Genomic DNA, 108991 nt, shown 5'->3' with positions numbered 1-108991 from the left:
AGGGAACAAATGAAAAACAAAGCTGTGTCTTTGGTCCTCACAGTTGGACAATTAATAAGGTTATTGCCATGTCTTTAATAAAACCTTACTCTTTTACGATAATCTAGGCAGTTTATAATAACGATGATAATTGTTTCATATTGCCGCTTGGTAATAGCATGGAACCAGAATTAATGAATTACCTATTTTATGCTTCTTAAGACTCAAGACTAGATTCTTACCCTTTTACACTTGGTGGTTCACATTTATTGGAGAAAATTTAATATTTTGTAACACAAACTTAAATTAAAAAAAATCCACTTCCCTGAAACATACTATTATTTAAGATTGAAAGATTTTTTTAAATTTCAGAACGTGCTAAAAGTTTAGTTCGCGAAATTCTATGACGAGTTAAAAGGGGTTAGCCTATCCAGATTCATTTACACTGTAAATAAAATTTAAAAAAAAGGTATGTTGGATATAGAATACATATAAATGAGATGTGGTATGAGTGCCAATGAGACAACTCTCCTTCAAAGTCACAATGTATAAAAAGTAATGCATGTGTCTATACAATATTTCAAACTGTAAATCGTGCCGAGTAAAAAAATGTTCGAAATAAATCAATTATAAACTATGAAAGATGTATCTTTTCTATTGAAATGATTTTTTTTTTACTATCCAGTTTTGAGTTATATGTTACATTGACCACAGAGAGACTCTACATTGACCATAAGGTACAAATATTATTGGTAAAATTACTGTAACATTTAAATTTTAAAAATTGACCTGTCATAATATTATAAATTAAAAGCAATCAACCAGTTTCTATATTATGATGATGTTAATTTTATCCAGCGACTCTCTCTTTCTCTCTTTTGCCTTTTTTTTTTAAAATTTAACCCCTTTCACAGTAAGCAGTAGAAAATAAGAGATACGAGTGCAAAAACAAATCAAAATTTTAAAACGTCAATTGCTTGCCTTTATTTGAATTAAAACAAAATTTTATCTAACTTATTTAAATAATGCTTATTCTTTTGGTTATTATCTTCAACTATCTTGTTTAACTTTAGATCTGTGTAAAAGCAATCTAATAGATACATTATTTAAAAAAAAATGTATACAAATAAATTATTTTTAAATAATTAATAAAAAAATAAGATCTATGAATCAGATAATGTGAATTTAAAAAACTGATGCTTCATCCTTATAGCGAACACAAGCCAAAATCTTAGAAGAAGAGATAACAGAAATTGATAAATACGGAAAAACTCACCTTAAAGAATATATACTATGATGTTGATTGTCAAATACCTGAACCACGTATGTAAATAAAACAAAGGTGTAATCGCTTTTAAATAAGGGACAGGAAATTACAACATCCGACCAATAAAAACTGTTTACATGACAATCAACAAAACCTAGAAAAACCTAGGACCTCCGTCTCAATACCCCAAGCTAACATACACCTGGCAGACCCAAGCTAATACCCCAAGCGCGGCATCTTATCATCTTCTCATAAAATGCAATTCAGAAATAAAAACCATATGTTAAATTTAATATTTTCAAAAGACCAATAATAATAAAACTTAATAATGATGAGAATAATTATCATTGTACCCAAATTATTGAAGTAAAAATAAATATTGACTCTGCATAAATAATGTAAAATGTGAATTTGTGAATTTATCGTATGAATGATGTAAGTCTGTAGCAAGGAATCAAATATTTAGATAAACAATTCCATGGTCTGAAGTAAATGGACGTTGAATAAAGTTCATAAACAGTTTTATAATAAGTTACACTACAATTGCTAGAAATAATAACAGAAAAATCAAAAGAAAGCAAATTTATTAAATCTGGGACTAACTTATTATTACGTATTAGTCCCAGTTTAAAGTTTAAATATCTTTATTTTTAGCAGTCCACATTTACAGTTAATATAAATTTTAATACTTTAAGAAGTATATATAGTAACTTTCAACTTTTATTTACAGATATACATGTATTTTCTTTCACCTTAGTTTATGCATATACTGTAAATGTGAACGAGATTATTACTTCATTATCAAAACACTACATGAACCCATACATGAATCCATAACACATTTATGAATATGCTTAATTGTAATGAGTAACTAGCTATCAAGACGTGTCGCCATTTTATTATAAAGAAAACAGAAAGTGTGTCTAAGTGTTGACACAGGAATTAGTTCTAATTTATAGTAGAAGTGTGCCTTTTAAAAGTATTTAATGGTTAAAACAACAATCTCTTAATGGTTCCGGAAACGCTGTAATATTCGCTAACAAGTTTTGGCACCATTGCCTATATCAGAGACATATAATACAATATAATTATATGTCTCTGCTTATATTGTAGAGGCAATTAAAACTATTAAGAAATCTAATTTTAATTTTTTAACTCTTACATAAGATCCTTGTTTCAAAATTCCAATAGGGGACATATATTATATTATTGTAGTAAATATTATGGTATTATCTTACATAAGATTTTGTTTTAATTTTTTAATTTCACCAGAGACATATAATAAATGTCTCTGATTTCGCCCCATTGTTTTTCCTATTTTACATGTCATATAGTTAACAACTAAAGTTTGCACACCTTCTGTATAATCAGAAGTCATATTGGTTTGATATTTAATTGATTTATGGTCCTACCTTAAGACTTTTGTTTAATGGAAATATATGACATGAATACCTGACGCTCATGTGAATTGAAAATTATAGGTTCTTACTAGTGAGCTTAATTCTAAATTATTTTGATTTTTATTTCGGATAAAAAATATAAGATCGTTAAAGTTATCAATATATTAGACACTAATGATGAATTTCATTTCCCTTTTCAGAATAAAATATTTTGGTAGAAATGGAAAGATATTCTAAGCATTTTTGCAGCATCAGAGTTTCGAAATCTGTCATAACGACATTTACTTGACGCTTATAAATTTTAAGTATTTTTATTTTTTTTACATATATTTATTATTTCCCCCTCTTATGCAATCCATTGATATTATTTATTGGGAGTTTTAAGAAACCATTTTTAATGCTAGAATCTATTATTGTTTTTTTTTTGGTGTGCAGTATATTGAAATAAGATAAGTCTTAATTGAAGATTATACATTTTTATAAGTTTTGTGAAATGCCAGATGTGTAAAAATATGTTTGAAAAGTGTTCCATAAGTCAACTTTATGGCTTGGTATTGAATGGTTCTAATGTATTTACATTATATGGTATCATTTATGTAAAGTTTAGGTGAAATTGTTTTTTTTAAAAAGTAAGTACCAATTCCGACTATCTGGACCATGTACTGTGGTCAAAGCTAAATAGGCTGGATGTTGCAGAAAATTTATGATTTGCCATAGTTTATTTATAGAAACGTACTATGTTCAGAACGATTAAACGGTAATTTTTTTGAATGTTTTAATGTCAATATTGGTCTTTAACAAGGATGTTCATCACCGCCTTTGCTATATAATTTCTATATAACTGACCTCATTTCGTTCTTGAATTTTGATATAAATGATGAAAACGTTTGCATTCTACTTATGCTGATGATGTGTTTATTTTAGCCAATGGTAAATTTTTTTTACAAACTCTGTTAAAACCATAAGATAAATGTTGTGAAGATAAATGGTATGAACATTAATGCTAACAATAGTAATATTGTGCATTTTAGAACACTTTTTTAGTGAATATTACTCTTTTAAATATGTTGTTAAGTTATATCAAGTGATAAGGCATGAGGCTATAGCGGCTTGTTATCGAGTCTAACCTAACTCTAAGACAGTCATCACAAAATTCACAAACCATCCGTCATGTAAATTTTCTAAGCCTTAAACTTGACCGAATGAGAAATTTTGAAATTGAAACAAGTTTTCCAGGACAAAGGATCGACAAGACTGTTATCGGTAGAAACAACACAGACATCGAAAAAATAAAAAAAGCACAAAGTACAACACTAAAACCTAAAGCAAGAGCAACACGAACCCCTTTTAAGCAATTATGGTCGATATCAGGTGTGCTGGAAGTGTAAGCAAATGCTACTCAACATGTGACACACATATAACCGACTTGTTTTACGGGAACCATTACTTGCTTACACCTGTCCTTATGCTTGTGTTTCTAGTAGGGATTTTAGTTTTGTATGTCCTTATAGTTTGTATTGATATTTTCTGCTTTTAATTGCTTGTGTATGTTTGATATGTATTTGCTGCTATGCTATAATTGATAATGTTATATTTATATACACGTCATAGGACCAAAAGGACATAGGTGTAAGTAAGTAAAGGTTCCCGTAAAACAAGTCGGTTATAAGATCTCTAACGAGCTCATGTTCTGTATTATTATTATATGTATTAAATACCCGACTTTAAATAAAGGTTACTCACTTACTAACTTACTTACATGACATCCCGTGAAATAGGTGTGATCAAGTGTATTTCGTTCATTCACAGCAAGAGCCAAAATCGGAAAGTCGATACATTTATTTGCAAGTCATTAAAATATTTCAAACCATTAAACTTGTCCGAATACAATATTCCTTGTAATATCGGACAAAGTGCGATAAACGGATAACTCATGATAATTGAAGCGCACGTTTTCAGAGAATATGAACATTTTATTTTATGAAAGTTATGCATTCATCGAATAAGGCAAACACTACTTGGAGAAAAGATCCAACTTTGAGTCAATGCCGTATATATATAAAAGTCGAATACTGAATTGATTTCCGATTGAATTGTCCATTCGTATCTATCCCCCAAAAAAGGAAATTAAAAAGATATCAGTGTTAATTGCGAGAGTTGGAAATCATCTTTTTTTTCTAACAAAACACATACAACTAAATCAATCGTTGATTAATTTTGAATCACTTATTACAAGAGAGGCAGACGATGCCAAAGTACAAACTCATAAGTTGAAGATTAAGTGACAACGCCATGAAAAAACCCCCGGAAAACGACCAAAAGACAAACACCAGTCCACAATATACAACATAGAAAACTAGACTGAGCAAAACGTGCCCCACCAAAAATCGGAGTGATCTCAGGTGATCTGGAAGGGTAGGCAGAAACTGCTCTGCATGAGGATATTACAGTGAGGACATGCTTTAACAACGCAAATTTCAGTCGAGTAAATATCTAAATGTTTCGTGAGCTAATCACACAAGGCAGGGGAAATTAAATCAAATCTTTTGAGGTGATAGAAAATATGTTAAATGATTAAATGAAATAGAAAAAACTGAATGCGAATTACCCAATATCATTTGCGCAGTAGACAAAAAAATATGCAGAATACATAAAATCATTCGAGTTACCTCTCATCACAGCCAAATTCTTTATTTTGTTAATAATATGTTAAGCAAATAAATGCTCAAATGTATCAAAGTTTGATAATTTCATTGAAAATATACCGATCATTTGAAATCAGAAGATGGACGCAACAGTGTTATCACCAATCGCCAATTAACTTTCAATTGTGAGAGTCACTTTTAAAAAATTGAAGAATTTTAACATCTGTTACAGAAGAACTTCAACAAAATTTAGGCTGAGTAACAACACTTTGAGTATAGAAACTGGGAGACATGAACAAAATTCAAATACAATCTCAAGAAAACTAGTGCTTCTGTTAAGATGTGAAACTCCAAGGCTCTGTCAACACTGTTCACATATCTTAATAGAAAGTGAACTGCGTGTTCAATTTTGTTCAAGTGCCCTCTTTATAATTTACCAAGATTAGAATTCTTAGAAAAAAACCAGACACAAAACATATTCCTCCGAAGAAAATAACAATCTACAAGTTAGCTGGCTATTCAGAACAAATAAATTAACCACACAACAAGCAAAAATGAGATATGTATTGAGTGACCACTGTCCTTGTTAATGACCTAATAGTGTAAGCAACAAAATGATTAATGGCACGAGATAATCCGTGTTTAATCAATGCCTAAATGTTGACTTAATAATTTGTGTTTTTAATTGCTAATTTCTTCAAAACGGCTTTTATTTCACACATGAAATTTGGCACACACATGCACTGTGTCTATTTGCCGTTTAATCAGAGTAAAAAATATCGTGATGATACACGTAATAATTTTGCTTTCGATGAAAATGTGGTAAATTTTGGGTAAAATTTTAGTCTTACTAAAATGCTGAAATACGTATACTAAAATCACTTAAATACTTTCCGCTCTCGTTATATGATATATTTAAATTAATATATCAACTATACTGATTATAAGTCAGTACTATTTAACCACCAACAAAGAGCGCAATAATTTTATTTTTCATGTTAAAGATTCCCCGTACAATACGGTATCTGTAAAAAACACGAAATTTGGAAAATCGTGACCACGGGAACTAACGATGACAATCATGATTGTAAAATATAATGATTTTCCTATAATTTTCAAAAACAATTAGCCGTGTGTTATTCCGTTAACTTAAACTCGTAAACTAGAGGACTTTTTGGACACTAGGCACCCTACTAAAAACCAATGCATAACTGTCAAACATATCAAATTATATAATGTACTTTACTAATATTAATAGTTAGTGTAACTGTGTTATAGTCCAAATGTATATACGCTCTGAATAAGCCTCCCTTTTAGGAGCACCACCATGAGTTGTGGTGTACAAGATAACATTTCAACAGCACACTGTATCGGTACATATTAATGTGAACATTTGCCTACCTAGATCCCAAATTCTGGCCGGTTCCAGAATAACCATCCCTAAAACATGAATAAATACAAATATAACAAAACTGATGAAAAATCGGAATTTTGTTTTTGCTTATCCTGCTTACATTTTTCATTTTACTTTCTAGTAATAGTCTCCACTGTGTTTTTAGAAACATTGACTAAAAGGCAAATTAAAAGATGCTTTATTACACTGACGATTTTATTTGTCGAAGAAAAACGTGAGTTTTATAACAAAATTTAGTATGCATTGTTTAAAAGATCGAGGACGGTTCTTCACAAAAGAAAAGAACACAACACGACCTATCAATTGGATAGAATCTAGATAAAATGATATGCTGTTTACAGATAATCCTAAAAGCGCTTGAAAAAATCGCTGTTTACTTTAGTGATGGAAAATAGCCTTCCTTACAGTTGTTCAAAAACATTTTCACCCTGTTTTTCATTTACGTAATATATGCGATACATTATTTAAGTACGCATTTCCTTGTTTGTATACTATGCCGACTCCAATTAAAGCTAATTTATTTATACTTTTCTGAACCTTCATGACCTTAGGTCAAAGTTGACACAATTAGTCTCTTGATGCATGCTTGCTTTGTCCTATTCTCAGAATAATTTTTGAAGCTGATTCGATAAGTTATTTCTCACTTGCTTGCTTTGTCCTATTCTCAGAATAATTCTAGTAAGCTGTTTCGATATAGACGATAAGTAATTTCTCAAGGTACGTTTGGATACTTATGTAGATTGTGCATGATCTAGATTCAGGGCTCACTAGATCTTGAAATTACTCTGTACTTGCTAACTATTGAATGTGTGCTGTTCCTTTGTAGGTTTCTTTCTTTGGTGGTGACAACAGTGTTTCTTATGTTTATTGGAATGTTCGTTGTCTCAATAAATTATTTTTGCTTATTAAATACCTACAAGTATATCAGTGTATATTATAATTAAAGAAATACATACGGTAACAAAAGAAAACAGTTCGACAAGGCGTAGTTTAAAAAAATCAAACCAAGTTTTTCTTATTTTCAGTTTTTCCTAATTTGTTCCTCAAAACCATGTATTTCACCCTAAAAATTAGATTAATACTATTGATACTGGTTTCTAAACAATGCTAAAGGAAAACATATATATATAAAAATAAGATAATATGGTATATCTTGTAAAAGGATCAATCATATTCCAAAAGTTTTAACCTTGTACTGAGTTTTTCTATCTGAGATTTTTCACAATTTTCTTTAAAATCCACAAATTTCATTCCTAAATTACTTATGTTGTGTGTGTACATGTATAAAGATCTCACTTCAAAGTTAACCATGAATAACCAAGCTTTTCTTCATTTCCAGTTTTCAGAAATTTTTACTCTGACAAACATACATTTCACTTAAAATTAAAATTAATTAAATGATGTTTTCTTTTATTTAACATTGTTTAAAGATCACATTAAAAAGTTTTTACCATAAATAACTGAGCTTTTCTTCTTTTCCAATATTTAGTGTTGTTTCTCTAGTAAAACACACATTTCACCCCAAAATTCCTTAATGAAAATAATTTTCACCTGACGAACACATAATGTAATTATAAGATACAGTGTCTTGCCTTCATCAAGCTTTCAGTCTTTAAAATGTAATCATAAATAACAGTTTTTCTTCATTTCAAGTCTACATTCTAACTTGCACTTATAACCTTGTGTTGCAATTTGTTGCAAATTAAGTGATGTTAAATCTAAATTAACCATGTTAACTAGCCTGTTACATTTCTTGTATTTTGGACAAATGTGTAAAAAGTGTTATTCAGTTATCTTCTTCATCACATTCACAATGTGGCTTGAGTGATTGACCTATTTGATTGCGTTGCTTGTTCAGTCTGTTCTTAATTTCAACAGAAATATGCATATATCAGGGATTGAGATAGTTGACAGTTAGCAAAGTATGTTTGTTTTTTCAGGGTTTACAAAGGAAATAAAGGGACCCACAGCAAATACAATGGTCTTCCATTCATTTTCACATAATTTGTTTGTTGGAAAGTGTTTATATTTAGGAAATAAAGTGATCCACAGCAATTACAATTGATTTTTATACGCCCGTTTACGGGACGTATTATGGTTTACCATTGTCCATCTGTCCGTCTGTCCGTCCGTCTGTCTGTCCGTCTGTCCGTCCGTCATCAACATGTCGGACATTAAATCAAAAACGCTTTAACCAATTTGCATAAAACTTTGGTGAATTGTTTATATCTATTGACGTGAGCTCCCTTTTGTTTTTTTTAAATTTTTGATTTTACGTTACTGAGTTATGGGGTTTTATTCATTAAAAAAAGGGGGATTTTCCAGTTTTCGGACAATAACTAAAGAATGCTTTCACCAACTTGCAAGAAATTGTGGTGAATTGGTTATATCTATTGACATGAGCTCCCTGTCGATTTTTATAAATTTTAGATTTTACGTTTCCGAGTCATGGGGTTTAGTTATGGGGTTTTATTCATTAAAAAAAGGGGGATTTTCCAGTTTTCGGACAATAACTCAAGAATGCTTTCACCAACTTGCAAGAAATTGTGGTGAATTGTTTATATCTATTGACATGAGCTCCCTTTCGATTTTTATATATTTTAGATTTTACATTTCCGAGTTACAGGGTTTTATTCATAAAAAAAGGGGAATTTTCCAGTTTTTGGACAAAAAAATCAAAAACGCTTTCAGCAGTTCTTATGAAACTTTGGTGAATTGTTTATATCTATTGATGTAAGCTCCGTTTAGAATTTTATAAATTTTTCATTTATCATTTCTGAGTTATGGGGTTTTATTCATTAAAAAAGGGGGGATTTTCCAGTTTTCAGACAATAACTTCAGCAGTTCTTATGAAACTTTGGTGAATTGTTTATATCTATTGATGTAAGCTCCGTTTAGAATTTCATAAATTTTTCATGTATCATTTCTGAGTTATGCCAATATGGGGTTTTATTCATTAAAAAAGGGGAGATTTTCCAGTTTTCGGACAATAACTCAAAAATGCTGTCAGCAATTCTCATGAAACTTTGGTGAATTGTTTATATTTATTGATGTAAGCTCCCTTTACATTTTCATAAATTTCTAATATGACATTGAGAATTAATTGAACTTTATTTGTTTATAGTCTGACAACAGATTAACTAAGTATTGCGCAACAGCACAGTGTATTGCACAACAGCAAGAAATCTTAAATTGAATATAAATTCAATTCATATAACCAATTTCAAGTTCATTGACTACATTTATTCAGAAACCTATAATATGTCAAACATTTAATTACAATCCAAATTCAGACCTGTATCAAGCTTGAATATTGTGTCCATTTTTGCCCCAACTGTTCAGGGTTGGACCTCTGCGGGCGTATCCAGCTGCACTCAGCGAAGCAGTTTATTTCTCATTTTATCCTATTTATTTCAGTGTTTACACAGCAGTTGTGTTCAGTTCCTGATCATTTGTCATCATTAATGCAGAACATATGTTGAAAAAGGTCTTACAAAGGATAACACAAGTGATTAAATCTGTTAGAATGACTGATATTTCACCTAGTAGTGTAGCTGTTCAGCAGGTAATTAATCTGTTAAAATGACTGATATTTCACCTAGTAGTGTAGCTGTTCAGCAGGTAATTAATCTGTTAAAATGACTGATATTTCACCTAGTAGTGTAGCTGTTCAGCAGGTAATTAATCTGTTAAAATGACTGATATTTCACCTAGTAGTGTAGCTGTTCAGCAGGTAATTAATCTGTTAAAATGACTGATATTTCACCTAGTAGTGTAGCTGTTCAGCAGGTAATTAATCTGTTAAAATGACTGACATTTCACCTAGTAGTGTAGCTGTTCAGCAGGTAATTAATCTGTTAGAATGACTGATATTTCACCTAGTAGTGTAGCTGTTCAGCTGGTAATTAATCTGTTAGAATGACTGATATTTCATCTAGTAGTGTAGCTGTTCAGCAGGTAATTAATATCATTTGCTTTTTATGGCAATTAAAAACATGTAAAAGTGTCTTTTGCATGGCATGGTGCATTTATACATGAATGCCACTTTAAATTATCTTTACACTTGTACAAGAAATACAAGAGATTTCAGCGATACAATGTACCGGTATGATAGACTATGAATATTTGAAATGCTGATGTACTGGCATTTGAAAATCCAATGTAAGAAAAGGCAGTGAGGAAGAAATATACAGTATCACCATGTTCCAATGAATTTGAAGTAATAACATTGTTAAGTTTTAAGTTTTTATACGACCCCAAAAAATTTGCGTTCGTATAATGCTATCACGCGCCGTCGTCCGAAGACATTTGGTTTCTGGACAATAAATTTAGTTTAAGTATATGGATCTCTATGAAATTTAATTAAAAGGTTCAAAACCACAAAAGGAAGGTTGAGATTGTTTTTGGGGGTGATGGTCCCAACCGTTTAGGAATTAGGGGCCAAAAAGGGACCCAAAACAAGCATTTTTCTAGTTTCAGGACAATAACTTGTGTATAAGTATTTTGATTGCTCTGAAATTGTACCACAAGGTTCAATACCACAAGTAGAAGGTTGGGATTCATTTTGGGGGTAATGGCTCAAACTGTTCAGGAATTAGGGGCCAAAACGGGGCCAAAACAAGCATTTTTTCTAGTTTTCAGACAATAACTTGTGTTTAAGTGTATGGATGTCTCTTAAATTGTACCACATTTTACAAAAAGAAAATTTCTTCAAATATTAATTTTTTTTGAGGGGGGAGGGGGTCAATTTTTTTCCTCAAGATTTAAGAAGTTATCAATTTTCGAAAAAAAAAATTGGGGGTCACAATTTATTTTGCTAATTTTTTATACGACCGCAAAAAAATTTTGAGGTCGTATATTGGTATGACGTTGGCGTCGTCGTCGTCCGAATACACAATGGTTTTCGCACTCTAACTTTAGTTTAAGTGAATGGATCTCTATGAAATTTTACCATAAGGTTCAATACCACAATAGGAAGGTGGGGATTGATTTTAGGGGTTATGGTACCAACAGTTAAGGAATTAGAGGCCAAAAAGGGGCTGAAAATAAGCATTTTTGTAACTTCCAGACATAACTTGTGTGTTAGCATATGGATCTCTTTGACATTGTACCACAAGATTCCATATCACAAAGGGTCAATGCTGGGATTGATTTTGGGGTTAATTGCCTCAAAATTTTAGGAATAAGGGGCCAAAAGGGGGCAAAAAACAAGCATTTTTCTAGTTTCATGACAATAACTTGTGTGTAAGTGTATGGATCTTTCTGAAATTTTACTACAAGGTTCCATTTCACAAAGGGAAAGCTGGAATTGAGTGTTGTGGTAATTGCCCAAAACGTTTAGTAATAAGGGGCCTAAAAAGGGGTTTAAAATAAGCATTTTTTAGTTTCTAGACAATAACTTGTGTTCAAGTGAATGGATCTCTCTAAAATTGTATTACAAGGTACCATACCACAAAGGCAAGGCTGTTATTGAGCTTGGTTTGGGGGGAAAGGGGGTGGGGGTGATGAATCATAAGGGGGGCGGGGGTCAAAAAAGGGGTAATTTTTTTTTTCCTTTTTTTGTTGTTTAAAATTTACATTTTAAGTTAGTTATTTTTTATCACGAAGAGAAAGTAGGAATTGAGTTTTGGGGTTAATTGCTCAAACATTTATGAATAAGGGGCCAAATATTGGTCGAAAATAAGGATTTTTTTAGTTTGCAACAAAAACTTGTGTTCAAGTGTATGGATCTCTGTGAAATTGTATTGCAATGTACCATACCACAAATTGAAGGTTGTGATTGAGGTGGGGGATGATGAATCAAAAGGGGGTTGAAAAAATGTGTGGGGGGTAGGATTTTTTTTTCTTCCTTTTTTTTTCTTTAAAATTTTCCATTTAAAGATGGTTGTTTCAGATTTATATATGAAAGAAAATAATAATGATACGGTTATATATCATGAGGAACTGAAATTTAAAATTATGTATATTGGAAATTTAGGTTACATTGGAAAGTAATAATTGGCTTTGGGGGGGGGGGGGGGGGGGGGGTGGGGGTGGGGGGTGGTTATGGCTCTAATGTTTAAGGAATAAGGGGAAAAAAGGTTAAAAAACAAGGGTTTCCATTTTGATAGACAAATAATTGAGTAAAGAACATTATTTAAAAGCAGTGTAAGGTTGGTAATTCAAACTCATTTAAATATCTCATCTACACTGCTTTTAAATTATGTAAATTGGAAATTTGCCAATAACTTTATTGTTAATAAATGCATTGGAAATTTGCCAACAATTTTAGTGTAATAAACTTCATTGGAAATTTGCCAATATAAAATTTTGCTGATGAAGGTTTTTTGTTTACCTTTAGCCTTGACTATGAAGTCATTTTCTATTTTTATAGCCTTATGATGTAGTTGAATTATTTAATACTTTTATGATGTGTTTAAATGGGGTTTTATCATGTTTATGGTTGCAAATTTATTGTTTTAGTATAATAAACTCCATTTAAAATTTGCCAATAAAAAAAAATTTTGTTTATTTTTAGCTATGATTATGATGTCATTTTCTATTTTACTTTTATGGTTGCAAAGAAATTTTTATTTTTAGATATTACTGTTAAATGATGCTGATTAAGGTTTTTGCTATGTTTAGCCATGACTATGATGTCATTTTCTATTTTAATATCTGTTATGATGTATTTAAATGGGCTTTTATGGTTACAAAGGAATTTTATTTTTAGATATTACTATAAAATGTTGCTGATGCTGATTAAGGATTTTGTTTATTTTTAGCCATGACTATGATGTCATTTTCTATTTTAATACCTTTATGATGTAATTTCCATTTTTAGATATTACTGTTAAATGATGCTGATTAAGGGTTTTTTGCTATGTTTAGCCATGACTATGATGTCATTTTCTATTTTAATATCTTTATGATGTATTTAAATGGGCTTTTATGGTTACAAAGGAATTTTATTTTTAGATATTACTTTAAATGTTGCTGATTAAGGATTTTTGTTTATTTTTAGCCATGACTATGATGTCACTTTCTATTTTAATACCTTTATGATGTATTTAAATGGGCTCCCAAGTATTTAGATTTTTGATTATTTATACATGTTACCAAATTGGTCCACATTGAACAAAAACGGTCCAAATTTCAACTTTATTACATTACATCAAACATTGAATTCTACATATTCTTTGATATATTGAAATTAACAAACAATTTAGTTTATGGATATTCCACCATAATAGGTAAATAAAATTTTTTCCAGTTCTTACACCACATTCATCCTGTGTCAGAAACCTATGCTGTGTCAAATATTTAATGACAATCCAAAGTCATAGCTGTATCAAGCTTGAATTTTGTGTCCATACTTGCCCCAACTGCGGTCGTATCAAGCTGCGCCCCAGCGAAGCATTTTATTGTATATAGTCTGAAAACAGATTTACTAAGTATTGCGCAACAGCACAGTGTATTGCACAACAGCAAGAAATCTTCAATTGAATATAAATTCAAATCATATAACCAATTTCAAGTTCTATATACATTTATTCTGTGCCAGAAACCTATAATGTGTCAAATATTTAATTACAATCCAAATTCAGACCTGTATCAAGCTTGAATATTGTGTCCATTTTTGCCCCAACTGTTCAGGGTTGGACCTCTGCGGTCGTATCCAGCTGCGCTCGGCGAAACACTTTTTTTTATGAGGTAAAAGTTCTTGGTAAGTGAAGTCCAATCAAATTGGCATTTTCTTCAGTTATATGGACAGTCTATCTGCATGATCACATTGGTTTTTTATTAGTTTTTTTTTATACAAAGCAGGTGTGACATCTCTCTTTGGGAACAGTTTTATTGCATTGAATTGATAATAACAATTGTAAATTTTTGTTCCAACTGTATTCATGGGGCTCCAGTAGAGTACCCCCTTAGGTTGTAAGGCTGCTATGCCTGAGGTCACCAGGTCACTTATAAACAAATTTATGTAATATTTCTTGGTAAGAGGGTACATTTTTAAAGGTCACAGGTCACAGGTTGTTTAAAATGAGACGTCAGGTCGCGAAGTCCCCCTCCAAAACACCCAAGGTGGCAGGTTAGATTTGACCATGTTGGAGCCACATTCATACTAGTTGTTTGTATGTACAAATTATATAGCATATTTTTCTCATAAGCTAATAAATGTACAAAGTTGTCTTATACTGATTGTTTTTATTTATTATAGGATGACAAAGGAAACAAAAGACCCTTAGATGAGGAACTGTCAGACCATCAGAAAAAACAGAAGGTAAAGTATTCTCTATACTGGTGAGCAAATGATGAACAATCATTATCAGCTTATGTATATAATCAGAAATGGTTAAACAATCAGAAACTTTGGATTACACAAGATTACTAAGATTAAAAATATAAACTTTGATGTATACTTGGTAGAAAATGGAATGTTCAAATAAGTTTTATGAGAATAAAGTATTCATTCATTCAAATATCAGAAACTGTTGTGTCTACCTATAATACAGAAGGTTTGATATGTTTTCTTTCCAATAGATAATGACATTTTACTATTGACTATAACATGATTAGTAACAGTGTATCTGACCCATCATCTGTCCATAATGATTGCTGTTAATGTTCAATAGCATTAAAAAAATTGTGGTAGTGTGCACAACTTTAAAGTGCTTGGAATAAAGGAACTGCTTGGAATAAAGGAACTTTATTACAACTAGATTCCTCTTCTTATATTTTTATTGTTTTTATCGCAGTATGATAACAGTATTACCAAAATTACCAAAAATAATGTTATCAATAGAAAGTATGCAATTCAAGTTAAATTAAAATTATGATCTTTTATTTAGACTGAATCTGGTGAACAGTCCAAAAGACTCCCGAAAAGAAAGATTGCTATGTTAATAGGATATAATGGCAAAGGGTATCATGGGATTCAGATGTAAGTGCAGATAATTTGTAACAGTCGCAATGAGTCTATTTCTTGGAATCAAAAGATAGCAGGTATTACATTGAGGGTTTTCAAAGTTACATGTAATTATAGAATAACTAATTAAAGAATTCAAATATAGTAAAATATTCAACGAGTGACAGACATGACAGAACAACACATTTATTCACGTTAATTATCAGTGTTGTTCAGTCACAAGATGAATATTTTTTTTATATTTGAATTCCTTGATTAGTTATTGTTTTTATTACATTGGCCTTTGGGTTTTTATGGAAATAAAATATAAAATAAAAGGAACTATATCTTTTTCTACGCATTCACAATTCTTTTTGATGCAATGTCATTGACAATGCCTTGACAACACCCATTGTTGAATGACTTCAGAGGAGTGAAATTATCGGGTTTTATTTAACTGGGAAATCACAGTATTGCATTGCAACCAATGTACTAACAATGGATATTAATTTCGAATGTAGAAAGTGATAGAGACAGATGAGAAGGCAAGCAGATCATTGGGTTTAAAGGTCAATTCTGATTTACATTGTAGATAAAAAAGAATGCAAGAAATGTACTATAAAATCAGAGTTTAATTAGTGCATACATTTATACATATATTATAGTAGAATGTTAATAGAAAACTTAAAAAAAACATGTTATCATTATTGTGATGTCAACCCTATCACATTTTTGTACATCAATACATTTTTTCTGAATTTACAAATGTCTGCTCTTGGCTAAATTTATGTCCATTGTAAAGGTATTTTTTTTTACAAAACTTAACAGTCAGGATCATTTTATGCTGTCCCTGTCTAGTTGGATTGTCCATTTTAATGCCTGGGTAACATAGATGTCCTACGACAATGCAAACTCAGTGGCATACTTGGATTGATGAATTAAGAATACATGTAATAAAAAAAAAGAATAAATTAATTCAGTTTTCACGATAAACTTTTAAATCTACAGGCCCAGAGCTCAATTATTAGAAAATATTCTTTAGATTCTGTTGGCCTGTAGATGATTTTTACAGGCCTGAAAGCAATTTTATAATCCTGGGCTGCTGGGCCTTGTGGCTAAGTGTGAAGACTTGAATGATGACCCTTATATAGACAATTAAACTGTATCATTAGATTAGCATATCATTGCAGCCATAATAAACATAACAGTTTAATAGGTATGCATACAGAGGGATATGTAAATGCTTATAGCATGTATAGGGTGTTTGTAAGTGTGGCCTTTCAGGTGTTTGTGAAATATAGATTATAACATGGTATTCTTCATATCAGACTCCTTATCAGTCCTAGGTCATGATATCAGCCTGAGAGCCGACAGGCTCGAGGGTTGATTTTGACCATGGGCTGATAAGGGGTCTGATATGAAAAATGACATGTTATGTTCTTTTTATCATATATTTCACCAGAAAGCAATCATCAACCAGTTGATGTTTTTCTCTGTATATAAAGAAGAGAAGAAGAAGACATACAGACAAGAACTTTTTTAAAACTTTGAAAAAATTTATTTATTATATCATTTGTTTTGCATTTTTTAATAATATATCTTCCTGTTTCCTAATATTTGATTTTTTTATTCTTCTTAGTTAAGGTTTCACTAGAAATGTACCATTGAGGCGTATTTTCTGGAATTTGTAGAATGACGTCGAAATGCCACTTGATAATGTTACAGGAAGGCATGCGATAATAACCGTATGCAGTTGATATAAACCGGAAGCAGTTGATAACGAAAGTCATATCACATGACTAAGACAATTCTTCAAATCTATTGAATAGATATACGTACAAATCAGTTTTATCAAGGGGTACAATTATACCATTACTTTCTATAAGTATATGATAAAGTGGATTATAGAGTGTGAATATTTTTATAAAACCATATAACTTGATATTATTATTTATTCAGTAACAAAGAAGTTAACACAATAGAAAATGAGATATTAAAGGCTTTGGTAAAAACTCAGTGTATACCACAAGAACATGCCGATGTTCCACAGAAGGTAATCTTTAGGCATAATTAAACATGCACAATATAATATTTGTTTAACGCTATATACATTTTTGAATATATGAAGATTGCTGGTATCAGATATTATATCCTATAGTTGTATGGTAAATGAGATTTTGATGTTTCATGTATAACTTTGATTAATTGATGACATCAGAAATCTTGAGTTAAGTAGAGAAAGAGCTATAAACACTAACATCAGTGAAATTATTCACTACCACTTCAATTGTATGGGATGTGCATATTTATTTAAAGGATAAACATGGTAAATATTACTAATAAGTTTAGTTAATTTTATGGATAACAAATAAAGTCCCTTTTGGTTGTCTCCCTTTGAACAGAGAAACAAGGCACAGTTAAACAACCAATTACTCAAAATATAGGGGACAATAAACAACCAATTACTCGAAATATAGAGGACAATAAACAACCAATTACTCAAAATATAAGGGACAATAAACAACCAATTACTCAAAATATAGGGGACAATAAACAACCAATTACTCAAAAATATAGGGGACAATAAACAACCAATTACTCAAAATATAGGGGACAATAAACAACCAATTACTCAAAACATAGGGAACAATAAACAACCAATTACTCAAAACATGGGGAACAATAAACAACCAATTACTCAAAATATAGGGGACAATAAACAACCAATTACTCAAAATATAGGGGACAATAAACAACCAATTACTCAAAACATAGCTGACAAAACAAATTTAAATAGTAAATTTTGAAACTTCAATACCGAACTAGATCTTTTTATGTTCAAGCTGATCAGGATTAACATTATTATGTTCATCATGTTTATGTACCAAAACAACTAGTGTCATTTAAAAAAAAACCTCAACATTTTCTTTTATTTAAAAAAAGAAACTACATGTTAGAACTTAGACAAGACAATTTTAATATTAGAATCAAATTAAACTGAATTTATATAACATAAAAAGCAATGTGCTGATAGTCTAGTGTTAAAAAAGAACATATAAAAATAATGAGATGTTGTTTAATTGCTAATGAGACAACAATCCATTAAAGACCTAACAAAAGACAACATGAAAGATGTGAACAATTACAGGACACTGTATAGCCAATGAACAATAGTAAACTATAAAAGGCAAGGTGATGACCTAATTTGAAACAATTCAATTGAAAAAAACAAAAAAGTGTGATTTAAACTACAACAAAAAATAAAAAAACAATTAAAACAGACGGCAACCGACGACAAACACCATGGCCCCTGGATCACAGGCTCTAGGTTTGGGACAGTCAAATTAAGAATGTGGTGGGGTTAAACATGCTTTTGCAAGCACAACCCTCCCCTAAACTTGGATAGTGGTGTCACACCTCAACATAAGAACACATTTTAAACATCAGTTGTAAAGGCTTCAACTCATCAGATTGGCACTAAGCATATAAAAATATGACAAAAAGACAAATGACACAAAGAACCAATCACAGTTACTGAAAGCAAGTTCAAACTCAATGTCAACTAATAAATAAACCTTTATATGTTTTAGATGAGTTTCCAACGAGCATGTAGAACAGACAAAGGTGTTTCAGCAGCCATGAATCTGTTGTCATTGAAGATAAGTATTAATCACAAACTATATACTAAGGGTACACAAAGAGGTGGCATAATTTCTGTGTGGTGTTCCATGTCTTAAGGAGTAGACATACACCTTCTCTTATAAACATGAGCTAGCCAAACTTGTCTGTAGATGATAATCAGTTTACTCCATAGAGAGTAAATGGAGAATTTAATGTATGCAATTATCTCTCAAATCTTCTACAACCAGTAATAATACAGAAATAATGATGTGCTTTCTTTTCATATTGTATCATAATTTTATCATCAAGATTGAATTGCAAGTTCTGATTATTGCTATATTCATCATTCTGTTGCATTTATTTGCAATAATATGAACATTGCATGAATTTCTGATGTTACAATATTCATATAGACATATGGACATGCTCTCTCAGTCAGTATAACTTATAGTAATTTTGCATTTTAAGTTTTACCCTTGTCCGTCTGTACGTACGTATGTACATACATCCCAAAGTTGGTTTCTGTTCTCTAACTTTAGTTTGCCTTTACCAAATGTTATGAAACTTAAACACAATGCTTATTACCACAAAACACAGATCAAGTTTGAATTTTGGTGGCGTCACTTTAACCATTCTAGAGTTATGCCCCTTTACAAATGGAAAATTGCTGAATTTTTCGTTTCCGTTCTCTAAATTTAGTTTGCCTCAACCAAATGTTATGAAACTTATACACAATGCTTATTACCACAATTCACAGATCAAGTTTGAATTTTGATGGTGCCACTTTAACCGTTCTAGAGTTATGCCACTTAACAAATGGAAAAATTGCTGAATTTTTTGTTTCCGTTCTCTAACTTTAGTTTGCCTTTACCAAATGTTATGAAACTTATACACAATGCTTATAACCACATAATACAGATCAAGTTTGAATTTTGGGGGCGTCACTTTTACTGTTCTAGAGTTATGCCCCTTTACAAATGGCAAAATTGCTGAATTTTTAGTTTCTGTTCTCTAACTTCAGTTTGTCTCAACCAAATTTTATGAAACTTATACACAATACTTATTACCACAAAACTCAGATCAAGTACAAATTTGGGTTGCATCACTTTTACCATTCTTCAGAATTGTCCCTTTATAACTTTATATGATATGCTAGCGGGGGCATCATCTGTGTCCCATGGACACATTCCCCATTTATGTTGAATACTTTAATTCTTGGTAACCCATGAAATCCAAAACAAAAAATAAGGAATTCACAATTTTTATTCTGGTAAAACTGATATTTAGATTTTATACACATACAGGAGTTGAAATAGAAATGTTGACATGAGCCAAGTTAGATGTTTGATTGGGAAATGACTCTGGTGAATGACTTTGGTTGTACGTTATATTGGACAGTAAACTAATGAAATCAGCTGTTTTTGACTGTTTTGCACTCTTACAAATGTTAGATTAAAATAATATGGTTGATATGCAATCTTTCAAATGCCATTGTTAATATTACAGTGAGTTAAGCTTTATAAATCTTATTTCATATCAAATGATAAAGTTTATTTCAAGGAAAAGTCAAGTACTTGCTGTTTAATTGGATATTATTGTTTTATTACGTGATAATAGATATAGAGAATTTATTGGAGAAGATCAACAGTCATTTACCTGAGCAGATTCGAGTATTTGGTATGTATGATAATATAACTAATAACTTACCTTAAATCTAATGTCATTTGTTTTGTATATGGTCAAATCATATGTTTTTGTACATCATATGAATTCGTACTATGCATGCTTTTTTAATGGAAATTGTGACGTCACAATGCATTCTTAATAGCACGAAAACCAATGAGACAAGGATAAGTTTAATGAATTTGATAATTCATTATCAACATTACATTTGAACTTTCAAAAGTTGTCTAACCTGTTGATACTTATAATTCACAGAAACTTCTTGGTTACTTGATCTTAAAAATTGGAAAAGAATGTCACAGTGACCTATTTTTGCTTTCATAGATATTTATTCTCTGAAAAATTTCTCATCTCAGATTCTACACTATGTAATACTCTAGAAATGACGATAGACAGACAGTGAATGAATAATTCACTAAAATAAGGTTGATGCTGAGATTCTAGCCTTGTCACCAAGGTTAAGTCATTATATAGATAAGGGTTAAATAAATGATGTTTTCTTAAGCAAACATCCAGTGTAAAAAACAGCTCTAAAATAACATCGAAATACTGATTATGGAATCAATGGATTATGAACAAATATGCAGGTACAAATGTTTGAACAATATGATTACAGGATATAGAAGAACTACTGGTGGATTTGACAGTAAGAATTACTGTGATAACCGTACATACATGTACATCTGTCCTACATATGCCTTTGCTCCACTAGAAAATGTAAGTTTAATGGTACTAATGTAGAAGGTACATAACGTATGTGTACATCTGTCTAAAATGTGTATATGATCATAAATTATAAGAAACAAGAATGTGTCCATAGTACATGGATGCCCCACTCGCACTATCATTTTCTGTGTTTAGTGGACCGTGAAATTGGGGTCAAAACTCAATTGGCATTAACATTAGTAAGATCATATCATAGGGAAAATGTGTTTTAAGTTTCAAGTTGATTGGACTTCAACTTCATCAAAAACTACCTTGACCAAAAACTGTAACCTGAAGCGGGACAGAAGGATGGACAGACGAACAGAGGGACCAACGGACGCACAGCCGGAAAAACAGTAATCTCTTGTCTTATGGTCCTGATCTAAGCAACTGAAAATCATAGAGGAATGATCTTATGTTGGTAGATGCATCATTTTAAGTCACAAAGGTCCACACTAAGATTAGTTCACTATGACCCTCATTTTATGCATGAATGGCTATGGTTAAATTTTGTCTTATGTTCCAGATCTAAGAAACCACAAATCATACAGAAATGATCTTTTTTTAGAATTTTAGTAGACGCTTCATGTTTAGTGATAAAGGTCCACACTAAAAAAAAGTCGTTTGACCTTTGTTAATGATTTAGATAATAAAAATAAAAGGAAAACAGCTGCCATTTAGGTTGGCTCAATTTCTTTTTTTTAATTTTTTAATAAACTAATAATTGTCAGGAAAATATGAACTAGAGTATGACAAAACATTCAAATAATTTTTAGACATAACAAACCCTTTTAACAATGATGCTGTTTTAGAATACATTAATAACCCTACTAAAATATAAGTATAAAATACTATTTCTATTATAGATTGTTACTGATGAATACAGAATGACTGGTAAGTTGATTCTATAGCTGATACTGAAATAATTATGAAATACAAAGAAAGACAAACATTAAAATGACTTCAACCCAGCAAAAAATAGTTTACAAAAATAATAATCAATGAATAGGAGTCTACATTTAGTAGACATAAAGGTTGAGATTTTGGATACATTTAATTTTCAGTGACCATTGTACACTTTCATCATATAGAGAGCTTGAGAAGCCCCCTGAAAGTATAATACAAAGGTTAATTAAAGAAAAATAGGTTTTTTTTCGAAAATGAGTTCTGCGACTTATTTATATTTTTGATAATTTCAATCAGAATAATATGGATAACAACATTTTATAGAAAGAAGAAAATAGATCTTGGGATAAAGCTTTTGGATAAGATTTGTTGTTTGGTTCCTTTTTCACTATTAACTTATACCTGAAATGTCCTTATTCAAATTAAAGAAATGAGTTTCCAGGAGGCAAAAAGTGCTTCAAGGACAGTTCAACTATAAATACAAGTAGAAAAAAATACCATTGAGCACATCTTGTGAGAGATAGAGTAAATATGATTCACAGAACTCCCTCGAATTCACCACTACTGAACTAATTGGTGTGATTTTATGATTTATGTAGACTGTTTACTTTTATTACAGATGACGTTGTAGAACATGTCAACAAAATGTTAGCCAGATTTATAGGAACGCACAGATTTCACAACTATACTTCTAAAATGTAAGATATAAAAATGTTACTTTAACAATGGAACGAACTAGAAAGAACAGTTATAAAGTGTTTTATATGCCCAAATGAGGGGCATTATGTTTTTCGATCTGTGCGTCCGTTCGTCCGTTCCGTCTGTCCGTCTGTCCATCCATCCATCCGTCCGTCTGTCTGTCACGCTTTAGGTTAAAGTTTTGGTCAAGGTAGTTTTTGATGAAGTTGAAGTCCAATCAACTTGAAACTTAGTACACATGTTCCCTATGATATGATCTTTCTAATTTTAATGCCAAATTAGAGTTTTGACCCCAATTTCACGGTCCACTGAACATAAAAAATGATAGTGCGAGTGGGGCATCCGTGTACTATGGACACATTCTTGTTTATATCTACAACAAATCTGATTTAAACAAACTCTGAAGAAATGGAAACTATACAAAAATAAAGAAGAAAAAAAGTTTCTCCTCTAATCTCATTAATATTCACAACCTGCATCATGGTTCAAGTAACAAACAAAAAATGGGTTCTTATATCATTCTTTTATATTTCATGTAGAGATATAACAAAAGAAAAAAAAAACAGATCCTTATCAATCTTATAATGTCCACAGATGTACATGAGGCAAATTATTATTAAAGATTTTTATGCACATATTGCATTTTGTCATCAATAACACCATCTGATGATTCTTGCATATTTTCATAGAAAATATAAAGTTGTATTGAAATTTTATTTTGCATTTGTTTGTAAATGTTTGGATTGTCTCTCTTGCATTGATTTTTACAGTGGTTTGTATAATTTTTAAGGAAGAGGTATTTTACACAAAAAGCTAATGTTAATAGGCTTTTAGATACTACTGGTACATGAATTTTAGATAGAATGGTTGTTTATAAGTTGTTGTTTGGTTTAGATAGGGGTTACTGAAAAAGATTTTTATGAGTTTAGTGAAACAATTAATGGGATAACAAAAGTATTAATTTCTTTAAGATATACACAATTTGAATGCTTGTATTTATTTTGCATAAAATTCAGTTTTACTAAATATTTTTTATTGTCATAGTATTTAAGATAAGAAGGAATGTTTATACCAATGTAATCTCCTGTAACAGTAGATAATATTGTTAGCAAGGGAAAAGTGCTGGTATTGTCGTTCTTCATACTGACAGCTGTTTATAAAGGCCATTATGAATAACTTTCAAACTGTTTAATGAATATATGTATGATTTTATTATGTTTTTTTTTAACATTTTACTTTACAGAGATGCCAAAGAAGCACGTGCCAAACGATATATCATATCATTCACGGTAAGTCTATATTGATTGAACTGTACCTGATCTCCAGTTATTTTTCATAAGGATTATAATATCTTTCGAGCTTTAAACTCATCCAATGTGACTGCAAATCTGTTTAATTTGTTGTACAATAACTGCTGCATAATAAATTATTACTTATTGGAAATGATGTTTACTTTGGATTTATAATTATTTGTGGCACTCCAATTGTCATGGATTTCATGGGTACAGGTGAATCACTGATTTAAATGTTTAATGAAGTGAAAATTTCCTTGTTGCTTGTATACAGACTTTGGCATACACAAAATTAGATATCTATGATAATACAATTTTTTCTCAATCCACGAAAAATGGTACTCACGAAAATAGATGTCATGAATCCACAGTATATCAGTTGTAAGAAATTATACCGTTATTTTTCAGTGTGGTAAACCCTTCATCAGAGATGGCTGTGAGTTTTGTGTAATTACTGTCAGAGGTCAAAGTTTTATGTTACATCATATACGTAAAATGATTGGTAAGTTGTGTAAAAGCTGTTAAATTTAAACATGTATGACACCCAAGGATAGCACATTATATTTATAAATAGATGCAAAAAAGATTTTTTTTAAAATGATATATAGCATAATGTTATATGTCAGTGAAATGCTTTGTAGGTTCTCCATTGTTTAGATAAATACATATTCTATCACATCACATGATTTGTCTTGCCTATAGCGGAAGGTGATTTTCCATATTTGGTCAGTATAAAGAAAGTTTACTTATGGCTTTATTTGATATTTTGATAAGTTTTTTCTTAAGTTTTTGTTTCCCAGTTTCTATAAATGTATGAGACCCTGACTTCTTAATCCATTGACTTTGAGATTTTTTACATATACAGATTGCATTTTTATGATAGACTTATTGAATGATTGATTGTTGTTTAACATCCAGTGACAATTATTATTTTATCTTTCTGAAAATGCATGCAATCTTTGCTACTATACATCCAAAAATGCATGGTCAACTGTTATAAAACCAATTTAAGCACATTTGCTTTAATTCATTTGATTGGCTGTATTTAATTACAGGTATAACAATAGCAATAGTGCGAGGTAACTGTGGAGAAGATGTTATAGACAAGTCTTGGAAACCAGAACGGGTTTGTATTTCTATTGTATAAATTTATAATGTTCAAATTAGATTAAGTAAACTTGTTTTAACACAGTAGAAATATGTCTGTTCAATCAAATGTATCGGCTATAGGAATTTCTTAAGAAGTCTTTATGTTCTTTGAGCTTGCTTTAATTTGGTTTTCTTTTATAAGTGAATAGAAATATTGTTTTACATAATTATTTGATTATTGAGCTAGAGTCGAAAGTCATGGAAGAGAGACATAGTGATCCTATGTTGTCGCCAAGATTTAAGTTCAATCTGTGGTTGAAGTTTTTTTTAGACACCAATAACTTTGTCAAAACTTAATGGGATCATATGAAGCAATTTTACATCTAAAGACAGTATCCAGAGCAAAATTTGGAAATATTTATTTTCGTTTTTTAGTGTTTTAATTTGGATTAATGGGATTTAACGGGATTATCTTTTTACATTTAGAATACAGTCTAATTTTAAAGTTTTTCCATTAATAACTTTGTCAAACTTGTAGAAAATTTTACAAAACTCAGACAGATGTTTCTCCATGATTAAGAAAAAGCATCTAAAGAAAAAAAAAGTGATTTATTGTTTTATTTTTCTGTATATTACTGATGAATGAATAGTTTTTGGCAGTCAACATTACACTTTTACACTGACAGCAGTTACCAATTTTCTATATGATGGATCTTTTGTCTACTTTTAAATTTGATATTTGGCAAAAAAAAGTTTGGACAGTATTTGCTCTTGCCAAAAAATAGCCCATGTGTGCTGGTGTTGCATTAAACAGATGTCAACAAAACAAAACAGAAAAGCTTTAACATTTCACCTTTTCACTTAAGTATAACTATAGAAATCTGACATAAAATATTGATAAACTTTTTTTACAGGTAGATATTCCAAAGGCTCCAGGACAGGGTCTTTGTCTAGAACAGGTAATTATATTACAATGCCACAAATCACTCGTCTTCGTGTTAAATTTATGATTAAACTTGAGAACACGATACTGGAGAATATGAAATGATCAGTTTTCTACTTCAGTGTATGAATGTAAGACTGATTCAACATCATGTTGGATGCTTGCTGCACTCACCTCTCAGAATATATGCAGTAATTGTTTACTTGTGAAGTCTATGGATTATTGTAGCTTCTGAACGTAGTAGAGTACTGTTGTATACCTCACATCTTCATTACGTAATATTAGATTTTTCATGGACCTGAAATTTGTTATAAGTTATTGCACTGTAATCCCATGCCAGTTGATGTATGCTTGACCTGTCCACAACTTGGACTGGGTTGTGCCAATGTTAATATACATTTCATGATATATACATTTTAAAGCTTATTAAATCTGTTGTATTTGTTAATGATTCAATAAACATTTAAATTTTAGTTGACATTTAATGATCAATTTTTTTTTGGCACCCAGTCTTGGGTTTACACTGTTTGGAGTTCTTTTGGATTCTCGCTGATTTTACTACATGTTTGTTACTTTATATTTGGACTAATGATTTAGGTGTCCTACCTTCATACAAGACACAAAATCTCAGTTGATTCAATAATGACAGGTGCATCTTTGTATAAGTTAAGCATAATTAAGATTTTAACCAAATGAAATGAATTTGTTGATCAATAAACAGTAATGTAAGTAATTGTTTTCTCTTTCAGCCACATTATGATAATTACAATAAGAAGTATGGTACTGATGGAATACATGCACCATTAGACTGGGTAGAAGAGCAGGCAAGTTTTTATTTTAATCTTTACATGCACCATTAGACTGGGTAGAAGAGCCGGCTAGTTTTTATTTTAATCTTTACATGCACCATTAGACTGGATAGAAGAGCAGGCACAATTTTATTTTAATATTTGGCTCCGTGTGAAGGCCGTACTTTGACCTATAATGGTTTACTTTTCAAATTGTAACTTGGATGGACAGTTGTCTCATTGGCACTCATACCACATCTTCTTATATCTATATACTCTCTTTCCTGAATGGGCTTTTCAAATTTTTGTTTTTGTTTACATAATATCTACAATAGAAAAAAAATCCTGAGTGTTTCACAATCCAGCACATGGCATTGGGTGATTGATTGTTTGTTGCTTGCAATTATTTCATGCTATTCCAAACAATAAAAAATTTGCAATTAATACAAAGATAGGTTCTACAAGATAGACCAACCTGGTATAGGGGTAGGAGATTTATAATGCCACTGTAAATGAGGGTATGTTGGATAGAAGGCAGAAATTAATTCTTACAACAGGCCACCTACGAACCCATCAAAGAGTTGTTACAAGGGTTCTTTAACATGCAAAGAGCATGGCCCTCTCACTAGAATCAGATTTAACATCCCAGGGCATTGAATATGAGCATCCTAACTTAGGTTCTCCATATAAGATTGCATTGCATTTTACAAAATATAGTAATAATAAATTAGATTTTTTGTAATATATAAATGACATTTGCTTTTATTTCACAGGATGAAATTAATAAGTTTAAGGAAGAGTATATCTATTCTGATATTATGAAGACAGAGAAAGATGAAAAGATGTATCCTTATTTATGATGGTAATCTCGCACAAGTTAATGACAATTTTCTATAAATAGTATGTCCATATACCCCTGAAAATTTTATGGAAATAAAAAATAATTAGGTGTCAGTTAGTTTTGGAAAGATTTGTCCTTTCAAGAGATGTAGATACCCTGAACATTTTGCAACAACAGCTCACCATGGTTATTTTGCAAGGTTGATGCTATTTATAGATATGTGATAGATTTAAATATCACTTACTTGTCACACTGCCACTTTCATGAAATTGTATGTGAGAATGGCATATTTAACACTGCTACATTCTGTGTGTGGCTATCACAAGTCGGGAGCCTGTAATTCAGTGATATCAGATGCCGTCTACAATATTTGTTTTTCATTGTTGTTTTTTGTACATAAATCATGCTGTTGGTTTACTCAATTAAATTATTTTAAATTTTGTCATGTCCGGGCCTTTTATAGCTTACTATACATTCACTGTTCATTCTTGAAGGCTGTGACCTATAGTTGCTTACATCCATGTGGTTTGATCTCTTATGGATAGTTGTCTAATGGGCAATCATACCACATCTCATTATTTTAAATGGAAAGAGATAAAGAATTAATAAAACTCACAAAGTCATGTACACTATAGATAATACTAAAAGGAAATTCGGATATTATATTTGACCTTGACTGAGTAAGAATGATGGAATGGCTTGGTACATTACAACATCACGTGTTTGATTTTGTCAATGATAAAGATGATAGAGACAGTAGATTTGACAAAAAACGCTTCTTGGAAAAATGCAAGCGAGACGTGAGTAGATTTACCATTAATTTTGAAGTATCTTTACAACATGAAACTGTTGAAGGCATATTATTTGACCTTTACTTTTTAAGTCATATTCAATATTTAACCTTGACTAAATTAGTATGATGGAATGGCTTGGTAACTTACAACATCATGTGTTTGATGTTGTTGATGACAAAGAAGAAAGAGCCAGTAGATACGCCAAACAACATTATTTGAAAAAATGCAAGCAAGATGTGAGTAAATCGTAGTCTTATGAACACTGGTAGTGAAGCAAGTGATGTACTTGTCTTTGTTGTAACCAGGTTTATCTGAGTCTAACTGTCTATATTTATACCTTATTATTTCTAGATAGGCAGTTTGAATATCATATAGTCTAATAATTCTAATCACTCAGATTTGTATATCTCTCACAGTAACAACTGAAAAAAGATTGGATACAAAAGCAATAATTTTTGGTAATTCTCTAAAAATTGAGAAGACATTTTGTAAGGCAAATATAAGAATTTTATTAAAATTTTTGATTTATTTGTTAAGAAACGACTTTTATTAACAATACTTTTAAAACACATTTTTTTATGTTTATTTCAGCCTAATATTGTAATAACACCAGACACAGGCTTCAAATTAAAAAGCAAAACGTCAAATGAGAGTGCAGATTCTAACAATTCTGAAAATGCTGAGGCCAAGGAAGATAACTCAGATATACAATTAGACTCTGAAGTCAAAATAAAATCTGAATCTGAAGTCAAAATAAAATCTGAATCTGAAGTGGAAATTAAATCAGAAATCAAAGAAGATAAAGACTTGACCAAGGAAAATGAAGTAGAAGCAGACCAAGATAGTAAACCTGTCAAAGTCCAATCATAGCATTAAATGTACATCAAAATTAGGTTTTATATTGTTCAAGCCATTTGATTTATTTCAAGTGTATTCTGATTTATTTCAAGTATATTCACAAAGTATGAAAGAGATACAGAGGATGTTTAAACATAATTCTATTCCAGACAAAAAGTCTTATAATTTGGAAAGAGGAAAATGTTTTTAAAATTCAATGGTCTTATTGAGGACTGAAACACTGAATGTCCTTTAATAGCCTATATATGAATGCAAGGAGATATGAGGTATACATTAATGAGGCAGCAACCCAACAACTTGATAATTAAAAGACATCCAGAGTTATAAAACACCAAGTGTCTAAAACTTAAAAACTGACCATGCTCATAATATGATCAATATAGATTATAACATGGCATTTTTCATATCAGACCCCTTATCAGCCCGAGAGCGGACAGGCTCGAGGGACGATTTTGACCATGGGCTGATAAGGGGTCTGATATGAAAAATGACATGTTATGTTCTTTTTATCATATACTTCAGCAGAGGACATACAGACAAGAACTATTTTTAAAACTTTGAAAAATGCATTTATTGTATTATTTTTTTTGCATTTTTAATAATATATTTTCCTGATTCCTTCAAATTTAATGAATAAACATATATACAAATTAGTTTTATCATGGGGTACAATTATACCATTATTTTCTATAAGTATATGATAAAATGTTAAGATGAGTCATTCCAGTTTTCAAGGGAGATAACTGATTAATATGATGAATGTTGATAGGAGTCATTACAGTTTTCAGGGGAGATAATTGATTAATATGATAAATGTTAAGAGGAGTGATTGCAGTTTTCAAGGGAGATAACTATTAACACAATATTGAACATTCAATGTCTGTTGTTACTAATTATGTTTGAGGATGTTGTATTACTTGAATCTTTTCACAGTACATGTACTCCAAAAATTGAAAAAAATAAAAAAAATATCCAGAATAACCTATCAAATGAGTTCCAAAAGAAATATTTTGCTATAAAATTAGTTGTTAGGCACTACCAAGAGTTTGTGTGTCACTTAAGAAAGAGTAGTTTACTCTGGACATAACAATGTTTGTCAGCTACTAATAAAAGGATTATTGTTTACCCTGGCCGCTACAAATAGTAGCAGTTACTCAAGAAAGGTTGGTTGTTTACCATTGGGATATAATGTCTGTTACTCAAAAAAGGTTGGTTGTTTACCATGGGGATATAATGTCTGTTACTCAAAAAAGGTTGGTTGTTTACCATGGGGATATAATGTCAGTTACTCAAAAAAGGTTGGTTGTTTACCATGGGGATATAATGTCTGTTACTCAAAAAAGGTTGGTTGTTTACCATGGGGATATAATGTCTGTTACTAAAAAAAGGTAGGTTGTTTACCATGGGGATATAATGTCTGTAACTCAAAAAAGGTTGGTTGTTTACCATGGGGATATAATGTCAGTTACTCAAAAAAGGTTGGTTGTTTACCATGGGGATATAATGTCAGTTACTCAAAAAAGGATTATTGTTTACCCTGAGCTCTACAGAGTTTGGCAGTTACTTGAGAAAAGTTGTTATTTACCCTGGGCACTACAATATTTTTCAGTTACTCAAAGGTTAGTTGTTTACCTGGGCACTACAGTGTTTGTCAGTTACTCAAAAAAGGTTAATTGTTTATCCTGGGCATTACAAAGAAATAGCAGTAACTCAAAGGTTAGTTGTTTATCCTGGACAATACAAAGATTGGCAGTAACTCAAATGTTAGTTGTTTACTCTGGACAATACAAAGAGTGGCAGTTACTCAAAGGTTTGTTGTTTACTCTGGACAATACAAAGATTGACAGTTACTCAAAGGTTAGTAGTTTACTCTTGACAATACAAAGATTGACAGTTACTCAAAAGTTAGTTGTTTATTCTGGACAATACAAAGAGTGGCAGATAATCAAGAAAGGTAATTTGTTTACCCTGGGTACTACAGTGTTTGTCAGTTACTCAAAAAAGGTTAATTGTTTACCCTGGTCACTACAAAAATTAGCAGTTACTCTAAGGTTAGTTGTTTATCCTGGACAATACAAAGATTGGCAGTTACTCAAAGGCTAGTTGTTTACTCTGGACAATACAAAGAGTGGCAATAACTCAAGATATTTGTTTACCCTGGGTACTAAAGTGTTTTGTCAGTTACTCACTGTATGTCAATTTGTTGACCATTGGAATTATTTGGTTACTTACTGAAGGTAGTTTGTTGATGAGGCACTACACACAGTTAAGTCAGTTACTCCAGAAAGGTCAGTTGTTTACCCTTGGCACTAAAAAGAGTTTGTCAGTTACTCAAAAAAGTTCAGTTGTCCCTAGGCACTATGGTTATTCCCTATTCAATATCTTAAATCGGTAAATAAGTTCTATTTTAAAGGAAATTTCTTTATATGGTAACAGCAACAGCATTGAACTTTGACATATTGCCCTAACAATCAATAGTCTCTTCCTCTTCCCTATATCTTCCATTTTTGTCTCGCCTGCAGTGTGAACTATTTGTATAAAGCTTAATATTTCAGAAGGTAGAAGACCTAGATGCTTCATACCTTATATGCAGATACCTTGTGTTACAAAGTTTCCGTCCGTCATATGTCCATTGTCCTTGACCTCATTTTCATGGTTCAGAGACTGCATGAAAAAAAATTATAGTTTTCTTGCCATGCGAAATTCTCACTTATTATGAGTAATAGGATAACTGTATATGGTATATGGTTTCTTGCAACGTCCACATGTCCACATGTCCGTCTGAATGAGTTCAATTGACCTCAACCTCATCTCATGGATCAGTGATCAAGGTTAAAGTTACATGATTAAGTCCGTTTCTCAGATACAATAAGTAGTAGGTCAACTACATGTTGTGTATGGAATGATTGTAATGGGTACATGTCAGTCAGGCAGGTTTCATCTGACCTTGACCTCATTTTCATGGTGCATTGGTCAATGTTAAGTTTTTGTGTTTTGTTCTGTTTTTCAAGTACTATACACAATAGGTCAAACATATTTGGTGTATGGAATGATTGTAAGGTGCCCATGATTGTCTGGCAGGTAACATCCAACCTTGACCTCATTTTCATGGTTCATTGGTCAATTTTAAGTTTTTGTGTCTTTGTCTGTTTTTCAAATACTATAAGCAGTTGGTCAACTATATTTGGTTTATGGAATGATTGCAAGATGTACATGACTGTCTGGCAGGCATAATCTGACTTGGACCTCAATTTCATGGTTCATTGGTCAATATCAAATTTTTGTGTTTTTGTCTATTTTTCAATTACGATAAACAGTAGGTCAATTATACTAGTGTATGGAATAATTGTAAGGTGTATACATGTCTGTTTGACAGGATTTATCTGACCTTGACCTCATTGTCATGGATATTTAAAAACGTTAAGGTTATGTGATACTTGTAGTAAAACCTTTATCTTTAAAGACTTTCAACATAAAATCAATGGTCAGTATAAGTTTTAACCCAATTGAGGAAAAGAAACTCAAAATTTCATCTGGAAAGTCTATGTTTACAAATTTGTTTATTTTAAGTACAATAAAATTGAGAATGAAAATGGGGAATGTGTCAAAGAGACAACAACCCGACCATAGAGCAGACAACAGCCGAAGGCCACCAATGGGTCTTAAATGCAGCGAGAAACCCCCGAACCCGTAGGTGTCCTTCAGCTGGCCCCTAAACAAATATGTATACTAGTTCAGTGATAATGGACGTACTTCAACTTGGAACTTTGACCTATTGTCCCTACAACCAATAGGATACTTCCCTTCACTTACATCTTCAATCGGTATAAGATGACTTGAATTAAGCATGGGAAACCCAAGATCTCAATATTAGAGCATTTGTTCAAGACACTAAGACAGGCAGAGAATGTATTGACTATATGCTCCCAATTTTTGTTTCACAAGGAACATAAAAAGATGAAAAATAGTCAATATAACACTACACAGAAAACTTAAGATTGATAAACAAGAACCCCAACAGAAACCAGTTGGTGATCTAATGTGCTTTGGAAGAGTAATTAGGTCCTGCTTTATTAGTGGTACCTGTTGCATAGCTAATGACAAGTAAAAACATACAAAGTCTTCTACAAATTATGACATTGTTGGTACATATACTTGTGTTTTGGAAGTCTTTTTCACTTTCATCAAAGTTCTTTTACTGTATGGCAATGTAATACTCAACTTAAGAATGTGATCTTGCTGGTTTGATTGTACTTGGATTGATTCACAGTTGCTGTATAAGAGACAGAATAATGTGATGGACAGGTAATATTACAGTTTGAGTGACCAATGAAGATTTAAGGTTTTCTCTTTTGTTGACATCTACAGGTTATTTTTCATGTTGTTAAGTTGCTGCCCTAACTATCAACCACTCATCTCCTTTTAGTCATACTAATTCAAAAACAAAAACCTACCCACTCGATCATGAAAATCAGAACTAGGTCATATGACATATGTCAGTTCCACATTCTTCACAAATCCACATATCTAGGCCATATGACATGTGTCAGTTACACCTTCACAAATCCACATATCTAGGCCATATGACATGTGTCAGTTACACCTTCACAAATCCACATATCTAGGCCCTATGACGTGTCAGTTACGCCTTCTTCACAAATCCACATATCTAGGCCATATGACGTGTCAGTAACATTTACAAATCCACATATCTAGGCCATACGACGTGTCAGTGACGCCGTCTTCACAAATCCACATATCTAGGCCATATGACATGTTTCAGTAACATTCTTCACAAATCCACATATCTAGGCCATATGACATATGTCAGTAACATTCTTCACAAATCCTCATATCAAATATTGTTTATCTGTCATTTGCAACACAGAAAAATTGGAATAAATGTTATGCAGAAAAGACAATGCATCAAGTAATCCCATTTTTGTTTTATTCTTTTGAAAGAATTTATCACTTGCTATCTTCAGATATTATATGTTCACATTCATTGAATGTGTACCGATTGATATTTTAGTCTTGTAGATTTTTTTTATTAGTTGTTATAGGCTTTGAACTAGCTTTCAGTAACTACAAGTACTCTCAGATTGCTACTTTTTGTCTCAAGTCCTTTAATTAGTTTTTACGTGTGTGCTTTGTGTCGATCTGATGAGTCGAGCCTTTTTCAACCAATTTTATTAGTTTGTTCTTATATTTTGCTGTTACACCATTGTCCCAGGTTAGGGGATGGTTGGGTGCCAGCAAACATGTTTAACCCACCACATTCTTTATGTTCCTGTCCCCAAGTCAGGAACCTGTAGTTCAGTGGTTGTCGTTGGTTCATGTCTTTATGTGCCTGTCCCAAGTCAGGAGGCTGTAGTTCAGTGGTTGTTGTTGGTTTCTGTATATTGTATTATATTGTTTTTTTACATAAATCAGATCATAAGAAATCTTCTTAGAATTATTTTACACTTGTCAAATTGGCCTTTTATAGCCTGCTCTGCGGTATGGATTTTGCTTATTGTTGAAGGCTGCACAATGACGGTATTGACCTATAGTTGTTAACTTTTATGTCATTTGGTCTCTTGTGGAAAGTTATCTCATTGGCATTCATACCACATCTTATTTTTCTATTTTATCGTTAAATGTTGTAGGACAAAATTTCTGACCTCATTTTTCATCGGCAGTCCTAATTTTCTGCCTTTTAATCCTGGTTTGCCTTCATTGCCAAGCCTACCTTTTGTATTAATTGGTAACTAATTCATGTTCTGGTTATGCATGAAATATTTGCCACTGGATGTTAAAACTAGCAATGATCAACCAAACTGTCCTTAAGTTTTCATTTTGTATACATAAGATTTAGTTTTCTACTAAATTTTGAACAACCTTTAGGTAAACAAAATAAAATTACTTATAATTATAATTTTGGAAACAGCATAATACAATGTATAAGCTATTTTTACAAAAACAAAACTATCTATTTGTTCAATCCTGTCAGAACCAGTGTGTGTCGTTCCTTAATGAAGTATGGTACAACAACTGAGGAATATTGATGAAGACAGAAACATTGGATTTCAATTTTTATTACAATAACTATCACAGGCGTTATTATATAAATAGCATGATAGTAAACTCAATAAATTATAACAACTATAACTGATTTCACATTAAATTTCTTTTTTGTTAATATGAAATTCAGTGGACTTTACAAGAAAAGGTTATCTAGGCATCTTCATAGACACTTTCTTTCTGTTGATGGATCTAGAACATATTTTACAAAATAAGTCTGTAAAAAAAAATTATTGGTGTGGTGGTTTTTCTGGAAAACCACCCACCCCTTTTAGAAAAAAAAATTCATACCAACAATGGCCATTTAGGATTGGGTTCAGGAGTCAATTTCAAAAACAACAAGAACTTGAAAGTGTTGTTGTACTAAGCATACCCCATCTCACTTAATAAGTCTTCACTGTTAAGCTGCTAACCAAATATGAAGTCATTCGTTTGATCTATTCAGTTATTCCTAAGAAATCTGTAGCGGAAATAATTGATTTTATTCAACATATTGACAAAGTATTCAAACAGGAAGTAGGTGTCTGACAGACCTGAAAGGCATTCACACATTACAACTCATCACTGTTAACCTGCTAACCAAATATTAAGTTATTGTGTTCATAAGTTCTAGAAAAAAGTGTGACAACATTATTTGTTGGATGAACAAAAGGATGAAGAGACAAATTGACGGACAGAGGGGGTGATTTCAATATAGAGCTGAAATATAATTTAGCATACTTGCTACAAATACACAGAAATTCTTAGGTATAATCAAGTTTCTTCCTTATGCATAAATCATGAGTTAGAACACGGCCAATGATAGACATACACTTTATGTATGATACTGTGTATATCAGTCAAATTACAAAATTACTTTTTGATCTGAAAGGAATTTAAAGAGAGCAACTCTGAAGAAAAACTCATCAACAAACATATTTAATTGAAAAAAATATAAACTAGGACTTTTACTTGCTGAAATTTACCTTCAATCCTAATCTTGGATATAAAAAAGAAGTCAGTTGATGAAACAGTAAAAATTATTTTTTAATTGCTTAAATGTTGATTCTGACTTGAAAACTTTTATAAACTAGTATAATGTCATTAATTCTTTCATTAATTCAATCACAGTATTTTGGATGTCCTTAACCATATTAAATTTCAATCAATATTTACAAAGTATTGTTACAATGAAGGACAAAATTTGCTGGCACTGATCTCTGATTCACTACTTTATATAACCATTTATCATATACTTGTATAAAATATTACTAAAATTTTACAGTTCAATAACATTTAAAAATATTAAAAGGCTATGAAAGGATTACTAGGTTTATTTATCCGATTCCTAAGAATTTCCTCAGCGGGCTGATAAAGGAAGCTTTATTGACTGCTTCCGGAATGTTATCACATGCCTTTCCGTTAATTTCCGTGACGTTTATCACATGCAACGTCGTGCATTTCCGGAAATTTGTTCGAAAACGACAACACAGTGCGGAAAACCGCAAGTGATTTAAGACTTTCCACAAAATAGTTGAGGAGCAAATTTCAAACTAAGAACATGTTAATTGTTGTGACAAGATAAATAAAATGCTTGTAATATCAATAAAAACAATAAAAGTTAAGGCATTTGTATTTGGTTGTCTGTAAATTATTATCTAAAAATTCATGGAAAGACAAAATTTTAATTAATAGTTCTTGTCTGTATTTCTTCTGTTGAAGTATATGATAAAAAGATAATTACATGTCATTTATCATATCAGACCCTTTATCGGCCCTCGTTCATGATATCAGCCCTCGAGCCTGTGGCTCTTGGGCTGATATCATGACCTAGGGCCGATAAAGGGTCTGATATGAAAAATGCCATGTAATAATCTATACTTACTGTTAGCTAATCTATTTAATAGCAAACAAAGTTTACAACCATTAAATCTACCTTTGGTGGTATCACATCCAGTAAAAAAATACTGTTATAAATAAGTTATAATGGTTACACATATTAAAAAACATAATGATATAAATAAGTCATAATGGCACATAGTGAAAAACATAATGTTATACAAAAATAATGTTATTAACAACTTATAAGTTATAAACATGATAAAACAAGTGAAACTGCAAGTTACTGCTCACTGATGATACCCCCGCCGCAAGTGGATAATTTTAATAGTGTAAAAATATGTAAGTGTTCAGTACAGGAAGTTGTTGAGTAATGAATCTGAAAACGCATCACACTTTTTTAAAGCATGGGTATAATAACAAAAAATAGAATCTTTCTGCAGCTAGTACCAAAAAATGACTATGTCCAAATATCTGGCATTATGATAATTTTTGAATGTGGACATGCAGTCACCTCTATTATGTGTAGAAATATCCTACAAAATATTAAAGCTGATGCTCAAAAACTATAGGAGGAGATAGCAGGACAAACCATGTATCTATATCCTGAACGACGGACAGGGGTAAATTAATGTGGTCCTCAACATTTTGTCGCGTGGGCATAAAAAATAAAATGACTGTGAATTCAGAAACTTGTGTGTGTTTACTTATTATGCGATTGATTAACAATGGACAAACACATGAGATTTAATTATTGAGATTTCAGGAATTCAAATGGCATTTGAAAAAGTTTGTAATGTGTAAAACGCAAACATTATCAAAATAAGTTCGTTGTTGCATCCTTTCACCACATTTTGTGTATGACTGGTGCTGATGTAGTCATATTAGAAAGTTGTTAAGTTTCATTTATTGCAAACTGGAATATCAGCATAAAAAAAATTACATATTCCTGAAAATCACTGATGCTTGGGGACAAAGGTCAAACAAGAAAATGAAAACTATTGTCTCGATCATTTCCTTCCTACCATAGGGTACATTTAAATAGTATATGTATTATGTGTTGTTTTTTTTAAGAAAATAAATCCAACACAGACTTTGATTTGAAGCAGACATGATATGCAGGATATGCTTGACTATCATGAAATATAACTAATTCTGTCGGATTTGACAGATCATCAGCTGCTGAGTCATAGGTCACGAGACCTTTGCCAGGAATAGGAGGCAGCACTTTCAATCCTTGATGTCCTTGACACATTTTTCCAGTCAAAACTTGTACAGAAAACATATGCTTGTTTCCATGACTGTCTGCTCTGCAATAACAACAGGAATGTTTGGCATCAGGGGCAAAGTATACTCCTTCTCCAAATGATGTTCCTGTTGGCAAGAAAATGTGACACAAAGATGAATAATACCAAGGTTGTACTTTTTACCATGTTTTAAAAAGAAGACATAATAATATAACATCAAGCAAGTGAACTATGGCACTGTTTCATCAACTAGATATAAAAGGCTTGTCTATGGGGCTGAAGTCAATGCAGATTTATAATGTCACTGGCTACTCTTTTACTTACTGAGAATTTTAAGACATTTAATTACAACGTATTCCATATGTAAAGAGAAGAGAAGTAGAAAAAGAAGAATATCTTATACCAGTTAAGGGCCCCAAAGGGCATACACACTTGACATGACAATAACATTTTAATGTGAGATTAAAGCAAATCACATTCAATAAAATCAAGTGATATTTAACTTTCTTAAGTAAATATTTAAGCATGCTTAAGCTTTTATAATACACAATGCAAGTGCGGCTCATTTATCAATTTCATATTAAGAATACAACAATATTCAATATTCATTTAAAGAAAACATGATATGTAGGGTAAGCCTGGCTATCATGAAATATAATAAACATAACAGGATTTGATGGATTATCTGAAGCTGAATCATATGTCAATAGAGATTTTCCTGGTTTTTGTGGCAATACTGTCATTCCTCCACTACCAGGACATGCATCCCCTGTTAACACCTGTGTGGAGAACATGTGCTTCATGCCATGTGTGTCAGATGTACAGTATCCTATAGAGTAGGATGAATTAACAGCAAAATATACTCCTGCTCCATAGGCAGTACCTGTTACAGAAAATATATTAAGTTGTAGTCTCAAAAATGCAAGCATTAAATTCTCCTAACATGCCCGGTAAGATACAGCCAGTTGAATTTCTGATGTTAATTGCTATTAAATTTGATTGTCTATAGGTAAAATATTATAAAACAGGATTGTGTCCTTTTGCAGAGTTGTATCCCTTTTTTTTGGGCCATGGCATGAATTATCTCCCTTTATATGGAATGTAGTGTGAATTGTTATTTTACTCTTCAAACTTTTAGCATTGCTTATGAAGGGTCATGTTAAATATGTTTCATATGTTTGATGCAATTTATAATAGCTGAAGCTATTAAAATGATAATATTGTGTAGAACCATTATCTAATCGTGTATGACTGAAAATCTTTTCCAAATTTCAACTAATTACAGGTATATACTCAGTTGAATTTCTACAAAATTTACTTAAACTTCATACACTGGTGTGTTAGAGGAGGATGTTTATGATGCTCTTAATATCGAGATGCTAATGTATGGCTTTTTTGTACAAGTGGAATAAGGAAACAATGGATTTAGTGTGACGTCCATTTTCACTGAACTAGTACACATTTGTGTTTAGGGGCCAGCTGAAGCCCGCCTTTGGGTGCGGGATTTTCTTGCTGTGTTGAAAACCCATTGGTGGCCTTGGGCTGTTTTCTGCTCTTTGGTCGGGTTGTTGTCTCTTTGACACATTCCCCATTTCCATCCTCAATTTCATTATATTTCTAAAATGTTGAACTACTTTTAAGATTTGCAAAAATTCTTCATGATTGTGTATTTTAAAGACTATTTTGTTAAATTTATCATTAAAAGACACTGAAGTAAGTCTTATAAAGATATAACTAAGAAGAGAATAATTGACCAGAATAAAAAGTAGATTTTGCTAAAGAGAAAATGATCCGATAAAGACCTTCGATTGTGTATGATAAAAGTTGTTAATTTGCTGTTAGATGCTTTGCAGGTATCATTATAACAACAAAATCTTTCATAATTAAGCATGGGGCAGGACATGAATGTATACCTACCATTTTTACCACAATAACTTCTGTTAAACCCAAGAGTAATAATTTTATCGACAGTATCAGCTGATGTACCATGCCACAACCATCGCTCTGGGTTTTTACCATTTTTACTATATAATTCCTTCTTTTTAGCTGCATACTGAAGATAAAGGGTGGGGTTTTGTACCCTGGAAATCTGCAATTAAAGTACATGTAACATATATAATATATAGATAAGTTTTATTACTGCATTCAGTAGCATTCAAAATTTAATAAATATTTTGAAAATAAAAAGACTGGAGATAGATTAGCATTAAGCATTATATCGTTTATAATACAAACAACTTATACATATGTACTTCAATATCACTATCAAATTGATATTTAAATTTCAAAATTTGAAATGCAAGGTTTACCCTAAAATTTAACTATAGATTGTACGAAACTGGATTAAGTGCATACCTGTCAACTGACCTGTATTTTGCAGGTGTAGCCCCAGCAATTTTCCAGCTAACCAAAAAATTGTAAATAATCACCATCATGTTTCAAACCAGAATAAAAGAAGAATTCATACCTTCACTATCGTCCCACCTCCTCCAGTTTTCTGGAACTCAGTTTTGACCCGATCATACTCAGCGTGTCCTGGATGTAACTGTTGTTCATGACATAGTTGTCCGCCACCTAACTTTACATGTGTCCAGTTTGCAGGAAGATTTACACCAGAACCTACATGTTATATCAACAAACAAATATTAGGGTTATGATATTTCAATCAGCATCAGAAATAAAACTTTTTAAATAAATTCTCTTTTATTTTTCAGTTCCTTACCATTCTGCAATCTCTATTGTTTTTTTTCCATTTTGTCCAAAAATAATTACAAAATTTCATAAACAATTTCCTCATCTGAAAGGTGTCTGAATACAAGTGGACAGTCAAAAAAGAAAAGAAAATAAGAAAATGATACAATTTAGAACCAAAATTATTAAATTTTTAAGTATCAAATTTTAAATTAAAAAATTCAATTCAAATTGGAAAATGACCTCGTTATAGTCAAATATGTTCAGTATATGAAAATCAACAAATACATGTACATCAATTTAAAACTTTTCGTGCTATACAAGGGATATAACTCACTTATTGTTATGTTATATAAAAAATTTGATGGAACAATTTTTATTTTGATCAGAAGCCTTTAGACAAAATGATAACGTTCCGAAGAATCCAACCATCTTTATGGTTAACTTGATAAGGTCAAACAATTTGGTGATTAAATCAGTTTTTTAGTACTCCATCTATTTATCTGGATGAATGCACAATTATTATTCTCTTCAAAAAAGGGACTTCACTTTGAAATATCAGGTCAATGCTGGCCAGTAATTTTGTTTGTCCCATGTCAGTTCTTTTGACAAACTAAACTTTTCAACTAGAGTAAATGACTGAAAACAAAGAAAAAACAGGTAGAAGCAAAACTAATTAAAACCATTTCAAAGTATAATAAAAGTAAGCTTAAACTTTTTGATTTCCTGATATATTTCTTATATGATTTGCATATTAGGGAATACGTTGATATGATTGGCTGAGAGGACTTCTGGTAGTTGTTCTTGACGTTGTTTATTTTTCGATAGATGACGTTGACCGAACTTCTTTTTGTAACCAATGTAAACAAGATGGCGATGATAATAACACAATCCGGCTTGACGTTTAAAATATTTATTTTCACTTCGCGTTAATAGTTAAATTAAATAATAAACACAAAACATTCATTTGAATGATATTGTGATTTTTTGCAGTTTATTTTTTATCAGATAGCAAATTTCATGGAGTACATACTTTTGCTTTAACAAATAGATATACTCATGCGCCAGGCTAATTCAATGACATAATTATACAATAATACGTGTGAAAGAGGTTATGAGTGTGGAAAAATAAATTCCTTGTCTCCAATTTAAAGAATTATAAGGATTAAACGCCTTTTTAAAGGAACTAATTGGTATATAAACTGGACCAAGTCACTCACAAACATATCATAAAAGTCTTTCAGACTTTTCTTTGTTTGTGATTGAATTGGTCGCGTTTATACACCAATAAATTCCTTTAAAAAGACGTTTAATCCTATAATAAACTCATGTCTCATTACAATCTCAATATTTGCTGCTGCACTTCTTACTAGATTTCATACAGCACAGTACATCATAGAATTCATTACCTTTTTGTTGTTCTTTTGATTTTCTCTGTACAGGGATCTTTGTATGTGGACTATGAGCAGGAATTTCCTCCATTTTTTGAAAGTCAATTTTGTATCTTTCTCCTTTATTATCTGTTATTCTAACTTGTGGTGATTTCTTTTTAAATTCAGTTTCTATAACATAATTCAGTTCTAATGTGAAAGGTTTGAATTTATCAGCTGATTGATCTTTATAATACCATTGGATATAATTAGACACTTCTTTGGCTTTGTCGTAATCTATCATCCGAGTTTCTTCTTTTCTGAGCTGATTCTGAAGGGTATCTGTAGCCTTGTGCACTTGAGCCTGTGACCCGAGGACTTTAACTACACCTTTGCTTTCTGTTATTTTTACTTTATGCTGCTTTTCAATATCTCTGAAAATCTATTAAAATATAAAAATTTTCAATCCCCAAAGTATATTCTTAATGTCTAAATGAATGTCTTATATAAATGTACCTAGCTAAAAAAACCTGTTCCAAAAAGAATGAAAAAGTGCCACACAGAATGGCAGATTAAGTTTGGTGCCATATTTAAGCACCACACAGTATTGCATATGAAGTTTGGTGCCATATAAGAAGCTATGTCTTGTAGTTTCTGAGAAAAATTTGCCAGAAATGTACATACAAATGGATGTACAGAGGGACAGAGGTAAACCAATATTCTCTCCTCTTTTGGATCAAAGGTATAAAATGTACATACAGATCACAGAGTGACAGAGTTAACCATTCTGGTGTAATACCACCAAATCATAGTACGACACATCCGATTGCATACGAAAATAGGTCGAAAAAAAATATTCCGTTGAATTTGACAGTTGTAGGTAATTGATCCTACATTTCATTGCAGTAAATCATTTCTGGGTCATAAACATATATCTTGGGTATTTCAAAGCACCATTATTTTTTTATTTGGGGTTTCTATAGAATATTTTGGAAACTTGAGGTTACATGGTTACTAAAGCTTGTACACAGGTTAAAAAAGGGGGAAAATTTGATTGGTTAACTTCCAGTGATGGTTATTTTCTTATATGCAATGAAATGTTATGTGAAATTTTTTCTATAGTACTGGACAGGATAAAACTTTACTCATGCCAAGTATTTCTTTATTTGAAACAAAGATAAATTCTGCACAATTTTTTGAAAAGTGCAAATTTAACAAAGACTAATAGGGGAAAATCAACGGTGGTACTACACCTTCTCATGTATACAAGTCTCCTTACAAAATGTACTTATTTCTAGTGTAAGGTATGTTTGTTTTTGGGAGTCATAGTTATATTATATTTTTTCATTATCCATATTAAACTAAAATAACTCTAACTTCCAAATGTTGGCTTCAAAAAATCCAATACAATCAATCACATTGTTTGATTTCTTTCATTTTTGGACAGAAAAATAACATTTTGTAGGAACCTGCATTATTTTGATGTTTGCAAATGCAGCGAAGAAAATAACATGATAAAATTTATGAGAAATAAATACTACTCATAACTATCACCAAATCTAACGGTACTATATTTTTTACACAATTCATAGAAAACTTTAAATATGTATGACTGAATTGTTTATGGTTTCAAAACATAACTTATTTTAAAGTCTCACTAGCTATGTATAGGGTCAGTAATTAATCATATTACCTTTTCATCTTTTAAATTATGGACAACTTTTGAATATTCATGAATAGATTTATCGTAACACTGAGCATCAGCCACTTTGTCTAGATCTCTCTTTACAGCTTTAATACTATCCCAAGAATCAGACCATATATAGAATTTAATTGTATCTGGTTTACTTTCATCCTTTGATGTGTCTCGGTAGGGCGGTCTGTCTTTGTCTGTAACAAGAAAACATTTCAATTAGAAGTAAATTAAAATGCTATATAAAAAAAATTCTGTTTTCCAGTCCCATAGTCCTTTTTGATTTTTGAACTTTATTCATCAAAGAAGTTTTTAGTTTTTATTTTCATCTCTAAACGCATTCCTAACAAACCACATACAAAAACTTTATATGAATAGTTTGTATATTCTTTGCCTATACTTGTAAATGAACTTTTGTTTTAATTTTTATCAAGAATACTTTCAAATTATACAATCAAAATTCTAAAGCTGATTCCAGCCTAAAATAGCCATTAATTTCAAATAAGATGTGTTATGATGTTAGCTCATGCTCTGAAAGAAAGAAAATGTGTCCAATGAAAAGAATGCCTCTGCTTTACGCAGAAAATTAATTCCTAAATAATCTGCTGAAATAGTAGATTGTTTAGCTGAGACACAGAATCTAATCAAACGATAGGGCTCCCACACCAAGGACAAGGAGGTATAAGGATTTATGTAAATGAGACAGCAACTCACCAACACAAATAAAACAACATAAAGAGCTCTTTGTTAGTCTTCAACAACAGACAGGTGTCTACATAATATATAAAGCACTTAAATTAATCATCCGGAGACTACGAAAATGGGGAAGTATATCTTTACTCAATTTGACCTCTAGTTTCTTTTTCAAGGTCGATAAGAGGAGGTTGTATAACTTGATTAAACCCTAACTATCATTTCTACTGTACAAAGTTGGCCTTAACATATATACCTTTTTTTTTAATAAGTGTATTATTAGACTAAGATTTGGTGTTTGTTATACAAATTGTTGTGGTTTTCATATCTATAAATACGAAGGAAAAACATTTTTGATGTATAATTTGTTACTGTTTTCATATATCAGTTCTAGAAACCTAATAAGGAAAACGAAACTGACCTATTTTATAATTTGCCAATGTAATCAGCTACTATATTGAAAATACCTACCATCATGTCCATCCTTTGAGCCTCTATGCTCATTATCTCTGGGTGTTGTGCCTCTATGTCCACCTCTATGACCACCTCTGTGACCACCTCTATGCTCAATATTTCTACCACTGGTGTCTCTATGTCCACCTCTATGCTCATTATCTCTGGGTGCTGTGTCTCTATATCCACTTCTATGGTCAGTATTTCTCCCTGTGGTGCCTCTATGTCCATAGCCCCTGCTGTCTCTACGACCATAGTCCCTTGTATCTGTATGGTCCCTTTTCCCTCCCATACCATCTGTTTTCTTCAGTTCTGTTATAAAATCAGCAGCCATTTCTTTTTGGAAGACAACCAGTGTTACTTTTTGTATATGCTCAGTTGAAAATTTCTTAATGGCAGAAAATATTGCTGATGCAACATCTTCAGGTTTACATGCTTTTATTCCTGGAATAAAGAACGACAATTGTAAAATCAATATATTTAATACTTATGACTTTAGAAAGTTTTTCCAAGCATACTGCTTACATTATCTTACAAAGTTTTGCATAGATTTGTCTGTGGTTTCAGAAGCAATTGAATGATTGATGTTTGCTTAACATCCAGTGGCAAATATTTCATGCATTTTCAGGACGAGAACAAATTAACAATATACAATATGTAGGTCCTGTAATAGAAAACGTCTGGGTTGAAGGTCAGAGAAATTTGACTATTACTTGAAAATGAGGGTATATTGGATAGAGACAGATTTTTCCTTGCAACTGGCCATCAACAGATCCCCCCTAAAGAGTTTTTGCAAAGGTTCCTAACCTGCAGTGAGCAATGCATAAGATTTAAAACAGATATTACAACAGTACATAATGGACAAAATGGAAAAGTATGTTAACATTATATACTGAAAACCTAGTGTGGCCACATATCAACATCTCTTAATTCAAATCTTGAAAATTGCAAGGGTTCATTATAATTAAATACTTTTTTAAGTTTTAGCTATATATTGCAATATATTATTAAAAAAAAATAAAGTTGACCTAAAATCGTATTTATATGTAGTATGTTTTGTTTAAATAACATTGGCTCATGGGACTTTGAATTCCAAGTGTAAGGAAATACCATTGGTTCTTTGCATTCCTGGTTTAAGTAAATATCACTGGTTTATGAAACCAAAATTTGTTGTTTAAGTGAATCTTACAGGTTAATGTGACATTGAATTTGTGGTTTGAGTTCATGCAAATAGGACAATCATTTCACAATTGTTCATATCTCGAAGTCAGCTGGACCAGAGAAATATTTCGAGATACCCGTAGTTCAACTCAAACGAATACCGGAAGTTTGACAGAAAAGGGACACAACTCTTGCTTAGCTTGGTAAGGCTAAAATAAATCCAGATGAATATGGGTAGGGGATCGATATTCTGGTCTGAGATCCATGGATCTGTATGTAATTGTCTTTTGTCATTATAATAAAATTATATGATTTTTTGTCACTTATCTATTCTGTGTACAGTTACAATTTTTTCGTGTGGATTTTAGCCTAGACAGTAATTTAAAAAAGATGAAAGATGCCGATTATGAAGTTTTGGGTTAATCACTAAGTCTTAATCCCTACTTTATGCACAACCAAGCTCATTAATGTATGATTATGGTTAATTGCTTTTAAAACATTTAAATCAATTTTTCATAAAATGTATCACTAATTATTTATCATGGTGATCAAAGATAAAGTAAACACTCGTTGAAAAAGAATGTCATAAATCAATTCAATGGTCATGTTTTGACATATGTGTATTTATAGTTCGAGATAAATATTGCAATTTGGATGCTTTTGTTAACATTGGGACAGTAAATTTGGTTTGAGTCAACTGAAATTTCGACTCATCAGGAGTCGAAATACATTTATTTATATGGGACAAAGTTCAGGACCATGGGAAAACTTCAACTCATCCAAAATTTCGAGTCAACCGAGTTCAAGACAACAAGAGTAAACTGTAAAGTAAATTGATGTTTGGAAAAGAAAATTGTATAATTTTTTCGATAGGTTGTATTTTCTTACCTGTTCCTAAAGCAGGAAGTGCCATTGTTGACAATTTTCTGTTCTCAGCTGCTGTGAGACATTTATTTACTGCAGCCTCCCAGCCTGACAAGGTGGACTGAGCAATTATGTGGAAAATATATTTACAGTTCATATTGCCACCAGAGGTCACTACCAACCCTTTGGATGTAGAACGTTCAGCTGCAAAAAAAAAGTACTTTGAGCCATTGCTAACAGATTACATACCAGCATATGTTGAAAAAAAATATGATTTGTAGTTGCGTAGAAAGATGCGATAAAGAGTATAAATGTGCATGACAATTTAAAAGTTATAACTTTCAGGCAAACAGGCAGTAGTAGAACATTGAAGGAGCAGTCACAATATCATGCCAAACAATTGATTATTTTCCACATATTGCATACCAAAGTCTATGAAAAATATAAGAATAATGGTAGGCAACCCATGGTCCTTTGGTGGTACAACCACTTGACTCATATTTTAAAATTAAGGTTTAAAGAAGATTCTGGCCTGAACAGTTCCAACAACATTAAAAGTTTGACCTTTATGTCAAGGTAGAAGGTTATTTGTTATGCATCAACTGCCACAACCTGATACATTTACATTCAAAGTTTCAAACTATAAGAGAACAATATAAGAAAATAACTAAGTGTAGGCGTCAATGGCACACCTATATGTAATCAACTGTTTCGCTGAGCGCAGCTGGATACGCCTGCAGAGGTCCAACCCTGACAAGTTGGGGCAAAAATGGACACAATATTCAAGCTTGATACAGGTCTGAATTTGGATTGTAATTAAATATTTGACATATTATAGGTTTCTGAATAATTGTAGTCAAAGAACTTGAAATTGGTTATATGAATTGAATTTATATTCAATTAAAGATTTCTTGCTGTTGTGCAATACACTGTGCTGTTGCCCAATACTTAGTAAATCTGTTGTCAGACTATAAACAAATAAAGTTCAATTTCTTCTCAATGTCATATTTGAAATTTATGAAAATAAATAGGGAGATTACATCAATAGCTATAAACAATTCACCAAAGTTTCATGTGAACTGCTGAAAGCATTTTTGAGTTATTGTCCAAAAACTGGAAAATCCCACCTTTTTTAAATGAATAAAACCCCATAACTCAGAAATGTAAAATCTAAAATTTATAAAATTCTAAAGGGAGCTTACATCAACAGATATAAACAATTCACCAAAGTTTCATGAGAACTGCTGAAAGCATTTTTTAGTTATTGTCCGAAAACTGGAAAATCACCCTTTTTTATGAATAAAACTCTGTAACTCGGAAACATTAAATCTAAAATTTATAAAAATTCAAAAGGAAGCTTATGTCAATAGATATAAACAATTCACCAAAATTTCTTGCAAGTTGGTGAAAGCATTCTTGAGTTATTGTTGGAAAACTGGAAAATCCCCCTTTTTTAATGAATAAAACCCAAAAACTTGGAAACGGTAAATCCTAAATTTATAAAAACGAAAGGGAGCTCACGTCAATAGATATAAACAATTCACCAAAGTTTCATGCATATTGGTTAAAGCTTTTTTGAGTTAATGTCCGACATGTTGACGAGGGACGGACTGACGGACAGTCAACGGTATACCATAATACATCCCGTAAACAGGCTTATAAAAAATAATTGCCTCAAGTCAATCAGTGTTTCCTTTTTATTGAAAAACAAGTATTTACGCTGCACAATTTTCATGTCTTTTCTATTTATGTCCCTTACACCTTTTTTCCTTGAATTTATAAGTGATTAGTGTTCCCTTAATACTAAATTAATGAGTTAGAATTTGTTTGAGTACATGGTTCAACTTACAAAATTTTCACCCTCCCTTTCTTTATTAATTTATTTTACATAAAGTTTTGCTTACACTGTTTTACCTTTTATACATTTATATTGTATATTTTGGCAGATAAAAAAAGTTATGTAGCCCGCCTGGTACATGTAGTTTTGTCTTGTGTTTTGTACATGTTATATTTAGTTTTTATTAAGCCTAGTAATTATGGTTTGCTACACATCAACTTCTGGCTATACAATAGCATTCCAAGAATCATGTGTCTATATCAAAATACAACAAACTTCTGGGCTGAACACCTATATAAAACGAAAAATAGTTTAACCTTGTGACTTAAGGACAAGGTCATATTTGATGAGTAATAGAGAGAATACTGACATAAAAAGGTAATTTAACACAATATCTCCAAGGTCATGTTTCGTCAAAATGGTATGCAACACATCATCTAATAGTGATACACCAAATAAGTTTAAATCAAAAGATCTGCACTGCATACAACTGTATGAATAGAAGAAGAATATAAGGAATTCTGGGTAAAAAAATATTTCTTCCCTTTTTAAATGGGTGACATAATGAGGATAAGTCAAACTGATTTTACTTTCTGTTCTTTTCTCACAAAATTACCTTCCTGAACTAATTCTTTCTGTATATCTGAACCAGCAGCTGTTAGAATGGCTTTGGATACTGCACCTATCAAAAACATTGACATAATATTTAAAAACAATGTTTACATACAATGAATGATTATATTACAAATTCGAGTTAATAAATTTACTGCAAACATTCTGATTACTGTGTTACCTCTGTGGCAATTATCTGTTTTAGTACCTAAAAACTGTTTCAAATGCTCAGTTCGAAATATTTTGAACTGAATATGTATGAAATATTTACTACTTAACTTTCAACACACAACAATCAATCAATCTAAATGATCAATCAATGAGTTAAAATTAAAATTGAAAATAGGCTCCCCCCAAAAAAAAATAAAATGCTCCGCTGGGGCGCAGCTTGATACGACCGCAGAGGTCGAACCCTGAACAGTTGGAGCAAGTATGGACACAACATTCAAGCTTGATACAGCACTGAATTTGGATTGTAATTAAATATTTGACACAGCATAGGTTTCTCACACAGAATGAAAGTGGTCTAAGAACTTAAAATTTTTTAATTTACCTATTCAAACCATATCGTTATTATTTGCTTTTATATATACATCAGAAATAACCAATTTAAAATGGAAAATTTTAAAGAAAAAAACATACATGTGATGGACTGTGAAACTCAGATCAGGAGATTGGAAAATTTTGGTCAGGAGATTAGGACTCAGATCAGGAGGTTTTTAATCGACATAAAGTTTGTCGTAAATGTAACCGTGTGCTGTAAAAATTGTCTTTTAAAGTGTGTTTTCTTCAACTTTCAATCCGAATGTATTATGTTTATAGTACCCTTGTACTTATAAAGTTTCTTTATCTTAATATTCTACATGTTCAATCTAAGATTCTTTTTTTTTAGTATGTTCTTTAAATTTTTCAATTCATATCTTTTATATCTTTATTCTATAGGACAAACATTGCAATCAGATCATTTGTTAACCTATCTGCATTTGCAGTTAGATTTTATTTGAATAATCAGAAACTCATTTAAATTTACAACATGGGTCATAGTTATTATATGAATTCAATTTAAGCCTTGAAAGAAAGTATAGAACCCTCAAATAATTTTCAAATTATTATTTTTTTATTTGTCCTAAGACATTTAAAATCATTTAATTACCATCCTTTTATGATTATTTGTTCAATTTATATTTTATTTATATTCTTTTAAAAATTTACATTATTTAAAGGAAAGTAACTTAAAACAGGATAAATCAGGGGAAGTAACCCAATAAATACACAAAGTTTTTATTACACAACGGCAGTTAGCCTGAGGTAAAAATCGTTGATTACCAGTATGTTTGACACCCAAGCTGACAAGTGAAGCCATATAATTATGCATGTTAATTAATTTACAGGTAAAATATAACTTCAGGTGATGTCAGTTACACCAGATGTCTGAGATGATATGTTGGGCAGATTTCATACACAGGATTTTTTTCTCTTCAACGCGAGGTCGGGAGGAGACCCCTGAAAACGGGATTATTGTACTCCCGTCGGGAGGTTTACATGTATGAAAAAAAGAAAAAAAAATCCCCCAAATTTTTTTGAACCCCCTTATGATTCATCACCCCATTGGCCCAAACTCAATCCCAGCTTTCCCTTTGTGGTATGGTACCTTTTTGGCCCCTTTTTGGCCCCAAATTCCTAAACGTTTAGGGCAATTACCCCCAAAAATCAATCCCAGCCTTCCCTTTGAGGTATGGTACCTTGCAGTACAATTTCAGAGAGATCCATACATTTGAACACAAGTTATTGTCTGGAAACTAGAAAAATGCTTATTTTTGGCCCCTTTTTGGCCCCTTATTCCTAAACTTTTTGGGCAATTACCCCAAAACTCAATTCCAGCTTTCCCTTTGTGATATGGAACCTTGTAGTACAATTTCATAAAGATCCATACACTTACACACAAGTTATTGTCATGAAACTAGAAAAATGCTTGTTTTTCGCCCCTTTTTGGCCCCTAATTCCTAAAATATGGAGGCAATTACCCCCAAAATCAATCCCAGCATTCCCTTTGTGATATGGAACCTTGTGATACAATGTCAGAGAGATCCATACACTTACACACAAGTTATTGTCATGAAACTAGAAAAATGCTTGTTTTTTGCCCCTTTTTGGCCCCTTATTCCTAAAATTTGGAGGCAATTACCCCCAAAATCAATCCCAGCATTCCCTTTGTGATATGGAACATTGTGGTACAATGTCAGAGAGATCCATACACTTACACACAAGTTATGTCTGGAAGTTACAAAAATGCTTATTTTTGGCCCCTTTTTGGCCCCTAATTCCTTAACTGTGGGTACCATAACCCCCAAAATCAATCCCCACCTTCCTTTTGTGGTAATGAACCTTATGGTAAAATTTCATTGAGATTCATTCACTTAAACTAATGTTAGAGTGCGAAAACTAATGTGTATTCGGATGACGACGCTGGACGACGACGACGACGCCGGACGACGACGACGACGACGACGACGCCAACGCCAACGTCATACCAATATACGACCACAAAAATTTTTTTGCAGTCGTATAAAAAACAGGAAAAAAATGTATGACTCTTTTAAAATGTTTTTTTTTGGAGGTCAAGTTTTTTTGCTGTTCCCTATACTTTCTGATATAATATTAAAATTTGTTACTTTTTAGTCTTTCTACTTTCTGTACATTGTTCAATGATTAAAAAGCTGCACATAATCAATGTTTTAAGTTTGCATTTTACTGGTTGAATAATTGTTTGGTTTATGTCCAGGGCATCTATTTCAAACATGTGACCATGAAGGGAGAAAGTTAAACAGCAAGCCAACAGCAACAATAAAAACTTGTAGAGGTGAGCATATGACCTTCAACAATACAAAATGTCAACAATTTATCAAGCTCTTATTCAACCCAAGTGAAGACAAGCAGCAAATAAATTCATAAAGTCTATTAGAGGAATTAAAAGGTGTAGACAAACCAGTGTCAAATCCACAGACCTTTCTAAGTTTAAAATTCAATGAGCCTAAAACATATGGGATAACTAAACAGGAATCTATATGGTATAAATTACACTCGGAAGAAAACAAAACACAGGAATATCTAAAGTACAATAAAATACCTTTAGATAAATCATAGGAATGGGATGTAGTGTTGACTATAGCATCAGATTGTTCTTTGGTTATATCTCCACACTTAATAAGAACATCAATACTTCCAAGTTTGGTGGTACTTCCTTTACTGGATATAGGTCTATGTTCATCTACAGATACTTGGGCATGACGATCTAAAAAAATAAAACTTCTATAGTAAAATTATGTAAATGATATAAAAATAAGATGTAGTATGATTGCTAATGAGACAACAAGTGACCAAATGACACAGAAATTAACCACTATAGGTCAATGTACGGCCTTCAACAACAAGCAAAACCCATACAGCATAGTCAGCTATAAAAGGCCCTGAAATGACAAATGTAAAACAATTCAAACAAGAAAACTAACGGCCTAATTCATGTACTCAATAATGAATGAAAAACAAATATGATACACAGAAACAAACGACAACCACTGAATTACAGGCTCCTGACTTGGGACAGGCACATACAGAATGTGGCGGGTTTAAACATGTTAGCTGGCGCCCAACCCTCCCCTAACCTGGGACAGTGGTGTAACAGTACAACATAAGAACAAACTATAATAAAATGCTCCGCTGGGGTGCAGCATGATACGACCGCAGAGGTCGAACCCTGAACAGTTGGGGCAAGTATGGACACAACATTCAAGCTTGATACAGCACTGAATTTGGATTGTAATTAAATATTTTATTTAGGCATAGGTTTATGACACAGAATGAAAGTGGTCTAAGAACTTAAAATTTTTTAATTTACCTTTTCAAACCATATCATTATTATTTGTTTTTATATATAAATCAGAAATAACCAATTTAAAATGGAAAATTTTAAAGAAAAAAAAGGAAAAAAAAATCCCCCCCCCCAAATTTTTTGAACCCCCTTATGATTCATCACCCCCAAACTCAATCCCAGCCTTCTTTTTGTGGTATGGTACCTTGCAGTACAATTTCAGAGAGATCCATACACTTGAACACAAGTTATTGTCTGGAAACTAGAAAAATGCTTGTTTTTTGGCCCCTATTTGGCCCCAATTCCTTAACGTTTAGGGCAATTACCCCCAAACTAAAACCCAGCTTTTCCTTTGTGATATAAAACCTTGCAGTACAATTTCATAAAGATCCATACACTTACACACAAGTTATTGTCCTGAAACTAGAAAAATGCTTGTTTTTTTGCCCTTTTATGGCCCCTAATTACTAAAATTTTGAGGGAATTACCCCCAAAATCAATCCCAGCCTTCACTTTGTGGTATGGTACCTTGCAGTATAATTTCAGAGAGATCCATACACTTGAACACAAGTTATTGTCTGGAAACTAGAAAAATGCTTATTTTTGGCCCCTTGTTGGCCCCTTATTCCTAAGCTTTTTGGGCAATTACCCCCAAACTCAATTCAAGCTTTCCCTTTGTGATATGGAACCTTGTAGTACAATTTCATAAAGATCCATACATTTACACACAAGTTATTGTCATGAAACTAGAAAAATGCTTGTTTTTTAATTCTTTTTGGCCCCCAATTCCTAAAATTTGGAGGCAATTACCTCCAAAATCAATCCCAGCATTCCCTTTGTGATATGGAACCTTGTGATACAATGTCAGAGAGATCACTGGTTCTCCGTTAAAGCGCCCATTTTATGACGTTAATTTGTCCCACCGTAAGATAGCAAAACTAACGACTCCGAGTTATATATACCCGTAGCTTGTTATACTTATATCTGAGATTTTTATATTTCTTTATTATCTATATTTTTAATTTTTATAAAGTTTAGTACATGTTGCACAACGATAGTGATCAGAACGGCTGTCAAAATATTTTTTTCGTAAACCTGTAATTTCCGTTAACGGAAAAAAGACCAAGCAGGACAAAATATTAAGCACAACATTGAGTGTGATATGAGTTAAATTCGATTATAAGGTTACCATAAATAAGTTTGTTTATAACTACGGTCATTTATTCCAGATCATATCAGTCTGAAAAACTAAACAAAGTTGAAAACTGCAGAGATTTGTTAAGCATGTAATCTCCGTGGAATGGTCTATTCTAAACAAACACCTATTTTGAAAATAAATTTTACATCCAACAGATCGATATCGGTGTCAACATTTAATTTTAGTACAATTTCTATCTTCAGATACACGTATTATGTTTTATAAATGGCAAAATCATCGAAATGTAACCTCCGTGGAATGTAATCTCCGTTGACGTTTTGGTAAAGAGTGCTTTCTATCACGTCCGCACTTCTATCGAGTATGGCATGCCAAATAAACATATTAGATAATTATTACGGATGGCGAGTATATAACTTACAGATCAATAACATTCATTGTAATTATCGACATAAGAAGACACCATGTGACAATTTTTATTAATCAATTGTTTAAGTGTAACACAGTTGCTTTTTTCTCAGACCTAGAAAAAAACCGAACCGGATGTTTTTATAGAGAATAATACATGACAAAATCCGTATCACATGCCGTATCATCCCGAGATACCAATATCAGCCGGAGGGATGATACGGCATGTGATACGGATTTTGCCATGTATACGCTTTATCACAGATTTAAACAGGAGAGTATATAGCAACTGCTTACTGATCTAAAGCACCTGGGTTACCTTCAGATTTATTTATTTTTGCCATGTTTTAAAAATTGTATCATATATAGGAACTGCTTATTGGGTTACCTTACAATTTAGGTCCTGTTGTCCATAGAAATATTTTGCTTATTGTATTTTTTGTTTGTTTGTGTTTTGTATGGAAGTTCATTCAGTTCTTTTTATCCTCCTTTAGTAATGTTGTACTATATGAAACACATTCTGAATAAAACCTGTTAATAAAAAAATAGCAACAATAAACCAACAATTTTATAACAAGTATACTGTAATAAACAAGAGACTACTTTGAGACTGGTGAGTAAAATGTGCACTTTTGAAATATAAAAATCTAGTTTAACAAACATCGGACTTCATGTAAATTTCGTCGGAATCACTACTGTCATAAATGAGAAATCCGAATAGGGGTGCGATAAAGGGTAGGTATGCGATAAAGGGGTGTGATAATGGGTGCGCATCAAAGTTGAGCGATACGGATTAAACAGCAGGCTATTTATCAAATATTCAAAACTTCTGTATTTACTACTAAATATAAATTATGATATCAATATTAATGCAAGTAAATAATTTTAACCTGTTTTCAATATTCAAGATATGTAACGTTTATTATTAATACAAATTTGATACCGAATTTAATACGATTTAACAATTATGCAAGTAGCCATTAAAATTGCTCTGCCTAATGAGTTTTATATCATGTTGCACAGGGAAACAAGCTTTTAAATACTTTCTTTCATTGACGTCGGCTGAGAGGGCATGGTATATATTGTCCGTTACATTTATTAACACCTTGTACAAATATTCTTTCGAAAATTAAAACAGTTAAATAGATCAACAAAACTATCCGTCACAATATAATATATATGACGGTCTGGATTAGGGGAGGGGGGTCTACATTTCTGTATTCTGTAATTCTTTAGGCCATTTTTCTCTATTCAGTAAGAAATATGATTATTCTGTAAAATTCTTGTGTTCAGATCCTGCATATGAAAATTTCCTGTTGTATCATAATATTGACATGATAAATCTTCTTGTCTGTATCAACGACATACGTATGACGACCCCCTTTTTTTTAATCTGTCACTGTACTGCACAAATGATACCATCTACCAATTTTGATTAATATCTGAATATCTGATTAAAACCAAACGGGGGAGAAAAAGACCATTTTAATTTCTTTGTGATAATTTGGATATCTGGGATAATAAACAGAAGTTAAGATGACATGAGGTATATTTGATCATATTTGGTTTGTCATATGAGGTACTAGTACTGAGAAGCTGAACATTCAGTTTTATAACAGAGACAGTACCGGTAGTTAACCGACATTAAGAGAAATCTGAAATCCGATGGAGTAAAAATTCGATCACTAGAACTAGATTTTATCCTTGATTGCCCAACTGTCCAACCAAATATTAAAACATTGCCTATTAATCAATTGTTTTGGAGAATATTAAAATATATTGAACATTTATTGGTACTAAAAATACCCCCAAAAAATCTATGACAATGTCATCCGTCCTCAAGCATCAGTCTTCCAGCCCTTACCAATAAATTGTTGTTTTTTTTTTTTAATTATAATGAGTTATGGATCTTACAATTATGAAACTGAAGATGTAGGAATTATGTCGACGAAAGAACCGTTTTGATTCTGCAATTCCATTCAATTCCCTTTAATTATCTATTGATAAATTTTGAAATTATAAAGAAACTAATTAAGGTTTCAACTCCATCGGGCAAAGTTAATCTTCGACTGATTTGGCTATTTTTGTTTATGTCCTTTTGGTCATATAGCTCATCAACTCTTTCTGTTCTTTTACATCCTTGGCTTTCAAATATTCGGCGCTGGGCGTACATGATGAAGATAAATCCAAAATAGCGGTCCGGAACGAAATGATACGTTAACTCGTGCAAGATCTTGATTTTGGAGAAAAATACCGATGCTTATGAATGTATATAATTTGCATCGCTAATTTCAATAAACCAGTTCCGATTACGACCAGTTCAATATTTCATTCCAAATGATCTACTTGTCTATTGTCAATTATCAATAATAAATTTGATATGCAGAAAACGCAAAGTTTCATTATTCTGTAAATTATTTATTTCTGAAATCAGTATTTTTTTTTACCTTATTCTTAATGTTTATACAATTATTTTTTTTTCACCCCATTATTTTCTATTCTTTATTTGATTACCTATTTTTCTTCATTTTTTATTTTTTAGGGGGGGGGGGGGGGCGGCATTATTTTCTATTCTATAAACCATCTCATATATCTTGGGTTATTTCAAATAAATAAATAGTTTTGTTTATTTTTATTGGAGTTGAGGTTTTTTTAAATTCTTTTTTAACGACAACGCATGCAACATCTTATTTATTGTTTCAAAATTCTTCTCTCGGTCATAATTCTGCATGAAATATTTGCCACTGTACGTTCAGAAAACAACAATCAATCAATCGTTTCTCCTCTAAAATTGCAGTATTATAATAACTTTAAACATTATCAAAAAAAGTGATTCATTTAATCCTTTGATCTGATATAAACACGTCTCGTCACTCTCCTATATATTAACATTTCAAATTTCCGATACCAAGGAAAAAAGTATTATTGAATATCAAAGGAAGTAACCTATCAAAGATTCAAGGGTTGTGTTTCGTCTACAAAAGAAAATTCTTAGTTATTCAAACTATTCAAAGCAAGGGTAAATGCATTATACGCCATTCTTGTGCATTTTGAAAATATTTATAAATATGACCACATCAATGATAATTCATGGTAAATGGTAACACAGATTGGCAAACTAGATGATGATGATGATGGAGAGGTGGAGGAGGAGGAGGGGGAGGAGGAGGAGGAGGAGGAGGGGCATTCAGCGGCGATTTATATGCATATTCGGGTCGAAAGCATGTTAATACGATATTAATATTTATTCCGTTTTGTACAAGACCAACACGCTGAGTGGATTTTTTTGGCGTACTAGTTCACAAGGAAACAGTCCACAGGAAGATGTATCACCTTAATTCGTGTTAATTTCAACTCACAAGAAAAACGCACATTAAAGTTTTTGAGAATTAATAAAGATAACAAAACACCGTAAAAATAATGATTTCAAAGTTTTTAACATTTTTGGTTTTGAAAATCACGCTATCAGATAACGACGTCAAAGGAAATAAAATGACGTTAAATGTATTTTTTTGACATTTTTTCATCTAAACTGTCTCGATCATTAAATATTAACGGTAGCATATTACATGCTGAAATTTATATGTTGAATAGAATATACTATGAGGATGTTCCATGTTCTTTATTTACAGGTTTTGCTGCAATTTATATTTTATCATTTTTTACTCTGACGTTGGGCGCTTTACCGGAGAACCAGTGAGATCCATAGACTTACACACAAGTTATTGTCATGAAACTAGAAAAATGCTTGTTTTTTGCCCCTTTTTGGCCCCTAATTCCTAAAATTTGGAGGCAATTACCCCCAAAATCAATCCCAGCATTCCCTTTGTGATATGGAACCTTGTGGTACAATGTCAGAGAGATCCATACACTTACACACAAGTTATGTCTGGAAGTTACAAAAATGCTTATTTTTGGCCCCTTTTTGCTTAACTGTTGGTACCATAACCCCCAACAAATTTTTTTTTGCGGTTGTATAAAAAATAAGTTTAAAAAGGCTTAACTCATCAGATGGATACAAATAGAAATACATCTAACAAAAACACAGAGTGGACATGGCAGGGTACTTATAAATCCCCACAACAAAAAGACACTAAGTATAGATCTGAGTGTAATCACAGTTACTGACAGCTAGTTCAAAGCCAATAACAACTAATCATAAAAATCATGCATCTAAGACTAAAATATCAATCAGTACACATCCAACATTCAATGGATTTAGTGTAAAGACGTCATTAACAGTCAGAGAAAAACATGACCTTGTGCAATGCCAAGATACAGGTATTGACAGATTGTAGAGCCATGAATGTGCATATGTATATAAAAATAATATTTAGTTTGATTTAATTTACTGATAACAAAATCAATATTAATACCAATAAAAACAATATTCAAAGATCTAATTACAGTGTTGAATTGGTAACCTTTTAGAATAAGTTTATTTAAAGGATTGATAAGCTTACCCAGATCGTATCTAAATTTCTGGGCTCGGTAAACAACACCTCGTAAAAATTTGGATGTGCTATCCCGTTTGAAATAAGTTTTCTACAGGTACAACCAAACTTCAAAACCAAATCTTTATATCTATGGCAGAATTTAGTTAAGGTTTTAAGTAATTTGTGGTAATGAAATCCCTGATTTAATAATTTACCAGTAATACATAGATAATGTTGATTGAAATTCTAAACGTCACAACAGACAAAAGGCATAGCGAACGAGTTATGATATATAAAAGTCGTTCCTTTGGGTAAATTTCGGCAGTATATTTAGAAAATTCTTGATTATTTAACGAAAAACTATTGCTTTATCTTATATAACAAATGTTTAGATATAATAAAATAATGCATATTATTTGAGGTAAATGCTAACACCCAGATGTCTTTATTTATATTTCAGGGATAATGAATTTGGTAGAGTCGGCGGGAATAAAAAATAGCATGTCGAAATTTCAATTATTATTTTTTTGAAAATCTGAAAATTGGGTCAGCAGATCCGTAAACAAACAAATTAAAACATCCTCCCTTACACATACTATGATACAATTCTCTTGTATTTGATAAATTTGACCCGAACTTATCAATATAATAATAAGAAGACGTGGTATGAATGCCAATGAGACAACTCTCCAACAGACACCAAATGACATAGAAATTAACAACTATAGTTCACAGTATCAAGTCCTCAAGTCCTATACTAGTGGACTGGTGAAACAAAGAAAAATTCTTGTTTCAATCATGAAAAATACACAAAAACAAATTGATAAATAGATTCTCGTTATATTGATATTGTAAAATATCAGCTGTTGAAATAATATGAAGCTTTTTTCATAGCATTTGCAGTGCTCACTCGACAAAGAGTTTCCTATAATGACCGGCAGATGATCCTTTTCAGTATCAATATGCAGAATACCTGATAATCAGTACTTACAAGGACAAAATTCAAGTATCTGAATTGATCCATTGTGTGTTCTCATATTTCAGTCATTTAAGATGTGCTATTTCATAAATAATTCACAAATTGTGTTGTATAATATTATCTTTGGTAAACTAATTCAAATATTAAGACAATAATGTGCACTTAATGATATGCATGGACAAATATTTATTATTCATTAGATGCTTATTCAAAATAGTTATAAAGTTATGCAGTAATACAAATCTATTAATATAAGATAACTGCAGATGATATAAAAATAAGAAGATGTGATATAATTGCCAATGAAATAACTATAGCTATCCACCAGAGGACAAATGACAAAGATATAACCATAGATTAAAACACACAGGAGTAAAATATGTGATATGCTTTAACATATGTCAACTCTATGAGAGATTACCAAAACCCAACAACACACATGTTTTTTTGTTCTATAAGACTTTTGATTAATATCTTAGAGAAATGAAGGCTTCAGAGCAAATGCAATGTGATTTCCCTTATAATTAATATTTCCAAGGGGCATAACTCATTAAAATATTTGATCAGAACTTATTATCGAAAGTGTCAAAGACATTGCTGATAGAAACCTATGATATAAGTTTCATAAAATTCTGGTAAGAATTAATTAAACTTATGAGAGCGCTAACAATGCAATTTTCCGTATAATCAATTTCCAAGGGCATAACTCTTTTAAAAATAATTGATCCGCACTTATTTTCGAACTTGTCAAAGACATTGATGATATAAACCTATAATATAAATTTCATAAAAATCTGGCAAGAATTGTACATACAGTATTAGAGCACTCATAAGGTAATTTTCCATATAATAAATATTTCCAAGGGGCATAACTTTTTTAAAAATAATTGATCGGCACTGATTTTCGAACTCGTCAAAGACATTTCTGATATAAACCTATTATTAAAATTTCAGAAAATTCTTGCAAGAATTGTGCACATGAGAGCCCTTACAATGCAATTTTCCATATAATTAATGTTTTCAAGGTGCATAACCCTTTTAAAAAATAATTCATCAGCACTAATTTTCTAACTTATTCAAGACATTACTGATATAAACCTATGATATAAGTTTCATAAAAATCTGGCAAGAATTGAACAAATGAGAGCGCTTACTATGCAATTTTCTATATAGTGAATGTTTCCAAGGGGCATAACTCTTTAAAAAATAATTGATCGGGACTGACTTTCTAACTCATCCAAGACATTGCTGATATAAACCTGTGATATAAGTTTCATAAAAATCTGGCAAGAATTGAACAATTGAGTGCTAACGATGCAATTTTCCATATAATTAATGTTTCCAAGGGGCATAACTCTTTTGAAAATAATTGATCGGAACTTATTTTCAAACTCGTCCAATACATTGCTGATATAAACCTATGATATAAGTTTCATAAAAATCTGGCACGAATTGTACATGTGAGAGCGCTAACAAGACCGGACGGACGGATGCACAGACAATTGGACGCCAGGTATTTCTATGTCCCAGGCAACGCATTGCGCGGGGGACAAAAACAACCATTTTTTAAAATGAGAAATTCTATACCAACATGATCTGGTATTACGGTAATTAGTTTTGTATTATTGTCCTCTGTCAATGATTTTGAATTAAAAATGAAGCACATAATTCTTCATAAAAAGTAACCTTTAAAAATAAGCATCCAAACAAAAAATAGATTTTAAGTTGATTTGCATAACTTTTGATTACAATCTTGTCAAAAAAAAACACTTCAGTACGAACAGCCTATACTTATTCCTAGATTAAGTGTTTGACTCTTGCAGTTTATAAGATGCTGTGCATCAGGTACGTTAAAAAATTATCCTTATAAATTTTATTCACAAAATTTGAAAAATATCTTATTCTACCATAAAAAACAATAAAATGTGGTAAATAGTAATGCCTTGGACGACGTTATTTCTTTTTCCAGCAGAAGATATTTCAAATCTTGTAAACACATGATACAGTAAATATAAATAAGAAAATGTGGTATGAGTGCCAATGAGTCAACTCTCCATACAAGTTACAATGTATATAAAGTTAACAATTATAGGTCAAAGTAAGGCCTTCAACACAGAGCCTTTGCTCACACCAAACAGCAAGCTATAAAGGGCCCCAAAATGAGTGTAAAACAAGTAACTCTGCATATTACAGTAACAAATAGGGTCTACATTACATTTATACACACAATATACTTACAATGCCTGCTGCCATTTTCTGTTAGAAATAAAATTTAAAATCTTCCAATACCAGTTTAAGGAATTTATGCAGAGATGGAGAAAGCATGCTGGGGCATTGGCCCTTTTAAAAGTTCTGTGTTTTCATATATTTTCTTTGTTGGTAGATACATTTCGGTTTTAACGGAGTAAAATAATGATAGGGTCACCGACCTTGTTTTTATGGTATACATCATTCAAAGTTGTAATCTAGGTGAAAAAATACTACAAAACGTCGATATAAGCATAACATCATCACGCTGTAGGCTGTAAAACGTTGATTTTTCACGTTTTTTACCTACCAACTAGGTAACAGATTGGTTGACACACCAAAAATGAAGTCGGTGACCTTATCATTTCTTTATATCATTAAAACGGAAATTTATGTACTAACAACATACAGTTTTTAATAAATATCTATGTATTTGAAATTTGAGATTTGATGATTTAAAGACACGTTTAAGAAAGTTTTTTCGCTTATTTTATGTGCTTTCTATACAAATGTTCACCTACTTTGAATGAATTCAATCAGTAATATTTCAGACAATAAAAGAAACAAAGGCATTATTTTTTTTGATTTTCAGTTATACTTCAATGAGCCAAAGTTGTATGCAAAATTTTATCAAAATCTGTGACATAGCCCATTTACTGTTCCTTGACCTTAAATAAATGCATATTTTTATTACCAAAAATAGTTTTAATCTGTATGATAGTGTATGCAACATTGTACTTCATGATGCACTTCTACATCAACATTGTACTTCATGATGCACTTCTACATTAACATTGTACTTCATGATGTACTTCTACATCAACATTGTACTTCATGATGTTCTTCTACATCAACATTGTACTTCATGATGCACTTCTACTTCAACATTGTACTTCATGATGCACTTCTACTTCAACATTGTACTTCATGATGCACTTCTACATCAACATTGTACTTCATGATGTACTTCTACATCAACATTGTACTTCATGATGCACTTCTACATCAACATTGTACTTCATGATGCACTTCTACATCAACATTGTACTTCATGATGCACTTCTACTGTGTACATCAACATTGTACTTCATGATGCACTTCTACTGTGTACATCAACATTGTACTTCATGATGCACTTCTACTGTGTACATCAACATTGTACTTCATGATGCACTTTTACATCAACATTTTACTAAAGCCACTAAATTATATTTATTTGTACCTGTATTCAATTGGCCACTGGTTTTATGAAGCACTTTTCTTTGCTCATCCTCAAAAGCCTACAAAATACATGTATATATATAATTATGTAATGTGTCAATCAATATATTATATCTGTTCAAAATATGGATATAACCATTGTCCAAATTTTATTGAAATAAATGGGGAATGTGTCCATGGGACACAGATGATGCCCCCACTTGCATATAAAATTATAAAGGGACATAACTCAAGAACTGTAAAAGTGACGCTACCCAAATTTGTACTTGATCTGAGTTTTGTGGTAATAAGCATTGTTTATAAGTTTCAAAACATTTAGTTGGGGCAAACTTTAGAGAACGGAAACGAAAAATTCAGCAATTTTTCCTTTGTAAAGGGGCATTACTCTATAACATAAAAGTGATGCCACCAAAATTCGAACTTTACCTGTGTTTTGTGGTAATTAGCATTGTGCATAAGTTTCATAACATTTGGTTGAGGCAAAATAAAGTTAGAGAATAGAAGCGAATATTTCAGCAATTTTTCCATTTGTAAAGGGGCATAAATCTAGAACGGTAAAAGTTCCACCACCAAAATTCAATCTTGATCTGTGTTTTGTGGTAATTAGCATTGTGTATAAGTTTCGTAACATTTGAAAGTTAGAGAATGGAAGCGAAAAATTCAGCAATTTTTCCACTTGTAAAGGGGCATAACTCCAGAACAATAAAAGTGACGCCACTAAAATTCAATCATGATCTGTGTTTTGTGGTAATAAGCATTGTGTATAAGTTTAATAACATTTGGTTGAGGCAAATTAAAGTTAGAGAACCGAAACGAAAAATTCAGCAATATTATTATATATGTAAAGGGGCAAAACTCTAGAACGGTATAATGACACCACCAAAATTCAAACCTGATCTGTGTTTTGTGGTAATAAAGCATTGTGTATAAGTTTCATAACAATAGGTTGAGGCAAACTAAAGTTAGAGAACGGAAACCAATTTTGGGATGTACAGACAGACAGACAGACGTACAAGGGTAAAACTTAATGCCCCATGCTACAGCGGGGGCATAAAAATGACCCTTTTCATGGTATTTTTTTTTTATGTTTATTGTTAGCTACTAAATACGTCTTTAAATGATTGACTGGTGTTTAACACCACTTTCAGCACTATTGGCTATTCCATGGTAGTCAGTTTTTATTGGTGGAGGAAGCTGTAGTGCTTGCAAAGAATCACCATCCATCGGCAGGAAAACTGACAATTCTAGTTAATTAAGATTGGAGTTGAACTGCCTCATGCAGTGTTTAAACTCACAACCTCATGAGTGTTGACAGGCTAGTGATACAGTGGTTGAACTACTTAGATCCCTCAGCCATTGATGACCCTACACATGTCTTTGAAGAAACATATTCAAGTGAAGACAATAAATAGCAAATAGAACTAGCAAAGTACTGGTTCAAAGTCTATCATTTGTTTCAGGTCAGAGGGCTTACTTCAAACAACAAAAGTAAAAAAGAGTATTATAAAGACCTTTGTATTAAAACATACAATAAGAAGTAAAGTTGATAAACTGCTTCGCTGAGCGCAGCTAGATACGCCCGCAGAGGTCCAACCCTGAACAGTTGGGGCAAAAATGGACACAATATTCAAGCTTGATTCAGGTCTGAATTTGGATTGTAATTAAATATTTGACATATTATAGGTTTCTGAATAAATGTAGTCAAAGAACTTGAAATTGGTTATATGAATTGAATTTATATTCAATTAAAGATTTCTTGCTGTTGTGCAATACTTAGTAAATCTGTTGTCAGACTATAAACAAATAAAGTTCAATTAATTCTCAATGTCATATTAGAAATTTATGAAAATAAAAAGGGAGCTTACATCAATAGATATAAACAATTCACCAAAGTTTCAGGAGAATTGGTGACAGCATTTTTGAGTTATTGTCCGAAAAATGGAAAATCACCCCTTTTTTTAATGAATAAACCCCATAACTCAGAAATGTAAAATGTTAAATTTATAAAATTCTAAAGGGCGCTTGCATCAATACATACAAACAATTCACCAAAGTTTCATAAGAATTGCTGAAAGCATTTTTGAGTTTTTGTCCGAAAACTGGAAAATCCCCCCTTTTTTATGAATAAAACCCTGTAACTCGGAAACGTAAAATCTAAAATTTATAAAAATCAAAAGGGAGCTCATGCCAATAGATATAAACAATTTACCAAAATTTCTTGCAAATTGGTTAAAGCATTTTTGAGTTAATGTCTGACATGTTGACGACGGACAGACGGACGGACAGACGGACGGACAGACGGACAACAGTATACCATAATACGTCCCGTAAACGGGCGTATAAAAAAGGCAATAAAAATGCCCTTTAAAGCTTGCTGTGCTGTTTGAGCCAAGGCTCCGTGTTGAAGACCGTACTTTGACCTATAATGGTTTACTTTTACAAATTGTGACTTGGATGGAGAGTTGTCTCATTGGCACTCATACCACATCTTCTTATATCTATGTACTACATGAACAAATTTTGAACCAAAACTTTGCTTGAAACTTTGTCTATTGACTGACATTAAGAATGAAAAAACTTTGCAACTGTAAAGACCTCAGAATTTAGTTTCTACCTTTGTCTCAGTAACTATATTTTTTTTCTATTCAAACAATATATACCCTAACCGCAGCAGTATCTTCAGGATAGATAACAAACAGTACATACCCTAACCGCAGCAGTATCTTCAGGATAGATAACAAACAGTACATACCCTAACCGCAGCAGTATCTTCAGGATAGATAACAAACAGTACATACCCTAACCGCAGCAGTATCTTCAGGATAGATAACAAACAGTACATACCCTAACCGCAGCAGTATCTTCAGGATAGATAACAAACAATACATACCCTAACCGCAGCAGTATCTTCAGGATAGATAACAAACAATACATACCCTAACCGCAGCAGTATCTTCAGGATAGATAACAAACGATACATACCCTAACTGTAGCCGTATCTTCAGGATAGAAAACAAACAATACATACCCTAACCGCAGCAGTATCTTCAGGATAGATAACAAACAATACATACCCTAACTGTAGCAGTATCTTCAGGTTAGATAACAAACAATACATACCCTAACCGCAGCAGTATCTTCAGGATAGATAGCAAACAGTACATACCCTTACTGCAGCAGTATCTTTAGGATAAATAACAAACAGTGCATACCCTTACTGCAGCAGTATCTTCAGGATAGATAACAAACAATACATACCCTAACTGCAGCAGTATCTTCAGGATAGATAACAAATTCTACAGTCTTTATACTGGTATCAGGGACCTTTTTTCTGTACAAAAGTACTATCTCAAACATTGTCTTGGCAACTATGTCAACAGGAAAATTAAGTACTCCTGTACCGATAGCAGGAAAAGCAATCGATGTCATCTTATGGTCAGATGCTGATTTCATACACATGCCTATGAATATCTGAAGTATCTACAATGAAAATCAATTAAAAAAGTTAATACTTTTCCGTCATATTTGTGAACATAAAGTGCATTCAGAAGGCCAAAATAAACAGAATATTCATCATGTTGAATGTGGGCAGTACATGGAAGAAGAACTGTGTTTAAGATTAATGACACTGAAGAAATGACAAAACATGATCCTGATTGGTTCATCAATAAAAATATCATGGATGATGGGGAATTTTTTGTTAAATGTATCAAATTAATATAAAACAGTTAAATTAAAATTCATACGTATATGAGGAAACTGTTTTCCCAACAACCATCAAATTCATTCAGTGCACATTTAAAAAAAAAAGTCCTTGCAGAATGCATGTGAAATTTTTCGGAAAAAAAATTACATATGTCACCTAACTGAGTACTTCCTCCCCTAAAATTTATAAATAAATGAATAAAAATATATTAACAATCACATTAGTGATAGTCAATTAAAAAATGGCAATCATTCAAATAATTATCATGATTATGTCAGATTAAATTATGACCGAATGACTTGGACCATTGATTAAACATATTTTTGTCGTAATTTATATTACAATAATACCAATACTGTTATTTACTTACCAAAATTATTGCAGATTTATTATTGCAATTTTCATTTATCCGCCAAAATAAGCAAAAATACTAACACCTTATATGGTATTCGAACCATTAAAGGGAGCTAACACACCATGGACTATACTCTTACCTTGACACTTATGCTGTCCAAACCATTAAAGGGAGCTAACACACCATGGACTATACTCTTATTTTTACACTTATGCTCTCCAAACCACCAAAGGGGGCTAACACACCATAGACTATATTCTCACCTTGACACTTATGGTATCTGAACCATCAAAGGGAGCTAATACACCATAGACTATATTCTTACCTTGACACTTATGGTATCTGAATTATCAAAGGAGGCTAACACACCATAGACTATATTCTTACCTTGACACTTATGCTGTCCAAACCATCAAAGGGAGCTAATACACCATAGACTATATTCTCAACTTGACACATATGCTGTCCAAACCATTAAAGGGAGCTAACACACAATGAACTATAGTCTTACCTTGACACTTTTGCTGTCCAAACCATTGAAGGGAGCTAACACACAATGGACTATATTCTAACCTTGACACAAATGATGTCTAAACCATACAAAGGAGCTAATACACCAAGGACTATAATATTCTTACCTTGACACTTTTGGAGTCCAAACCATCAAAGGGAGCTAACATACCATGGACTATATTTTTACAGGGCATATTTCCACCTGATGTTACTGCCACATTCTGGAAAGGTTGGAATGTACCTATGTACTGGTATATCTCTGTTTGTATTATGTCTCCAGCAGCTACCAGTATAGATTTTGACAATCTGCCACGAGACAGATCTAGATTATGACTCACTGAGTTAACAATAACATCAACCTGAAACCAAATAAGTTTTAAGAAATCATGGTAAAGATACATATCGGACATCTATTTTCAGGTTGATGACATGTGTATAGAAAGCTCCGTCTTACATATGTTCAAACCTTTTAAGCAAATCATATCCGATAGTAATTTCGGACTAAAGAGTATCGGGCCAAAGTATCTATGGATGGTGTTCAAGTTCATTATTGATATGTAATTCCAATGACATGACATCTTATACAGATAAACACAGACTGTTTTGGTGTACATGGGCATGGTGGGTTCAAGTATTTTCATAAACTATTAAAATGTTTCACAGTGTTATTTTTGATGCATCAGATTATGAATTATGCACATCACTTAAATCAATATTGTTAAAGAGGAATGGTAAGGAAAAATGAAAAATCTATGTGAATTAAGTATTTTTTCTGACAACGATCTTTTTGTGTGTTGTCCCTTACCAAGAATTGTTCATTTTTTTTCTTTAGAACTCACAATAATTCCTTGATCTTATCCCATATGTATAAGATAAATTGATAACTGTTAACCAAAACATACTAAAATCAGACTTTCACCTTACATCTCAGTTCAGTCATTTCAGCAGATTTATGTGAATATAAGAACAAACAAAGAAAAAATACAGAAAATAAAAGTAAGAAAAAAAGTAAGAACAACCATGACAACCAGAAATTTCATTCAATTTGCAAAAATAACATTGCATCAAATTTTCATCTATACAGTATATATAATAAGTCTGTGGTTTCTCCCCACTGGTTGGATCAGTTGTGGAAAGATTCGTTTGACCAACTTTTAGTGCTGATAAGAACCAGAGGAGTTCAATACAAGAAATTGGCATTGCTATGCCAAATCTTATAATGTCAAACATCTCTTGTAACTTGTTGATAATTGTAACCTCTTTAAAACTTTTTTGAAAAATCATATCCTTAAAAAATTGAAAAGATAAGGAATATGTTTGTACAAGAAAAAGTAGTCAGAAAATAATAAGATAGGAATAGTATTTCAATAGATTATAGGGCCATAAAATAGAGCAGCCAATCTTGTAATACCCGGTATATGTTTCTGTTAGAACTAAAGTAATAGTACTGCACATTTGAAAATAATAATAATAAAAAAAAAAATGGAGTCATAAATTGACAGTTCATTAACAATGTACCAGGTAAATTACTTTGATTGCTGTATTAAAAGATTCTAAACTTATGATAGCTAAGTTATTGCATGAACTTTAGAAAAATTTACAAACAAACATTTTATTCATGCCCATAATGCACTGTTCTTAAACACAATAAATAATCACATGATCTGCCTAGCAGTGAGCCAGAACCTCTGGTTATTAACTGAACTTACCTTTCTCTCTGTGAGCAGACCTTTGACAACCTTTATGAAATCACCATCAGATCCTGAGGAAGTATCTCTGGACGCGGTATGATGGTTTGACCTGTCGGAAGGGGAATCAGAAGTTGCCTCCCCTGAATTTGGGTAGAGGAGTGGACTGCTTGGAGCATCATCAGCTTGAATATCTGGATATCTGATTGGTTGTAAATCTGACTCAGAATCATGACTAGGATATTTAAGGGGTTGTTGTACATCTGAATACAGATGCTTGCCTGAAAAATTATAATGCATATTATATCTTAATTTTAATACTGTGGATTCATTTATTTTCGTGGGTACCAATTTTCGTGGATTGACAAAGTGTGCATACATTCATTTAGAAAATTTGTAATTCGTTGAGCATTTAAATTTGTGGTTCCCCTGTTCCCACGAAAATCCACAAAAATTGGTATCCAACGAATATTAATGAATCCACAGTAACTATAACATGTACTATTTTTGTGTCAGTTATAGTAACTAATCATAGTATATTGTTTTCAATTATTGTAACAATTCAACAAAAAACACTAGTAGTAACAAATATGTTTCTCTCTCAAAGTACTACATTCAAATATTACTTTAACATTGGAATTCATATCACTTTTCGATTATACTGTGAAAAAGAAATACCAACACACATGTGTATGAAAGTTTAACTTCTGATTTTACAGTATTCTTTTATATTTCATATCGTATTTAAAGACTTTTATCAGGAATGGAGGAAATCTACATAAAATTATTATTTTTATAAATATATTTCTCCTAATTAGTACCTGTACTGTACTACATTTACTGTCTTGCTTTTAAAGTCAGTTTTGCAATGTGTAAATGCTTTATTTCATGTAAGAATTATGGTTATTACTTGAGATATTTGACCAAATAATTGTATCTAGATTTGATATCCTGTGATAGCATCCCAATAAACAGCTGCGCCAGGAGCGCATGATACGCCCGTCGTCTTGTGTGTGAGGTTTTATGCAATAATCATAAATCGTTTCTGAGATACGGCGCGACATGTGAAACACCCCCCCCCCCTTTTTTTACAAAAAACTCAATAACTCTAAAATAAAATTTTGAATCATCACCAAAAAGTATACAGATCTTTAGATTAATATAACTAAGAAGTGTGTAAAGTTTTAAGCAATAATCATAAATCGTTTTTGAGATACGGCGCGACATGTGAAAAAAACACCCCCGGTCAGACGGACAGACGGACAGACAGACAGACAGACAGACAGACAGACAGACAGACAGACAGCCGACAGACAGACAGACAGACAGACAGACAGCCAGCCGACATTTGTATACCATAATACGTCCCGTCAAAATTTTGACGGGCGTATAAAAATGAGACAAAAAAAACCTACAATTATTCTTTCATCTTTCATTATGTCTTTTGACTTATGAAATGACTGTTGAAATCAGATTCCAGTAATGAGTTTGGGTAGAAGATTCATTTAAACTTCTCCTCGTCTGAAATGTTTAGGGCTATCAAGGTCAAATGCTGAACTTTCAGTTACCTCTTTCCGTACTTTTTTCATTGCTATAAGCATCCTGTAATGCATCCTGGAATAGCTTAATTGTTTCCCCACTGATATCACATAGATATACTCCAGTAACAGTTGTCGTGCTGCCATTCTGATCAAAGTATTCCTTAATAGTCTCAACAATAGTGATGGTACACTTTTCCAGGGGGTAACCAAATATTCCTCCACTCAACGCAGGAATGGCGACTGTCTTGTAATGTCTCTGCTCCGTCAACGCCAAGCATTGTAATACAGCTGCCTTGAGTAAGAGTTTTTCCCCTTGGTGTCCACCTTTCCAGACAGGACCTACTGCATGGATAATCATCTTACACGGTAATTTACCAGGTTTGGAGTAGATTGCATCACCATCATGTACCTGACCATGTTTTTTTGTGTATTCATGGCATTCATCTTGCACTGTTTTTCCAGCTGTAAATATTAAAAAAAAATACATATAAAGCAAGAAACAAACAAGATCTAATAAAAGGGAGAAATATTTTAGATGTAATAATGTAGATCTTGCAGAACATCCAAATTGAATAAATAATGCATCACTCAATAATATACATGGAAAAACAGTTCAACGAAACGCTTGTTATACTGTGAATTCACGGGTATCAATTTCAAGAAAAAAAAGCCTGCATATGTATATAAATATTTTTGTCAAATGAGTCTCTCTTTAATAAACATCTTCACAGCCAACATTTACCATATAAACATTAGATCATCATATGCCCAGTGAGACAACTTAACCCACCAAAGACTAATGGATATCACAACAACAGTGCACACGCTGAAATGTCTTACCTGCTTTACTGACCATTGATTTTATGTTGATAGTCTTAAATATAAAGCTTTACTACAAATAACACATAAACTTAACATGATCTAAGAAAATGAGGTCAAGGTCAGATAAATCAAACCAGCAATACATGTACACCTTACAATCATTCCATACACCAAATATAGTTGACCTATTGCTTATAGTTTCTTAAAAACGAACTTAACCAAGAAAACTTAACATTAACCAATGAAATATGAAAATGAGGTCAAGGTCAGATGAACCATGCCAGACAGACATGTACACATTATAATCAATCAATGCATTAAATATAGTTGACATATTGCTTATAGCATCTAAGAAACAAACTTAACCATGAAAACTTCACATTGACTAATGAACCATGAAAATGAAGTCAAGGTCAGATGATAACAGCCAGACAGACATATACACCTTACAATCATTCCATACACCAAATATAATTGACCTATTGCTTATAGTTTAAGAAAAGTGAACAATAACATAAAACTTAACACTGAGCAATGAATAGTGAAAATTAGATCAAAGCATACCTGTCAACCTATGAAAATGAAAATGCAGGTCATGACCTGCATTGAAGAAGAAAATCTCAGGTCATAAGGCGTATGAACTTTTTTTCAGCTGAATTTAAGTATTTACATGATTTAGGGGATATTTCTTTATATTTCAAATCGAACAGTTTTCAAAATATGTTCACATGATGAAGTATTAACCGAAAATAATTTAAGGCTTTAATTTTATTTTTTCATTGCAAATTAAACCATTGAAATTTTAATGTGTTATGCTTTATCAATTCAAGCCAAGCCATACCCCCTCTCCTTGTTTCATTCATAGCATTATATCAATTCTCTAGCTACTTGTTTCACATTATGTGCATCTTCTCAGTGATGAGGGTGGTTTTTAACGACCTTGACTACCCATGAGGGTCTTGCACAGTCAGTAAATGCTCAAAGATTGTTGATATTGGAATGTAATAAAATAATTAAGCATTTAAATGAAGTAGAGATAAAAAAAAATAATTTTTGTTGAAATCAAACAAAAGTTTAATTTTGGACCCCAACTTGGACCAACTTGAAAACTGGGCCCATAATCAAAAATCTAAACACATGTTTAGATTCAGCATATCAAATAACCCCAAGAATTCAATTTTTGTTAAAATCAAACTAAGTTTAATTTTGGACCCTTTGGACCTTAATGTAGACCAATTTAAAAAACGGGACCCAAAATTAAAAATCTAAATACACGGTTAGATTTGGCATATCAAAGAACCCCAATAATTAAATTTTTGATGAAATCAAACAAAGTTTAATTTTAGACCCTTTTGACCTCAATATGAACCAATTTGATAGCGGGCCCACAAATAAAAATCTAAATACATGGTAAGATTCAGCATATCAACGAAACCCCATATATTCAATTTTTGTTGAAATCAAACAAAGTTTAATTTTGGACCCCAATTTGGACCAACTTGAAAACTGGGCCAAAAATCTAAAATCTAAATACATGTTTAGATTCAGCATATCAAAGAACCCCATATATTCAATTTTTGTTGAAATCAAACAAAGTTTTATTTTGGACCCCAACTTGGACCAACTTGAAAACTGGGCCCATAATCAAAAATCTAAACACATGTTTAGATTCAGCATATCAAAGAACCCCAAAAATTCAATTTTTGTTTAAATCAAACTAACTTTAATTTTGGACCCTTTTGACCTCAATATGAACCAATTTGATAGCGAGGTCCACAAATAAAAAATCTAAATACATGGTTAGATTCAGCATATCAAAGAACCCCATATATTCAATTTTTGTTGAAATCAAACAAAATTTAATTTTTGACCCCAATTTGGACCAACTTGAAAACTGGGCCAAAAATCAAAAATCTAAATACATGTTTAGATTCAGCATATCAAAGAACCCCATATATTCAATTTTTGTTAAAATCAAACAAAGTTTAATTTTGGAACCTTTGGACCTTAATGTAGACCAATTTGAAAACTGGACCCAAAATTAAAAATCTAAATACACGGTTAGATTCAGCATAACAAATAAATAAATGTGGTCAAAGATTTTACAAATCTAATGCGCCATACTGGTCTTCCTTTATAAATATGCATTTCTTTAAACATAATTTAAAAGCAGTGTAAGGGAAGTAACCAAAACGTTGTATTTGGATTACCTCCCTTACACTGTTTTAAATTATCTTAATTGTTCATTAACCATTACTATATACATAATTTAAAAGCAGTGTAAGGGAGATAATTTCAATGATGTATTTGATTTATCTCCCTTACACTGCTTTAAATTATGTTTTGTACTAAAGTATTTGTCCATTAATGAGGACAACCTTGTTTTTCCCCCTTTTTTGCCCCTAATTCTTAAACGGTTTGAGCAATAACCCCCCAAAGCAAATCCTAACCATCCCTTTGTGGTATGGAAACTTGTAGTATAATTTCAGAGAGATCCATACACCGTTCCACAGTTATTGTCTGGAAACTAGAAAATGCTTATTTTTGGCCCCTTTTTGGCCCCTAATTCCTTAACTGTTGGTACCATAACCCCCAAAATCAATCCCCACCTTCCTTTTGTGGTATTGAACCTTATGGTAAAATTTCATAGAGATCCATTCACTTAAACTAAAGTTAGAGTGCGAAAACTAATGCGTCTTCTGACGACGACGACGACGACACCGACGACGCCAACGTCATACCAATATACGACCACAAAAATTTTTTTGCGGTCGTATAAAAATAAAAGAAAGTCATATTCTGATATGTATTTGCATTCAATTCTTCTCTCTTTCTATAATTATATTAAAGATAATACATAACCCAAAACTGTAAAATTTCCTTAAAATTAACTATTTCTGGACAGTAACCCAACAATAAGTTGTCCTATTGGTCTGAAGATTACTTGACAGGTAGATCTAAACCTGTTTAACACTTTCACCTATGTCAGTTTTGCTCTTATTGCTTTAGTTTTTGAGATGAAAGCCAAAAACTTCATTTGACCCCTATGATCTATTTTTAGAAACTGCTGCCATGTTTTTGAATGGATCAAATCCCTGAATACAATCTATAAACTACATACCTTAAGGAATATTCAATTAAAGTTTTTAAGTATTTGGCCAAGTAGTTTCCATGGTTTCAGAGAAGAAGATTTTTGAAAATGTAATTGGACTTTCACAAAAAATGTTTTAAGGGCAATAACTCCTCAAGGGGTCAATTGACTATTTTGATCATTTTGACTTATTTGTAGATCTTACTTAGCTGAACATTTATTGCCATTTATACTTTCTCTCTATCTATTATAATATTAAAGAAAATAACCAAAAACAGTAAAATTTAATAAAAATAAACTATTTCCAACAGTAACCCAATGGGTTGTCGAACTCATCTGAAAATTTCATGACAGATAGATCATGACCCATTTATCACTTAAACTCCATTTCACTTTTGCTCTAACTGCTGTAGTTTTTGAGATATAAGCCAAAAACTGCATTTGACCCCTATGTTCTATTTTTAGCCATGGTGGCCATGTTTATTGATGGATCAAAACTTCTGATACAATTTATAAACTATATATACAATTTATAAACTATATACACTAAGGAACAAAAGTTGAAGGTATTTGGCCCAGTAGTTTCAGAGGAGAAGATTCTTGAATTGTTTACGACGACGACAGACGACGGATGCCAAGTGATGGCATAAGCTCACATGGGGCCCTTCGGACTCCGGTGAGCTAAAAAACATAAAATTAAAGTGTATATTGTGAAAGGTGACAAAAAAGGGGTAGTAACTCAAATTTATTGTCAAACAACTTTGAAATCATCAAATTATCTATGAACTTACCCTAAGGTAATTGGTGTTAATTAACAGTGTGTTTGACACCAAAGCTGTCAACTGAAGCCATGCACTTAATGGTTCACTTAATTTGACAGTTAACACAGCTATTTGAACCTCCTGTCCAGGAAGGATTACAAATTTGCCGGTATTTCAAAGGAAAATCACTTATGAAATCAGTCTAAAGGCTCAAGAATCCGGGTCACTTTCTAATTCACGGGTTATTTAACGACCCGGGGGGTATTTGAAAATCCCAGGTATGGGGTGAAATTCTCGGGTGTGACCTGCAGGATACGGGTCAATTGACAGGTATGGGTCAAGGTTAAATAAAACCTACCAGACAAACATGTACATCGTAAAATATTTCCTTACACCAAATATAGTTGACCTATTGCATATAGTATTAGAAAAAAGACCAAAAAACAAAAACTTAACTTAAACCATTGAACCATGAAAATGAGGTCAAGTTCAGATGACAACTGCCAGTTGGACATGTACACCTTACAATCATTCCATATACAAAATATAGTCGACCTATTGCTTATAGTATCTGAGATATGGACTTGACCACGAAAACTTAACCTTATTCACTGTTCCATGAAATGAGATTGAGGTCAGATGAAAACTGTCTGACAGGCACGAGGACCTTGCAAGGTATGCACATACGAAATATAGTTATCCTTTTACTCATAATAAGAGAGAAATTAAGATTACAAAGATTCTTAACTTTTTTTTCAAGTAGTCACTGAACCATGAAAATGAGGTCAAAGACAATGGACATATGACAGACAGAAACTTCATAACATAGACATCTATATATACAAAGTATGAAGCATCCCAGTCTTCCACCTTCTAAAATATAAAGCTTTTAAGTAATTAGTTAAGGTTGCCGTCACAGAATCACTATCCCTATGTCGAGCTTTCTGCAACAGAAGTCGCAGGCTCAACAAAAATATAAACCAAGAAATCTTTGATTAGGCGAAGATTGACATAAATCTTTTGACTAGGCAATCACTTACTGAAAAACCTAGTTTTGTTAGCCAGCATTTGACTAAGAAATCTATGATAGTCATTCATGGACATCTTGTTTGACTGACAAATTATTTGACTAGCTAATCATTGACTGATACACCTAAACCTTAATCAATAATGACTGGTAACAAAGTTCTGTTACATTATTTGGTTAAATGCTTAATCAGACTGAGAAACTCTAATGATTCATAAAAAGAATGCATTACCTGCATCTGCAATAGCTTTAGCCAAGCCTCCACAATGGTCCATATCATTGTTAGCAGCATTAACTATAGCATCTACTTCTAGCTGTGTAATATCTCCTTCCACAAGGTAAATCTTATGCACCTCGTCATGCATAAACACTCTCTTAACACCTGGTGCAGACAACCTCAATTCCCCACCTTTCTCAGCTCTCCTGGCTTTTTCTTCTGAATAATCAGTCTCTTGGAGTACTACAGAAGAATGTTTTTTACCTATGTCTACAGTTTCTTTTTTGCCTGGTGATGATAAAAAGTACTCTCTTATTCCATAGGAATGGAGTTTGTGTTTGTCTGAATGAATAGTTTTCATCAAGGCTTCCAGTTTATTGCTTGCGAGGGTAACTCCTGTTTTATTTCCCTTTATTTCATAAGAATAATTTTGATTGTCTGAAGTAATTTTGACATCCATGCTTTTCAAACTTTTTTCAATTTTCTGTATTTCTTTCTGATGGTTATGTCGAAGATAAAGATGAATACCTTTATCACAGTTTACTATTTTTGTGTGCCTACAATGAAGTTTTGTAAACTCATCTATTTCTTTCTCCATATCTAACTTGATTCCTTGGAAGATATACTTTGTTGCAGCTAACTGAATCCTTCCACGATCTGTTCTAATACAGAAGCAGTTCTCGTCTCGTTCTGCTAGTCTATCTTGAAGCTCCGTCCATTGAGAAGATTGAATAAAATCTTCATAATTTTCATCCACCACAAATTCATCCTCTAAAAATAGATCTTCAATGCATATTATTGCCCTTTCAGCATCTTTTTTGGAGTCTGCATACATTTCACACACATGACCACGATCTATATTCCAGGTAGCTATTATCTGCTTAGTTTTGGCTTCCTGGTACCAAACTTCCCTTGCCCCTTTTTTGAATAGCAGGTCCTTTTTTTGTTTGCTCATCTTGAAAGTCTTTACCACAAAGGAGTTTGTGGTTTCACGCAAAAATAATTCAGCAGATTGCATGGATTCAACATTCCCAGACAGAGTTACCTCTCTTGTATCCAGATTACACTTTGCCTCTAATCCGGGATATTTTTTCAGAACTACATCAAAATATTTCAATAGCCACAGTAACTGTAACTTGTATTTTTTAAATGAAAGAACTTTAGTTGGTGTTGTCTGTGAACTTCTCCCCTCTGAACGGGACACAATTTTTTGTATATCCTGATACAATTCTTTAATGATATTTCTGTCACCGACCATCAAAATATCATGACTTTCTTTTTCCAAAATAACATAAGCCTTTTCCGGATCAGTAATGATCAAAGTTCGTAATCCTTTCACAACCTCGCCCCAAGCCTCTGGTAAGGTCGTTATTCTCATCGTTGTCAATGTTGATATATATTTCTCAGTACAATTGTTGATGTCTGTCTGCCATGATTCTACGGCTTTCTGTCCTTCAGATGTTGACAAATCCAGGTCACATATGATCTTAACTTCATCATTCTCCATATCTTCTGGCCATTCAATGTGTCCATATAATGCCTCTAATTTCTTTTCAAAATCTTCCTTCATGCTTGGTAAATTTTTTATGAACTTCAAAATGTTTAAATCTGCTGAGATAATTTCTGGTTCTGGAATTTCTTGTACTTTCCCTGGCTTTCCAAGAAATTCATAAAATAGGCAAACCTCCAAACTTCTATTGCCAATTTTCTGAGTTTTGTCACATACCCTTCTAGCCACTAAAAAAATATAAAAAAAATTATAATTACAATAAAAATATTCAATAGCATCAAAAGTTATCTTAGTTTAAAATAAAATTAAACAAAATTTTGTTGTGGATATACATTATTTAAAATTTTTGAAAATGATTTGAATCAAATCAACTAAGTGTTATCCTTACAGCAACATGAAATGAAATAAAACCCTGTGAGCGCAGGAAATAGGCAATCACTTTTTACTCAATATTTTAGAGACATAGTTTTCTATACATTGAAATTTCACCTGACAAGATCCTATATTCATCAAATTCATAAGATTTACTTCATTATTGAAAAACTTATAAGAAAAGGCTATTGACAATTGAGATTTAAAAAATTAAAAGTTTTAATTCTATGACACAGATATTTTAGCAACTTGAACATTTACTTTTATTTTTATACTACATCCTTCCCAAGAAATTTACTTCCAATTTTCAAAATGATAGAGTAAAATCCTTTCTGATTCCATCTGAAGCATTGATGATCTCATGTTTTGTTCAAAATAAATCTAAATTTAGTTATTCCAAGAGTTCTAAACTGTTCAAATCACAACTAAATGAAATTTTATCAAACCAGAATTTCCAGGTTGCCACATTTGGAGCAGGATCTGCTTACCCTTCCGGAGCACCTGAGATCACCCACATTTTTGGTTGGGTCTGTGTTGCTCGGTCTTTAGTTTTCTATGTTGTGTTTTGTGTACTATTGTTTGTTTGTTTGTCTTTTTCTTTTTTAGCCATGGCGTTGTCAGTTTATTTCCTTCTTATGTTCACTATGAATCTTGCTTTATGTAATGTCACGTCACCTTGATGTGTTACTATAGCTGTATTTCTAATACATCTATCAAATGATTAAGACGTCTTTTCTTTCAATTGAAAAAGGATTGTACTGTTCTAATTTGCCAATGTGTTATTAAACACAAAAAGACAACAGGAATGAATTTATAATCAAAATAAGGAGCTGCGTTATAAGCGCATGATACGCCGTCACATTTCAAAGAACAAAGTTCCATAACCCCTCAATGTAATATCAGAAATTTATAAAAAACTAAAGGGAGGTTATTTTAATAGATATAAACCAGTCAGCAAAGTTTCATAAAAACTGCTCAAAGAATTTTGAGTTATTGTCTGAAAACTGGAAAATCCCCCTTTTTTATGAATAAAATCCCATAACTCAGAAACGTAAAATCTAAAATTTATAAAAATCAAAAGGGAGCTTACGTCCATATATATAAACAATTCACCAAAGTTTCACAAAAACAACTCAAAGTATTTTTGAGTTATTGTAAGAAAAATGGGAAATCTCCCTTTTTTAATGAATAAAATCCCATAACTTGGAAACGTAAAATCTAAAATTTATAAAAATTGAAAGGGATCTCCCGTCAATAGATACAAACAATTCATCAAAGTTTAATGCAAATTGGTTAAAGCGTTTTTTGAGTAATTGTTTGAAAACTGGAAAATTCCCCTTTTTTAATGAATAAAACCCCCATAACTCGGAAACATAAAATCTAAAATTTATAAAAATTGGAAGGTAGCTCATGTCAATAGATACAAACAATTCACCAAAGTTTAATGCAAATTGGTTAAAGCATTTTGAGTTATTGTCCGACATGTTGACGACGGATGGACAGACAACGGTATACCATAATACGTCCCGTAAACAGGCATATAAAAATGGTTTTCGATAGAATTTCGAGGATAAAGTATGTCATGAAGTTAGAACAAATATCAGAGGATAAAAAATGGCTTCTAGGTTATGAAGATATCAGAAGGTGTCAAGGGAAAAAGTAAAAATATAACCATTAGATGTCATTATATTTACATATTTGATTTTTTTTTCATTATTGGTTAAAGGGAGGTCACAGTTACATTTTTGACTTTTAAAGTAGTTTCATGTAATAAAATATTTCAAAAGGCTATGAAATAAATATAAAAGATATCAAACCTGCTGGAGATGGAAATCTAATCACACAAGTATCACTGTCAAATTCTACTATCTCAGCATCTTCATGTCCATTGCTTCTTCTCTCATTCTCAAAATAATATTTCACTGTATCATTAGTTATCCCAGAATCATGACCTATACCAGATACCAGTACAGTTCTGGTAACAGGTACCCTTGAAACTGTTAAAGTACTGCCTTCTAGTGGTTTCGTCAGACAGCCTTTTCTCAGCTTGGTAAAATCTTTATAAAATATTGAAAAACATTGTTGATAAGAAATATAAAAATAACACAATATTGAAAAATGAAATCAGCACAAATCATTTTAGAATACAATTACTGTAAGTTTTTTGCTTCTATTCATATTTAAAGTTTTTTTATTGACTAAGATTGCCAGTTTTCCTGCTGAAGGTCTGTGATATAGCCAAATTAAGCCAATAGCACTGAAAGTGGCATTAAACACCAAAAATCAATCAATCAAACAGTTAAATCTTTTGTTTCATGTAGTGAAAGTGGGTTATAATAATCACACCTTTCTAAAAACTATGTTCATTTGATCAAACCAAAAGTATCTGGCATCAATTGTGTGATTTCTTATTGGTGTAATATGTCTGTGCTACCTCTGTTTATGTAAATTCTAAATCTGAATAAAGAGGAATGGGAGCATGTCATGAGAAGGTAACCAAACAACAAAAGTAACAAAAAGACATCTAGATGGGCGACATAGTCTTCACCATTAGATATGAGTCTAAACAATATGTCAAGCTTTAAAACTTTATGAAGACTTATTTGTCTTTTTGAATTTGGCCATGGTATTGCCTGTTTTTCTTCAACTTATGGTTGTTTATGCGTGTTATCGAACAGTTTTTGTTGGTTGCTGTCTGCCATAAAATTAGCCTTCCAAGATATGAAAGGTATATGTGTATTCACCTTTATAAGTGACAGGAAAAGAGCGAAAAACTTACCAACTTTGTCTTCAAATGTAATGAGAGCAGAAGTTTTATCCCCTCCATAACTAATGTTTGTAGGTTCCGCACCAGACTTGACTTCCATATAGTCATTCAAACAGTCCTCAGTCGTAGTATTCTTCACTCCAGTAACAAATATCTTCTCTTCCTCTAACAATCTACCCATGTCAGCCTCTTGTTCTATCACATGTATTTTTAGTTCTACACCAGACACTTTGTGAACATCCTGCCTTTTCAATATATTGGCTGCACCTTTGAAATAGTCAATAATTTTATTATTTAAAACAAGAGGCTGTCGAGTGACAGCAAACCGGATTTTCCTGCAGAGGTCGAATCCTGAACAGTAACAGCTCGAAACAGCTCTGAATTTGTATTGTGATTGAATATCTTAAATAGATTATTATCTAATTAATAATGAAAATGATATTTGCAAATCTGAACCCCTAGCAGGATCATGTAAAAATTAAACATTAACACACACAACAAAAATAAAATACCACATAACATTGTCAACTGTGACATCTACCTTCATAACACACATGACTTAAAAAAATAGTTATAAAGAAATTTTGATTTTATCATTACTGGTTCATGGAGTAAGTTTGAGTTATTTCCCTTTGAACAGAAATATGGTTTAACATAGTACTCTAAAGTTAGATATGATTCATGATTAATAATTCTCTAAAATAAGATATGATGTAACACAATGTATATCTATTTTCAAATTATAATCAAATATAATTAATAGTTCCAAATATTTTTCTTTCATTTATAACAAACTAATACAGATCTGCAACTTATCAATGTCAACAACTTTAAATGTAATGAAATACAAATGTATATCCTATAATAAAAATAGATTATTATCTAATTAAAGTAGTTCACTTCATAAAAAAATATGTAAAGCATTCAGAAAATTAGTTTTTACAGAATAACAAACCAACCTACCACAAAATTCTTCAAACAATTTACCAAAGAAAAGAAAAAATATATATAGCATTCAGAAAATTAGTTTTTACACAATAACAAACAAACCTACCACAAAATTCTTCATAAAATTTCAAAAGAAAAGAAAAAAAAATTCAAAATTTTATTTATCATTAATACAATGTCTTTTAAAAATCTATAAAACTTATCTGTAATTACCTTCAAAATGTCTAATAATGAACAGTAAATTTCTAACTTTATTTACACAGTCCAATATAGCTTATAATCATCAACACTTAGAAAACAGAAAATTTTCAAATAAATCTGTCAATCCAATTATAATTGTGTGAGACATTTACCAGATGCTCTTATCTATCAACAGGTGAAAATTAGTCATGTTAGTGTAATCAAACTTTATATATATAATTAACCATTTCTGTTCAAAGAGAAATAACTCAATCACATTAAAAATACCACTTTTGGATATTAAAAAGGGCGATAACTCAAAAAGGAGAAAAGCTAAAATCGTGAAAATTGAACTTGACCTTCATTTAGTCACAGGTAACAACATATCTAAATTTGAAAAAAAATTGTCAAAGCGTTTTCATGTTATTGAGGAGACACTGTTTGGCAGCCGCCCGCCCGCCCGCCTGCCGTACATCCCCAAATCAATAACCGATATTTCCTTCAAAAATCCGGTTAATTATCAAATTTTTTTTATCAATTTTTTTCATGATGAAAATTTTAATTCTGAAAATAAAAAAAACATTTAACTTGTACATTTTTATGTTTTTAGAGATCATTTATTTACTTCATTATAATAATCAAACTTTAGTAAATAAATTAAACTAATTAAGGCTCGTCTTATCATTTATGGCTTAGTGCTGTTACATTAAGCATCAGTAGCCCATTCTTGTAACCTGGTATGGTTGAAATAAAAAAATAGTTTATATATATGTAACACTCAGAAACATGTCCATCCCCCAAAACGTGACTTATTCCCCCAAACATGTCCATACGACGTCACATCTGCAAAACATGTCTAGCTGCTAAAGGGCGCTAAAGCGTGTCCTTTTTATAAAAAAAAACACACCCAAACGTGCCTAATGAGTCCAGAACGACTCCCTTTTATGAACACTCAATTGTTTCCATATTTTAAAAACACCCATATTTGTAATCCCATATGTTGTTAAATTCAAATTCATTTGATACTACTATAGGAACCTTAGTTTTGTTTTGTTGTTGTAAAAATGGAACAGCAACTGTTAACAAAGCCAATACACCACTTCTGTAGGAAGCAGGCTGTGCGATACCCTCATATATTATTAAGGATTATTTTTGAACAAAAGAATTCACTAAGTAAACAAATAATTTAACTGTACAAAACTACATAATTAATTGCAATATTTATGTTCGCCCTAAATATGCATGACATATTTGCCACTGTACATTAAACAATCAATAGTAAAGAGTTAATTTATGTGTTGCAAATTAACTTGCAATCATGCTAAATATAAACACTTATCAGCATTGAACAAACTAATGCTTATAAATGACCATTTAATCAATAGTTGAAGTACTGGGAAAACGTTTTTGATTTCTTAAGTGTGAAGTACCTCCATTTGAAATTTAAAACAATAATAATCATATTAATAAAAAAAATTCAAATAAAACCAGTGCAAGTAAAAACAAATTTTTTTTGTGCCATTCTTTTTCTTATCTGGTGTCTGTTTATTAGAAAACAGAAGTCAGTGATTTCATCTTTTACTGTGGATAGTTGTATTATGTCTTGGACATTTGTCTATACACATCACTACACCTTTCCTCTAGATGTGATTGGATAGCGGCTTTTTTTTTAATCATCCAACCAAAACCCAAAGTCTAAAATCATGTCCCTATCATTGAACTGCTGTAAACATTATTGACGTCACTGAGGACGTATTGTTGCTAAAAGTTTTTAGACATTTTGACATTTAAAGTGGACATGTTTTGGCGAATAACAGTTATCAGACATGTTTGGGGATGTGAAATGGGACACGTTTGGGCAAAAAAGACACTTTTGGGGTATCGGGACATGTTTGGGAGTGTTACATATACTGAACTTTCGTATATTAGTCCCTAAATACAACCATTACATTTTTTTCCCTTTTTGCCAAAACTATTCTGTAAAGGATGATTCATTATCAGTCAAAGTCCAGACATAAACAAGTGTAAGTTTGCTTTTGACTCATGTGATCTAAATTTGTATGTTTCATTAGTTGTTATATTTTAAACAAAATACGACTTCAACAAGTCAATTAATGTTAAGCAAAAATCATTTGACATTAACTAAAATATTGCGATTTATTGACTTCTTCAAGCTGATAAGTTCCCAAAGCTTACTTTTAGACCAATATAAAAAGGACAAGCAACAACATGAACAACATTGTTAGGTAATGCTTTGTCTTATGAAGAGTGAGAATCTAAAAAAAAACAGAGACAATGTTTATTCACTTTCTTATGCAACCATTGATAACCACTAAAGGCGAAAAAAACTTAAATAAATGTTAGGAAAAAATATTTATTCAGATCATTACTTGGAGATAGCTCAGACCCTCAGAAAAGTTTTTACGATTGTAAAATATGAACTTTGGCCACAAAGTAAAATAAAGTGTTTTTATCCTGTTTTATGAAGCATAAATTGACTTCAACCAGTCTGCCATTTTATGACTTAAACAAGTCCAAATGTGTAAACTCTTTTTTATCATCCCTATCAAATACATAATTCGACGTCTCTAAGTCAGTAACAAAAAAAAAACACTTGTTTATCAGTGGTAAATCTAGTGACAAAATATTACCTCCCCTGAAAACACTGAAAACTAGATCTTTTCAATGTTTGTCCCGTTTTAGCAAAGAGGCTATCAATTATAAATTCAAGGGCAAACGTTCTGGTGGTAAATAGTAGAAATAGAAATAAGTTGAACTTCCATCTATCATTTCCCTCCTTAAATAGCAAACGATGAGTACAGCAGTCTATAGGATCTTGATGTAAAATTGGTTTAAAATGTAGCTATGTGAATAAATTTCTGGAGTACCAACATCAATTTATTTTTCTACTGGCTGACTATACCTCTCTGGAACATGCTAATTATCCGTATATAATTTAATTTGGGATGTAACACATCTTCTGATTGGCTGAAAGTTTTTTGTCTATCATCTCATCATTTTGTCATGTGACAGTGACGTCATCAACGTTTTTTCATGATTTACTTCTTAAAAATGGAATTTAGAATTAAATTATAAGGAATGACAGTAATATTTCGAAATAACCTAAAAAATGTGGTGCTCACTTTTAAATAAATCGCTACACACTATCATAAGAAGAGTCAATTTTCTTCTGTTCTCATTCACTAGATTTCTTAGTTATGTCTGAGCTCTTGACTATAATTATAATCTTGAGATCTACCGGTTATTTATTAAGTATGCCTTGATGCATGTAAGGGTGAATTACATTTGTGCACATTTGGGGATTAAAATAGTTTACGTTTGTGCACAGTTTTTGATCACATTTGCGCACATTCATTTTTCAGGTAAAAATAAAGATAATTCATAATATATATGACTATAAGTACTAACTTTGAACGTTATTGTATTAAAATTTTGTAAATTTAAATTAAATTATATATTTTTCATATTGAATTCTAAATAAATATATATATAAACATGATAAAGTGATCACGAGAAATCCTGTATTAACTTAAGGCATTCATGTAACTTATTTGCAAATATTTAAGAGTGAATAGTATTCTGTTTCCTAATTTTACAAAATAGTGATCGCTTGAGTAAAAAGTCAGTTTGTAAAGTAAAGGAGAAAAACTGATAAACATTCATTAGCCATTCCAAATGGTAACAGTAAATTGTTAACATACACATGAGTCCAATTTTAAAAAACTTAAGAGGTAGATTATCTGTGTGGTTGCAAAAAGAAAAGCTACAGCCGACATAACTGCTAGGCCTATAAAATTAGTATTTACCTGATTTACCTGTAAAATGAATGCAAGCAAATGTAATGATTTTAACATGCAATTGTAATGATAATGGGTATTAATAATAATGCAGGTATTCCAGCGGTTATTGTTGGTTGCTGTCTACCTAATTGTTTTGTATTTATCATGTTTGTTGTTGGTTGCTGTCTGCCTAATAGTTTTGTATTTATCATGTTTGTTGTTGGTTGCTGTCTGCCATAATAGTTTTGTATTTATCATGTTTGTTGTTGCAGTATAAATCAGGAATTTCGTTTTTTCTTTTGAATTGTTATACATTTTTTCATCCTGCGGCCTTTCATAGCTGATCCAATTTGCATACCATATGCTTATTGTTGAATGCCATGCAGCCTTTGCAATTGTTCACATCTTTTTCCTTTGGTCTTTTATGAATATAAACCGGTAGTTTAATCATGCCAATTTCCTTATTCTAATACTAAATAGATTCAACAATTTCATAGCATTATGACATATCAGATTTTGACCCTAATGGTTGACCACTTGACTTGTCCTGTCTGGTAGTTAGAACAGTTCTTTTGCTGTATCTAATGTTCAGCAAATATTGGTCAGAATGGGGATGATAAATAGAATGCTTTGTACCCGTCTTCCTTTTTGTATCACTTTTAACCATTGCTATCCATAAACAGTTATAAATAACTAAATTTGCTATAAATTATATTATATTATATGTCCAATGTTAAATACCTTATAAGAAGTAACTTACTTTCATAGTCTTTGAATTCTACAACTGCAATTCCAGTATCAGGACTGAAATCCATATTTTCTATCTCTCCTCCACCAGACTTTCTGGTATTTTCAAAGTAGTAAATCAGTGTATGTTCTGAGATGTCCCCTGTGAACATTATCAAAATCTTGCTCCCCTGGGTGTCTGCTTTGTCTAGTACCATTTTATTCTCAGCCAGTTCTTTTTCAGGAAGTAACCCTGGATAAGGTTTATCGTGATTTGTAGTTGCTGACTGGGAAGCCTTCTCTGAATCATCTTTAATTGGAGCTATGTCAGGATACAAATTGCCAGGATTTATTTCACCCTTAAATTGTTCAGAATTATGTTCGTCTTTTCCGACTGTCCGAAAAGTTTTCTTACTAGGCGAGACAAGCAGCTTTGAAGTGTCCGAACTTAAATCACCTATCAAGTTGTCTCCCTTTCTTCCATTTAAGTCTGGTTGCTGGTTACCAGTTGATGGAGGAGGGGACAAAGGAGACACATGGAAACCAGTGTACGGTGGGGATAAAGGATAGGGAGGATAAGCCTGACGCAATCCAGGTTGATGTAGAGCACCCTCATTATAATATGGATAATTTGGCTGCATGTATGGAAATTGACCCCACTGGACTCTTCCTGGATTGTAATTTACTGCATTAACTGGTTTAGTTGGTACTGATGGATGTTCTTTACTTACAGTTTTATCTTCAACCTGATTTTGTTTTCCTCCTCTTTCTAAATGTAATCCATTGTCTACAATCAGAGACTTATCCACATCTCTTACACTGTCATGAGGATTACTTTCAGATTCCTTAGTTTCATTTTGCTTATTTGTTTGTAACTGTACATCTCCTTCACCAGATACTTGAGAATCATTACTTTTATCCACTAATTTATCTTCCTGTGTAGTATCCTTGTTCATGGCCTTAGTTACCTCACTCATGTCTGACTCAAACATTTCAGTTTTTCCAAGACATTTTCTGTCTAGTCCTGACTTTGAAGTAAATGTACTTGAAATTTCATCATCATCCAACTTTTTCCATTTATTGTTTTCTTTCTCTTTTGAAACTTCCATTTGTTTCACTTCCCTATTTTGATCTTTACCCTTTATTTCTGTTTCCTCTGCCATGTCACAATCTATTTCTGTTTTCTTAATAATATTTCCACTTCCCTGTTTATCTGATTCAAATCTAAAATTATCAAGTTTTGTTTTTGTTTCCTTTACTGGACTAAAACTACAAATAGAAACTGGTGATTGTCGACCTATCCCATCATCCATGTGTTCATCATTGCTTCTATCTTCATTACATCCATCAATTGAAATGTCATCTATAACTTCTTCCTTCACACCATTCTCAATGTTCTCCTGATGACCTTGATTTTGAACTTCATGGTGACCTTTGAAAGGATCACTATGGTCTAACTGCTCACCATCAGATTCTATGCTAAAAGATTTTCCTATATTGGAGATACTCATTGATGGTATGTCATAGGGTGGTACATAAACATCTGGTCCATCGTCATCTGAACTATGAGATGAATCTTCATTTAATGTGTATGGAATAGCAGATATCACTGAGCTTGGACAAGAATGTTGTAAATGTTCATTATTTGTTTTTTCTGTTGTGTTGTCCATGTTTTTCTGTTAGGCCACCAGCTTGTATCTATGTCAGGTTGTTAAATTTAGTTAAAGGCTTCAAGGTTGGAACAAACTTTTCCCACTGTTAACATGGACTACCAATCTGTTAAAATAAAATTCAGCAATTTACATTATGTTATTATGATTATTTATTTAAACTTTAGCCTAAATATAATCTGTATCACTCAACTGCAGCATTTTAGTCAAGTTTTTGAAATGTTTTTTAAAAGAAAAAAAACTATGATTTTTTTAAAGAGTTTAACGTAAATCTCTTTGGCATCATTTCTAAATTGTATGCCACCCAATCAGTACAAAATGGCTTAAAATTCTGTACGCCAGATGCATGTTTCATCTACAAAAGACTCATCAGTGACTCTCAATCAAAAAAGTTAAAAAGGCCAAAGTTGAAGAATGAAGTTGAAGAGCATTGAGGACCCAATCAAATTAGGAAAATGTCTGATAGTCTGACTGTCTGAATGTACAGCAGTCTTAATGTCTGATAGTCTGACTGTCTGAATGTATAGCAGTCTAAATGTCTGATAGTCTCACTGTCTGAATGTACAGCAGTCTTAATGTCTGATAGTCTGACTGTCTGAATGTATAGCAGTCTAAATGTCTGATAGTCTCACTGTCTGAATGTACAGCAGTCTTAATGTCTGATAGTCTGACTGTCTGAATGTACAGCAGTCTTAATGTCTGACAGTCTCACTGTCTGAATGTACAGTAGTCTTAATGTCTGACAGTCTCACTGTCTGAATGTACAGCAGTCGTAATGTCTGACAGTCTCACTGTCTGAATGTACAGCAGTCGTAATGTCTGACAGTCTCACTGTCTGAATGTACAGCAGTCTTAATGTCTGACAGTCTCACTGTCTGAATGTACAGTAGTCTTAATGTCTGACAGTCTCACTGTCTGAATGTACAGTAGTCTTAATGTCTGACAGTCTCACTGTCTGAATGTACAGCAGTCGTAATGTCTGACAGTCTCACTGTCTGAATGTACAGCAGTCTTAATGTCTGACAGTCTCACTGTCTGAATGTACAGCAGTCTTAATGTCTGACAGTCTCACTGTCTGAATGTACAGCAGTCTTAATGTCTGACAGTCTTACTGTCTGAATGTACAGCAGTCTTAATGTCTGACAGTCTCACTATCTGAATGTACAGCAGTTGTAATGTCTGACAGTCTCAGTCTTAATGTCTGATAGTCTTAAGGTCAAGTTACAGTAAATGTGCTTTGTCACAGATTTTGCGAACAACTTTTCTTCACTGAAATATTATTGATTGAATTCTTCCAAAATAGGTGAACATTTGTATACCAAGCGCATTCAATCTGTGAAAAACAATCTTAAATCTTAAATCCTTCTTAAAATCATCAAATCTGCAATTTCAAGTCCATTAATTTTTCTTAAAAAATTATATGTTGTTGATACATAAATTTCCGTTTTTATGAGGAAAAATAATAATAGGTTTGTTTTGTTATAGGATACTATATTATTTATGTAATTTTTTACAGCAAATGAATAAAAAATACTAAATATAATGTAAATAAAATGATTAAAATTCAGAGTTACCCGGTAATCTATTATATTGTCAATCTTCTATACATATTAAAAACAAGTTGTTAACTCTTTGGACATTAAATGTATAAATAAAAACAAAAATGTGTTGTAAATTTCACAACACATTTTTGTTTTAATTATTCATTTACCGTGAAAAAAATATACTTGAAGGTGACCCATTCACCCTGTTTACACAAAGTAAAAAGAAGGCTATATTTGATTCACCTGCTGGATTTACGTACGTTCTGGATAAACTACATCTATGAAATTTTGTCCTTTTACATATATGAAAATAATGAGATGTGGTATTATTGCCAAATGAGATTATGAGACCGCTATCCACCAGAATTCATATGAAGTGGATGTAAGCAATTATGGCCTTCAACAAGGAGAAAAACCCATAGAGCATAGTCGGCTATAACATTTATTTGTAAAAATTCTAAATAAGGAAATACAGACTTAAATTTTAAAAATATGTCTTAAGGAGGAAATAATTATGACAGTCTCATATCTATGTTACAATCGAAGTCTCAAGTGCTGATTCATTTCAGTGTTTGTAAAAAAAATAAGATATCGGCAAATCACGATAAATTTTTGGTTATTGCTGTAGGGAAACAACCTTTGCAAAATATCTGTTAATTCCAAATTCAGCAACATAAATATGATGCACATATAAGTAACTTGTGTAGAAAGGCATCAGCTGAATGTTCTGAAGAGAATTGGATCCTAATTAACCAGATTAAACAAACTTGAAATATTTCATACCTTACTTTTGAGTAATTTTAATTTTTGCCCTTTGGTTTTTGTACTGAGAAAAATTCTAAAAAAGTAGAAAAAGTACAATAAAGAGCATTATGATTCATCCATGACTATTTATCATCATCTGATCTCTTCTTGAGAATGCAAAGGTTTCTACCCTTCAGGTAAGATGAATCAGGACAATTCACTTTGCAGAGTTCTCAGAATTTTTTTTTCCCTGGTGATCCTTAAAAAAAATCTGCTAGTCCTCCCTATTATGTCTAAATTTTGCAAAATACCAAAATTGTGTCGGTCATTGGCAAAATTTTGGTGGTCAAAACCTTGGGATTACCACTCTTTGAGAACTCTGCACTTTTTGAATAATTTGGCTCCTTTATTTTTACAAAATTTGCTTCATATTAAACACACTAAATATTCTTTTAGATACAGTAACATCTTAGAAATACCACAGGTTTGAATTACCACATATGACAAGAAATCTTCATTTTGGCGCTATTTTTCTATGGAATAGTTTACCAGACCGCTTTTCCTTTAGGACTGAAAATAGCTTGACACATTTGAGAAGTCTTGTTCAGTCCTGGAGTGGTTCTGACTGCTGTTTCTCTGCTCGCAGGTGATTTGATACATGTTCATGCATTTTATGTTTCATAACTAGCTTGCATTGCAATCTAAATTTTTACTTTGTAGTAATACATGTAACAAAAAAATCAGATAGTTTTACTTTATATTATTACTGACCAGATTAATTTGCAAAGCTTAATAAATTCTCCTCTTTTTTATGACTGTCTTAGCATCTCTTAGTGCTTCACATATGCTTTAAGAGTTGGCTTTTATATGCTAGAGTTGTGCTGTTTTATAATTATATTTTTTTCATGCTGCATGCTTTATTTTAGTTGTTTATGTATATTTTTTTTTATATTCGGTTAAAAGCTCATCAGAGCTTGTGTTCAAATGTTTGTCAATATGTCAAATCAAAATAAAGTTTTATTTACTAACGTACTTTTAAGTGATAGTAATTTCCAAATTTGCTTAAATTGAAATATTATGCTTCTTAAAGACCAGGCAAAAACAAGCAAAACTGTGAGCTACTGTTCACTAATGATACCCCCGCTTTAAGATTTCGATAAACAGGAAGCTGATGAGCAATGAATCTGAAAACATATCACAAAACATGCTCACATGAAGGCTGAAAACAAATTTCAGAAAGCTCTTCTTAAAAGTTTCTTAGAAAATTGTGACGAATATTTCATACATGACCATTATGTGATCTGGAATATATTAGTAATCGGTAAACAGGAATTTGATGAGTGATGAATCTGAAATTGAATTACACAGTATATAATTTTAATACAGAAATGCCCATTTAATATTTATGTTAATTACATAAAGATCAAATTATATCTGTTACTAATCAGGTCAAAGTTTATATTTTGAGTGGTTTGCCATGTTATGCATAAACTCAAGTTACCTAATTTGGTCAATTATGATTGGCATTTAGGAGGAGGAGTCTATGTAGAATTCCAATTATTGTCCTACCCTCTGTGTACCTTGATTATGACAGTTGTCAATTATACAGGTAATGTATCAATACTCTTACTTTTAACTTTGAACAGTAAAAAGAAAAATTATTATTAGCCATTAAATTGGAAAAAGTAATGACTATTATTTTTGAAAAAATACTTTAAATTAAAATGTATAGTCCGTTTGACTTCTATAAATCTTCAGAAAATAATTCTTAAAAATTCATTTTTACAAATAAACATTTTTTTCTTGATGTATGTTAATGTATGATATATACGAACTCTGACTATGAATATCATAATTTTAGGCCAATAATAAAAAAAGTTACCCATTAGGTCTCTATGTTACTTCTATTTTTTTTATATAAAATACTTGATGGAGTAAGTATGAATAGTGTAACAGCTTTCCATTCAAAACAAAAACATATGACATGTGCTTTAAACCTGTTTCATTATACCATGTGACTTTTCTCATTTAAATAAGGCTGACTAGCAAACAAACTTGGACTTCGTTTAAGTTTTATGTCATGTGATTACTGAACTTATTGTATACATGATTTTGTATTTTTCATTGTTCAATTTCTATGAGTAACCTTAGTAATATTTTCCACTGGACATTACTAGTATAACATTTTTAAAAACTACAAAGTAGTTTTATGCAAAATTCAGTTTAGAAATTTTATTAAAAAGTTCCCCTTTTCATCAGTAAAGGTCTTTATGGTTATATTTTATCTAATTTTATTTTCATATTTTGAAAGTCATAAGCTGTGTTTTTTCAAGAAAAAAGTAAATATTAAATGTATTCTGTAAATACTTATTGGTGAAACTTTTTAGAGGCTCTCCATTTTGTTAATACTTTCATCATGCTTTAAGCATGAAAAGCTTGCTTATATTCTTTTATAAGATATATATAAATATATAATCAAATTAAGGTAACAAAAGTTAAGATTTGGTAAGGAATAAAAACAAAATAAAACATCTGATAATTATATTTTTTCCCACAAATAACATCTTTGTAGATACATGCAAGTTCATTTAATCTATAAAATCATATAAAACCAGTTATAAAAAAAACTTAGATGATGGTCATTTTTCATGACATGTATAATGTCCTTTGATATTTAAATGAGTTATGTCACATGGTACAATAAAACAGGTTAAAAACACATGTCTAATGTTTTTGTTTTGAATGGAAGGCTGTTACACTATTCATACTTACTCCATCAAGTATTTTATATAAAAAACAATAGAAGTAACATAGAGACCTAATGAGTAACTTTTTTGATTATTGGCCCAAAATTATGATATTCATAGTCAGAGTTCGTATATATCATACATTAACATACATCAAGAAAAAAAATGTTTATTTGCAAAAATGAATTTTTAAGAACTATTTTCTGAAGATTTATAGAAGTCAAACGGACTATAACTAAGATGTAACCAATTTTTTTAGTTAAATTGTGCATATGTACACAGACATGAGAATAATTTGGGACCATATGTCAGTGTATAGATTTAGTTATTGATTTAGTAGCTAATCTGTCCACTTTCTGTTTGGGAGCGCGGTGCCATATGAAAGAATTGGAAAGTTCCAATCTTTCCAAAAAATCATTCCAGTAAAAAAAGAAACTGACAGCTGATTCCAATTTCAGTTACCATAATATTAAAGGATTCATGCCAAATATTTCTCTTTCAATGAAAATATACCTCCTCTGCATCACATGTAATAACTGATAGAAGATGCCTCAAATAACCTTACTTGGATATAAACTGGTAAGTAGTTCAATATCATTTCTAGCTATAAAATCATCATACCTAGCTATTAAACCAGGTTTAATCCACCATTTTCTACATAAGGAGATGACTGTACCAAGTCAGGAATTTAATAGTTTTTTTCCATTCATTTGATAAGGGACTTTCCATTTTGAATTTCCCTTGGAGTTTGATATTTTTTTTATTGTGATGAACAATTATCTAAAACTAAAGTTTGTGTGTTGGTGTTTGTGCTGTGTTGTTGGGTGTATAAGTTTCAGGTCGTGCCTTTCACTCGTACACGGACAAGAAATGCCAATGATACACTTTACAGGGTTACCCTAGAAATCTACTGGTAGCGTGATTAAGGGAATCCTGGTCACATAAATAAATAAATGGATCCTGGTGTAGTCTGAACGAAGTCTTGTAAGTATACATATACATGTAAATATGTTTTAGTATTTAATTAACTGCTTAACCGCCTTTCTTAGTGGATGCTTTAATGCTGACACAATATTTACAGGTATGTTAATTTTGTTATTTGAAAAAGTTTAATTTACAGTTTCCCATTAGAATTTCATTCAGTAAAAGTTATATGGAAATATTATGATAGTTTTATCGTCAAAATCTATAATAAGATTCGATACGGCTTTTCCTCACTTTTTACATAGTTTTCTAGTAAAGTTCAAAATTACTGAACTACAGCTATAATTTGTCTTATTTGCATTATTAGTTCACAGCGTAATTTTGTAGTGCTTTGACGAATTTATTAGTCCGTCAGTTCTTGGTCTCTATTTAGTTTGAGGTATTTATATTTAGGTTATGAATGAATGTAATTGTTTTCCGAATTTGTTGAAAGATTTGTACATGTTGAAATAGCTGCGGAACCGTTGCTCTTAGGTCCTTATGATTTTTTTTGACAATTTGTGGACCATAGATAGTCCTCAAATTGTAAAAAAATATCATAAGGACACAAGAGCTACGGTTACGCAGCTAATGACTAATGTTGAAATAAATATATATGTATTTACAGTTAATAAAAGTGTACCAAGTCACTGTCTGATATTTGCCATAAACTAGGTATGGCAAACCAATGGGAGATAACTCCAAATTACCCTAAATAATTGTTCCCAGATGTGTGTAAAAATAAAATCTTTGGGTGACCTCCGATTACGGCCTTCTATTAACTTGTTAAGTCTCAGAAGGTTCTGCTTGCTTTTTATAAATATTATATGAATATTCATGATTCTGTATATTATAATTTTCGGGAATACGATGAAATATTTGAGGTACAAACAAGGGTTTGAAAGTTACATTCGTTTCAAAAAAATACAGCCATAAAATGTACTTTTTTATTAAGTTTAATATATTAATTAAATAATTAGGTCCAATAAATAAATCTAGATAGCTGTGTTCATATCAAAATTAATTTTTATAAATAACCCTCCTTTTTGTGTATACATAGTTATTTCCCTTGCATGGACAACTTTTGGTTTAGTTTTGATTGGAAATCAGTGTGATAGTTTTTTTTTGTTGCATTATACAGCCAGTTTGTTGCGATTTAAAGATAGTTTAACCACTTGCCATTGCACACAAGATAGTAAGGATACTGAATAATGTGGTTTAACAACAATCAATATGTATTTTCAACATGTTCAACTAAAAGCATACACAGTAGCGGCAGTTCACTTCGTCTGCTATTCACAGTTAAGGTTTTAGAAAAAGAACCAACATGGAAATTCATTCCCTTGTCATCAATTCTCCCCTGTCTTCCATCCCATATTGATACAAGAAGACTCCCCTACCCCCTTTCCCTGACTGCCACTTTCGAAGTTGAAAGTTATATTAATTATTATACAAATACTATTTGTCTTAGAGTAATTGATATAACTTTCAAAATAATATTAATATGACCCTATTTTTCAGACTGTATTTAACAGTAAACTCTAAAGATATTATTTTTTGTATACATATTTTTGTGTGTGTGTGTGTGATCACATTAACTGAGTTGTTGAAATTTTCCCCATATATATGTTCTAAATACAATTGTATAATTAAATAAGGGAACGTAACGGACACTTCAGCTATCTATACATACAGACTGTTAGAGGATTATCGAGCCAAAAAACTTGAGATAATACCGGAAATGGTAGGTCTCAAACCATGTTCAAAGTTCTGTTCAAGATTCGTTTTGCATGTAGTTGCACAGGAAGTGCAATTTTTTAATATGGTCATGTATAGGAATACAAGAACTAATCAAGTTTTACCTTGGAGCTTACCACTTTCTGTATTGATCAGTATTGAAGTAATTTCATGTAGAGAAAAAAAAAAACACTAGCGAACACCATGCAATTTAATATATATCCTGAAATAATAATTACATTATATCTGGGAAGTTGCAAATCATACTAACAACTAATGCTTGACACAGTGAAATCTGTCTAAACCAAACCCTGAATAAACCGGAAACCATGTTCTGAAGTCCCTTCATCTCAGATTCAATGCATTTTGAACTTTAGTCACGAATGAGATTGGTTTACAGATTTCACTGTTTAATAAAAATATTGTAACTGATATACAGATATGAATTTACTTTACTTTTATACATTCATACAAGTATTTACAGTGATCTGACATAATTATTTTGTTTGTAATTTCTCAAATAAAAATAATGTTATATTTATTTTCATTGTTTTTCAGTGCAACAGGTATTTTAGACCATAAGCATTCACTATACATGCTATATAAGAATAAGAATATTTCATTAAATAGAATGTTAATGAAAAGGAACATTCTAAAACTATCATGACTATACAAAGACAGATGACATACTTCAAAACTTTTCTCGTCTCTCATGGTACACAAATACACACATATACATTTGTAGATAAAAAGTAATATTCATATTTAAATTTTGTTTCTTTACATTCAAATGTTTATAAAGTTTTACTTTTCATTTTCAATATACCAACTGATGTTCTGAAGAAAGGAATACATGTATATAAAGGTATCGTCATGTTATGTGACTTTGGACGATAGAATTTCATGAGAGTGGTTGACTTTTTCATGCTTTATGCTTCTATTTTGACCAAAAACTTAACATGGAGGATTGAAATTGACTAACAAGATGTATAAGAAGCAATATAAACAAAACTATAACCCAAATGATTAAAAAAATGTATTTAATTATTTTTTAAAGAGAGGAAACAGTTTTTCTAGAATAGTAAAAAATTACTGTTTTGAAAATTTGCTATTTCTTCGATGTTATTATGTGTATTGATAAAAGTGAAACTGTTTTGAAAATGTCTTCACAGTGCCTTTAACATGAGGTAAAGTTTTCTTAGATCAGTTGATTTAAAAAAAATCACTTTCCGTACCTACATAAACATAAAATTTGGTGTATGTCCAGTTCACTGTGACATAAAAAAAACCAATATATATACTCTTCCCAGATAAAACTGACAGTAACAGGAAAATATACAAGCTGGGACTATTATACTAACTAGTATACAAGCGACAACTTTTTCATATTACTTTTTTTGCTTTCGTAGAAAATGCATTACCTACCACAGAAATAGTGTGACAAAATGCGTAGTTTTCTTCAAGTCTAATTTTGGTCTCATGACACAGAGTTGAGCAGATCAATCTCAGAAAACTAAATTCTACTTTCGTTTTCACTTTGTAGGTTTACCTATTTACGTATGGGTATGGTGCAAGATCGTTTCGTAACCTGGTAGTTTCGTACCCTAATCGATTCGTAACTAACTAGGTCGTTTCGTAACTGAACCGTTTCGTTACCTTATAATACTATATGATGATACGAACTGTAGGTTATGGAAGAAATGTTAAACAAATATATATAAAGAAATTAAGATAAAATTGTCACTAACTTAAATTATGAACCACAATTGAAGTATTCTAATATTTCACACAAAAATATATCAATATATTTGATTTTTTTTTGATTTTTGGTGTTTTAACGCCACTTTCAAGCACCGCTTTTTGGGCTATTTCGTGGCGGCCAGTTTTTATTGGTGGAGGAAGCCGGAGTGCCCGGAGAAAACCACCGACCTTCGATAGGAAAACTGACAATCCTAGTCAATTAAGATTGGAGTCGAGTGCACCCGCACGAGCGGAGTTCGAACTCACAACCTCAGTGTTGACTGGCTAGTGATTACAGTAGTAACTACTTACACCACTCGGCCACCGAGGCCCCTATATCAATTTATCATTGAGGGATACCTATATATACAAAAAAAAAATAATACTAATCTTAATTTCAATTTTATTAAATTGTAATCAGCTATAACACTTTTGAATAGCAGTTTGCCAGTCATTATGATAAAAATCACAACAAAATATATTAATGAGTTTTTTATTGAGAAAATCTGTATAATTTTTATTTTTTTAAATTTTTTTTCATTATTGTTATTGGCTTTAAACTAGGTGTCAGTAACTGCGAGTACTCTCAGATCTGTACTTAGTGTCTTTCTGTTGTGTGGATGTATAAGTACCCACCCACGTCCACTCTGTGTTTTTGTTAGATGTATTTCTATTTTCATTACACCTTATATAAGAAAGCCAGATTTTGATTGGTTGATAGCCAGTGTATTTTTCGCATATTCTAATATTTTTTCCTCATTTCAAACGAATTTGCCTGTTTTTCACCACTGCCGGTGAATTTGCCTCAATACCATGGTATTTGCCATTTTGGATATTCCTTTTTTACCCTCTCGAGCATTTTCCCGCAAAAAAGTTCGGATATGACGTTACATAAAAATGCGAGCTAACGCGTATTAGTACATGTATAATTCCCGCGGTTCTATGATAATATCCTCAAAATTATGCATAAACATGTTAATGAATTAGTTTAAATCCAAATCTATTCAGTGCAATTAAACAGATATATCATGTTATGGAGGGGTATTTGCGAAAAATACCAGTCTTGGGACCGAATTTCCCTCGCCTAGCGGCTCGGGAAATTTTACAGTCCCTTGACTGGTATTTTTCGCAAATACCCCTCCATAACATGATATATCTGTTCAGTATCCTTCTGATGATTTAAGATTGTTATAGTCAGTTGTTCTTATGTTGTACTTGTTACACCACTGTCCCAGGTTAGGGGAGGGTTTGGCGCCAACAAACTGGTTTAACCCCGCCACATTCTGTATGTGCCTGTCCCAAGTCAGGAGCCTGTAATTCAGTGGTTGTCGTTTGTTGTTGTGTAACCTATTTGTTTTGCGTTCATTATTATGTACATAAATTAGGCCGTTAGTTTTCTCGTTTGAATTGTTTTACATTTGTCATTTCGGGGCCTTTTAAAATTGACTATGCGGTGTGAGCTTTGCTCATTTTTGAAGGCCGTACGGTGACCTATAGTTGTTAATTTCGGTGTCATTTGGTCTCTTGTGGAGAGTTGTCTCATTGGCAATCATACCACATCTTCTTATTTTTATAAGCATTGCAAATGTATTTAAAACATATAGTGATGAAGATGTTCTCCTCATTTTAAACATAAAGCTTTTCTACCTTGTTCTGTTCAATGTTTCTGTGAAATAAGAAATTGCAAGTATGAAAGAGAGGCGAAAGATATCAAAGGGATATTCAAACTCATAAGTCGAACAAAAATTGACCATGTCAATCATGGTAAAAAACGAAAAACGACGAAAAGACAAACAACAGTACATGAAACACAACATAAAAAACAAAAGACTGAGCAACACGAACCCTACCAAAAGCCCGGCGTAATCTCAGGTGCTCCGAAAAGGTAGCAGATCCTGATCCACGTGTGGTTCCCGTCAAGTTGCTCATACAAACTCTGTGATAAGTCTAATTCGGTAGGTCAAATTAGAGGAAAAGAGGTCGGGATTGGGATATCCGTCATCATCTGCATGTGAAACACTAACTCGTGATGGCGTCTGTAATTTTTTCGAAGGGATGATTTCAACTTCAACAATGGAAACTCTAGGTTCAATTTGGGACTTTTATACTAACTGTTATATATATATATATCCCAGCTTCAATAGCTTCTTTCTTAGCAGCAATCCTCTATCAAGCCGGAAATTATAATAGGAAATGCAAGCTCTGAAATATTAAAAGTTCCGTATAACTTGAAAAGAAGAGAAGGGAATGAAATACTATTAAACATTTGTACAAAAATTGACAAAATTTCCTTTCAGATTTGTGACTTTTTTTTCTACATTTGTCAAATGTGTGACTTTTTTGCACCAAATTTGTGATCTTTTTCCTGCAACTTTTTTTCCTGTGACTTTTTTTTCCGTTAATCATTTATTAAACATATACAGATACTTGTTTTAAATATAAGTACATCTGTTAAACGTATACGAAGGATTGCCAAAGTATCGGGATACTTCTAAAAAGTCACAGGAAAAAAAGACACAAATTTGGTAGGAAAAAAATCACAGGAATAAAAGTCACAAATCTGATAGGAAATAATGTCCATTTTTGTACAAATGTTTAATAGTAGTGGAGCGGCGGAGAGGACAATTTTAGAAATTTAAATTACCTACATACCTTATGGAATCAAAATAGCTCATTTGAAAGCTTAAATCGTATACTTGTTGAATATATGTGTCGTAAATATGAAAACTGGTCAAATCATGCCTTAAATCAAGGTCAAAGGTCATCACTTAAAAAAATGTTATTTTCATCTGGAGAAACAAACTGCAGATTTTTTCAAAATCTATAATCCATTCAATAAATATTACAACTAGTATTATTTATCAATGCTTAAGTTCAGACTTGGATGTGTTTCATATTTGCACATGACGTCAGAACAACGTATTCTTTAACTTTTTCGAAGGTAACACGTTTGATGGAAATTTCAAAGCCTAATAAATAACTGCAACATAATGACCTTGATCTTCGACCTCGATAAATAGCATTTATGGACAAGATATACATACATTTGAGAATAGTATATATTAATAGAGTATCCAAAATACATTGTCGATAAAATCCAACAACATTTGCAGGTTAGATTTCGTCTCAGTTTTCCAGGATTCGACATGTCACGGAGTTTTCTTGAAAACATTTCCCACTGTTAGTCTCAATACACGATAATTTTTCATATGATTCAAGAAGCATAAGTGACAACTACGATTAACTTTCAATCGACGGTACTGTAGTGGATGCAAGCGGGTTTTATGACATATTCAAAAAGTAAGACATGACCGTTTTCATATACAAAATGAAACGTCTAAAAAATTATAGAAAGCTAAAATTAACGTACGACATAAACGAGGAACACCCCAATTTATTTAGAAATATTTCTAATAAATAATGTTCATGATATGTCATCTGTGTCATCAGCTATGTCGGCTGATACGGCATGGACATTATTACAATTACCTACATTTTGACAAACACAAATTCGTGCAAGAAAGATTGATTGATTGATTGTTGGTTGCCTAACATCCAGTGGCAAATATTTCATGCATATTTGGGACGAGAACACATTAACAATAAATACAATAGGTAGGTCCTGTAACAGAGGACGTCCGGGATGAAGGTCGGGGAAATTTGGACTGCCACTGGTAAAATTGATCGTTAGATATACTGAAATGTTCATGACTTACGAGTTTTTTCTTTCTCGTAATATTGTTTTAGAAATGAGTCACTGCTCCTTGTCCTCCTTACATGAACAAACAAGGTCTTGGTGAGAGTCTGATGTCGTTTGTCCTTCAAAGAAAACTGGTTCTTAGTTGTCATTTTGCTAAATTTTCCAACCAGACTCACATGGCGTGCCATTATTTGGGTTGGCCTACACCTAAACTTTGCTTTTCCATAGTGCACGTACAAATGTAGTACGTGTTGCTTAAAAACTAACTCACATTGCGGCTGCTTTATTACACTCTTATCTTTATATTTAGCCAACTGTTGTCTTAGCAAATTTAAATTGTTGTGCGATTTATTAAACTTGTTTTGCAAGTCATATAAAACAGTTATTGACCAATCAAATTAATCTGCACGGTCGGGATGACCCATTAACCCGAACTCCTACGTCGTTCGGGTCAAGTAGGGTCACCCGAGCAGTGCAGATTAAATGACATATACCGACTTGCTTGGTCAATAACTATAACTTAATGTTAGAATACAGGGGTGTGATGGTATTTCAATGTTTTTGTTTATTGCAATTTAATAAATTTCAAAGATTAAAACACAATGTCTATTTTTCAAAACAATTCGAACAGATGGTTATGGATTTAATTTACTTTCTACATTTCCTTTCAGTCGTCTATTGTCTGGGCAGATTAACACTTAAAACATTAAAACATATATACTTTTTTTTTATAATATGTCATTTATTTACCATCAAAAGTTCTGCATAACTTTAAAAGAAAGAGTAGTTAACATTATAAACAAAGACATTATTCATGACAAAAGGACTCTTGTTATTTAATTAATGTTGATAATTACCAGTCTTTCTTACCAAATAACATTATTAAAACCTACTGCAATTACTCTAAACTCAAGACTAAACTTAAGCAGCACTACAGAGATGCCAAAGTGTTCTTCGCTAAACAAGGACATTAAATAACAAGAGTCCTTTTGTCATGAATAATGTCTTTGTTTTGAAAAATAGACGTAGGAGTTCGGGTTAATGGGTCATCCCGACCGTGCAGATTAATTTGATTGGTCAATAACTGTTTTAACACATGACGCCATCAATTTACATGAACGTTTTTGGAAATATTCGGACTATGTTCAAATCACGGATCCTGGGAAAGTTTTCGTGTAGGGTAAAGAAAGTGGAAAATACGCATCTAAGTAGTAAAAGGTTGGTAACTTTTAAATTATAACTTTTTTCTATTCAGTCTTTCTCCTAAATTGTTACAGTATTTGGAGAATTGTGTTTTAATTGCAGATTTTTGATTATGTCTGTAAAATTTATTCACAATTTTTATATAAATTCGTGACGATCAAATTAAATCAAATAAGCAAGTTAAATAACAATACAACACACGTACACGTACTGATTGAGTTTTTGAATCGACAGAAACGATGAATGATTTAGAGCTTGACATATTGTTTAGACAACTGTCTATTGTTGAACACTATTTGTTGCCCTCTATATGTGTTTAGGTGGCTTTTGTCGTTTGATTGCTGTCATATTGGTGTATAACCCTGACATCCTACAGTTTGTTTAAGTTCCGTTTGGTTTATTTTAAAATCGGTGTATGACAAATCACTAATGAGAGGAGTTATTGAGTATAGATTAATTACATTACTTTCCCTCAAGAATATGCTCAGAGGAAGATTAATCGAAAAGAAATGTACTTAAATTTATAGTGCACTAGTCAACAAAACAAAAAATGTTTCACTTTTCAATCTTTAACTTCCCCTCCCCCCGCCTCCCCGCTAATTTTTCATCCATATTCATTCTGAAGACATATCCCATCTAAACGAAGTATGATTGATCTCCAACTTACTAGTATATTTTATATTCGGTTTTGGCCCATACTTGAATATAAACCTCATTAAATTCGATCCCAAAATAGTCACTTAGAAGAAATTAATAATTAAAAAGCCGTAATCAATCAGTGGCGGATACAGCGGGTCATAGAGAGCATACGCCGCCCCTCTCATTAGAAAATATATATTTTCTTTCCATAAAATCGTTAAAAAAAAATTCTAGCTATTCCTTCTCTTTTATCGAATTACGCCCCCCCCCCCCCCCCTTTTCAAAAATCCTGGATCCGCCCCTGTAAATTCCATTGAGAACATGAGAACAAAACTTATCCAAATCAGGTTTCGGCTATTCGGATATTTTAAGAAATTACATTTTTTTTATGTTGTTTGACTTTGAAACACTGATTGTACACATAATATTATAAAGTGTTCTAAGGAATGGGAAGCACTTTCTATTTCATAATTTGAAACGACAAAGTGTATACAAAGTTGTTAATGCAAACCTTAGCTGTACATTATCCAGATTATAGCACAGTAAGAACAGAGAGATTTTGCCTATGTCATGTGTTAAAAGATGTTAAAACACTATATTCAGTTGATATAATTTACTGCATACAATTTCAAGTAAATTTCCTGTGACTTTTTCCATACATTAGAGACATATAATACAAATATATATGTTTCTGCCTACATCTTAATAAAATTCTATTGATAAGTATATTTATTAAAAAAAATAATATACTAAATTTACTATTTTTTTATGAAAGCAAAGATATTTTTGCTTAATATGTACTTTGTCTATAGACTTTCTATATGCCTTTTTGTTTTTCTTTGTTGAAATAGCAATCTAGTTACTGTGACTTGACTGTTAGGTTGCTCTCCACCTATTGCAATTTATTCAAAATTCTGACCAAATTGCAATTTGTTTTATAAAACCAATACGTTGTTAATAAGTTTCCATGGGAGATAACCTAAAATCATTATTCTTTTGAATATAGAAGACTTTTCGAAAGAAAAATTGATATCTCCCATGGAAACTTCCTAACAAAGTATTGTAATTTCACACATATTTTACTGAATATAAGATGTTTTAATTCAAATGATGTCTGATTCTTATGAATATAGAAGACTTTTCGAAAGAAAAATTGTATGAAAGTTTAGTTTGGACATTTTTATAGCAATTCAAAATTACTACCTATCACCTTTAGCAATTGACAATTACAATAAAATTTGTATAGAAATAGTTAGACTGATTTTTCATAATATCAATAGCCGACCGTGCAAGGGATATAAATCCAGTCAAGGTCGTTAGACACTTCCATCATCATAATATCATTGAAGTGGAAATAGAGTCTTTAGGATTGTAAGTATGCTTTATTATATCACCTTGCACTTTCACGACTTTACTGTGGTTTTCTACAGCAGTTTTGGTTTTATAAAAAAAATTGCAATTTGGTCAGAATTTTGAATAAGTTGCAATAGGTGGAGAGCAACACTTACGGTCAAGTCACAGTAAAATATAATTCTCTGATTTCGTTATACTCATAGAATTCCATTATATTGACAACAATGTGTGAGAAAAACAAACAGACATTATAAGTAAAAATGTCAAAAATTGGGGTACAGCAGTCAAAATTGTGTTGTAATCTTAATCACTATAAAAACAAATAACTATTTCAACAATCTGATTAAAATTCTGATCCATATTAACTCGCGTGCTCGTATATATATATGCGACTTTCATACAAGTGTGAGGTTTAGCTAGCTATAAAACCAGGTTTAACCCACCATTTTCTACTTATGGAAATGCGTGTACCAAGTCAAGAGTATGACAGTTGTTTTCCATTCGTTTGATGTGTTTGAGCTTTTGATTTTGCCATTTGATAAAGGACTTTCCGTTTTGAATTTCCCTTGGAGTTCGGTATTTTTGTTATTGTACTTTTTAGTATTTTCAAATATAGTATGTAGTCTGGCATTGAACGACGCATTTTTTTACTGTGAACAATAAGTATCAGTAAATGTCAGATTATACATGTTGCTCCGTTGTATGTGAATATTTAAGTTATGCATATTGTTGTTATTTAACGGAACAAATTGTAAATTTGGTTTACAATTTTGTATTTACAGATACTTGATAAAGTTTATATTTGGACGACTCATTTATATGCAGAAAATGGCCCAAGATTAATACCACTCCAATTACAATTTAGTTTTGGTGGTTTGTTGATTTTGTAAGTTCCCCCCAGGTTTGGCGTATATATTTGGTGTCCCACTTTTCCAGCGACATTTTGAAACCATTTACCGTCAACCGTCAAGTAAAATATAATATGAAATAACACAAATAACATAAAATGTTTAATAAATGGAGAAAAATATAATGAATACATATATCCAGTGACGTATATCAATGAACGTAGTTTATGTATTACTGGTCAGGGATTATACGTTACCATAAGTTAACATGAAATAAATAGATGTGGTAAGTAATTGGCTTTGGACTTGCTTTCAGCAGAGACATATATATGTATCTGCTTTCGGTTACTGAGAGCTATATGGGGGACTTTAATATTGACTTGATAAAAATTGAAAATAAAAAATGGATGAATTTCATAAACCATTTTAATCTTCAACAACAAATTTGCACTGCAACACGTATTTGTGACAAATCAGAAACTCTTATTGATCATATTTACACTACTAATCCTGAAAATATTGCTCATTGTCATGTTCCTTCATATGCTTTAAGTGACCACTACCCTGTATGCTTAAATAGAAAAATCAATATAAAGGTAAAGAAAGAAAATCATATCGAAATAAAGTATAGGTGTTTCAAAAAATTTAATGAAGATGCCTTTTGTGCAAACCCCTTTTCATATTGTTGAAATGAAAGAAGATAATATTGATATTTCTGTCGACAAATGATATGAACTTTTTAATCAAGTTATTAACAAGCACGCACCAATGAAAACTAAAAGAGTAAAAACATTTAAACAAGCCGAATGATTCAATGAAGAAATAAAAAATTCCATTCAATACAGAAATATGTATCATTCAAAAAAAGATTGGGTAAACTTTAAAAAGTGGCGTAATAAAACAACGTCGTTAATATTTAATGCAAAAAAGGAATATTATCAAAACGCTATATCTAGTTCCAAAAATAGTAAAGAACTTTGGAATCACATTAAAGAGTTAAATCCAAAAATGGATAATATTTTTCCACCTAAAATGCAGTATGAAAATCAAACTGTTTATAACCCCCAAGATATTGTTAATACACTAAATGTTCATTTTTCTTCCGTAGCTGAAAAACTTATTGGAAATAATACTTCAGATATGGATTTTTCTAAGCTACAAACTTTTACTAGTAAAAAATTAAAGGAAACTGAAAATTTTAAATTAAAACTCATTTCTGTTGGAGAGGTGTGTTCACAACTAAAACACCTTAATATTAATAAATCCGCAGGTTTAGATGGAATTGGTCCCAAATTTTTAAGTGCAGAGATAATATCGCCATCACTAACTTTTCTAATAAACAAAAGTATAACGTCGAATCGTTTTCCGCAAAAATTAAAACTTGCAAGAGTAACTGCTATACATAAAGGAGGACCAACAGATATTCCCTCCAATTATCGTCCAATTTC

General features: G+C 31.8%; 2 protein-coding genes across 10 annotated transcripts; one reads left to right on the top strand and one right to left on the bottom strand.

Moving 5' to 3' along the window:
- Window positions 1-6835: 6835 nt before the first annotated feature.
- On the top strand, window positions 6836-29845 carry LOC127736147 (pseudouridylate synthase 1 homolog). Of its 6 annotated transcripts, none has more exons than XM_052246696.1 (18): window positions 6836-6919; window positions 10123-10270; window positions 14909-14971; window positions 15540-15631; window positions 17555-17648; window positions 19186-19254; window positions 20824-20893; window positions 21516-21616; window positions 22471-22498; window positions 23130-23208; window positions 24453-24498; window positions 24910-25003; window positions 25557-25627; window positions 26505-26549; window positions 27283-27357; window positions 28095-28165; window positions 29078-29192; window positions 29548-29845. In XM_052246696.1, exons 2-18 carry the CDS (start codon window positions 10181-10183, stop codon window positions 29824-29826), a joined length of 1482 nt encoding a protein of 493 aa, XP_052102656.1. In that variant the 5' UTR covers window positions 6836-6919; window positions 10123-10180; the 3' UTR covers window positions 29827-29845. The 6 variants fall into 6 exon arrangements, with proteins under 6 accessions (XP_052102656.1, XP_052102658.1, XP_052102662.1 ...); XM_052246698.1 differs by lacking the exon at window positions 29078-29192 and adding an exon at window positions 28848-28962; XM_052246702.1 differs by lacking the exons at window positions 6836-6919; window positions 10123-10270 and adding an exon at window positions 10272-10326.
- Window positions 29846-37997: 8152 nt separating this feature from the next.
- On the bottom strand, window positions 37998-99612 carry LOC127736143 (protein mono-ADP-ribosyltransferase PARP14-like). 4 transcript variants are annotated; one of them, XM_052246692.1, is made up of 21 exons: window positions 99486-99612; window positions 88690-90431; window positions 83014-83268; window positions 82052-82291; window positions 78368-80089; window positions 72462-72896; window positions 70915-71174; window positions 69331-69564; window positions 67890-68111; window positions 64633-64690; window positions 63402-63419; window positions 53444-53608; window positions 50321-50386; window positions 47892-48071; window positions 46032-46286; window positions 45861-45989; window positions 44697-44893; window positions 43043-43445; window positions 41410-41561; window positions 40860-41031; window positions 37998-39069 (listed from the first exon to the last, which is right to left on the bottom strand). In XM_052246692.1, exons 2-21 carry the CDS (start codon window positions 90323-90325, stop codon window positions 38765-38767), a joined length of 7104 nt encoding a protein of 2367 aa, XP_052102652.1. In that variant the 5' UTR covers window positions 90326-90431; window positions 99486-99612; the 3' UTR covers window positions 37998-38764. The 4 variants fall into 4 exon arrangements, with proteins under 4 accessions (XP_052102652.1, XP_052102649.1, XP_052102650.1 ...); XM_052246689.1 differs by having other exon boundaries at window positions 45861-46286; XM_052246691.1 differs by lacking the exon at window positions 37998-39069 and adding an exon at window positions 39538-39825 and having other exon boundaries at window positions 45861-46286.
- Between the last annotated feature and the right edge of the window lie 9379 nt (window positions 99613-108991).

This window comes from Mytilus californianus, unplaced genomic scaffold (genome assembly GCF_021869535.1).
Source record: "Mytilus californianus isolate M0D057914Y unplaced genomic scaffold, xbMytCali1.0.p SCAF_3, whole genome shotgun sequence".
Taxonomy (NCBI): Eukaryota; Metazoa; Mollusca; class Bivalvia; order Mytilida; family Mytilidae; genus Mytilus; species Mytilus californianus.
Note: the sequence above shows the minus strand (reverse complement) of the source record. Positions and strands in the feature narration are given on the sequence as shown.

Bases quoted from the DNA above. Each gene is read 5' to 3' on its own strand.
- LOC127736143 (XM_052246689.1), bottom strand. From the start codon at position 90,325: ATGGACAACACAACAGAAAAAACAAATAATGAACATTTACAACATTCT. The intron at 43,446-44,696 runs GTAATATGATTA...ATATTTTAATAG, and splicing joins ATAATTTAAAAGATGAAAAG to ATTTTCAGAGATATTGAAAA. The intron at 41,032-41,409 runs GTATGAATTCTT...CTTTAATTGCAG, and splicing joins GAGGTGGGACGATAGTGAAG to ATTTCCAGGGTACAAAACCC.
- LOC127736147 (XM_052246696.1), top strand. From the start codon at position 10,181: ATGTTGAAAAAGGTCTTACAAAGGATAACACAAGTGATTAAATCTGTT. The intron at 22,499-23,129 runs GTAAGTTGATTC...CTTTTATTACAG, and splicing joins TGATGAATACAGAATGACTG to ATGACGTTGTAGAACATGTC. The intron at 23,209-24,452 runs GTAAGATATAAA...TTTACTTTACAG, and splicing joins CACAACTATACTTCTAAAAT to AGATGCCAAAGAAGCACGTG.